Genomic DNA, 144,179 nt, shown 5'->3' with positions numbered 1-144,179 from the left:
TGGGCAAATTCTTTAATCTCTTTGAGTGTCAGTTCTCATAAGTGTGAAGCCAGAATGGTTCTCACCACCTTGCAGAATGGTTGAGAGCATTTAGTAATGCTACTAACCCGCCCCACCCTGTCACACAGCAGATACTCCCACTTTTTTTTTTTTTTTTAACCATCTTTACTAACAAACCGTGAAGCCCTGGTGCAGGGCCTGTGTCGCTAATGGCTTTATAACCTCAGCACCTCTCCCAGGGTTTAGCACGTGACCTATAAATGCTTGCTGCTGCAAGGCTCTGGCTGCCAACAATTAGGATATTTCCATTGCTTCTTTAGAAACGAACTTTGATGTTAACTTTCATTAAGGAAATTGACAAGCAGACACCACGGGCAGCTTTTCCCCATCACTTACACAATCACCAAAACACACTCACAGTCTTTTCTGCTTCCAGCTGCTGTTAGTGATGCTTATGTACATTTAATAAGGGGAGAAACAGCTTTCCAAAGATTAAGGCAGTGATGAAAAAGCATCCTGATGCTAGAAAGCAAGTTAGGGGGGGAAATCTATGTGGGGAAAGATCTATATGGGTGCACATCTGCCACTGTTGCAAGTGGTCTTGCAAACCTAAAATGAGGGATGGAGAAATCCCTAATAAATTGAACGACTCACCTGATTTCCTTCTGCTAAGAAGATATCCTTAACCATTTCTTTGGGGGAAAATGGAATATAAAAATGAAGTGGAAGGTGGAATGGAGATATGTAGCAAAAGGCACAGTGATGCCTTGGGGAGGGGACAAGAAGCCAAAAGATGTGTTCAATCTGCACCCTCCCCTCACCTCCAGCAGGGACTGTTTAAGTCCTGCTGAGATCCCACAGCTGCCCTCTGGCCTCTCTTTTGTCCTGCTAAGTAGAAAGGAAGCAATGCTGAAATTTGCCACAAGCTCAGAGACTAAAAAGAAACACTGACAAGCAACCAGACTTGAGAATAAAGGAGCAATCCCCAAAGCCATGGGCTTCGACCTTCCTTAAAGGTGCAGCTGGTGTAACCTGCCCCAGAGGTGGGCCTTCCAAGGGGCATCCCACCAGCATTACCTCTGAAGGTCTGGCTCAGTGAGCCCTGTCTGTGGATTAGGGCTTTGCCATTCTGCAAGCTGCCCTGTTTCTATTGGACCACACACACACCCTGGAATAGTGGTAGCTATTAACATTTGATTCTAATAATGCCTGCCTTAGGTGTAAACCTAAGGTTTTAAAGACTCTCATATAAACATTTCCTTACCTCTCAAAGGATCTGGTCCAAAACCAGAAGCTCCTCCTGGTGATTCAGAAGGACCCAAAGTAAATTTTGGGAGCTTTTAAAATTGTATTCTAGATGTTCTTTCCTTGGTGAACATGTGGTTTGCAAATATTTTCTTCCAGTCTATAGTTTGTCTTTTTATCCTCTTAACAGAATCACAGGCCAAAGTTTTTTAATTTGATGGAGTCCAATTTATCAACTTTTCTTATTATGGATCATTTTTTTGGTGTTAAGTCTAAGAACTTTTTGTCTAGCCCTAGATATCCAATATGTTGTCCTACATCTTTTCTAAAAGATTTCTAAATGTTAAGTTTTACATTTAAATTAATGATCTAAGACAAAATTTTTTAGATAATATCTGGTCTACTCCAAAATACCACAGAAAAAAATTGGACTCACCTCACCCATCGCAGCCAAAGCTAAGTGAGGAGCCTTGATTTCCATCCTTACCAGGCCCTAATGAAGCACCCAATACCCCTACCAGGGTGGTATCAGAGAAGACAAAGTAGGAAGCCAGGAATTTCATCCTTGCCAGTGATGAGTGCCCTCTACACCCCCCATTGTGCTACTGAAGACCCTGTGGGGAGCCTGTACTCTTACTTCCACCAGGCAAGAAGGAGGCACCTCTCCTCCTACCCACTGGAGTGTTTTCAGAGGTGGCATAGAGTAGAGTCAGGATTTTCACTATCACCCAGTGGTACAAGGTCACTCCCACTTCAGTGTCAGTAGAGAACACATGGGGGGCTGGAACTTCCATCCAACAGTAATGAGACACCCCCTCCCTCTGGTGTCAACTGAGGCTGAGTAGGAAACCTGGACCTCTGCCTCCAGTTGGCAGTAACAAGGCAAGGCACTCCTTTTCCTGCTGGAGTGGTATCATAAATCCAGTTAAAATAGAAAGTTTAACCAAGATCCAGAGACTCATAACATAATCTAAAATACCAGTTTCAACAGAAAAGCACTTGGCATATCAAGAACTAGGAAGATCTCAAGCTAAATGAAAACAACAACAACAACAACAACACACAATTAAAATATGCCAGCACTAAGACAACTGAGGTATTAGAATTATCTGACAAAGGTTTTGAAGCAGCTATGATAAAAATGCTTCAACAAGCAATTATGAATACTCTTGAAACAAATGAAAAAAGTGGAAAGCCTCAGCAAAGAAGTAGAGGAATCAAATATAAATAAATTTAGGACTGAAAATTTCTCTTATTCTATCTTCCAGTTCACTGATTCTTTTGTCTGTCTCCTCCATTCTCCTCTATTATTTCAGTTAATGAATAACTGAATATAAATATATTAACTGAATTAAAAAGCTCAGTGGATGGGTTCAACAGCAGAATGGAGGAGAAAGAGGAAAGACTCAGTGAACTAAAAGATAGAGCAATATCTGAACAATAATGGAAGAAACAGACAGGGAAAAAATCAACAGATTCAAACCTGCAGGGGAAATAGGACCCAAACGTAAGTAGTTCTAAAGTGTAAGAGATTGTGTTACCACTGTAAGGGCAGTGGGCTTAAACTAGAGGCTATCTGATGACTATAAGCATAGAAGATGAGCTCCTACTTCCCCATCTGCTATGTTCTCCCCATTGACTGGACAAAAAAATTGGCTCAATCCCTTGGCCTCTCTTTGTCCATTAGACAAGGTGAAAGAATTAATGAAAAGAAGATGAACAAAGCAAAATAGAGTGGAAATATAAACTTTTCATTTTGAATATGGCATCTGAGTTTGGTGGGATCAAGTTCACCAAGGAGAAAAGGGTCATTGGAATTCAGGAGATATTAATTCTAAAATCTGGAACTGTTGAGTCATGTTCCTCGCTTTTGCATCGACCTTTTCAAAATCTTCTCACAGCTACCGCTTCTTTAGGGTACACACAGATTTGATGTATAATACTTTCATCAAACTTCCTTAACCACTCCATCACTGTAACATCCGGAGTTGCTTGTAAGGTTAAAAACATGAATTATTGAAGCAAGAAAAGACACTACATCATCTACTCTACCAGAAGAAAGCCACATTATAAAATGTCAAAACAGCATGAAACAAAGACACACATCAAATAAGCGCAATCCCCCCCTCAGCCAGCACAGCGCTGAAGAAAAGTGAATTTCCCAGCATGAACCTCCCACCCTGCACTCTCATGGAAGCTTCAGGGTGGTCACTAGCAACACTGATAGAGAGTCTCTGTAGGTTTTTCAGCCCCTAAAGAGAAATGAGTTCTTTTAGAAACAAACTGCAGCAACCTACTTGCTCTGAGATTCTTAAAAGACACAGTGTTCTATAAAGGGATGGGGGGAGATTTACCCTATTCTTCATCTCTATAAAAACTTCCTCTCCAAAAAAAATGGTGGTGTTAACAAAACTCTCTATGCAGAACATTCTCTTCTCAACTCTAATTATAGATCTGAAATTCAGGCAAAATGAAAACAAAGAAGTTGCGGAGGAGCCAGGAGAAAGAGTAGAGTCACAAGTTAATATAGCGTGATTACCTTCTTTGCCTTCCTGCTCTCGAGTGCTCAGTGAGCAAGGAGGAACTGCCAGAGTTTTATACAAATTAACAGAGACTGACCCAGGCTAAGGAAAATGGTAAGGCAAATTTGTTCTTGGGGGTCCTTGTGTCTGCTGACTTCATTGTTCACTGCTGCCCAGGACTTCCTGCATTCCCACGTTCCATTAACCCCCCTTCCACCCCCTCCTTAGCCCCTCCTCACTGTCTCTGACTCTGACTCCCACCAGGTAGCAACACCAGGCATTGTCCTGATTTTTTATGTATCACTCACACCTCTGCCCTATATAAAAATTTCCCATTGTCTCTCTCTTCCTCCAAGGTGCTGTGGTCAGTTAGCTAGCTCATTGGGAAAACTGAGATAAATGTATTCTAATTAAGCTGAAACAAGCTCAATGCCTTGCCTCTCCCAGGGCATATGTATATTAATCGAGTGCAGGTGCCTTATCTGCAGAAAACAAAGTCCTGAGGATGGAATTTCATATTTCAGAGGCAGGCCAATGTGAGAAATATTTGGATGTAGCCCTCAAATGACACTTAAAAGGCAATCTCCTAATCTGTTCATGCCTCGAGTCTAACATTGCTTGTCCTAACCATGAAGAAAGGAAGAGTAATGAACCCAAAGTGATACCTCCTTCAGGAAAACTAAAGTGGTCATTAGGGGGGAAAAATAGAAAAAATTAAATGTGAAGAATTTTTGTGATTTTTTATTTTGGAAGAAAACAAAGTATCAAAATCATAGAGAACATTACACCTGAAGGGAACCCTAGGAATCAACTGTTTTCACCTGTTTCGTTTTACAAAGGAGGAAACCGAAGCCCAGAAACTTGTTTCAGATGACACAATTGTCATCTTGTGCCGATTCACCAGAACCAGAATCAAAACAGGTCTACTTGCTTCCAGTCCAGTGCTCCTTGTAGTCCACCTCATTGGTGGTGTCCAATTTCATGGACAGCCACTTGACACCTATATCTGGTTAGAGGCCTAGAGATGAGAAAATAACTTTCCAATGCTTTTATCCAAAGTTCTTACATCATCATGCTCAAATTTTGAATTTGTTATAGTTCAATCCATCCCTTCTTATAAAGAGTTAAAAGATCTCTAGTAGATGTTGACAAATTATTGTCTCACAAAGATCAAACTAAAAATAAGGGCACAGGGCTAGGTAGATTCTATAAAAAGGATGTGCAGATGTGACAGCCAGCTGGCTTGGTGATGTGGATTTGAAAAATATCCCATTAGAAATGAGAAATTATAACAAGTCATATAAAAATGAAATTAGTCCTTTCTATGTAGCTGGGGGTGCAGGGGGAATACATAATCTGCTGCATCAAACAGACATTAGTGACACCCATCCTCCTCTTTGGATATTATATCATGTCGTCCTGCCTATGAGAGCTCCAATTGCTAGAGATCTGTGGTTCCTCTGACCTCTGGTCACCAATTATCTCACAGCCACTTCTCTATCAAAGAAAACACCCCAAGCCCATTTTGTCTTCACATTAAATGAACTACAAAGCACAACTCAATAGAGGGCCAAAAATTTCCTAAGGAAAGTGTTCAAGTTTGAGTAAAAGAGACAGTATTAATCCCTGCCCCAACCCCACAATGTATGCAGAACTCTTCCTGTGAAATATGAGAAGGAAATGATCATCTGCAGGGTAGACTTAAAGTTACATAGGAACAGGATCAGCAATAGCCCCAAATTCACTCATTTACTCTTGTCAGTCCCCTGTGTCCTTGAAGGAGATTTTATTCATTCTCTGGTCCATCTCGCTGCCTTGTTGACATTGTTAAAACATTTCGTATCTTTTATGGGCAGTGTGTCTCCTTATAACATCTTCCCCCAAATTCCCATTCATGTAACTCAAAGACAAAAACTGTCATGTCAACTTGCTAGATTTGACAGAGTTTGTTTGTTTGTTTAGCCAAAGCTTTCTAGTTTGTTATGATCTCTAGGACTGAAGGGTTAGAATTCCTGAGGTACAAAAAGGCTGCTAAGGTTTTATTACCACAGTTATGATTTATCAACTTATTTATGTGCCTTAAAAATAGCGACAACCAAAAAGTATGTAGCAACAGCCAATACCATGAAATGTATGATTTGGAACTGCTTCCTCCCACCCCCACCCCCCATTTTTGGCCTCTTTCTCTAATCTTACCTGAGCAAGAGAGAAAAACAAGGGAGATGAAAGAAAAAGAAAGTTTACTGGTAAATCTAGAGAAGGGTGACATGGGTGGGTTTAAACCAGGCTACAGGGAAACAAACATCTTTTGGTTTCTGGGGTGGGTCCATGCCAGGCAGCTGCCATGACCAGTCTTCACCTTCTCTGCTTACTTCTCCCCTCAAGACACACACACAGCTTGATTTCCCCCTGGCTACATTTATAGATAGCGCATAATAAAGTGTGTAGAGCTCACAACTGAATAGAAAATCATGGGTGTAGATTAAAGAGAAACTCTGCACCTCGGATGCAACACCTATTTCATCGTCTCCACCTTGGGAAAGTCACCTTCTGCTCTGTTCCTACTGGTATTAATCTCAGGCCAATGAAGCAAAGTTCTCTCTTATTTACTTTGGGGTTCAGCGCAGTATGTTTGGTATCTCACCCAAAGACCCCGCTAATTGTTGGGTTGGACATTACTTACAACACAGAGCCCCTAAGCTATGAGGTGATTAACACTAAGTACCTGGCTCCTTGTTTAGTCAGTGAGGCCCCTTTCCCTCTGGTATGCTGCTGCTTCTCTTATTGAAAATAAGAGAACCACGCTGATGCCAGTCAGTTGGTGGAGTGGGTAAGTCAGCCAAGAAGGTTTGGCAGAAGATTCCTTTCTGCTCTGGCACATGGCCATTTATCTGTGAGAGGTCACTGGATTAACATCTCCTCATTAAAATCAATGCAGATTTCTTAACATAAATATTGACTAAATGAAATAGAACTAAAATGAGGGGGAATCTTAAGGGGTTTTAGGCCTAGATAATCAATACTCTGTTGAAATCTTCCTTTTAAAATTTTATTAAGCACAAAGCATAACATGAATCAGGAAGAAATTGCACCAATTATTGCTCATTGAGTGCACCTGTAACAAGAAATAAAATCCTGGTATGAGGATATAATTAAAACACCTTAACAATTTGAGTGGGATAGGTTTCTTTAAATAATATGATTTTTTTCCTATTTGTGATATTTGTACTAGGGTTTGTCCTCAGTCTCCATCTACATCATTTTTTATTTGTACAAATTTAAGTCAAAGTCAAATTGCACGCATAATGATTCATTCGGACAAAGAACCAACAAAGATGAACTTAATGGGCGAGGGTCTTCATGGCCAAGTCCATGACCAAGTGAGTTGGGCTCCATGCTAAGACTTTGGAGTGTTCTTATTAACCAACTCCCAGCGAGGCTCAAACAAAAAGAGCTTCCTTTCTTCCTGCTTTTCATTTAGGAAGGTGTTTCTCTTCCAGCCAAGACACACAGTAGAGTTGTCTGGATCCCAACTTTACAGGTTGATCTATCAGCCCAGCAAGGTTTTCCCTACAGGGCCATCTAGACTCTCATCTGCTTTCTTTCACTGCCCTGGCCAGTGTCACATTCATATACTTTATGAAGTATCTTGGCACACAATCACACTTAAAATGAGAAGATTCCTAAGACATGGAAATTATTATTATATCAGTCTCTTACCAGACACTGCCATGAGGCCTTTCTTTGATGGAAGCACCAAGTATGCACAGAAACTGAGCCAGATCCTCCCAGGATTTCTGTTGCCCTCTAATCGTTAGGTATATTTGATCATTGCAAGTGACCCTTACGCAACAAAGATGCTGTTCAAGCACTATAGCAGAAAAACATAAGCTGGCCTTGATTTTCATTAGGGTCAATAATCTTTCAGATGGTGTTTCCCATTTACAGGCCTCTCTTCATAGATTGTGCTGGAGTATTGGGGAGGAAAGGCAACTAAACCTAACTCATGTCTCTGCCAGGTGGAGGTAAGAAACACTGTACCAACAGCAGGCTGGCCTCTAGCACTGAAGAGGAGCTGGTGGGGTGTTTCCTCCCCCATTCTCTCCCTTAGTCACTGAAGTTGCACTGATTCCTATCTGTCCCTAGAACATCCAACACTCATTCCCAACTCATAGCCTTTGGAATGTTCTGGCTCCAGATCTCCTCATGACTGGCTTCTTCTGGTCATATGAGTCTCAGTTCAAATGACATCTCAGGAAGGCCTTTCCTGCTCACCAAACTAAACAAGCGAGCTCTACTTCTTGGGTGAAGTTTCCCAGAAGTGAGTCCTGAGACGAGGATTCACGGGCAGGTGATTTATCAAGGACACACTGCCTGTGGAAACCAATAAGAGACTGAGGGACACAGGATGAGATTCTAGAAGAAGCCATGCAATGGTATGAATTGAGGCAGAGTCTAGCTACAGCATGATCCCACAGGAGCTCTGGTATAAGTTGGGCCTGAAAGTTTGCTGGACTCATTGCAAAGAAGTTGGGCTTTCACACTGTACCAGGCAGTCATTGGGCAGGGCTGGCCGAAGGAGGGCCATGTGGACATAAACTCCCAGCACTATCAGCTCTTGCACCTGCCTATAAAGTGGCTCCAGCTGCCCAAAGGCCAACCTTTGAAGAGAGTCATATGTTGAGCATTCCTTGGAGAATATCTATTTGGTACAGAATTTTTTAAAAAGAAAAATGAGAAAGTTTAAATCCAGGTCTGTATTCAGCATGTCTGTTATTCAGAAATCCAGTCAAGAACAAAATTGAAACAATATATAGATCTTTGCAGAGATGTTTTCATAGTTCCCAATACTTATTCCAAATACACATATTGCTGACTTAATACCAACTTATTTCTAAATCTATTTTTAATGTTAAGAATTGACTTTAATACCATTATTTTCTCAGCCATTTGAGCTGAGACCCGTATGACCTGAAGCCAGTCGTGAGAAGATCTGGGGCAGAGCATTCCAAAGGCCACGAGGTGGGAATGAGCATTGGATGTTCTAGGAACAGAAAGGAGGCCAGTGCAGCTTCAGAGTGACTAAGGGAGAGGATGGGGTTTGGTAGTTTTCCACAATAGCTGAGCTTCTGAATGGAAGCTATTCAGAGAGAATCTCCATGGCAGTGGCAAAGGACCCCAAGGCAGACCTCCTGAGCTGGGGCCAAATGAGGTTACAACCAGATCTCAAAGGAGTCCCTCCATCAGCTAAAGTGGAAGGGAGGCAAAGTTGCCCAGGGGGCAGGACCATAGCTGCCCAGGGCAAGAGATAACAGCCACCAACTTTAGCCATCTTTGTCAGCAGAGCAAGCAGCACCCAGGTGAATAAGGGACACTGGCCTGGATGTCACCCCTAAAAAGCCTGGTTATTCCATAATGCCCAAGCGTTATGGAAAACCACCCCCTCCCTGTATATCCCTAAACAACATTTTAGAGAAGCAGCAGCAGAGGGAGGATCTCTGAGAAACTGAGCATTTTTATCCAATAGAGAGAGACCTGATGTACCTAAGGGAGCAGTTTAATTTATGAGATTGGACTATGTTTGGAACTGGACTGGACAATCAAATAGTTTTCCCCAGTGGGTTGGGGCTTGAGAAGGACAAACTTTTTATAGACAAAATAAAGATGTTACATTTTTCTCTAAATATCCAAGTTATACAGCAAGTTAAATCTGCAACCACACAACAAATATGCAAATACTTAGCAACATGCCTGCTATATAGAAGGTGACCAATAAATGGTAACCAACATATAGACGAACAAGACGGCGGCATAGCTAACCACGTCCCCGCCGCCTCCCGCAACCACATCAAAATCACAACTAAAATACAGAACCACCATCACTCAGAACCTCCTGAAATTTGACTGCACAGAAGCCCCACAACCAGGGAACAGAAGAAGCATCAAGAGGGTAGGAGAGACGCGGGGGGGGGGGGGGGGATCGGGGCTGAATCGCAGAGACACAGCCGCGGGCCCACACCCAGTGCCTCGGTTGAAACCCAGGAGGGACATCTCGGCAGCGGGGGTTTCCGGGAGGAGGGGGGAGGGAGGGGTCCCAGCCCCACAGCAGGCCCCCAGCCCAGGGTTCCAGGGCTGGGAAGAGACGTCCCCACAACTCACAGAGGCTGCGGGAGCCCCAGCAGCTCCTCTAAAGGGCCCGGCACGGACTCACTCGGACGCTCCCTCTGAGCCCAGCGCCGGGCAGCAGCCTGAAAGGACCTGGGACACTCGGGGAGGAACTGACCTGCCTGGAATCTGGGCGAGAGGTGGAGGGGCGGCTTCCTCCCAGGCAGAAGGGCTGGCAGAGGCCATGGCTCCTTGGGCGAGTCCTCCCCGCACACAGCCGGCAGGCAGGCGCCATATTTGAATCGCCAGCACCTGACTCTCACCTTTGGCCCCGCCCCGTGATTCCCGGAGGCCCCGCCCCTCCCCACCTGCAGCTCATCCAGGCCATTTCCAGGGGCTTTTCTGTGCAAGTGGACTCTTGAGCCTCATGTTTAGGACTTTCCTAAAATCTCTCAAACAAGCAGCATCATGCCCCATACAACTTGATAAGTGGCCCCCGGCCTGGCACTAGCGGCAGTCTGCATTGGCTCATAGCTTGGCCTCTCCTGGACACCTCCAAGCCCAGCACAAGTAGCAGCCAACTTCAGTTTGCTGTGTAGCTCATGCTGGGTGCCCCAGGGCAAGGCACTGGCACAGGCTGACTTTGCACCTCCCAGGAGACCCCAGAGATAGTGCTCCTGGTGGTCAGACTCGACCACGCTGGATTACAACCCTACCCCAGCCACGAGTGACACACTCAAGGGGTGCACTTGGTGAACACCAAAGCTCCACTGAAGGAAATCCTGATCCATAGGGGTGTCTCCAGCACAGAAGCTCTTTGGCTGTAGTTGCAGCTGGTCCTCACAGCTGATTGGCCTGGGGGTCAGTTCCTCCCAGTGAGGCCAACAGCAGCCAAGGCTCAGCTACAACAGGACAGTGCACACAGCCCACACAGGGGAGCACCTAGAAGGCCCAGCTCAGGTGACTGGAGAGGCTGAGCCACTGGACCTTACAGGACACCTACTACACAAAGCCACTCTACAAATTCCAGGATACATAACAGCTCTACCTAATACATAGAAACAAACACCTGGAAGCAGCCAAAATGTGGAGGCAAAGAAACATGTCACAAAGGAAAGAACAGACAAAATCTCTAGGGAAGGAACGAAATTAAATAGATCCAAGCAAGCTAACAGATACAGAGTTCAGAATTTTGTCTATAAGGATGCTCAACCACATTAGTAAGAGTATTACGAAAACAACTGAGAAAGTTGATGACATAATAAAATACCAATTTGAAATGAAGTCTACATGAACTGAAATAAAGAATAACTTACAGGGAATCAACAGTAGAGCAGAGGATGCTGAGAATCAAGTCAGCAATTTGGAACATGAAGAAACAAAAAACACCCAACCAGAAGAGCAAAAAGAAAAAAAAATCCAGAAATATGAAGATAGTATAAAGAGCCTCTGCGACAACCTCAAGAGGCCCAACATTTGTATTATTGGGGTGCCAGAAGGACAAGAAAGAGAAAGAAATTGAAAACCTATTTGAAAAAATAATGACAGAAAACTTTTCCTACCTGGGGAAAGAAATAGACTTACAAGTACAGGAAGAGGGTCCCAAACAAGAGGAACCCAAAGAGGCCCACAGCAAGACACATCATAATTAAAATGCCAAAGGTTAAGGACAAAGAGAGAATCTTAAAAGCAGCAAGAGAAAAGCAATTAGTTACCTACAAGGGAGCACCCATATGACTGTCAGCTGATTTCTCAACAGAAACCTTGCAGGCCACAAGGGAGTGGCAAGAAACATTCAAAGTGATGAAAAGCAAGAACCTATAACCAAGATTGCTCTACCCAGCAAAGCTATCATTCAGAACTGAAGATGAGATAAAGAGCTTCTCAGACAAGGAAAAGCTAAAGGAGTTCATCACCACCAGACCAGCACTACAGGAAATGTTGAAGGGTCTTCTTTAAGAAGAAGCTAATGAACAAAAGAATCTGACAGACTAAATAGACCCAGAGACATGCAATAGACGATCATATTTCAGAGGGAAGAGGAAGGATGGTGGAGGGTGGGACAAGATTAACCAAAGAAGTTATTTGCATAACCCATGGGCACAGACAATAACGGGGTGAAGGCCTGAGGAGGGGGTGGGAGTGAGGTGGAGCGGGTCAAGTGGGAGGAAAAAAATGAAACACCTGTAATACTTTCAACAGTAAAGATAAATTTTTTTAAAAATCAATATAAAATAAATAAATAAATAAATAAATAAATAAATAAATAAATAAATAAATAAATAGTAACCAGGTTAAATAGCTTAGAGGGCCAAGGAAAGGCCACTGGATTCAGCAATTAAGAAGATACCATTCTGTCTGGGAGAGCAGTTTCAGTAAATGATGGGGATAGAAACTAGCCACCAAGGGTGTTCAGCCTAATTGTGAAAGTCATCGTAGCTCAACATGCTCCAATTCTCAGCACGGCTCTCATTTTATGTTGAGGCAGGAAGGGGTGTGAGTAGAGTACAGATAAAGTCCAAACCTCCCAAGTAAAAGCTCAGTATTATTATCTATTGAATGGAAATATCCTTTAGAGGAGTTTGAATACTATTTCTGGAAATTCACTTCAAAGCAATTATCTTGATGAGAATGGGTTTTTTGCTGTGAGATGGCAGATAAATGTGAAAAACATTATACATTCCAAAGTTATAGCTAAGAATTCTTCATTTAAAATTAATCCTTAGAAAATTAGTTTATTCTATATACCCCAAAATTGTGGATTTAAAGATGAGTCTTGCACCACCTCACAGTCTGGAGAGGACTCTTGATGTTCTCAAACGCTGCCCCCTCCTCTCTTGTCTCAGGTGAAGGCTGTTTACTCTCATGCTCCCAGGCAGAGAGGTTTCCTAATGACCAGTGCATAGCTCTGCTTCTTCTGCCGGAGCAGTGTAATCATTTACTCATCAGTGGAGCAGTCGCTCTTAGAGAAATTGTGAAATAGGGAGGCTGGTCCTGACCATCCACACTTTTCTCTTTGGGACCATGTAAGCTAATCTTGCCAGCCTTCCAGTCTCACAGATACTGTACACAAAGCCCTCAGTCCATCCCCTGGTTGCTAAGGTGTCTCCTCACCCAAGTGCTCTTACACAAGTGCTCCCCTTCCCCAAACTCCAGCAGTGCCCCAGGCCTGCTCCACCTCCTCCGCCTCCTCCCCTCTCCTCCTATCAAAATTAGCTATTCCTCTTTCCCATGATCTCAGCCTCCACTCCCTCCCAGGGGCAAAGGTGATAATGACCTTCAGGTGATCTGGCATCATTACTTATATGTATCTCGGTCACCTCGTAAAAATACTTAATGTCACATGAGAAGATGCGACCATCATTAGTCATTGAGGAAATGCAAATCAAAACCACGATGAGATACTACCTGATGCCCGCTCAGATAGCTATAATCAAAAATGTGGAGCCCGGCTGGGAGTGGCTCAGCGGTTGAGCATCCACCTAAGGATCCAGGAGGTCGAGGTTCAACTCCCGGTCAGGGCACATGCCTGGGTTGCGGGCTCGATCCCCAGTCAGGGGGGTGCAGGAGGCAGCTGATCAATGACTCTCACCATTGATGTTTCTCTCTCTCTCCCCTCTCCCTTCCTCTCTGAAATCAATAAAGATACATATTTTTTAAATGTGGAAAATAACAAGAATAACAAGTGTTGGCAATGAAGCGAAGAAATTAGAGCCCTTGTAATTGCTGCTGGGGATGCAGAATGATACAGCTGCTGTGGAAAACAGTTTGATGGCTCCTCAAAAATTTAAACCTAGAATTAGCATATGACCCAGCAATTCCACTCCTAGGTATATGGCCACATATGGAAAACAGGGACTCAAACAAGCCCTTGTACACAGATGTTCATAGCAGCACTGTTCACATAGCCAAATGGTGGAAACACCCAGATGTCCATCAACAAGTGATGGGTAAACAAGTTGTGTTATATACGTACAATGGGATATTGTTGAGCTACGAAAAGGAATGAAGTTCTGATACACGTTACAACATGGATGAACCTTGAGGACATTATGCTAAGTCAAAGAAACCAGACAGAAAAGATCACATATTGTATGATTCCATTTATATGAAATATTCAGAATAAGTATATACATAGGGACAGAAAGCAAATTCAAGGTTGCCTGGGGCTGGGGGGAGGAGGGGGTGGGGAGTAAACTGCTTAATGGGTGTGAGGATTTATTTGGGAGTGATAAGAATGTTTTGGAACTTGACAGAGGTAGGAGTTGCACATTATGGTGACTGTACTAAATGCCACTGAATTGTTCACTTTAAAATGGTAAGTTTTATGTTAGCGACTTTCACCTCAATTTCTTTAAAAATATTTATATCTGCTTAAGACTATTAAAAAGGAACCTGGAGTGAGAATATAAGGCCTATAAATATCTTGAGAGCAGAGTTTATATCTCATAAAAATTTATGTCCCTTATAGAGGCTGGTAAAGCATCTGGTATATAGATACTTAATAAATATCTGTAGAATGAATGAATGGGCGAATGCATTTCTAGTGTTGGATAAAGTGCTTTGCGGTGGGCGGCTACCAGCCCTGCCCCCATCCCCAAGGGTGTCAGCAGCAGGTTTTGCTTCTCACCGGGTGATGAGTCCGAGGAGTTACAGAGCATCTGTGAGCTGGAAAGAGCTTTCCTGTGTCTCAATACTTTGAAACTTAGGAAGGAATCTGTGCCATTCTTCTTCTCGATTTAAAATTGCACATTTTGCTATCCTGGTAGAGAGATGCCACTGACTGAAATATCTTGCCTCAAGAGCGGGTGATGTCAGCATCTCATTATCAGCATTTTCCTCCCTGCAAAGCTTGCATGTTCTTTCAGAGGATGTTCCAGTTTAACGTTATGCCCCTTAAAATGCAGGGTTGTAACGAATTGCGAGGGAGAAATAAGTGTGTTGTAGTTCAAGGTGACTAACTCGTTCAAACCCTGAAACGGAGCCAAACTTCCTGAAATAAGCTGAATCTCAGGCCCTGGTGCTGGACTGAATTTATTCTGTAATTTATTTAGTTTCTCAACTTCTAAAGGCTCTTCTATAACCCTGTTGCTTTTTTCATGGCCCAACCTGACTAAAGGCGAGGTAATTTAAAAACACTTTATGAGTTTGATGTGTTTTATAATAACTGTGAGCATCATCCCCAAGCCACATATGGGGTGAAAACAGGTTCCAATGACTTCTTTTTTTCTTTTTTTTGAGATTATGAACAGCTTTATTGAGATGTAATTTGCATACACTATAATTCACCCAAAATATGGAGATATGAGTTTAAAGATTTGCATGGGGAAATTAATTTAATGATATTTTGACCATGTCTACAAATATGTACACGGAAACCCTTCTGGATGACTTGTGTTAGGGTTCCTGGCCATCACGATGTCATGCCCTGTCTACCTTGTCCACCCCAGCTCCTCGCTGCACCCCTCCACACACCCATACACACAGACAGACATGTGTACACACATGCACACTGAAGCTGGGATACACCTTTTTTGTTTAAAAGAAAGAATCATAAACATTCAAATATAATTGGAAAGAAAGAGGCAGGCCTTGGAGTACTTACTAGCAATTGCTAATGGATTCTGTGGGCTCATGGGGACACCCTGCAGAGGGGGGACAGCTATTTTTCAGTTTGTAACTTTTCCATAGGAGTTGCTGCCATGTCCCACCAACCACTTACTTGCCTGACTGAAAAGGGGGACAGCTCCAGTGAAACCACAGGAAACGGACCCCACAATCTGGCTCACCCAAATCTGCACGTGCTTACCCCAGAGGAGCTGCTGCAGCAAACGAAAGTTCCTGATTGAGAACCATCCGCTGAAAGGTGAGCCGCACCTGGCCTCTGTTTCTCCATTCACCCCTGGCCCTCCCGAATGTAATCCCTTTGCAATAAGGCTTGTAGGTGAACTCCCAGCTCTCTATCAGGCTCCCTGGGGGCAGAAAGAGCACAGACTCCAGCTTTCAGTAAGACTAACACTGTCTCCAGCTCCAATGAGTTCTTGTCTTTTGTTTCAATGATGTGGCATTTTCAGTACAAGTTTACCAACCAACTAATACAACTCAGTTTCCCAAAGTCACATATGCTATTGGGAGAAGAATTTTAATGAGAAATATACTCCAAAACTGTCATTGTGCTCTTGGAAGCCACTGCTTGCACTTGCTCTTGATAACTGTGATTATTGCTCTTATAATAAAAATGCAGACAGGGTTTTTCAGTTGGCCAAACAATTTCACATACCTTATCTAATTTGAAATTTCCAGCTACCAGTGAGATGGATGGGACAGTTACCTATTGTTATTTCTATTTTAAAAATTCAGAAACAGATTTAAGAGTCTTAGGGATTGGCTCAAGGTCACATAGTAAAAGCACAGACAAGAGCTGAATCCAGTTTATTTAAGGCCAGAGCTGCAGCCTCTCACTCCTGTATCAATGCTTCACGAGCAGCATTAAACCACCGAAATAATTCAGTTTCACTGAAGCAGTCCGGCCCTTATGGCTTCTCTCTGGCTTTCAGGAAGAGTTACTGTGCCCTCAGCTCTAGCTGCAGCCCCCAGCAGTTTTTGCATGGGATTGGTGATGTTGAAGACACAGGGGTCAGAACTGAGTTCCTGTTTCCAGTCATCTATCTATCTATCTATCTATCTATCTATCTATCTATCTATCCATCCATCCATCCATCCATCCATCCATCCATCCATCCATCCATCCATCGTCTATACAGCTGCTGCTGACTGAAAGCTCTGGCAAAGAGCAGTGGGGTTCTTACCCCATTCCTGATGCAATTTGTAATTTCCTGCTATTCCTCAACCTCTTTTCATTAAGTACATCTCTCCCGGCACGTGTTTATACCCTTTCTGAAAGTAGGGAGGCTTGGTGGGTGTGGTGGCTGGTTTGCTGCGATGGCTCATTTGTTGCGATAGCTGTGATTTTCTAGCTCCAGGATTTCCTTCCTTTCTCTCCTGCAGATAATAGTTTCCCTACACGGGGCTTTCGCCCGGTGAGGTGCAGTGTATATTCCAGTGAGTTTCCTCCCACACAGCCTCCCCCCGCCCTGGGTCACTGCAGATTGCCACAGTGTCGCAGGACTCTTCCCAGCCTGACACCTCCTCTGCTCCTCATGCTTTCCCGGAGCCTCTGCATGGCCCAGGCATGGCCCTCCCAGCCCTGCTGTTGGAATGGGTCACAGAGGGACCCAGCTGAGCTTCCCTAATGCTATTTGATCCTGTTAACTGCTGATGTTGGTTCCGATGCTAAATCTTGGGAGAGTCCCATGTTTGGTGAAGGATATTGGAGATACTTGGTGAACATCCCCACAGGTTAGTCTTTCATGGAGTCACTTGGCATCACCTCCTTGCTTTTTTCCCTCTGGGCCTTCCTTCCCTGCTGGGAGAGAACTGGCAGGACAGGAGAGAAAACACATTCACAAACTCTCGGTTTGTCTCTGCTCTCTGGACCACGGCAGCCGGAGAGACCACAGGCAGCTACCAGGCCCACCAAGTCTCCAGCACACACCTCGGCGTGTTTCCCTTTAACCACAACTCAACACCTCCAAGAGGGGCTCAGGTATTGTCTTTGCACAAACATACCCCCAAGCTCCATCCCAGTTTCTGTCTCTCTCTGGTGGCTTCAGAAAAGTCAATGCTGTTCTTGTAATTCCTGAGTCATCCTTGCATTGCCAAGCACCCAGCTGACCAAAACATAGGCACCAATATTCCCAGATACCCATAGCCACAAACTAAACCTCTTATAAGTGACCCTCACCTACAATCGAGTTGACCCAATAATTTCTCCCACATTGAAAACATAGCTTTTCCTCCTGAATCGTCCTACCAAGCTCTCCCACACTTGACAAATAATCTTTTATATAGTCTTGTTTTCTAATTAAGAATATCCACCCTTTGATTAAGTAGAGCTAATTGGTAGTTACAAAACAGTCTCAGGGGTGTAAAGTACAACACAGGGAGTATAGTCAGTAATGCTGTATAATTTTATATGGTTGCAGGTGAAATATAGGGGGGATCACTGTGGAAAGTATGTGACGGTCTAACCACTATGCTGTTCACCTGAAACTAATACAAAATAGTGTTGAATGTAAACTGTAATTGAAAAATAAATTTTTTTATAAAAGAGTATCCACCCTTTTCCCACTCTCCCACACCACTGCTTGCACTTCCCTCATCCCTCTCTTGATCAGAGCTGCCTACCTCCTCACCTACATTCATTATTCACTCTTCCAAACTGTGCTTTCTAAGGCCCTCATGACACACCACCCAGCTAAGGTGGCCATTTGCTGAAAGCTGTGCTTCTGCAAATACACCACGAGTCCATGAATTATCAGACAGCCCAGAGCCCAGAGCCTTAAGCTACTATTTCTGCCTTGAGCTAAGCAAAAAAAGAAGTTACTGCCCAAGTGGAAATGAGTGCCCATTGTGATACGAAACAATGATTAAGAGGCAGCTGCTATCATCACTGCCCTTATGAGAAGACCAGTGTTCAGATGAGTGAAGTGCATTGTCCAACATTCACGGCTGATAAATGGCAAAGCCGGGCCCCAGAGCCCAGGCCTCAGGCACAGCCGTTATGCCAGCCCGCCATTACAGCCAGCCAAGTAGCTTTGCCCCAATCGCAGGCTCAACAAGGCTTCCTCATGGCTTTTCTAAAAGTTTATACTTTGCTGACCAGTCAAAAAGAATATTTGGCTACATTTGACCACTAGTTATCCCTATAAATTAACAAATTGGAAAATCTTAAATAAATATACTTAAGAATACTTATGACAAAAATCATACAGACAGCACATGAATGCCTAAAATTTAGAAAGTCTAGCATTATCTCTTTTGATCTCAAAATAACCCAGTTGAGAAAGGTGGAAGTAGACCCAGGTTACTAAGAGAAAACTGAGGTTCCCAGAGGTTATTAAGTCATGTTCTCAAGTCAGGCAGGGGCCACACGACAAGAGGCTCTGCATCCAGCCCCCAAGTCCAGCAGGACATTTCTAACGACTGCTTTGTTTCCTCTCCTTTCCAGGAGGCCCATCTTTCTGAAAAACGTTTGACCCTAAGCACGTCTTAATTTCTCCAAGTCACTTTTTCCCCCCATTTTTCAGCTGATCTCTACCCAGGGACTCTTCAGAATGCCCAGTTATGAGGAACAATGACCACAAACAGAATCAATAGACCTTGAGGAGTCCTGCCAGCAACCCTAGGCAGGAAGTGAGAAGGGTCAAAGACACTGGCAGGGGGTGTGACTTCTTTTAGGGTTGCCTTGATGCCTGGGGGGAGCTGGGAGATTAATCTCTTCTAAATGTCATGAGCAGCTCTCCTAGTTGGTAGGCAGAGAGCAGGAAATCAATAAGCCGTTGGAGCGAGAACAGAAGGTAGTGGGAGGAATTAGTTTGACCATCAAGGAGGTGGGGGGGGGCTCAGTGCCTCCTCAGCACTCCCACTCCCCCACCTTTAAATGTGTAAATGAACTTGGTCCCAGGGGGAACACTATGGCCTTCCTGCATGACCCTGAGCAAGTGTTAAGAGCGGGGCTTCCTTGGCAGCCTTCAGCGGGGCCGGGGAGGGGGCACGGTGCTGGCCGTGGGCCCATGATGATACATGGGCAGGCGAGCCAGCTGCTTCGGCCGCCCATTCAGAGGCAGAAAGAGAAACGCATTTTAGGCTGCTATCACTTGGGCCGGGCCCTGGGACCCATTGTGAGCTGTGGACACCGGTCTGGCTTCCTTATATTCCACACAAAAATCTGCATCGAGACCAAATACCATCTCTTGGAAAACAAATTATTGTTCATAATTCATTGGCTTGCTGGTGGGCCTAGAGTCCCAGTAGAACACTGAGGACATCCAGAGGAGAAAAGGGAAAATTCCTGGCAGGCTGCATTGCAGAGAACAGCAGAGCCACGGAGTAAACAAGTCCACAGGAGAGGGATGGGAGCCCTGAAATTAACTGGCTGTTCCATAAAAACGCAGGGCAACTAAGTCCCCTTGGGTCTTTTCCTCTCTCCATTGATTCCTGTCCCCACTCTAGTCTGGCCTCCTCATGTCAGCCAGGGCCTGTCTTTAAACATTAAAACGAGATTTGATCATGTTCCTTACCTGCATAATACCGTTCCATGTTTTTTGGTTACAGTGCAAGATCCTCACTATGCTTATAAATCCAGGCATGATCAGCCTCCCACCTCCCAGCCTCGTCTTCTGACGTGCTCCTCCTGCCCTTTACTTCATGTCCAACCACACTGGCCTCTCACAGAACGCCCTGCCCCAGGATCTTTGCTCATGCTGCTCTCTCCAGCTGCAATGCTTCCTCAGATTTGCCAGGTTAATTCCTTTCCATTTTTCAAGTCTCAGCTCTCCTTGCCTCATCAGATGAGTTCACGTTTTCCTGTTATAGCCCATCACTCCCTGTAAGTTTCCTTCACAGCTCTTACCAGCGTTGATCTTATCTATCATATCAGGGTGGGTATATGTTTAACATCTGCCTTCTCCAGAGAATTGTAAGTTCCCTGAGAGCAGAGACCTGACTGACCCGATGCCTTGCACAGGGTGGATGCTCAATAATTATTTTTGAGGAGATAACTAAATGAAGGAGTGAATGGATTGATCAATTCAGAAAAAGTTATTTCAGGATCGGCTTGAGGTTGTACAGATGGAATCTAAACCCAACTCTGTTTAAGCCAGAGCTCATGCTCTAAATAAGTATATTTTCACTTGAGTTTAAAAAGACTTTGGATTTATGGCTTTGTCCTCACATTTTAAGACTCTCCAGAAAGAAGAAAAATTATACTTATATGGTTAGGATGAAAGCATTGAGCAGCTGAAGAGCCCAGGCTTACGAGATGCCAGAGGTCTAGGTGGCCTGTTGAGGTGACAAGAAAAGGACAAGAACCTAGTGGGCATCACTTCTACAGGGTGTGGCCTGACCCTGAGTGCTCAGGAGGGATCTAAGCCAGGTTAATCCCTGAGAGAGGCCCTGGGTGGACAGGAGTGGCTGGGGCCCACTCTCAACTTGCCCAAGGCTAAATTAGGAAAAGGACCCCCTTCCTCAAGAGATCCCTGCCACCTGCTGAAAACTGTCTAATCCTACCTGACACCTGGACCCGGATGCTTATAACATATAGGGTGTCCCCTGGAGCCATGCAAAGCAAACTGTCCAATCATATGCAGCAGCCTCAATGGACTAGAGGGTCAGTTAACCAGTAATTGATTAAAAGCAGGAGAAAACAGGAATTGCAATGCTTCTTTGTGAAAAAGGAAACATACATGCTGGTCTGTCCCCCAGGAGAAATTTCAGAAAGCGCTTCTCCCACCTCTCCAGGACATGCCCTCCCTTACTGCCACCCTGCTGCAGCTCTGGTGGCACCTCCGCACAGCGCCTCAGGTTCCTTGTTCTCCTGCTCCTCCAAGGCTTGTGCACCGATCCTGCAACAGGCTGCGTGCTGGCGGCAGATGGAGCAGAGATGCGCAGGGCAGAGCCTTTTCCTCCCTGAGCAGGGAAAGCGAGAAGGGAAGGCACGCTGCCCTGCAGTGCTGTGTGGGCGGCCAGGTAATCCAGGCCCATGGACCCCAAAAGGAGAGGGGGAGAGCTGCTCCCCGGGCACTCCTTCATCTGGACCTTCTTGCCTGGGTGACTAACATTCTGTAAAGCTCTGACCTCTTCCCAGGTTGAAACTCAGGATAAACCCCCAGCTTTGTTTGCTTTGGGCCACAGGAATTCTTCCAGACCCCTCAAGGGATGGTGGCTGCTGGACAAGGGAGCCAGTGCAGCCCACAGCCGGCCAGGGGCTCAGCCCTTCCCATGCTCTCAAGGGGGAGCTTGCTGCCCTCTGAAGCGGCTCACCCAGGGTGACACTGGCCAGCACAGGCAGAGCACAGTAGGAGCCTTGAGGCCAATGCACGGCAAGGGGCATCCTGCCTCGGAGCTCCTTGCTCACGACAGCTCAGCTCCACAGCCCAGCTCCACAGCCCTCGCAGCTGCTCCTGAGGCTGGGAACTCCTGGAGAGAAGGAATGAAGGGACACAGGCTCAGGAGCAGGTCCCTCAGTGCTCTTTCCTAGAAGGCAGAAAACCAAGCTGTCACCAAATTGAGAAGAGCCATCTGACTTCTGCAGAGGGAGTCACCTGTCAGTAATCAGCATTCACAGAGGGCTCACAGAGGACACACAACTACCTGGTGCTGGGAAAAAGAAAGGTGACCCACGGCCCATCTTTGAGGATGGTGGGCTCCCTACCCACCCAACCCCCAGAATTTTCATTCTAGATCCTCCTTAATAAACAGAATCGCTGCTCAGGAGTCACTGGACTTGAGCATTTCCTGGGACAGACAGACTTTGGAGAGATTCTGTTCTCACTTGAGAGGCATGAATCACCCTCTTGGTAAATGTGATTCTGATCTCAGCCATCTCAAGAGATGCAGCCATCATTGGCTAGTGAAGGGCTCCTGAGGTGAAAGGCAACCCACTTGTAACAGGCCACCAACCTCCCCTCCCCACCAATGTGTCCAGCTTCTCTGCAGAAGTAATGGAGCAGGAGGAGAGAGCAATGTGGCACGGGGGGGGGGGGGGGGGGGGGGGGAGGTGAAAGATGTACCTTGATTATGGCTTGAATCTTCCCCCCACGAAGTGAGATTCTAGAACTTTTAAAATATCAAAGCTTCTGCAGAAAAAGTTGAACCAATACATCTACAAATGTGGAACCTACTTTTCTAAGCCTAATCATGTGAACAGCAAACCTGGAAGTTTATCCTGGGAGTCGGGAAGATTAAAATGGTGATTTTCACATGCTTTTCTTACTATGTCTGACCTCACCACACCTAGCCTACCACTTTTCCTAGGGGGAAGGAGTCTTCTTTGGTCCCTGTGGGAGGAAGGAGCTGTGCAGAATTCCTCAGGTTGGTGCAGAAACATTGCACTGGGCGCATGTAAAAGGCTGCCAGTGGTGAAGGCCGAGGGGGCTCAGAATCGCAGTCAACCACAGAAGCGAAGGGTGAAATGCACTGGGAAGAGCTGGCCGTGGGGAGGACAGTTACAGCCCAGGGAGCAGGGCAAGGCTACTGTCCTTGGAGAGGGGTGTTTGTATAGACATTCTTAGCATATATGTTGGGATTTGAGGGCCATTACCAGGCTTCCAGGCACCTCCGGTATTTCCCAAACTTGTCCTCCATAATGTTCCCGTGGAAAAAACAACATTGTTTTAGAGTAGGGTGCTATGACTCTAAGGGGCCTCACCTTGTGTATTAGTTTCCTACTGCTGCTGTAACAAATTACCACAAACTTAGCAGTTTAAGCCAACACAGGTTTTATTAGCTTACAGTTCTTTGGGTCAGGAATTTGACAAGGGCCTCCCTGAGTTAAAATCAAGATGTCAGCAGGTTGCATTCCGTTCTGGAGGCTCTAGGAGAGAACCCATTTCCTTGTTTCTTCTAGCTTCCAGAAACTGTCTGCACTCCTTGGCTAGTGGTCCCCTTCTTCCATCTTCAAAGCCAGCAATGGCAGGCTGAGCCCTCCTTGCATTGCATCACTCTGATCCCCCTCTCTGCCTCTTTCTTCTACTTCAAAGAACCCTTGTGATTACATTGAGCCCACGTGGAAAATCCAAGATAATCTCTCTATTTTAAGGTTGGTTGATTAGCACGCTTAATTCCTTCTGAAACCTTAATTCCAGTTTGCCATGTAAAATAACATATTCACAGGTTCTAGAGATTAGGACATGGATGTCTGGGGAGGGGGGTGCATTATTCTGACAACCACACCTACCATGCAGGTTTATTACCTAGGACAGGTAATCATAAATTATCAACTAAATTTATGAATTTAGAAGAATGCATGAACTTGAGCTTCTGAGGATCAGGCCAGGTACATTTTGACGAAAAAGATGACCTCACTGAGAATATAAAGGGCTGCAAGTTTTAATGGGGGCCCAGTGCTTACCGTGATAATGTGAGAAAGAAAACAAAAAGTCAGTCTTTAAAAACTACTTGCTCTAGTGTTTATTTCATTTTTCAAGAATGCACAAAGATTCTTAACCCGAGATATTTGGACTACCCTTTCCAAAGGCTCTCGGTGCCCAGGCAGCTTGATTGCCTTCCCCTAGCATAGTACCTTCTGTTGCCTAATCTCTGGGCAGCTGAAAAGAAGGGTGCTCTTTGAATGAGGGCAGCTCTAGCAGCCAGCATTTGGAAGCAGCAAATGCTTCTCAGTGTGCAGCCCACAATCCACCGGCATCAGGATTCCCTGACCCCTCTCACCTGGGGATGGGATTCAGGAACCTACATTCTGAAGAGATTCTTGCTAATTCTGATGCAAACTAAAGCTTGACAGCCACTATTTCAGAATTCCCTGATCTGTGTGTAGCCTCTCTCAGCTTTTAGCAGGTCCCATAAACTATTTACCTAAACAATGTTCCATCATTACTGTGATTCTCAGACATATATTTTCATTAGTTTGTTCTCCTGCCTGGAGAGATATAAAGAGGGAGCATAATATCTCAGTGTGTCTAATAACTGAGAGTTCCCTAATATGTCTTAAATATCAGCCAATGAGATGAAAACTGACTGATGCATAATTCATTAGTGGAGCTAGCAGGCCAAAAGTGTCTTTCATAATTTAACAAATTGACAAAAACTATTAAAAAATTGTAAAAGAGACAGTGTTGATTTATGCATATTAACCCTGGCTGTTAATAAATGCAGCACAAAAGGAAAATATTATGCCACTTCTGCAAAACTACTGATAAAAAATTAAAAACAATTTTAAAAGGAAGAAAAGGCAGAATTCGGAGAACAAATTTAAGAGCAAATTGGTGTTTTGCATTAACAATTAAAATAAATAATTAAACATTAACAGCAGTCTGAATTATTACCCAGAATAAAAAAGAAAATTCAGTTTCATTTAGGTAAGAATATTTTATAAGTAACAATCCTTTACTTTTTTCACTTTTGACTTCAAAATGTTAATTATGTTTGTAATCCTTAATCAACCCATTAGGCGACTTTCTCTGAGAGAAGACAAATAAGTTGTCTTGGTCATTTTTAATTGCACATATACTACTAAATAAATCCATCACTTAAAAATAAAAATAACGTTACTTATAAAGCTAAAGTCCGCTTTGACCATGTCCCCAATTAATCCAATCCCTTCCTCCTCTCTCCAGAGGTAAGAACAGATATCAATCATTTGCCAAATATTCTTCCAGATCTTGTTCTTGGTGTTTGCATGTATGTTTACATGAAAAGCATTCAGAATTGTTTTGAACATTTTTTTACAGTGTCATACTGTACAGATACCTCTCCAACTTGATTTTTTCACCCACTGTGCCTTAGAGAGCTCTTACCATGTTTAATAGCAGCAGCTGTGGACCAATTGTTCCAAATTCTGACACATATTATCTAACTTAATCCTCACTGAAGCTCCTTACAGTAGACGCTGTTATCATTTCCACAGATGGAGAAACCGAAGCACCAAGAGACGTAAAGTCACACAGCCTATAGTCTACATAGAGCAAAAAATTACAGCCCCAAATATTTTAAATTACCCTTGACCAAAATCATGTTGAGACAAGAAGTGATCAGCTTCAATAGCAGGAGTCTTCAGATGAAAGTCCTTTCCAAATGTAATGCAATGAATTAACAATTAGCCTTTGTTTTGACAGGTAAAAAGGAAGGTGAGCAAATATTTAAATTCTAGTTATCATAAAGGTTAAATAAATCTGCAATTATTTTGCATCTCAGTGGCATGCATTTTAAATTGTTAGTCTGCTTGTTATGAAAGGCAAAGAGCTTTAATAAAGCCAAGGGCTGACTTATAACCTTGAGATAATGAACGCTTGTTAAAAATATATATGCACATTTGTTAGAATATTTATTGTAGAAACTGTCTCCCTTGACCTCATGATGATTTGCCCACTGACTCTGACTTCACTGATCTGGCTCTAATTAACTCAACAAGTGCAGATCCACTTTAAATTAGGCACATAGCTAAAGGCATTCTTCCTTTTCAAAGTTATTTTACAAGTAAAAAATTATTCTAACATGTTAAATTACAATCATAATGTAGAGTCTCCATTTTCTTCAAAATTAAAGAGCTACTTTCAAACAGACAATCTGATTCCTAACACTCTTAACCACTACACAATGGCATGACTATATATACCCCGCTCTTCTTACCTGCTATATAATATTCCATAGGATGATTATTACCACGGTTTATTTGGCTATCACCTGCTACTAGTCATTCAAATAGTTTCTAATATTTTGCAATTCCTAATAGTGCAACAAGTACAGCATACGCATTCTTCTACATGCCTGTTCTAGCCTTTGTCAGAGAACATATTTGAGTTCTGAAACTAGTCTTGATTTTTCTAGACAAGTTTAATGGAGTCCTAACTCTGGGAACATTTTCCTAAAAAGTCAGATTAACATCCTAACATTTCTGACATTTCATCTTTACCCTTGATGCTTTAGGAGGCTTAATTTGGGCCCCTCAAAGAAGGGTTTTCCTGCGTTCAGCAGTTGCACTGCTCTGTATCTGCAGTGAGATGGTTCTCAGGGTTAAGTGTACATCAAAACCCCCTGAAAGGCTTGTTAAAAACACAGATTTCCAGTCCCAGCCCCAGACTTTCTGATTTAAAAGTTCTAGGGTTAGACCTGAGATTCTGCATTTCTAATAAATTCTAGCTGATGGCAATAACACTGGTCCAGGGACCACACTGTGAGAGCCACTTATCTGGAGAAATACTTTGGTAGCCTCATGTATTTCTTGGATCGGTTTATGGTTCTTAATCTGAAATACCAAACCCATTTCTCAATGTGCCAGAAGAATTCTCACTTGAACCCCAACAAATATTCATTCCAGGAAAGGATGGGGGATAACAAGGTCAAAATTAAATCAAGTCTTAAAGAAACCAGGCTTCAAATTAGAAAAATGATTACTATTAGCCCATTTAAATTAGACCCAAAACACTAACCTGGACTCACACTCTCAATTATTTACATTTAAGTAGAGCCCAATACCAAGAATCGTTCCCAGTAACTTCAGAAAATAAATAAATATAAAATGGATATAAGCTCTGACTTCAAGAGCTTGTAAACTAGTATGAAATTTAACTAATTAGCCTTGGAAATTTTTCATTTCTCCACCTGCAAAATGGGAGCGAGCATATTTGCTTATCTTGGAGGGATGGGTGCCCATTCTTCTAGATAAATGAGATTGGTGAGTGAATACTCTTACTTTTTTAAAATGCAGCTTGATCACTTTTAAGAATTTGCAGTCTAACAGGAAGCTATGGAGTCCCCATCAGTGACCAGATGGTGGTCAGGTTCCAGGAGTCCACCCTCTGCCCTGTCAATTTATAAAGTCCACGTGACAGTCATCATCTGGAGTGTAAAGGACCTTGGGATAATGGGTGACCCCAATAGAGAGTTATGAATTAAAATGTATTCACAATATAAAATAGCTTATAAACCAATTATTTATAATGTGAAATATATCTGCCAAGATACTGGAGTAATCTGGCCAACACTCTGTAAAGAAACCCAAACTATAATTAGGAAGAAGGCTGCTTGGTGAGCATGGACTCAGAGCTTGAGGGTTGGCTCTGGGACTCAGATGTTGGAGAGCTTCAGGCTCTGCCGCAACCATCTCCTCCAAGACTGGACAGGCTGTGTCCTTGGACCTGGGCAACCTCTAGATCAGCGATTTTCAACCGGTGTGCTGCAAGAATTTTTAAAAGATGTAATACCCGACTATTTAGTCAGGGGCATTGACCTCTTTTCCCTTAGATTGTCAAATTAAAAAAATGAAAACAGCCACACAACAATAGCGATGTGGTGTGAATGAATCAAAATTATATTTAATTTTTTGTGTGTCAGATCAGGAAAAAATATATTTTTGGTGTGCCATAGAATATTAGTAATTAGTTTATGTGCACCATGAGACGAAAAGGTTGAAAACCACTGCTCTAGATGGAGCTTGAAAGACACTGCCAACATTGGCCCCTGAGAACTTTCCTTTTCCTTGCTCCCATGGCCAACCCTCCCTTCTGAAGAACAGTTTTTCCTTCAGATATGTTAATAGCTTAAATCAATTTCCAGTCAGGTTTTGTTGATCTGGGAACCATTCCATCTTGTTAGAGATGACTTTGCCTGCCTCTGCTCTTCTCTCCTTTGTGTTGATTGGCGGTCCAAGCTCAGGTTAATGGGTTGCCAAATTAATGAGTTATCTCACCTTGCCATTATAACAAAATAAAATCAGCAGCTCACTAAGTGTTGTCAAGCCAGGCCTTGACAGACTAAGGACTTCTAGAATTAAGAGATAGGGCATTTGAAATGAGCACAATTATTACTTGGATATACATAGATTTCTCTAAAAATACCAAAATCGTTTCCTCTCTTTAATATGATAACCTGTACTCCTGCAATCTTGGCAAAACTTTTCTTCCACGTTTGTAATTTTTAGCTCAACGTAATCCTGTTAAATTATAAAAGATACTGAATTCAATGGATCCAAAATGATAAACTTTTAGTATATTACACCATGAAATGGAAAAAAAAAATAGCAAGAATTATAACAGAAAAGGTAGGTTCTTCCTCTGTCATTTGAAACTCTCTATTGAACTCCACTGTGAAGTGCTTCACAACCAAATTCTCAGCTTTTTATTTTTATTTTCAGCACTTCTGAGTAACCTTATTTCTCTATCTTGCTACTACATACACAAACTTGACCCAAAGCTTATTTCAGCTATTTATCAGCTGGGTTGTTTTTCATTCAAAATGATATAGAATTAATCCAGAGTTTCAAAGAGACAGAAGTAGGTGAGTGCCGACACTGTCTGGGGGTTGGGGGGAGACTGAGGAGCAACTGCTAATGGGTGTGAGTTTTCTTTGGTGGGTAATAAAAATGTTCTGGAATTGGATAGTGGTGACGGTTGCACAACCTTGTGAATAAAGTGAATTGTGGTTAAAATTCACTTTAGAAGGGTGAATTTTATGGTATGTGAATTATATCTTAATTTTAAAAATTCAGCAGAACTTAGGTCTCCTCAGAATACTCTATTTAGGCATTATTCATTGCCCATGAGCAAAAATTACAAGAGACATAAAGAAAGGTAATTTCTAAAATATATATCTTAATTGATTTCAGAGAGAGAGAGGGAGAGGGAGAGAGAGAGAAAGAAACATCAATGATGAGAGAGTCACTGATCGGCTGCCTCCTGTAGGCCCCTGACTGGAAATCGAACCTTGTTCTCCTGGATCCTAGGTCAATACTCACTCAACTGCTGAGCTATGCCCAGCTGGGCAGAAAGGGAACTTTTTTGAAACAATTTTGACTTGAAAGAGATTTTAGGCATTAAACAAAATAGAAACCAAATCCACAGTGGGAGTTTGGAACCCTTCTCATATCTGCTGAGGAGCTGGTGAGTGACAGCAATTGGTCTGCCTGAGCCCTTAGACAATCATGGAAAAAACAGCATTACCTGTTCTCCAAGTGGCAAGGTTAGCAACATTTTACAAATTATATTAAGACTTATCTCAGCTCAAGACAAGAACTCAGGGTGGTCATCAGGCTGATCCCACGCCAATAACCACGGACAGGTGTCCATCCTTCTAGAGAAAGACCCATCTCAGTACATAAAAACATGGCACAGACATGACTAAGAAGTAGATATTAGATTTCTGAAAATATGGTCTATAAACCAAATTTGTATAAAGTGAATCACCATTCCTCCACTCATTAACATAAAGATCTCAGAAATGTGTTGGGAGGTGGTGATATTTGGCCTCAAGCAACATAAGATTTGCAGTTAAAATAGCCTAGGTTTCTGTTAGCTTTCTAAACATTCAGCAGGAAAAGCCAACTGTATGCAAGTGAGACACCTCAAGAGTGTCTTCCTCCCATATGTCATATAAGAATAGTTGGCCACATACACAGCTGGGGGAAAAAAAAGTATATAGACCACAAAGAGTAATTGGGCAAGTATGGGGGTGGGAAACCTCTCAGGGTCAGAAGTGAAAGGATTTGAGCTAAATTCTGGAAACAAGTCACAAGAACATGCTGTAATTAAACAGTAAGTAGCTTTAAATGCCCGGAGAAGGGAGAAAGGACCATCTCAGCGCCTCGTGCTGAAGTAGAATGGAGCCTTAACTCATTTTATAAACAGGGACAGAGGCCCAAGGGTAGGAGTGGCGGTTCCCAAACCCTTGGCTGATTCATAGCAGAGCCAAACCCCACCCCCAGTGCCTGGCCTCAGCCTGGTGGGCTCATTTCCTTCCCTACTCCCAGAGCAGCCAGCAGCCTCGCAGCCGGTGAGTGAGAGCAGGGCGTTTGCAGAATCCCCGCTCCCAGCACTTACCATCCCCGCCACCCTCACACCTCGGGATGCTCTGGGCACGGGCACTAATCGTTCCCTGCCCATCGCCGTAGACAAAACCATCTGGCCCAGTCTCTGGCATGGGCCTGGGCTACAATGACGGTGGCGATGACTAACTTCAGTTCCTTTACCAGGTGTCAGACGCTGACCTTAAAGCTCTGCACACACCTGGCCATTTAATTCACACAACCATCCTATGAGATGGGCACTATTATCACACTGTAACCTGTATTCTACCCATCAGGAAAATGAAGCACAAAGAAGTTAAATGAGCCGTTCCCTAAGCCCATGCAGACCGTGTATTGTCCTCAGACTGTCCAGCTCCAGCGTCCAGCTCTGCGCTGGGGACAGACAGCTCAGGTGCCTTGTGGCTCCCACAGCATCTGTTCTGCTCTTCTCATATTACCTGTTGCGTGGTGATGCTATTTTCTTCTTTAGCTGCATGCCAGGAAGTTTTCTGTGGGTAATTATATGGAAATAATTGGTCTTTATGTAAGCACTGCCTTGCAGGATATGAAAGACAACTTTCAGGCAGCCGCAGGACCCAGGAGGCTGCTTGTAATCACTAAGTTTCATCGTTTCCAGTAGTAATTATGGATTTCAACCACTAATCACCACTTCAACTGGGTCTACACACCTTAGCGTCTCCTCAAAATTATAATAGCAATTTTCTAGAGAAAGATTAAGGATAAAGGGGCAGACATCCTGTGGTTCTTTTTCCCTGCTGGAGGTTTCTCATCAGGCAGGGAGAGCAGATGCTGTTTCCTGGGGCATCAATGTCATGGTCTAATCACATCCCCGAGTCATAGGACATGGGGGCTATGAGGGGCCTTACAGAGTCTTCAGTCAAGCTCCTCTGCTTGCATATAACATGATCCCACTTCAAACCGCCTAAAGCACAAAAGGGGTTGGGGTATTTCAGGGCTCCAAGAAAGGAAGTTCAAACCAGGCATGCAGGACTCATGCCTGGAACTGAACGCTGTCAGCATTCGCTTGCTGACTTGCCAGAAGCTCAGTGGTGAATAAGTTACAGAAGTAATAGTAAATCTCCAACATATGTGCATACACACTCCCCCAAACCCACACTGCCCCCCACCCCCTCTCCCCGCCCCATCCCCTACCATCACCACTGTCCTCTTCAAAATCGGAGAGTGCTCTGATTATCTAATGCTGGTAACAACCACCCTAAAATCTAGTGGCTTTAAACAACCACTTTATCAAATTTAAAGATTTTTGTGGGTCAGAAATTCAGGCAGAGCTCAACAGGTGACTCTTTCTTTCCATGTGGTTCCATTGGAGGTCACTTGTTAGTAGCCAGCAATTGGATGAGCTTATGCAGGGGCCCAAGACAGCTTCACTCGCAGGTCTGGTGCCTTGGTGGGGTTGACTGGAAGGCTGAGCTCAGCTGGGACTGTCAGCTGAGCACCTCCCATGGCCTCCCCAGCATGGCTGCCTCCGAGTAGTCAGATTTCTTACATGACAGCTCGGGGCTCCCCAGAAACCCAAGTGAAAGCTCCAAGGCTTCTTTTGATCTAGCCTCGGAGGTCTCAGAACAACACTTCCACCACACTGTCTAGGACACAAGTCGCTGAAGCCAGCTCAGATTCAAGGGGAGGAAAGTTAGACTCTAGCTCTCAGTAAGAGGAGTGTTAATCAATTTGTGGCCCTCTTTAATCGCCCATAGAGAGGTTGCTAGACAAGTGTCCACACTACTTAAATAGCTACTGCTTGCTATAAATGAGAAATGGAAACAAATATCTAAATAAATGGTTTGAGGCGAAGCTTCAGGAGGCAAAGCTTCAGGATGGGCTAAGATGGGACTTCTCTAGGTGACTCAGGTGGGAGAGCTGGCCCCCATCAATCCTGCTCATTTCACTGGTTGGTGGTAGTTTTAAGAAGTGAAGGAAAAAAGGTTATCTGTAAAAAGGAGGTAAGGGTGGTGAGGACCGAATGGATTTTAGGTACGTAAAGCACTTAGAATAGTGCCTGGCACATAGTAAGTGGCTTTTAGAATTCATCATTATCACCATGCTCAGCTATGCACCAAAATTTAACTCTCAGGGGCTGAGTTTTCAGGACTCTAATGGAAAGGAAGAAAGAAGTGTGGTTTACAACCACTTGACTCCATGTACATGCAAATCACTGGTAGTAATTTATTCAAGATTCTCAAAGTAAGTTTCACTTCAGTGTGTTATATAATAAAACAATAATGTTGTTTTAAAGCCCTCAGGTGCCTGTCCCTACCTAAATCACAGAAATGATCACATTATATAAAGAACTGGTGATCAAGGTGCCCATTTTGTGACAATGACCATTTTTCTTTCAATTCCGAGTCCCAGGGGTACTTGTTATAAGCCAATGGAGCAGGAACAAGTGGCTTCCCCCCCACAGCCATCAACTGCTCAGTCTAACCTGATGTCAAACCCTATCTCCTTTAGTAAGCTGTCAGAAAGTGAACTTTCTGGGTTCTGTCATTAGGTTTTTCAAAGCGCCACAAACTCCCAGGTGTCGTATCGTCAATATTCATTCCTCTAAAGACCACTGGTATGAAAAGCTCAGACATCACGTCTATGTGACTCAGGATACACTGATCTGCTGGACACCTGGAGCTGGTTCTAGAAGGGTTCCTTAAAGCTCGGACAGAACAATGACCTCCAGCAAATGAGGAAGAGAGGCTGGAACTGCCTTGGCAGAGTGTTGACAGGATTGAAGGCTCAGTAAGGTGGGAGTGGGAGAAAGGATATATTGAGTGAGACCTGAAAACCCACCAAATGACTATAAGCCAGGAGGACCCAGAGACACTTCCTTTAGTAAGACAATGAACAAATGCATTACTGAGAGGGACTCTGAAGTATTTTAAAAGCTTGCATTAGCTGTCCTCTGAAGGTCAGTATTGGAAATGGGAGGTCCTGCCCTTGAGATGGGCTGAATAGAATAAATGGAACTGAGAGGGTTCTGAAATGGCAAATGGCAGCACTTAGTTGTTAAAGGAAAGTGCACATAGTTATCTATTGGTCAGCAAGACTTGGAGTGGCAATCAGTATGCCTTGAGTATCAGTATCTGTAGCAATCACAGTGTTGCAAGGATGGATAATGGGTGGAGAGCAGACCAGGTATTAACTTGTATAACCAATAAAATGGAAAAGCTGGAGAGTAGAAGCCTGCATAAGCTGTCACAATGGAAAAACCATGGTCCTTCACCCTGTTTCCACATCGAAGCCCAGAACCCATTGATTTAAGGGGAGGTTAGGTTTGCTTGAGGAAAGAATCTAGAGCAACACTGTACGTAGAGTAAATATTTCCCCTACAAGTACGTGTCTATCTGCTAAGGTGACTATACTGGAGACACAGGAATATCTAGGTCTGCGCACCTGAAATACAATCATATTCCTGTAGATAGTGCAGGGGCCTGGGGACGTGTACCAGGCGGTAAATGGAATTCCGTTTATAATGTATAATTGAATAGACATTCTGAATAGCTGGTGGAACTGTCACATGGGTTCCCTGAATGGTGGAGTTAGAGCAAGAATAATAGGAAGGGTTAGTTATATGGATGCCCTACTATTCAGATATGCACTTTGCAACATCCCTCAGAAGTGTCCTTGGGATTGAGCAGCAGTCACCAATAGCAATGGTCAGCTCTTTAACACATCTGTGTACGGACTTTTCCTCATACTGACTCATGAGAAAACAATGTGCCCAACTCTTCCCAATTCCATATTCAGTGATTTCACTTTGAAATTGGCCCTGAAAAATCGCAAAATCACACATCAGTGTTATTGGGGGCTTTTCAGAGACCTGGTTAATAAACATATCAACACACCGTAGCTTTTTTTCTTTCCTTCTTTACTCCCTCTGTTCTTCACACCAGTTTCCTTCAATTCCATTACCCAATAAACTACCTACACACAAGTCCTTTGTATCCAATCCTGCTTTCACAAGAATCCAGGCCTAAGACACATATCCACCTCACAGTGTTGTCATGAGGTTCAGTGGGATCATATTGTAGCACTGTGACTGTGGCCAAGACTGAACAGCCTAGACCTAGAAAAGTGTACCCACCTGAAACGGGTTTATATAACTTACTGTCTTTTAAGGACCATGAGACCATAGTACTTGGGAATTCAACTGCCAAGCATCCTTAGACAGAAAACAAGTGGGATGAAGGCAAGAGGGGCTCCCTGTCTTGTTCCTGGACAGGGTGACTTGGAGAGATTGAGTGGGAAATGTTCCAGTAGTGTCCTGAGGCAGGCTGAGCTTGCAGTATCTAGGGGCTGTTAGACTGTCCCATCCTCCTGGTCCCTCTGTCAGGTATTATGAAGCCTAAAATCCAGCCCCAGCAAGGAGTAGCATGAAGAGCCTGATAGAGGGCTAATTTCAAGGATAGCATGGGACTGAAACTGAAACCCTTTGTGATCTTTTCCCCTGGCTTTGCGGGCATATGCCTCAGCAAAATGTGTGTATGTATGTGTGGTTTAGGGTGAGAAAGCTGTATCCCTAAAGCGGCACTGCCCAAAACAGTAGCCACAGGCCACACATGACCATTTAAATGAAATAAAATGTTGATCTTAGTTCCAGAGCCAAATTACAAGTTCTCAATAGGAAGCAATTACAAGAGTGACATCATCAAAATGACAAAACTGAAGTGATGTGAAATGATGGATATGTTAGCAAACCGCATTGCAGCAATCATTTGCAATATATACTCGTATCAAAGGCATCATGATGTACATCTTAAACTTACACAATGTTCTATGTCAATTATATCTCAGTAAAGCTTGGGAAAAAAGAAAAGTAATCAATGCTCAATGGCAACATGTAACTCGTGGCTACCATATCGAACCCCACAAATACAGAATACTTCCTTCAACGCGGAAGGTTCTTTCGGATGGTGCTGTGAAGGAGCTGTAGCAGTTGGAACCTGGTCTAGAGTGTCGTGGAACAACCACAGCTGAACGAGTCTGTTCCCTGCACCTGGAACGTTGCTGCCAAACCTCTGAGCTCCCCTCTCCCCCTGAAGCCTGGGAGAACTGCACTAATCCTTAGGACCGCCAGTGACACCTTGTGGTAGCAAAAGGAATAACAGGTAAAAGATTCCCCTCTCCTTAAAGACCTGAGCTGCTGAGTTTCTGGTTTTCCAGGTCCTCTGAGCACATGTAACCAGAACCAGCCCATTGCACTGGAGAGAAATTATAACATTTATCATCTCTTCCCATGCTACAGTGAGTGTGCTACGTTTCCCACAGGTATTTTTCTCAGCAACCTTACGAAGTGGATGCTATTGGTATCATCCCCATTTTAGAGATGTAACAGGCTCAGGCAGACTAACTAGTTTGAGATCATCCGTGGTGAGGTTGGAAAGAAAGCTGTTAGATCGGGTTCATCGTCATGTAATTTGAATATTAAAAGGAATGTGACTTCATTCTTACCCCCCAAACGGGGTGGCTGGGTATAGCCTATATCCAAATACAGAGCACAGGGGGAATGCTGCGTATGGTGATTTTTTTTCTCTCCAGTCCATCTTTTCTTTGGTGGGGCCGGGGTGCCTTCTCATTAAACTTGTATTACCTTCAGCAGTAAATCAGATTTCCCTCTTCACAGATTCCTAACCCCAAAAGAATACATTCAAAGATGGTACTTCAGCAAGACCGCACAGTATAGAAAATAAATACTGTTAAATTTTTAATAATAAACTTCCTACCATGTTATATCACACGCCACTTAGGAGAGTCAAAGCATGTCAGTGCTGGGTTCATTTGGCAGCCATTTCAGAGTATTTTTATAAATGAATAAAGAAGGAACAAAATTATAGTATTACCCGCAGAGGTTTTTCGAGTCTCCAGTTGCCTTTTTTTTCTTTTGCAACTCAGACATTGACTCCTGCTGCATGTCAAGGGCACTTCCGGGAGCTCCCACCGCCTGCCAATCACCCTGAGTCCTTAATTAGGCTCCTCCGAGGAGGCTCTGACATCCCAGAGAGCGATGCTTCCACACAGCGCCTCGCCCTTCCCCAAATCAAAGGCCTCGTCAGCAGCCACGGCCAAAAAGGCACTTGCTGCTTCTCGGGAGATATTTTCAAAGGGCGGCGGGGAGGCGGGGTGCGCCTCGGGAACGCTGAGTGGGAAGCAGGGCGGCAGGAGCTTGCTGGGCCTGACTGAGCGGCTTCGGGCCCGCGCCCGCCGACAGCAGCGAGGTGCTGCCCGATGATTTCGTGGCTGAAAAGATCCAGGTGTTGCCTCCCGAAAGCTCACGCTCAGCAAAACCGGAGCCGGGCCCTGCCCAAGGGGCTTCCCGGCACCCGCTGTCTGCTGCTCAGCTTCCCCGCGGCCCTGATGAACCATCACCCTCCTTTGGGGGAAGGTCCTTGCCCCATCAAGTGTTTTTGGAGCCCTAACTCAAGCCAGCCCCTTCGGTCTCTCCCCATTTATGGGAAATAGCTGGATGCCAACCCTCATCCCAGCTGCTGCGGGTCCCGTTCAACAGCTCGGTTTCCTGAAATGTGGCTCCGCACCCAGACAACAGGTGCCCCTGCAGCTCAGGGCCTGCTCCCCGGGGATGTAGGGGAGGGAGGCCACTCCTCCTGTCCTGGTATTACTACGGCTCCCACCTGTGTCCACTGCCTCTGAACTTCAGGCTCTCAGGTATTCCTACCCCAGACTTTTCTCCTACGAAATGTGGCAATTCTCTCAGTCAAATTTACATGTCCGAGAATCATATTAGGGTTCTCAAAAACAAAGGGTGACCATGTCATGTCATACTGTATCATTTCTCTTATACCATATCATTTATGCTTTCGAGGGTGAGGGAGCATGGTTCACTAACTCGCCAGGACCACAGGCGTAAACTGGGACTGTGGGACAAACAGGGCACGCATGCGCTCTCTCGGAAAGCAGCCACCCTGAGCTTCGGGGTTTATAGCCACCTCTGTGGGGAGCCAAGCTCCTCATGGGACAGCAGGAGCAATTCATAGGCCACCACCTTGGAGTACACACTGTGTCCACTTTGTTGAGTTTCATTCTGAATCCAGAACTTTAACTTGGCTCAACCAGACGGCAGGGTGAGTTCCTTAAGCTCTTCCTTTTTCTCCTCACCAGAGGATATTTTTTCCATTGCTTTTCAGAGAGAGTGGAAGGGAGAGAGGGAGAGACATCGATTGGTTGCCTCCTGCATGCGGCCTGTGGCCCAGAGCCTGCAACCGGGGTATGTGTCCTTGGCAGGAACCGAACCCAGGACCCTCCCATCCGCAGGCTGATGCTCTAACCACTGAGCAAAACCGGCTAGGGCTTGCTCCCCATGTTCTTGGAACTCTCCCCATCTCCTCCAAGGCAATGGGAGGCCTTCACCTCCCTGCCTTTGTCCAAGAATCTGTATGTCTGAGGGCCTGTCACCCTAGGGCCCCCTCTCCTTTCTCCAGAGGCCCAACACCCCCAGGCACAACAGTGGGCACAATTACTACTGCTACAGCCACTGCCCTGCTGCAGGGTGGTCCTGATTTTCGAGCCCGGAAAGCATCTGTCAGGCTCGTCTCTTCTTGCTGGGTGAGGCAGGCTGGAGTACACAATGGCTGTATACGTTTCCAGAAGAGTCTGATCCTTTACACCAGGGGTGGGCAACCTTTTTTATGCCAAGAGCCATTTGGATATTTATAACATCATTCACGGGTCATGCAAAATTATCAACTTAAAAATTAGCTATGAAAAAAGCTCCTAGGTTTATTGAATTTCAAGTCCCTCCTGTGGTTGTCTTGGCAGGGCCAGACCAAATGATTTTGGGGACCATATATGGCCCCCGGGCCAGATGATCCACATGCCTGCTTTACAGAGACAACAGGACCCAATATTTAGATCAGAAGCTTCTGGGTGCCAATTTCTGGGAAAGGCAAAGAGCAAGAAGACTGAGGGGAAGAGAGTAAAATAAAATTTTACACATGAAACAAAAGAGCAATTCCTAAAATGATGAAAATGCCAATCAGTGAAGCACCTGCCCTTAATTGAGATGAGTGAGCATAGCAGTGGGGTCAAGCAGTGGACTATAAACTTTTCTTAATGGAGAGAATTAAAAGCTTACAAGTACTGTTGCCAAAACTTAATGAAGTAAAAATTCAAAGTGGAATTTCTGCAATGGTTTCAGCTATATAAAAGCCACGTGGGCGTATGACCAAAGACCAGAAGGGAACAAGAAACAATGAAATATCCAGGTTATAGGAGTGGTGGTGTGATGAACACGGCTTTCTCCTTCCTTTTTTCCTATTACAGCAGCTATGACATTAAGAATAATTCAGCCGAATGATACATCTTTTAAGACCAGGAGTTTTGAAGGGAAAGAATGGCACTGATGCAGCGGGATAGGCCTTACAGCCAATGCTGGTGACCCCTCCTGGGCCATGGCCGAGCTGTGGGAGCATCTCTCCCATCCAGGTGAGAGCCGGAGGGTAGGACTGGGTCTGGGGGAGACATCCTGACAGTGTGAAAGTAACACGACCAAAGCTTCCCCAGTATGCGACCAGATGCAGACCTCACCCCCGTGTGCCCATCAGAGCCTAACCAGCTTCGCGTGTCTCTCTCAAGGCCATTGCAACAGAAGGGAAGGGCCGAGCTCTCCTTGATCTATTTCCTTCGGGAATTCAGGTAGAAACACTCCTTTATCTTATATCGGGAGACACGTTTAATCAGGCAGACATTCCCTGGCTGAACCCTACTGACCCTGACAAGTGTATTTCTCGATTCATGGTACATCTCGAGTGAAACTGTACTCACTATCTGAACACTGGCCTCAACCCTATTTGGGGGGGTGCAGATGAGCAGCCGAAACCTCTGTGAGTTTTCCACGTAGACCCACACAGAACTTCACGGGCTGGGAAATGCTTTGCACACTTTCATGGATGCCTATGTATTTTAGGTTCTTTAAATATCAAGAATATCAACGCTAGCTAACATTTTTAAGTGCTTGCTATGTACAGGGACTGTGCTCAGCGATTCCTTAGGTACTCTCTCCCTAGGACGGCACACCCTCCCCTTTCTATCTACTCCAGCTCCTACACGGCTACCCGCTGCTGAGCTCTTAGGGACAAGGCACAATAATTATCCCCACTTTGCAAATGAGAAAAGAGGAGCTTAGACAAACAAATTTGCCCAGAGTAACCCTGACAAGTCAGGATTGGAAAATAGGCTTTTGGACTCCAAAACCTGCACTCTTAACTAATATGCCTTTATTGCCTCTAGTGAAATAAAAGGCCTATGGTTGATCATTAGGGTGTTTAAACCAAGAGTTTCTTTTTCAATTGTTTATTCTAACTTCCAGAATCTCTAGATCTAGAAGGGACCGAGAGATTATTTTTATACATCTTTCTTTAAAGAGAAAGCTGTCATCTCTGGGCCTCTGGATTAATTCAAGTCCAAGAGTAAGGGGTTATGATTGGCCAGGCCAGGTTGTGGGATCAGTGCGGGGAAGGGGAGTTTCCCTTATTAACACAAAGGGAATGTGAGAAAACTGTGCTGAGCAGCTCAAAGCTACAGCTGCCCGAATCTGTGGGTTCAGCCTGTCCCAAGTTCTTCATGAACACAACAATTTGTTATTCCTCCAAGAAAGACATTATCCATCCCCACCCCGGGGGCTGCTCGGCCCAGAGAATTTGAGACTATAAATAAAGCTGGTCACCTCCATGAGACAGCCTAAGCCTTCATCTACTTTGACATATTGAATATCAACAAGGCTGAAAAGAGGGGTGAGGAAGAGGAGAGAGCTGCTGCCCCCCCTCTGACTCAGCGCATCACTCACCAGCATGACTAGGCGTCTACATCTGCCACCAGACACAAGCCTACCTGGGTTGTTCTGCAACAAGGAGCCTTCCCAACCTAGAGTGTAGGGCCTCCTGGAATCAGGGGTACAGTCCACAAAAGACGTGTCCTTTCCTGCAACCCTGTGATGGCCTTTAACATGACAGCGTTAGCTAACAATACGGAGCATGTACACTGCGCAGCATCTCGTTTAACATTCACAACCACCGTATAAGGTAAGTGCCATTACTATTAACATCCCCATTTTACAGATGAGAGCATTAAGTCTTTTTTTTAAATCCTCACCCAAGGAAATGCTGAGACAGAGAGAAAAAGAGAGACAGACAGACAGACAGACAGACATTGATGTGAGAAACATCAATCTATTACCTTCGACACGTTCCCCAATCGGGGACTGAACCTGCAACCTTTTGGGATGCATGAGATGACGTTCAGCCCCCTGAGCCACTCCAGCCAGGTGAACACTAAGTCTTACTGAAGCTGGGCTGGTAATACTGAGTCTGACTCTCAGTATCTGCTCTGCTCCCCTCTCTGTACTGCTTTGTGACCTTGGGAAACTGCCTCTGTGACTGCATCGACAGGGCGTTTCAGTTGGTTTGGGCCAGTGGGAGGGACTGGCCTGAGATGGGAAGCCAGGGGAGGGGATTCAGGCAACTCTGTTCCTTCCTCTTTTCCCCTCAGGTGATGATGGCTTTCCCCCTGAGAGTTCCTGGGCTTCACCATCCCTCACTGGTTCCTGTAACCTTCCTACACCTCTGAAAAGAATCCCTTTGTTAGTCTCTTCAGCTAAATTCTTTGAGTGCACCATCTCTTTCTTGCCAGGACCCTGACTGAGGCAGAAATTGAATTTCTTGGTCAAGTTAGCACAACTAACGATGGCGAAGATGGGATTAGGATTCTTGGCAGTCTGATTCCAGAAGCCACATTTTTAATTGCTATCTACTTGGGGTGAGGCACCAAATAAGGCCACAGACGACAGGAAAAGAGAGGCCAATAGATCCTGGGATGCTTTCAGTTCTGAAATTGCTATATCCGCTGGTTCCAGAGTTTCTAAGAAGGAAGCCTGGGACCTAAATGTGTCATCTTCATTATTAGAGATATCACAGTATATAATTGGGCTCTAATGTCCTGAAATATTCCTGCAGTTTGATATCAGATCAGTTACTTCCCTTGCTTTGTACTCCCAATTTGTCTTCTCTCACTGCCTTAGTCTAGGTTCTCCCAAGAACAGAAGCTGAAATAAAGGCTTAATTGCAACAGTTGGTTTGAAAATGTGATCTCAGGAGCCAGGAGTATAGGGTGGAAGTGTGAAGAGGAAGGAGGGAAAGGATTGTCAAGGATGAATTATCAAGTTGGCCACTGTTACGGGTGACTAGCTCCCACTCCCACCGGATTTCTGAGGCGGCTTATAAATTGCACCTCAGAACTGTCTGCCTAAGAGGAAAGCATTTATCCACCAGTCCTCACCCCACTGGTCAAGGGCGGCCCCGGAGATGTCAGCTTGCTCATACCGAGCTGGTGCCCATGGTGGGGAGTCAGGGCACGCCAGCCTCAGAGAGATGAGAGGGCCACAGCGCAGGCTGCACCTGTGCAAAGCTGATCGCACCCTGCACAGCCTGGTGACCACTGAAGTGACATGAGCAAGAGGATTCGGGGTGTTGCAGGACAGGTGGCTGAGGCAATCCATTTCTCGCACTTGTTATGCCCCCTTTAAATTTATCTTATCATAGTCCCCCTCAAGCTCGGGGACAGCCATAATCTCTGCAGAAACAGTTGCTGCTACTGCAGCTGATCCCAAGACCACGATATTCCTCATATCCCTCCTTCATCACCCATTTAGGCTTCATTTCATGCTTGGCCAGCACCTTGGCTGGTCTAGGTTTCCCGTTTGGACGGTGACCTTGAGTATCAGAATTTCAGCGCAACGAGCAGATGAGAGCCTCCTGAAACGCCACCACAGAGGCATCTCTGGCTTTCACAGCATTCATTGTGTTGACAATTGACCTAAGTCTGTCTTTTTTTTTTCCCAGAGCTTCCAAAGCAGTCTAAAACCATCCAACTCAACCCTTAAAGTTGCCACAGCGCCCATACCGTTTAAGGACCAGAGCCAGCACATGACCCAATACTCTGCCTTCTGCCTGTACCTTACCCCAACCTACCACAGATCAAAGTAACAGAGATGCTGCTGGCCGGGTATCACCACTCCACCTACCACCAGTAATAGGGTCCTTATTACCTGACCAGTGCGACTATTGCAGCCTGGGTTCCCTGAAAGCAGAGCCTGAAACCAAATCTTGCGTGCAGGAGGACCTGAGACAAGGAAGGAAGAAAGCCAAGACACCAAGGATGGGTTTTCAAGGTGCACTGCACTGGGCAGCCAGCACTCCATCCTGGGAAGCATTCTGAGGAGCCTCATGTAATGAACGTGAGAACCGGCCCCATGAGCTGCAAATGGTGGGTGCATTTATCCATCAGCTTCCATCCCCAGGGGCTAAGGCCCACCAGGTTGGCTCCCCTGCATTTCCAGGCTTACATATATGAGTGCCCAGCAAGGCCCTACAACAACCCACACCGGGACATCAGAGCAAATGCGGGCAGGAAGCAGAGGAGGGCGGTGCACGCCAGAAGTGAGGTGTTATCAAGTTGTGCCTGGTAATCAGGTGGAAGCTTGTGCAGAACCGATTGCTGCTGCAATGGTTGGAATAAAAGGTAGGATTTTTTTCTCTCTTTTATTCCAACAAAACATTACTGAGACAAATCCTATTCCACCAGCTGTACCTACTTTCATCTGCAGGCCCTTCAGAGACAAGAGGGATGAAGGGAAGTTGAATGAAAAGGGTGCAGTAGAGAAGGCCTGGGGGCAGGGAGTGAAAAGCTGTAATTCCTCTTTTTAACCATGACAGAGAAAACAGTGGACAATATACAGAACATCTGCTTATTTATCTTTAGCCAAGTGCAATCAAATATAGGAAAGATACGAGTGCCATCATAATGAATGACACACAAATACCAATTAGACTCAGAAGAATTGACCTGAACAAGCCTCTCATCGATTTAGATCACTACTGCAAGTGTATTTTCCCAATATTCTCACAGTACTACATATTACCTGCACTCATAGCTATTCAGTCTCACCGTCTAATTATAAAGGCCCGCGGTCTCTACCTGGGTGGCAAAGGCAACGAGAGGAAAGCATTCTCTAATCCCTGAGAGCGCAAGAATCTGACATGTGCCCACAGGCCCTGTTTCATGGAGCTTTTCCTTCTTTCAGCTATGTTTTCCCTCACGTCATATGGAAGCGTCTTGAGGTAACTGGGCCGTCAGACAACCAAATAGCAAATAAATCTCAGTGAGAATAATGCAGCTGGTTCACTTAAAGACAGCTTCAGCATTTTCACAAGCTATTTTTCTTTTTAAAGCAACCATGAAAAATCATAGCTCCAGGGAGATAACAAGAGAGCATGTGAATTTAAATCCTGATTTTGTGTAAAAATAAAAGTATGTGTGTGATATATCCTATACGCAGGAAAATGATTAGAAAAACATAGAGCAAAATGTTAACCATAGTTATCTCTGGGGGTGAGACTGAAGTGATGATTATTTTCTTCTTCTGTTTTTCTGCATTTCATCATCCGTACATTGTTGCCCTGGGCCCTCCAGAATCCGGCCTGTGTTGATATGGCAACCGAGGAAAACTTGCTTTATATTTTATAGGCTAAGCAAGATAAACGACTTGGTTATCATCCATGGCAACCATTAAAAAGCCACAGAAACCACTCAGCGCCGGGACATGGGACCTGTGTTGCTCCAGGCTGCAGCCAAATCCCAACCTCACCTTATAAGGACCACCAGCCTTGAGAGAAACTCCGTGGATTTGTTTTCAAGAAAAAAAGATCTTGGGGATGGGGGACCTGGATGAAGGTAGTTAAGACACAAACTACCAGTTACAAGATAAACAAGTCCTGGGGATGTAACGTACAACATGATAACTACGGTTAACACTGCTGTGTGATGTATATGAAAATTGCTGAGAGAGATCCCAGAAATTCTCATCACAAAGAAAAAAATGTTATAACTGTGTAAGGTGATGGATGTTAACTGTACTTACTGAGGTATTTAATTTACAATATATGTAAGTCAAGTCACTATGCTGGACACCTTAAACTTCTATAGAGCTGTATTTCAATTATATGTCAGTAAAACTGAAAATAAAAGATTAGAAAGCAGTTCCATAGGTATAAAGTGTAAAAAATTGGTTCTTAAGAATAATAAATGATCTCATTTTTTTAAAAGAAGAAAAGAAAAAATAGATCCTGAGCTCTGGTCCTCATGTCAATAAGAAACTCTCAGATTAATCTTTATAAATCAAGAGAGTCAACCAGGTCATAGACAGTAACCCAGGGCTCAACCAAAGTAATATAATCACCTGATGGTATTTGGAGGATTTTCCCAGATGTTTGTTTTAGTAAATTTATAGTTATTTCTTTGCAATCTACTCTTAAAAGTTACAAAGAATGACCACACACACACACACACACACACACACACACTCTGTAGAAAGTTAAAGCTGCCTACACACTTTTGTCAGACTTGTAGGTTATTTTCTCTCAGGCTGGATAAGCTGGGATCGCACAGGGTCAGACCCTCTGGAAGATGGGACACTGGACTCCATGATATACGGAGGGCTTCAAAAGTGCCGTGGCCCTGATTATCTTGAATCACTGTCTTTTCCCTCATCTCTGTACCTAACCAACCCCCAAGGCCTATTGCTCCCCTGCCCTGAACACCTCTGGAACCCATCCGCCCCCTCCACACTCACTTCTGCAGCCTTGGTCCAGGCAATGGTCCTCTCTCCTCTGCATTGCTGCACTGCCTTTGACTGGTATCTCTGACTCTACTTTAACCGTGCCATCCAGTCTTCTGAACTCAGCCCCGATCACATCTTTCTCAGCATAATACCCTTCCATGATTCCTAGTTGTCCTCAAAATGAAGTCCTAATTCCTTAGCATGACCTACAAGACCCTTCAGAATCAGCCTCAGATTTCACAGTGAATACTTTCACCAACCCCACCTCCAACCCCCTTAAAAGTTACCCCTAAGGTACCCAGCACTCCATCCATACTTAAGTGCTGAATTTTCCCTGATCTCTCACTACCAGCTTTTGCATGTGATCTTCCTGGCAGAAACATTGATCCCATTCTCCCCTTCACCCGATTAACCTCTACTCATCCTTCTGGCCACAGGTTGGATGTCACCAGCTGTGGAGAAACATCCCCGATCTTAGCAACATTAGATGTTCTTTTTCTGGGTCCCACCAAGTCCCTGTGATGAAATAGCCCATTTAATCCCTCCCCCACTAGTCCATAAGCTCTTTCTGGTTATGGACTATGTCTTGACCCCCCAGCTCCTAACACACTGCCAGACACATGACAGACATTCAGTAAATACTGATTCAGTAGGAAGTGATAACATCACAGAGCTCTCAGCTCACCAAAAGTTCAATCTCTAGCCATCCTCACTCCCTTGACACAGACCTTTGGGATTTAATCAGTTCAGTTACAGAATGATTTCAGATTTCTTCTCCTTTCCTTTATCTCTTACACAAATAAGAAAGAAAAGGAAGCTGGTCACTGGGGATTTTGTATCAAAATTCCTTTTTGCAAGAGAAAGGCCTTGAATGATCTGGTATCCAAACATCTCTCTGTGTTTGGGAGACTGTATTCAGACTTTCCTAGCTGTTTATTTGGTCTGTCTGATCATGAAAAAAGCCTGAAACTATACAAACTCCATGGCTGTGCTGCATGACATAAAAGTTTCAAATGCTGTTGGTCCACTGTGAACTAGGAAGAAACTATTGATAGGCACAGGACATTGGTTAATGAAAATGCCAATTGTCTGGCCTGACACCAGGGTGAGTCTTTTAAGGCCAGAACAAATGCCCTCTCCACCTTCGAGATAATAAAACATTTTTTCTGCTTGCACTCTCTTCCCACACCTAGGAATTCTGGAAGAAAAAAAGGATCTTTCCCCCTGCAGTTCATTGGCCCACCCTTTCTCCTCAGTTCCTCCATCCTGGTCCCCCAAAGGGTTACACCTCTCGGCAAATCAGTCTTGAGCTCCAGACCCGGAGACTGCAATCTTAGGGTGAGGATTTACATTACAAATTATTAATGGTTATCATTTGTATTACTGCTCCTGTTGCCTTTTGAGGAAGGAAAGTAGATCTTTGGTTTACTACATGGAAGATTTAAGAGGGATTTTTAGCCCTGCCAGGTGTGGTTCAGAGGTTGAGCATCGACCTAGGATCCTAGGCGATTGGGGTTCGATTCCCGGTCAGGGCACATGCCCGGGTTGCAGGCTCGATCCCCAGTTGGGGGCGTGCAGGAGGCAGCTGATCAATGACTCTCTCATCATTGATGTTTCTCTCTCTCTCTCTCTCCCTCTCCATTCCTCTCTCTGAAATCAATAAAGAAACATTTATTTTTTTTAAAAAAAGAGGTATTTTTACCCAAAATTATTTTGTGTTTTTAAGCAAACTAGAAAAAGGGAGCATATATAATTTGTTTTTGTACTTTCGCTGCTGTTTCCTGGGGGGAATTTTTCCTTCCTTCCTTCTTTCCTTGCTTTCTCTCTTTTATCCTACATACACTTAGTAGAAATTTGGGCTAATGGACAGGGAGTTGGATATATCTATTACCCAATACAGGGTAATCCCAGTGCATTTTTAGCCAACAGTGGCTTACAAAATTGCTGATTATTTTTTCTGCATTTAGTACTTAAGCCACAGCCAAAGTTGCTAATCATCAAAGCAAATAGTTAGATGTCTCTCCTCAGTCCATCCCCAGTTTATCAGACTAATAGCTTCCTACCAAAGAGGAGGTGTGTGTCTTTTGTGCAGGGGTGCCAAACATACAAATAAGGGCACTCTTATTTTGTTTTCAAATTATTTCCTATTCTTAAAAATACATATTGTCATTTAAACTCTGCATGATTAAAAAGGACATTTAACTGAGCTTAAGCTCATTTAAAGTAACCGGGCTCCTTTCACTTCCCCATCTTTCTTGGACTTCAATCCCCTCCCACCCATGTTCACTCTGCCTAGTGTAGGTAATTTTCTTTGACGAAGAGGCTGGACACGAGTAGACTTTTGTCGCTTCGGGGTCCCCTCCCCGGCTAATGGTCTACCTCATCTGCATTCTTTCTCACTTTCTCTATTGCTTTTCCAAGCGCATTCCATTCCCAACTTTGGCCTCCTCTGGTACTTTCTAATATTTGGTGCCATTTTCACATCTGTCTTGTATTATGACTTTTCTTCCATCTTCTATTCACCTCTCTTCCCTTGTAACCAGACCTTCACATGCCCTAAAAAGTAGAGGGTTTTTTCTTCATTGGTAATCCTGCCTCTTTCAGATCTTCCTGTAGTCATATCAAAGACCATCTTGCCAAATGGCCGAGTGATTAAACCTCGTGTCAAGTAACACAGGAGTGGGCAAGAGCAGGTTTACAATCGTTCATGTTCATTATTGTATTATTTCCCACACGAATCACTGTAAAGCTACTTTTGCCCCACCCTGTACAATTAGTCTCCAAAAGCTGATGTCTTTTGGCAACTGGTAGGAACCCTGACTATCCGTATCCACAGAAATCTCGACGCTCCTGGGTGATCTGACGTTTCTCCCCCAGGCCGTGGGTATGATTCCAGATGGGGGTTTTGTTCGTACCTGCGCAGGAAGAAGCTATGTGTGGGCACACGGAGAACCGCAGTGGGCATTCAGAATACTCTGTACCACTCGATATTAGTTTCTGATATCTCTATAAGGCTTGACTCTTAAGTCTTAGCTTTAAAAAAAATGAAATAATCAGCTTTGATTGGCCATGCTAAAACTACTTTAAATGTTTTAAAACCATGCCTTAAAAATGTCCCCACACCACTTTGACTATGTAAGAGGCTCGGGTACTTTAAGAAAATGTTTCTGGAAGACCAGCTCTGAGGCCGCGTGTGAGCTGAAGCCAAAGCTAAGCCATTACTAAGGGAATCCATGTCCCTGGGATACTAATTAACTCCAAATATCGCATATAAATTAAGCTAGCGGCTATAGAGAGAAGCAGCTTGTGGGAGAGGAAAAACTAAAGAGGTTTAAAAGAAAGTACTGTCTTCTAATTGGAGAAAAAAAGACATCAGGGGCATAGGAGGAACCCTTTTCTCTCTGTCCCAGCATTCTACTCTTTTCTAGAAGCTTCCATCCCTTTTCCTTTGTCTTCCTGTCCCCACTATGACAGGTGTAATTTTTCGGATAGCCCTCTAGTGAAAGGGCCTCTGCCTGCAGGAGCCCGCTCTCCCTTCTCTCTGGAATACGGAATTTCTCTGGGCCGATGCCCTGCTAGCTGTGCACTCAACCTTGCCCGGGCATGAGCATGCCCAGCGTCTCCCCAGAGAGTCTGATTCGCTGGGTCCGGGGCAGAGCCTTGGAATCTGTATGTTTAACAAGTGTCCTGGGTGATCCTTATGAGTTTGGGAAACACCGCCTCCCCCTCTGAGAATGACAGTCCCCGTCCCTGCAGTGGGACCCTGCTGTCCTGATGGAGTAATTCAGTTCAGAGGGCAAGGTGGCAGCAATGGAAGCTGCAGCTATCACCCCCCCCCCCTTTTCCAGACAGCTCTGTTTGTTTCACTGTTAAATGTTTTAAGCTTAGTTATTAGAATAAAGAGCTGACTCTGTATTTTTAATGTGCAAATAGAAGCATATGGATCATTTATCTTAGGTAAACCCATCAGTGCCTGATCTGCTACTTTTAATCTGGACTAGGTTGGCCCGCACCCCCTCTGGTGGCAGCACCCTATCCCCGGGTAGTATTACGAACACGACAACCTCTTCTGATGCTCTTACATCATCTAAACCACCCATTGAAAATTACTGTCCCAAAGCCACTGGAGCAAAGAAAATGGTCAAAATGAACCTACCAGTTGAACTATCCACAGAATCTTCTAGTCAACCCAGATGTTTACAAAGGTTTGTAGAAAAAAAAAAAAAATCTGTGGTCTAAGTAAACTCTTTTTCTTTAAACTGTCACCTGTTCCAAAAAGGACTGCAGAGACATTTCTGCTCAGGCCTAAATGCACATGCATGTCATCCCCATAGCCCTCTGGAAAAAATGAAAATATATTACTTGTGACTTTATTATACTATAGTTCGAGGTTCAACCTATTAGCCACGGTCTATTTAAGACTGAAGAGTAGTAGCTCAGGGCATTAATGTCACCCAGGTGTTGCTCAATGAAGTGGCCTATTGTGTGTCCCCTATAAACAGCTTGTCAAGAATGAAAGACAGTAATGTCACATCATGCTTGCCTCCTCCTAAATTTGGGAGTACTTACAGCAAAGGGCTGCTCTTAGAAAAGGAAAACATACCTTATGCAGTATCAAGATGTCTCTACTCAAAATTACAAATTACTTATGAGTGTCACGATGCTGGATTCTATTTTTAAAACTGACCTTGAGCTGATTTATCAACTGCTAACTTCTACTTGACTGTACAGAGCTCTTCATTTCTCTTGATCAATTTCACACATTTGCTTACATCTTTTAGCAAAAATGGATTCAAATTACTTGATGAAAACAACCTCATAAACCACCTATCATTCAAGAATGGATTCTGGAAATATCTCTCTATTAATTCCACAGAGGTGATACTTAAATTTATGTGATTGTAAAGGAAATTGCTGAGGTAGGAGAGGAGAGAATGTGTGTGAGTAGGAGAGAAATTAGTAAGCCATTGTTCATTTAGCAAAGGCAGATGCTGGTATGAAATGTTCCTGTCTAAGCAGCTATTTCCTTAGAACCTTGGTTTTAAGGAAGGACTCTAAAGGTCACTGCTTCCCCCCAAGTATGTGGAAACAGCGCTGAACTGACCAAGTGGGTTCCAGTTCTGATTCTTCCTGGGTGAAACTGCATAATCATTTCCTTTCTCTGCTTCAGTTCTGTCTTCAGTTGAAGGGGAGATTAAAACCATATACCGCACAGCTACTGTGTGAGGTAGGACATAACTGCACAACTTGCCTTATATAGAGAAGAACAGGCTCTAGTAAACGTGAACAAGTCCACCAGAGTGTAAAGCACTACAGTGTTGTTAGTAACCTTTATTCTTCCATGGAAATGAACCTGCTCTTTACCCAAACACTCAACTTACTGAAAGTCCCAAATACCCATATTCAAAAGATAAGGCAAGAAATTCCATTCCAAGGGGAGTAAGAAATTACCTGACACAGTCCAACATCCCTGAAGTGGGGTGCTCTGGGAGAGGCTGGTTTTTCATAAGCTTCGTTGTGTACCAGAGCTCTGGCCATTGAGCCTGCTTCTACCAGAAAAGGTCCCGTTTTCCTAATAATACTAAAGAAAGACCAATGGCAGCCCAACCCTTTCATGACCAAGACCACAGGTATAGAAAAGCAACGCTCTGAATAACTCAGAATAGTGGTCGTGCAGGCACAGAGCCAAACGGTAGAGAGAAGTGCTCTGGAAGCTTACCTCCCTCCTGTTCTTCCTGATTTTCTCATTTCTTTTTGATAAAGTCCGACAGCACACAAAAAGGACATTTCACATCTCTTAATGATAAACGTGTAAGAATCTATTGACAGGTCTGTTGGACTCAGTTACACTACTTAAGAAAGCAAGCGTACACTAAGACTGAGAGTCAATTTAATGTATATTTCTGGTGCATTTTTTTCCTTGCCAAGAATAAGAATAAACCAGAAAAATAATAAAACTGAAATACATAATGCAAGATACATACAAATCTACATATAATCCTCACGATTTTCTTGACGAAAAAGACTTCATTCCAAGTTGCTGCTAGTTTTGATGATGCAAATGTGTTATGTACCACGGCCCACAAGCCTACGGTTTCAAGTAGGTAGAGAACAGTCATTACAAGTTATTCTTTGTTCAGATTTCTATTTCTGAGTAAAGCATGCCTTGGTAGCAATAATTGTTATGCTTAGTGGAGGTAACCCAAAAAAAGGAAAAGAGGCTGTGGAAAAATACAAAATATTTACTCTACCTAACCTAGCAACTCCTACTGAACAACATGTACCCTGCATATTTATGAGGTGCAGCCTGTGGTTGTGGAAAATTCACTACAGAATTAAAACCAACAACTGCATATTACATTTAGTATACAGCATGCCTTCTGCTCAGTGCAAGAAAAATCTACTACCCGGCAGGTAATGAGACTGGTGGCCTGACAGTGGCAATGTGGCAGAATGTTCTTTTTTTTCGCCCTCAAATAAAAAATAAAATAATAGCATGGTTGACTGTCTCAATTAAATTCCAGTCCAATTCAAAACTCATCTTCAGAGCTGTCAGCTAAGAGCATTACTCGGTCTTGCATGCTGTTGAATTCTCTCTGCTAGAGAAAGAAAACAGAAAAGCATTAAAACTCTTGCTACAGAGCAAAGCCGAGGGACAGGCCCCCTTGGAAAGGCACACTAATGAATGAATGAAGCCAAGGCATCATTAAGCCTTGTGTGCTTTAAAAAGCAAATTAAAAAAGCAAAGGATGTTCTGAAACTGATGAGGTTTGGCTGTCGTCGGTTCCATACCTTTCTTTTGTGCCTTTTGAAGCCATTTCTCCTCCTGCGGTTCATCACCTTAATGCTGTAGAGCGCTCCCAAGATGAACAGGGCTCCCGCTATGCCCACCCCCACAGGCACCAGCATCCCAGACATGTAGCCGGCCTGCGGAGAAAAAGAAACCCGCATTAGGCCTCTCCCCGGACCCCTGCCCTGGGGTCCTCATTTCTGCTGGGTGGCAGCAGGTTTTTAGACACTGTGAATCCTCCCGTCTGTTTCATTATAAAATGCAATAGCATCTAGAATAAATGCTATCTGGGGGGAGAAGGCAAAGAGAGAGAGAGGCATGATGACTCTTTTGGGATATTTCCAATACTTGGAAGTATTACCGTAAATCAGCCAGACCTAGTGGCACCTCCAGGCACCTGATTATGCACATTTGTCAACATCAGGTTTGGGTGGCAGAAATATAATTTGTATTAAAGATGGATGAAGTGAGCTTCACAGGATGCCAGGACTATTAAAACGCTATCAATTGGAAATGTCAGCCTGAGTGGAGCTCTGGGGCAAGGTGGGGAGGGGGCGGGGGGAAGCGCCCTCTGGAGTGCTGTGTCCCTTCGAGGGCACGAGGACAGCCCTGACACTGGGGGTCTGCTCTCTCACGGTCCTAGCGGCATTGCAGTAGAAAGGAGAGAGGCGTGTGCTTGCGAGTGAGTGAGAGGCGAGGGCTCTGGAAACAGCAGGGAGAAGGACCCGCAAGGAAAGGGGAAGGGTGTCAGGTGTTGGAGCACAGGCGGGAAACGGGTGTGTGCACATGCAGAGGATGGACAGACTTCCATGAAAGGGATCATCTGCCCAGGGCGTAAGGCCAAAGCTGGGGGCTGGGATGGAATCCTGTGTGTCCCCAACCACAAAGAAGGGAAATGGCAGAGAAGGGCCTGAAGATCACCACCAACCCTGGCCAGTGTGGCTCACTGGTTAGAGTGTCGGCCCACGCACTAAAGGGTCTCGGGTTCGATTCTGATCAAGGGCACGTACCTGGGTTGCAGGTTCGATCCCTGGTCCTGGCCAGGGCGCATACAGGAGGCAACCAATCAACGTGTCTCTCTCATATAGATGTTTCTCTCTCTCTTTCTCTCTTACCCTCTCCCACTCTCTCTAAAAAAAATAAATAATCAATGGAAAAATTATCCTCAGGTGAGGATTAACAACAACAGAAACCACTGCCAATGACATTGGTACCTCCAAAAGAGCCTGGAGGTATCAAACCCATCCGGTCTCCAATGACCCCAAGGCGTCACTATGGATACCTTGACCCTAAGAAAGCAACGTGATCTCTACACACCCTTAGGCTTGGGTAAGTAGCTTCGGACCTACCCAAGCTCAGGGTAAGGGCATCACACTGAGGGTGCTCCCTGCATCTTGGCCAATAAGACACCTACGGGCTAGAGGAGTGCCCCTAAATAGAGCCCTTTCATGGGGGAACATGACACTGGTCTGCTTTCCAAGAAGGCCCTCTCTAGAAGCCTACGCAGACAAAATACATAAACAATTAAAATTTTAAGCGGTAATAAGTACTTCAGATAGGCATTATTTTAAGGGGGAAATATGAGTCCATTTATTTGACTATTTCTCAAATTTCTAATATAATACAATTTCCAATATCTTTCAGAATGAGCCAAGAACAGAGAGAGACAGAGAATAAAAGTTTTCTGAAACGTGCTGAAATATGCAGTCTGTGATGTTTTCCCAACATTTTTAGAAGTAAATGAAAGGAATAGACAAGACTTCACAAAAGTGTACCCTCTTCTGCACAGCTGGCTCACTCACTGGCCCTGCTTCCCACAGCCTTGAGTTAGAGCAGACTATAACAATGTTCCCATCGATGTGAGAACAACAGCACTGTTCACCAGCATGCTAAGTGTTTTCTCCTATAGAAACAAAGCCCAGTCATTTTTCAACAAATCATTATGCTTTACATGGACCCAAGCTTTTCCTAAAGTTCTTCTAGATCTACTTAAGGCTTACAAAACTTTGTAATTTTCCATGCAGGAAAACACTGAACAATAGCAAGATTTGGGGACTGTCACCACAACTATGAATAATTTTAAAAAGATCACCATTCCCAGTGCACGGAAACATGTACATGTTGAAATATGATCAACTTTAAGCGCAAGAGACTGGACTTTGCAGAGCTGTACATTCAAAGCATGATGTCTGAGCTTTTCCAAGTTCAGCTTGATCAACTTCTTTGCCTGGGTTTCCTTATGCTATGTAACTTAACCCCACACCAGTAACAGGAATATCACGACGTATGTTACTCTTGCCATATTTCTTAGTTACATATTTAGACTTCTTGTTTCTAGAGCTTTAACTTACGTAGGCTTCACAAAAATTCAGTTAATATCTCTCTCTTCCCCCTCTTCTCTTTTGTCTCCTCTTGTGTACACATGCGTGTTTCTATTAGTCTGTTTGTCTCTCTGTCTGTATGGCATCTGCTTGTGCTTTGAAATTACAAATAAATTACAAGATAGGAACAAAGGAACCTATCCTCTTCCAATATAATTTAACCATTCCTCTTTCAAAACTGACTAACTGAAAATAAGCTCTCCTTTTAGAACTGTCCATGACTTGTTTCCTGCAGAAATGAAGACAGAGAAGAAGCATGTACATATTTTGTAAGTTATAAATTCTGCCTAGTACCTTTTCTCTGTTCAAAATTATTGTTTGTATATGTGCCTCCACATGTGACACCCTGAGGACACAACCTCACTATGTATATTCCAGCTGAGAATGAGCAGCTTGAATCTAATCATGAGGAAACAACCAAAAACCCTAAAATGAAGGATATTCTATTTAAAAAAAAAAAGACAATTCTTTTTCTTTAAATTTTTAAAAAATTCTTACTTTTTTAAATTTATTTTTATTGCTTTCAGAGGGAGAAGGGGGGAGAGAAAGAAACATCGATTTGCAGTTCCACTCATCCATGCATTCATTGGTTGCTCATTGTATGTGCCCTCACCTGGGATCAAACCTGCAACCCTGGGGCATCAGGATGATACTCCAACCAACTGAGCTACCCAGCCAGGGCAAAAAGGACTATATTCTTAAGACATGTCAGTGCCACGAAAGATAAAATATGGCTATAAAAAATGTTTTAGCCCGGTCGGGCATGGCTCAGAGGTTGAGCATTGACCTAGGATCCAGGAGATCGCGGTTCAGTTCCCGGTCAGGGCACTTGCCCATGTTGCGGGCTCAGTCTCCAGTCAGGGGCGTGCAGGAGGCAGCCAATCAATGACTCTCTCATTGATGTTTCTATCTCTCCCTTCATCTCCCTTCCTCTCTCTGAAATCAATAAAGATATATATATTTTTTAAATGTTTCAAATTAAAGAAAACTAAAGAATCATGACAACTAAATGTATTACATGACCCTAGACTAGATCCTGTCCTGAAGGAGAAAACTTTTCATAGGGAACATTTTGTATTTATTAAAGAAACTGAAATATGGATGCCAGATTAGATAAAAGTACTTCATTGATGTTAAATGCACTCAAGCTGAGAGCTGTACTATGTTGGCTAACAGATGTTCCTATTTGTAGGAAATACACACAGAAATATTCAAGATAAAAGCACCATGGTGTATGCACGTTTTCCTCAAATGGTTCAAAATGGGGAGACAGGACCAGCAAATGATAAAACAAATGAGGTAAAATGTTAAAAACAAGCGCATTCAGGTAAAAAATATAGGGGCATCCTTTGTAATAGTCTTGTTCTTGTATCTTTTCTGTAAGTTTGAAATTGGTGGGAGTCTCAACTATTTTTCTTCCGATTTTTAAAAAGTAAAGGCATAGTTGAAACAGTTACCACAAAAGAAAATTAATAGAGGGCTAGAAAACTTCAAAATAGTCCAGAAAACTAAAGTCCATACATAAAATTATTTCTCCTGGTGAAAAGGAGGAAGGGAAGGTTCCAGGCCTTCGAGACAAGAAGGAAGTGTCCACAGCAATAAAACATACAGTTTTTCTCTAAATCTGCACAGATTTTTAATGGAGTAGCAAAGCTATATATGCATACAGATAAGCAATTTTACAATATTCAACTTGAAAACAGGCTACAAGCCAAAATTTGTTTTAAGTCTATTTTTGTCCATTCTTGTAACCCAGAATATTCTCTATAGAAACAATGACATATGGATTCCTAAATTAAACTACCAAAGCCTGTTCACTTCTCATTGCATCCTATTTTTCCCTGAAAAATAACAAGAAGCGCTACCTATTAAATATATCCAGCTCTAAGCTTGTGAACGTTTCTTCTCCCAAAATCTTGTGCAGCCCATCGGATCAGACCTCTCCAGGCAACTGGAAGACCCTGTGTTACGGATACCAAAATGGCCTCTACTAACCTCAAAAGGCTTATAATATTTCAACATCCCTTCTAATATTCATAAACACTGTCTCATTCTCAAAAACCATATTTGCTAAATTCTCCTGAAAAGCAGAAAAATAATAGTGAGGAGAATTAACATAATTTATAATGGTAACCACAATTAGATCTTTTCTTTCATTCTTTAACATTGAGCTGTAGCAAAATAAATATTAACCATTCAAATATGGATAAAAATTGAGCCCAAGTAATAAAAAATACCATCAACAGAAGCTTATTCAAAGATGGGTGAATTAGAGGTAACTCAGTATCTGGCAGTTGCAAAGATTTTCATTTAACTAAACCCCCAGTTAAATCTGAGCTGGGCTTTAGTAATGGGATCTGACACAGGCTACAGCAAGGAATTCAAGGTGCCATCAGTATTTTCATGAGTAATTCCAATTTAAAATTACTAAGTAACTAAAAATGAAAACTTGGACAGTGTTGAAAATCAAAAGAAAATGAAAAATATAAACCTGGGATGAAGTTAATATTGTCAATCACAAAGTAGATGGCAGAATTAAAGCAGGAGAGGGAAATATTTTTCTATAGTTGGCCCTTCCAGACAGGTCAGCTCATTATCACTTAGTAAGCAGTGATGGACTACATAAAACTGGGGCTAAAGAGAGTGCTCAGCTCTTCAGGTGTTTTTCCCACCCCTGCCCCACTACAGTTTAAGGGTGCCCATTCCATCTCAAACTTTTATTCTTAAATCAAGTCTGCCCAGGGTCAGAAGAATCAATGCCTTTCAAAATCCAAGGTATTTATTTCTTCCTCATACAGGAAGACCAGGCTTAAAAGAGCCTTGCAATGGAACAAGAAATGCCCAATAGAATGGGATTACCATCCTGAAATTCCCTAGAAGGAGCTCCACTTTGATATGTCAAGGGTATTATTGAGTTGAGCATACTTCTTGTATAATACTTACTCTTTAGAGCGCCATTCATTCTCATGGCAACGTTTGATGTGCTCAGTGATCAGGGGTTGCCTTAAGAATGAATGGTGCTCCAAAGAGTGTTATCCAAAAAGAAACTTAGAGGGCAGACCTTTCTTGCTGGACCCTGAATCTTTGCATAGACTACCGGAATCAGAGTGATGAGATAAAGTTCCATTACTCTGAAGATTTTGTACCTGCAAAGGCAAGTCCTCTAAGGAAAATCGGAAGAAACTACTTCTCTCACCTTGTCTTTTAGTTTCTCCATCCAGCTTCTCACTAGGGAAAACAAGAGAATAAAATGTTAACAGCCATCATTTTACTCGTGTTTTATTGCATTAATTCGATAACATACTTCATGATATTAACTTGATACAATATTTTATTGTATGAACTACAGTAAAAGGGTGAACAGTAGTCACATAATGACAGAATAGCCTTGTTTTTAATTCTCATTTATTTAAAAAATGGGACAGAGAGCACAAACGTATCCCTCATATCACTGTTAGATGAGCAGAGAGTATTTTGCTAAATGTGTTTTTTATTATTATTAAATGCCTTGGGGGAGGTCTGGGGAAGGAGAGGGGAAATCACCTTTATAATATCAAGCTCCTGTCTTATCCAACATTTTCTCCTGAGCTGGATTCCCCTCTGTTCTGTTTGTAAGCTCAAGGAGAGCTCTGCACTTGAATCAAGTCAGAGCAGAGCAAGGAGGGGAAGCGGCAACGGGCAGGGCAGGTCGGCCCAGTGCTCGCTCCAAAGAGAAGCATTTGCTTTCGCATTTGAAGAAAGATTTGACCAAAGGCAAGAGAACAGGAAGCACTCCCGAAATATACATAGCTTGCGAAGTGTGCCATTCCATCACAACATGACCACTATGAAAAAATAGAAGCAACAATCAAGTAATATTTATAAAAGGCAACTGGAAAGAACTATATCAGCTATGAAGTGTTTCATAGACCATTATTACAACCATTTGGAAACGCGTGTGCCAAGGATAGAAGAAGGCATCGATCAAAATGAAAACACTAGTTAGCGTGACAGTGTAAAGGGTGGTCTGAAGTTAGCGGCAGGATTTTTCATCCTTACCTGACTTTTAAAGTTATAAAACTGAATAAAAATTCCTTTTTAAAAAGCATCAAAAAGGAGAAAACAGACAAAATACATACTCATTTTACCTTTATTATCAAACAAAAGAAATTAGTTTTTTAAAAATCCTCCAAGATTTCCTTAAATTTCTTTTCCTCTCCAGTAGCTTCAACAGATAGGAAGGCAGGACACAGACTGGACGACCCAGAAATGGCTCCCGAAAGGCACGGGCCAGAGCTTGGCACGTTTTTCTTTGAAAGAGCCAAATAGTAAATATTTTAGACTTTGCAGGCCACACACTCTCTGTCACAACTCTGCTGCTGCAGTAAGAAAGCAGCCACAGCCCAGCTGGCATGGCTCAGCTATTCAGCATCGACCTAGGATCCAGTAGATGGAGGTTTGATTCCTGGTCAGGGCACATGCCCGGATTGCTGGGTTTGATCCCCAGTAGGGGCGTGCAGGAGGCAGACAATCAATGACTCTCTCATCATTGATGTTTCTCTCTCTCTCTCCCTCTTCCTCCTCTCTCTGAAATCAATAAAGACATATTTAAAATAAAATAAAAAAGAAAGAGAGAGAGAGAGAAAGGAGGGAGGGAGGGAGGGAGGGAGGGAGGGAGGGAGGGAGGGAGGGAGGGAGGGAAGGAAGGAAGGAAGGAAGGAAGGAAGGAAGGAAGGAAGGAAGAAAGAAAGAAAGAAAGAAAGAAAGAAAGAAAGAAAGAAAGAAAGAAAGAAAGAAAGAAAGAAAGAAAGAAAGAAAGAAAGAAAGAAAGAAAGAAAGAAAGAAGCCACAGACCACACAACAGTACATAAATAAATGGGTTTGGCCATATTCCAACAAACTTTATTTATGGACCCTGACATTTGAATTTCATGTGATTTTTGTACGTCACAAGTAGTTTTCTTTTGTTTTTCCCCCCAACCATATTAAAATGTAAAAAGCATTATTTGCTAATAGTTTGCTGACCCCTGGCATAGATATGCTTTACCCAAAAGTTGGTGTCTCCATTTGCAATGTGACTTCAGCAATCACATACCTGACAGTAGTGGTAACAACAGCTAACACATGCGTAGGGCCTTACCCCCTTACAAAGTATGTTCAACTGCAAACCACAAACATGTCAGGTAAGATGATGCTCAGGAAAAAGATGAAGACACTGAGACTCAGAGAAGCTAAGAGACTTGCCCATGGTAAGCTGGGAAGTAAAGAGTCACTAGAACTCCAACCACTATCTGATTTAATAAACTACAGGAATAAGACTTCCTAACTTGCCTTTTTTTTTTTCCTTTTGGTGATACCACCACTCTTCTGCTCTCTCGGGTTGAAAACGTGGAGAAAGCTGTGGCTCCTCTATCTCCTTGAGTCCACCGCTTCTATCTCTCATGTCAAGACCTTGGCAAGACCTCGGCAAGACCTCTCTGGTTTGTCCTTCCATCATCACTCCTTCTGTCTCAACTGGGATTCAGGCAAAGATGATGGTGATCAATCAGAATAAGAGCAGAGTCATAGGAAGGTCAAAAGAAGAAAGTACAGAAACCTCAAGAATGAGGCCAAATATTAGTGATTCTAAGAGCAATTCCATGGAGAAGTGAGGTCAACCACTGATCTACTAAGTGACTTTGGAGAAATTAGTAAACCTCTTGGACCACAGTTTCCTCATATGTGAAATGAAGATGCTAATACCTGTCTTGCAAGATTGTTGTGAAGATTATAAATAGCATGAGAGAGAGAAAAAGAAAGACGGACGGTAGGAAAGCACAAGGCAGAACTCCAAACTCTGCAGCAAGATGTTAGGGAATGGGCTGGGTATCATATAAGGAGCAAAACAAGAGAGGCAGGAGCAGGAACGCAGATGCGACCACCTCCTGGAGGTGCGCTGGGGCCAGCAGACTACTTGTGGGTGCTAGGATAAGGGTGGCTCAGAGAAGGGGGAAAGAGGCACAGATCAAGCCAGGGTCAGAGGCACTGACAGGCTTTTGAACTGTAGGAAATTCATTACGAAGAGAAATGTTTTCACTTCAACTGTCCATGTCTTAGGTTTTAGAGCCAATTTCGGAGTCCTGCTTTAGATGATCCTTAAGGCAGTAATTCTCCACATCAGCACAGGATGTGCACATGTGCATATAGGTAGCTTGAAAGAGCACGTTCAGTGCATCTGGTTCTATAGTGTTTAAGAGGGAATAGCAAAAAAAGCTGAGCAAAATTTTCTTAGCTTGTGACAGGCGTGATACACCGAAGAATGTGAGAAAGTATTTGGGGAGCATGGGTCCAAAAAAGGTTCTTTAGAGTGAGCTGGCTGTGTTTCCTCATTTAAGAATACGAGACCCCTAAGGATCATACCTTGTGCTTCTCAGATGGAGAAAGAAGTCGCCAGAGTAACATAGGTGAGCTGATACACACTGCGCCCCAATCTGGGGATGCCCTCATCTTGAGAACTTGAAAAAGCCCTACTGTGTGTTCTTATATGGTCACTCTGGCCCATATCCCCCCACCCCTTCCCAAAGTGACCCTCTGTCTCCTCTCTGACAAATGCCCTCCTCTTTCACCCTCTGTGTGTGTCTCCCTCTGACTCTGTCTCTGTGCATAACACTGCAGCTTGTATCTCTCTTTTTCTCCCTTTTTTACTCTTTCTCTCAGACTCTGTGTATCTGTATGGCTCTGTGTTCTCTGTATCTGTCTTTCTCTCCCCCACCCGCCGTGTGTGTGTGTGTGTGCGTCTTTGTTAGAGAACAAACTAGGTCTTAGCCCAAGGATTTTTTCCACTAGGTCCTGTGCCAGGTTTCTCTCCATTGGGCAACAATAGTCTTAAGTGGCAGAAATCCTAGGGTGAAATTTATAACTCAGAATGAGCAATACTGAACAGATATTGAGTATGGGATCAGGGTGCGTGGTGACACTACAAAAAAGCCAAGAGGAAGGAGCAAATTCCTAGGGGGATAATAATGAGTTTTACCCTGAATATGTGGAGTTTAAAGTATTTACACAATATCCACATGGATGTGTCTGTTGGCAGCTAAAAATTTGTATATGGAGAAACTCAGGCTGAAGACCAATGTTTGGGAAATGCCTACATATTGATGGAAACTGAAGTCAAAAGAGTAGATAAGACCACCCTGTTGTATAGAGTGTATATTAGACAGGGCTGTCCAGAGAAACAGAACCAATAGATATATGAGATTTATTATAAGGAACTGGCTCATGTGTATGGAGATTGACAAGTCCCAAGATCCGTAGGGTGAGTCAGCAGGCTGGAGATCCTGGAGAGCTGATGGTATATGTAGTTCTAGTCCAAAAGCTGGAGGTTCAAGGCTCTGGAAGAACTGACATTTCAAGTTCAAAGGCAGGAGATAAAAACCCATGAGTCAGGGACACAGACAAGTGTGGTGATTAAGGGAGGGGGGGAGGTAGAGGAGAGTATAGGGAGGATAAATGGTGATGGGGGGACCATGAGTTAGGCAGAAGGAAGTCTCCCTTACTCACAGGAATGTCAGCCTTTTTGCTCTATTCAGACCTTCAACTGATTAAATGAGGCCCACCACATAGGGAGGGCAATCTGCTTTACTCAGTCTACTCATTCAAATGCTAATCTCATCCAGAAACACCTTCACAGACACACTCAGAATAATGTTTGACCAATAGTGTGAGCAGCACAAGGCCATCAAATTGATACATAAAATTAACCATCACAGAGTAAGGCTGGACAAGACCAAAGTCATAATGTGGAGATCTCCAACAGTTAAAGGCCAGGCAGAAGAGACGGCAAAGGAATGGTCAGATGGGCTCAGAAGCCTAAACTGTTTATATAAAACAACCCAATAGTTCTAAGTGTTTATGAAGACACTTCCAAATTCCATTGATCAAATCCTTTTTCCAGGTACAGCCAAGTCCACTGATGCCCTGGCGCACAGCAGAGGTTCCCTATAGACTGCTTCCTTCCCATGCAGGCCGGAGGGTCTCCCTGCCTGAGTATGTCCTCACGGGGCTGGCCAGAAGCACTGAGGAAATATTGCCCTAGAAACCATCCTTAATCAATGAGGTCCACAAGTTGGCAGTTATATTTGTTTCCTGCAGTTGCTATTGAAAATGTAATGGCTTAAAACAAGACAATATTATTATCTTATATTTCTGGAGGTCAGAAGTCCAAAATCAATCTCACTGACTAAAGTCAAGGTGTCGTCAGGGCTAGTTCCTTCTGGAGGCTCTCAGGGAGAATGTTTCCTTGCCTTTTCCAGCTTCTAGAGGCTGCCTGCATTCCCTGGCTCATGGCCTCTTCCTCCGTACTCAAAGCCAACAGCATAGCACTTGAGATCTCTCTCTCTTTCTCTCTCTAAGCTCTGCTTCATCATATTTTCTTCTCTGACTCTAACCCTCCTACTTCTCTTTTATGAGGACCCTTGTGATAATCTTCCCCATCTCTATGTCCTTAACTCAATCTACAAATTTCCCTTTGTAGGGCAATATATTCAAAGGCTCTGGGGAATAAGACATGGACATCTTTGTAGGGTGGGGGGAGCATTATTTTGCTCACCACATCAGGTAAATATGCCAGTTTTCCCCACCCCTGAGGTGTGTTCCACATGGCGTCTCAGAGAATCCCCAGTGGCAAGAAGCCCCAGCAATAAATCCACTAAGGAACACCCCCTTCACTGGCTCTCCACACACCCGTCTCACTGCCTCATTCCCTCACCATGCTTCCTGGGCTCAATTCCTGAAAAAACTCCTTGCACACCATTCCAGACTCAGGGTCTGCTTTTAGGGAAAACTCAAACTAAGACACTAGTTTAATTCTGCCACCATAAGCAGGCCTGCCCTTTGCTATACCAATTTTATTTATTTTGTACATTAAAACAAACTCTTAGAATGAACAGCAAGAGCAAGGAAGACAGGCAAGCTGGTCAAGCTCAAGACAGATACCATCTCCATTTATCTAAGTTAATTCTAACTGAAGGTCTTCAGGCTACCTCAATTTATAAAATATGCCCTTCCCATATAGCAGTGTGTAAGATGTATTCATAGCTGGTTCCACTTGGCTCACATTCAATTTTGAAAAGATTATAAATATGGTCTCTCCAATAATCAAATTTTCAACATCACTTATATCTTTAATAATGTAGGAAACTTGATTTTTATCTTAACCAGTGAAAAGAGAAATATATATTCCAACTAAATAAAAAATAAAATGTCAGAACATAGTCCTTTGCTCAAAGCATACATAACTAAATTTCAATTACAGTATTTCTACGGTAGCAATAAATAAATGGAGACCAGCTCTTATTTGTCCTTGATATTTAACAATAAAGGCCTTTTCTAGCCCAAGAAACAGACAAAACTTTTTTCCAACTTACATAATACATTTAAGAATAATAAAGCTTACCATGTTTTAAATATTGTCTGCATGTTTTTAAAGAACCTTGCATTTTTCCAGCTTCGGATTATAATGATGCTAAGTTTACCTGCTTTAAAATCACACAGAAACCCTATCTATAATCATTTGCTCTTCACACAATTACAGAACAGCAAGCTCCCAATGAATGACCTACTTCTCTGCATAGGGCTAAGTGAGTAGTAATCGTGCATCTAAGAAGCAATTCATTCTGAAGGCTCTGCACTGATATTCACAGAGAAGGGTGCAAAAAGCCCAGATATCCTAATCTCAACTTTCAAGTAATATTAAGTATGCCTTTAGTTAACTGCAAGATATGAATGGTACTAGATACCTACTGGGAAGATGCAACAGAATGTCTTGTAATCAATTGCACATCTTGCTGGGGTCATTTATTATTGCCAACCATGCTGATGAACTATGCGTGGTATGGTTACCAACTCCAGTGATGAGAAGGCTGTTATGAACTTCAACCACAAGGAAATACAGGGTGCACAAATGAAGCGTGTGTTTCTTTCTCTTCCCAAAAAGAGAACCATGATACCCAACATTGCTCACCAGGGGAGAAAACAACTAGTCTGTGCTCCTCCTCTACACCCGATGGCGAGAAAAAAGCAACAACAAAAGTCACTGTGCTTTCTGTGAGACATCCTTGAAAATTCTGCTGAGCACTGAGGTTTCTGGTCTATGGTTTTACGCTCAGCAGCAAGTCCACACTCAGGGGGCCTGAAATTCATCCCAACTCACCATTACAGGTTTTGTTTCACATTTGCACTACCCAATTTTCAATCCAATGGTGAAAAAGAAAATAGTTTGGTATTCAGACTTTATTTTTAATAAAAAGTTCACTGTTTCCTGAAGTGCAGTATCATCAAGCTTCCAGTGCAAGGTTGAGTTTGTGTGTCACTTGTCAGATCCATTGAATCTACAATTTGCCATCTCAAGATGGATGTGACGCTTTAACAACCATAAAGTCCATTAGCACTACCTGCAGTCCCCCATTATCAATTTTGTGTAAAGTTACAGACCACTTCAGCTTTAAGACAAGGTCCCCATGCACCCCTCCTCTAAAAATTTGGGGGCTTCCACTGATAAAAGTCATGGCCTGATAAAAGTCAAGTCTTTGTCTCATACGATGAGACAAAGAGAAGACTGGCTATTGACTAGGCAATTCCGAAGCCTCGTGCTCACTAATGACCCTTATCTAAACTTTCTGACATGACTCTACATAATCCACATGGAGCTCCCACTTCCCTACTGTCTTGGGCCAGCCAAATGATGAAATCAATTAGAAGTGGAGAGCTGAATGAATCCTAAAGTGATTTCCAAGGCAGTTTCAGGGTTTGTTTCCCAAAGTTCCATTTACCAGTTCCTATCGTGTCACTCCTCATTATAAATAATGGGCAAACAGCACGCTACGCTCTCAAGAGAAATTCAGGCAAATCTTTGGTTAAGAGCACCTGAGCACTGCAGTTAATACTCGAAGGCAGAGCTTTTCTGTCATCTAAATGGATTACTTCAAAGGAAAGTTAGAGAGCAGGCAGGCAGCTCTGGGGGGGGGGGAGGGGGCTGTTGGAGGAAGGGTGGAGGGATTGAGCAAAAAGAAAAAAAGAGAAAGAACTCTGGACACAGACTACAGTGTGGTGACGGAGGGGGAGGGAGAGGGAGAGGAGGGGATAGAGGGGATAAATGGTGTTAGGGGAAAAAATTTTTTAATAGACTGTTTTAAAAAAAAGTTTCCCTGAGCTCTTGCTCCTTAAGAAGAAGAAAAAACCTAAAGTTCTCCCCAGACCACTGCAGGACAAGTGAACAACCTCAGTCTCCACCTTTTCCCCTTTAAATCCCTTAAGTCAGGGGTGGGTAACGTCCCACCCGTGGGCCATGTGTGTATATGTGTGTGTGTATATATATATATATTATATATATATATATACACACACACACACACACACACACACACACACGACCCTCAAAATCATTTGGTATGGCCCTGCCAAGACAACTGCACGAGGGACTCAAAATTCAATAAATCTAGGAGCTTTTTACATAGATAATTTTTAAGTTGATAATTTTGTATGGCCCTCGAATGATGCCATAAATATCCAAATGGCCCTTGGCAGAAAAAAGGTTCCCCACCTCTGCCTTAAGCAAACTTTGCACATGCTCCCCAGGAGCAGCTGTTCAACTATCTGGGGGGAACTTTTTATTAGGTAGTAGAGCCCATCTCAGTGTTTTTATTCTTTAATCATGTCAAACTGGCTTCTATTTTACCAGGCTCAGGAGATGCTAGCCCCCTTGTGTCTTATGCTTTCTTACTTTCCCTCATGCTGGAATACGTCCTGTGTGAGCTGTAATTTTTCATGTGCACTTATTTTCAGTGGCGGTTGTTTTTCCCTGGGAATCTTGTGCACCCTGCATTGTAGAAGTGTCACTGCAGATGAGCAGTTTCTTATTTGCTTATGCTGAGCACACCAGGGGTTTCACCCACCAGGAACAGGGCTGTATGTTAATTTCTGAGTTGTGAGTTCTTTCTGATCAAGGCAGGCCTGGGGCTTCAGTGTCTTATTTCTCTCCCACTCAGAGTCCCAGGAAGAGAGACATTCCCTTGCTGTTTCCCTGGCTTGTGGGGGATACTTTTAGACCCCCTTTCCCAGGGGAGGGCATTTTTCCAGAATGCCTCCTTATGCAGGCGTTTTAGCTCCTGCTCCCTGCCCTGCACCAGACCAAGGCCATGTGTCTTGACCCCACGTTGGTGTTAAACTCCACCTCTCATCCTAGCATCTATATGTGGTCGAGTGTTCCCGTAAGACACCTCCGCCTCAGCTCAGGGGGCTACTGCTCGAATCTCAAGTTGCTGCCTTTGGAAACAATGGCTTTCCTTTCCAAAGGAAAAGAAAAGTTGTATATTTTAAATTTTTGTTTAATTTATGCCAAATTCTCTGTTTGTAATAGGTGTTGGAAATATGCATTCACTCAGTCTACCATGCTGCTGGAACTGGAAATGTAGGCTTGACTTCTAACCAGGTATTTTTGGTTTTTTATTTATTGAGTTAAAATTCACATAAACTAAAATTGACTGCTTTAAAGTGTATACAATTCAGTGACATTTGGCATATTCACCATGTTTTATAACCATTATCTCTATCTCCTTCCAAAATGTTTTTGATGATCCCAAAAGGAAACCCATACCCATTAAGCAGTCACTCTCCATTCTGCCCTCCCACTAGCCCCTGGCAACCACTAATGTACTTTCCATGTTTACACATTTACCTATTCTGGATATTTCATATAAATGGAAGCATACAATGTGGCTTTTATGTGTCTGGCTTCTTTCACTCAGCATAATGTCTCAGAGGTTCAACCATGTTGCAGCATCTACGCAAATAGTCAAAAACACATAAAAAAACACTGAACATCATTAATCATTTGGGAAAGCCATAATAAAAAAGTAGAGAATAACAAATGTTGGCAAGGATGTAGAGAAACTGGAACCCTCATACATTGCTGGTAGAAATGTAAAATGTGCAGCCACTATAGAAAACAATTTTGCAGTTCCTAAAAAAATTAACTATAAAATTACCATATGACCCCACAATTCCACTCTTAGGTATATATACTTCCCAAAAATTGAAAGCAGTTCCTCATACAAATATTTGTCCCCTAATGTTGATACAGCACTATTCACAACAGCCAAAAGGTGGAAACAATCCAAATGTCCATCAATCAATGAATGGATTTTAAAATGTGGTATATCCATACAATTATATACAATGGAATATTACTAATCCATAAAAAGGAATGAAGTACTGATACTTGCTACAACATAGATGAACCTTGAAAACATTATGCTAAGTGAAAGAAGATGGACATGCTAAGTGATAGAAGATAGGGTATTATGTGAACCCTCCTGTAAACTGGGTAGGTGCCATAGAGAAGAGAAAGGATAGGATTCCTATCCCGTCCACCCATACTCAACTCATTGTGCCTCAGACTCTACGTGACACCTACCTGCTGCACTCCCTGTTAGAGCAAACACCCAAGTCAGCCTGGGTGACTAGGTGACTAGAAAACAGGAGTTTCTTCTTACTGAAACATACAAAACATAAAATTTCCCACTTAGATAACTTCTCTGGAGTAATCAAAAAATGCATAAAGTCTACTGCCAGGCAAGAAACAGAGAAACCAGGAGCAAAGTCTTACTTAGAATTCTTATCTGAAATGTTTTCATTTAATTAGAAGAAAAATCCAACATTTTTTGAGTATCTAATAAGTACCAAGTACTGTGTCAGAAAATATCTATGAAATCTTGTATGTTTATGAATTAAAATGAAGACTGCAGTTATGTTTAAAAGAGAGAAGAAACTGAATTGTATTTTTTCAGCAGACATAATTAACTCCCAAAGCTCTGAGCATCGATTAGACACTAGAAATAAAATCTGATTATCCCAGAGACTCATTTCCATGCAAACACTTTTATGAGTTGTCTAACTGCACATGGCCCTGAATTAGCCATCAACCAAAGTGGATTTGTTTTTACCTAGTAACAAACAAACCTTGAACCCACTTACAAGTTACTTATGAAGAAGCAGCCAGAAAGCTTTCAGTTAATTGCAAGATAACCATCTACATTATTAAGAAGTTTATTTTCTTCTTAATGTAGAAGTCTAAAGGCCACCAATGTTAAGTAATGAATGTACACTACGAGACCTCACCAGACAACATCCACTTTCTCTGTGGCCCTACATTATGGAGAAATATTGTTCCAGGATTTGTGTGACGTTATGTTCACACAGAAGCTTCTGCAACAGACTCCAGAGGGAACTGCAGCGACTATGGACATTTGAAGTCTAAGAGAGATGCTTCCAAAATTTTAATGCAATTGACCGTCAAGACCCAGACATTTGCACAGAGCCAAAAAAAAATCAAACAAGAATAATTTGAATAGTCTTCCTTGCCATTGTTTTCTCCCACCACATGCTCCACAGGAAGCCGCCCTCATTTTTCATCTTTGTACCTCAAGAGCTCCCTTGTTTCTTTCCAAGCAATATTCTTGAAAGGCAATCTGATCACATGACCCCCTGCTGCAAACCCCTTTAAAGCTTCCTATTGCCAGTGGGGACAAGTCTAAACTTCTTCCCATGGCTTATAAGGTCTGCATTTCAGTTCTTACAACAAGCTAAGTGCACTTCTGCTCCAGATCTTCGCACTTACTCTAACTTCTGGCTCCACCTCCTTGTCTCCCAACTCACTCCTAGCCACTCTCTAGGGTACCTTCCAGGGAGGTCTGTTCTGACCCCACACCAGCTCCCTCTCCTGGGGCACCCGGAGCACCCGGAGCGCCGTGTTGTTCCCATATTGTTAACATCACAGGCTACATGTAATATAATCATGAATGTTCTTATTTAATGAGTGTCTTTCCTGTTAGCCAGTACAACTCTCTGAGGTCGAGACTGTATCTGTCTTGCTCACTGATGCCACTCCAGCAACACAGACACTCTCTGTTGAATTACTGAATCATCTTCCATGACAATAAGTTCTTGTGAGGACTGGGGCCAGGCTTACACATTTGGAGCCAGGTAAAGGATAATTCAGCTAATATGAGTTAATATGGTCCTACTGAATACTATCTGCAGGAGGCATTCTTAACTACTGTTGTGCAATGGACCCCTCTGGCAGATGAAAACTATGGACCCCTTCTTGGAATAATGTTTATAAAAAATACATAAAATAAAAAATATAAAATGCTAAGGAAACCATTATATTTAAATTCCATTATCAAGTTATTTTAAAATGTGTGATATGATAGTAAATAAGCCTTTTTCCTCTCTCGTTAAGGTCTAGTGGCAGGCCTAACAACTACCATAATTTCAAAGTAATGTTGAGCATAAGTGACATTGAGATATCTGTGACAATTATAATATGATATAAAACTATCTGCAATACTTGTTGTGAGAAAGACACACTGCTATTACTGCTATGGATACTGATTACACATATAAGACAAAACACTAAAATTCAGTTAGAAGTTGGTGAAAATAAGGACGTACTTTTTACCATCCAAATTCATGGACCCGTAGGGAGATCCCGTGAAACTGCACTCTCAGCTTTCCTGTGGTGGAGGAGTATGGGTCACCCTCCACCGATTCCTGGATCCACAACCACATTTGTGCAGTGTCCATGTTTTCCCTGGCTGCTCTCAGATGTTGACTAGCTGGGCATGGTGGGGTGCCATTCCTGTGGGCTGGGGGATCCCCTAGGGAGCAACTTTGGCTCAAGAACTCACAGTCAGTGCAGCCAAAGCAGTCTCAGAACCGAACTGTCATCTGAGTCTTTTCCTACCCAGTCTTTCTTCCTTTCACAGAAGCCAGACCTGCACTGCAGTCTGAAAGCTCTCCCAACCTACTCCTGCTCCCTTCCCTGGATCCTCATAGGTGATTCTCCCAATAAATCTCTTGCACACATAATCCCATCTGGACTCTGCTTCTCAGAGAATCTGAACACAATCCCTTTTAACTAAGGAAAAAAGAAAAGCCTATTTAACTGAGTTTATTCAGACCTGATTGTTCTGAAGCTATTTGGACACCCTGCATTTACAACGCTTTACCGATATCTACTACCTAATTTCATAAAAGAGTTTTACCAAGAATTTTTATTTTCTAAAAATGCTCTCCCATTAACTCTTTGTCATCTAAAGGAAGGATCATTAGGGTTAAGACCAAGGACTAGCCTCCCTAGACAAATGACAATGGCTCCTGAAGGAGCCTAGAACAGAAAGAGGAGGGCCGAGACCTGCAACCAGCACAAAGACTTGGTTAAACACTGTGATGTGAAGGACAGATGATGTCAACCCCTCAGAATATCCTGCTTCTCATTCTGGAGGACCCCCCTGACTCAGTACTGTGGGAGAGGAACTGAATACAGCAGGACTCCTCAGACACAATAAAGAAGTCAATATACTGGATGGCTAGTGGTAGCTTAGCATTGCAGAGAAGATGCTGAGAAAACAGGGTTAGGAAAAGTACATTTTAATAGGGAGGAGGGACAAGGGCTGTTGAGAGCACGGCATTTCCCTTCTCATTCTCCACTCCTTCCACACGGGACTTCAGGTAAAATAACAACATAAAAATAATATTGGAACCAAAATAGGGAACAAGAACACACCAAAAAGGGGGGTGGGGACAAGCACAGAAAACTCAAGATGAGAGAAAATAAACACAAATATGAAGTTTCTAATAGCTGATAGGGAGAAATGTGTTCTTAACACCCCAAATTGAAACTTGGAACATATTTTTCCACCAAGACTTCTTGGTGCATTGGTTAGATTTGATAGGATCCTTAGAAGACACTCTGCTTCCAGTACATTGTGAGCTAAATCGTTGTTACGGACTGCCCCAGGGACCTCACCATGACAAAGAACACGGTTTCTAAGGGATAATTGTCCTCTGCATTTCAAATCACCTTTGGGAAGAGAATTCACTCAGAAATATACATCATCCTGTGTTTCCCTATGTAGGAAGAAGCAGAGTGTTACGGGTTGAATTGTGTCTCCCCAAAAGATATGTTGATATCCTAACCCCCAACACTTCAGAATGTGACTTAATTAGACATAGGATGGTTGCAAATGTAATTAGTTAAATTATAAAAAGGTCATACTGGAGTAGGATGGGCCCTAATCCAATATAATTGGTGTTGTTATAAGAAGAGGCGAGAGAGACACAGAAAAGAGAAAGCCATGTGAAACACAGAGACACACAGGGAGAAAATGGCCACGTGATAACAGAGGTAGATATCGGAGTGATGCATCTACAAGGCAAGGTACACCAAGGATTCACCATAACACCAGAAGGTAGGAAAGAAGCATCGAACAGACTATCCCTTAGATCCTCAGGGAGGAACCAGCACTGTCCCCTAGAGCCTCAGGGAGGAACCAGCACTGTTGGAAACTTGATTTTGACTTCTAGCCCCCAGAATGGTGAGAGTATAAATTTCTCTTGTTTTAAGCCACCCCATTTATGGTACTTTGTTCAATGACAGCCCAAAGAAGCTAATACAATAAGCATAGGGCTCCCCACCACAAACCTCTCTGTCTAGCCTTCCTGCCTTTGTTACCACCAAGTTACTGATTTTTAAAACTCACAGTAATATACCACGTTTCACAGGGCTTGATTCCACGCCAGAGATGGACCAGCACTTTCAGAAACTGAATCCCTGGTAGCAAAATTCAGCTTGCTGATGCTCTCTAAGGACCTGAGTCACCGTTTTGTTCCTCAGGAATAATTTGCATGCTGAGACAATCCAGTTCAGTTCTGGCCTCAATATATTACACTTAAATTGTACTTTTATTTCAAGAACACTTATGAAAATTGCCTCATTAATTCTCATGGCTCTCCAGTACAGAAAGAAAGGGACAAGTACCATTATCTCAGTTTTGAAGATGAAGACACTGAATTCTAAGATCCCAGGACTATGAAAACATTGAGAAGTCATCCGCTCCAAAGAGGCCGAAACCTGTTGCTTAACAGAATTACCTGAGCAACTCAGCAAAAATACAGATTCACAGGCTCAGCTCAGCAGCTCTGGGACACAGCCCAGGAATATGTATTTCTAACAAGTTTCCCAAGGAATTTTTTAATCCTTACCCAAGGATGTGTTTATTGATTTGAGAGAGAGAAACATCAATGTGAGAAACATCGATGGGTTGCCTGCTGTACACACCCCGACTGGGGGTCAAACCAGCAACCTAGGTATGTGCCCTGGCTCGAACTGAACCCACAATATTTGTGATGTACGGGACGACACTCCAACCAACTGAGCCACCCAGCTGGGTGTCCCAAAGAATTTTTTTTAATAACCTAACACAATTTGTGAACTGGCATTTGGAATCACAGAGTGGTCTCGACTTTCTCAAGTTTTAGAAAGATTATGGCATTCTGTCAATGGTTGACTGCATATATGCCAATGATCCCAGAAGGTTATAATGAAACCAAAAATTCCTCTCACCCAGCCAAGCCATAGCTGTCATTAATAGAGAGGAATGTTCATGGTGCGTTATCTGCTTACAAGCAGATCTATGATTTAACAAAGAAACAAACCAAGCAAAGCACCATGGACATATTTCTGAAATATGAGTGACACCTCCTCAAGAAGAGCCTCAGGAATGTCCTTCGGGAGGTTTTCTGGAAGAAGGATTTGTTCTCATAGGAGATGACAGATCCACGGCTACGGCTGGCCAGTGGGACAAGATGTAGAGGGAGCAGACAGTGATACTGATGCTCCGGAACCTGTGTCGGCCTAGGCTCATGTGTGTGTTTTGTGTCTTCGTTTTTAACAAAAAGTGTAAAAGTAAAAAATAAAATAAAATAAAAAGGTTTTAAAATATAAAAAACATACAGAAACAAGGATGTAAAGAAAATATTTTAGTATAGCTGTACAATGTATCTGCATTTTAAGCTGTTATTATAAAAGTTTAAGTTTAAAAAATTAAAAAGTTTATAAAGAGTCACAGTACACTAAGTTTAATTTATTATTGAAAACAGTTTTTTTAATAAATTCAGTGTAGTCTAAGCGTACAATGTTTATAAAAGTGTGCAGGAGTGATCAGTAATGTCCCAGGCCTTCACAGTCATGCATACCTTCAAGCCCAGCACAAGTAGCAGCCATCTCCGGATTGCTGTGTAGCTCATGCTGGGGGGGCCCTAGGCAGAGGCAGAGGCAGAGGCTGACTTGGCACCTCCTGGGAGGCCCCAGAGATAGTGCACCCAGTGGCGAGCTTCAACCATGCTGGATTACAAACCTACCACATCCAAGAGTGACACACTCAAGGGGTGGACTTGGTGAACACCAAAGCTCTACTGAAGTAAATCCTACTCCATAGGGGTGTCTCCAGCACAGCAGCTCTGGCTGTAGTTGCAGCTGGTCCTCACAGCCAACTGGCCTGTAGGTCAATTCCTTTCAGTGACACCAACAGCAACCAAGGCTCAACTACAACAGGACAGTGCACACAGCCCACACAGGGGAGCACCTAGAAGGCCCAGCTCAGGTGACTGAGGAGGCTGAGCTACTAGGCCCTACAGGACACCTACTACACAAAGCCACTCTACCAATTCCAGGAGACACAGCAGCTCTACAAACACCAGGGAGCAGCCAAAATGTGGAGGCAAAGAAACATGTCACAAATGAAAGAACAGAAGACATCTCCAGAAAAAGAACTAAATGATATAGAGCCAAGAAAGCTAACAGATACACAGTTCAGAATAATGGTTATAAGGATGCTCAAGGATCTTAGTAAGACTATTAAGGAAACTAGTGATATCATCAGTGACATAATAAAGAGCCAAACAGAAATGAAACCTACATTAACTGAAAGGAAGAGTAACTTACAGGGAATCAACAGTAGAGTAGAGGACACTGAGAATCAAATCTGCAATTTGGAACATGAGGAAGCAAAAAACACCCAATCAAAAGAGAAAAGAGAAAAAAGAATCCAGAAATGTGAAGATAGTGTAAGAAGTCTCTGGGACCACTTCAAGGAGCCCAACATTACCATTATGAGGATGCCAGAGGAGAAGAAAGAGAGCAAGAAATTGAAAACCTATTTGAAGAAATAATAACAGAAAACTTCCCCTACCTGGGGAAAGAAATAGGCTTACAAGTAGAGGAAGCACAGAGGGTCCCAACAAGAGGAACCCAAAGAGGCCCACAGCAAGACACACCATAATTAAAATGCCAAAGGTTAAAGACAAAGAGAGAACTTTAAAAACCGCAAGAGAAAAGCAATTAGTTACTTACAAAGGAGCACCCATACGACTGTCAGCTGATTCCTCAACAGAACCCTTGCAGGCCAAAAGGGAGTGGCAAGAAATACTCAAAGTGATGAAAAACAAGAACCTACAACCAAGATTACTCTACCCAGCAAAGCTCTCATTTAGAACTGAAGGTCAGATAAAGAGCTTCACAGATAAGAAAAAACTAAAGGAGTTCATCACCACCAGACCAGTATTACATGAAATGTTGAAGGGCCTTCTTTAAGAAGGAGCTAATGAACAAAAGAAACTGACAAATAAAATAGACGCAGAGACATGGAAGCATCAACAGACTCTCCTATTTCAGAGGGAAGAGGGAGGGGGTGGAGGGTGGGAAGAGATTAACCAAAGAAGTTATATGTATATATGCATAACCCATGGACATAGGCAATAATGGGGTGAAGGCCTGGGGAGGGGGTGGGAGCAAGATGTAGAGGGTCAATGGGGGGGAAAATGGGATACCTATAATACTTTCAATAAAGATAAATTAAAAAAATAAGCAAAACCACAATCCTAAACCTAGATAAAAACCCCTAATTCTGATAGCTCTTTTATGTAACCATGAAACCAAAACAAATTCAAAAATTAAACGGAATCTCAATAAACCCAAATTGACACCACCAGTCTCTATAGCTGCTGCACTGCTATCCCCAGAGCTGATCCTGGACAGCACGGCAGGCTCAGGCAACATGTGCTGCCAGAAACTCCATTCTCACTGCTCTTCCCTCTAAGAGCCAGGGCCAGGACTGCCTTCCCATAGCCTGTCTCAATGTCATGGCCTTTACCGCAGGAGAACAGGATCGTCAACACAATGCAAATGCAGGCTTTCCAATCCCATGGCATCCTCAGCTATAAGGAGTCACCCAAATAATCTAAAATATGTCTATCCTAATATGTTCACATTTTCATCCGAATGTGAGCACAAGGTTTAAAATTTCTCTTAGTAAACCTGTGGAACTCCCTTTGATAAACCTTGATCTAATCCATCTGCCCTCTTTGGGGAAGTGTCAGAATTCACTGAATGTGGGCTTCAATTTCTTAGTAGAGTTAACACTACACTGTGCTTACTATATAGCAAACACACTGATCTAAGCCCATTATATGTGCTAACTTGTTTATTCCTCATATCAACCATGAAAGGTAGGTACAACCATTAGCTCCATTGTGCAAATGAGAGAACTGGGCAAGAGAGGGTAAGTAATGTGCCCAAGATCACACAGCTCCTCAGTGGCAGGCCTGGGCTTTAAGCCCAGGAAGTTTGGCTCTAGAGCCTGTGCTCTTCACCACTAAATACAAATACTTTTCAAGGGAGGGATTTGCATTCCAAGATTAATGGTCCAGTCTGGCTTCTCTCTGGTCCCAAAAGTGGGACTCTGAGCAATGGATCCAGGCCAGCATGAGTTGTAGTAATTAGGAGCTTGGGTGAGGGGTGGGAGGTTACACTGCATAGAGGTAGGAAAAAAAAGGCTTTAGGGACTCACCAAGTCAAAAAACCAGGCAAACCACCCAAATAGGCACCCATCCAGAAAAGCTAGGTAAAGTGGAAAAATCCAGTAGCTATCAATAGGACAGAAACCAAGGAAAGCAGATGAGTGAGCAGGTCTGTTGCCAAGTGAGGCAGAGCTTAGACATATTCTCTAAGCAGAAAAGGACACTGACTGACTGCAGCCTTGGGTATGATGGGGGAAGCTGTTGAAATTGCCAATTTAGCTCCAACAGAATCCTGCAGAAAGGAACCCCAGTCAGCTGAGTATGAACCTACAGGTTACCTTGCAAGAGAGGTAAAGGTGACACTAGAATCTCGTAAAAGCTGCCCTGGCTAGGTGGTGGGTTTGATCCCCAGTCTGGGCACATATGGGAGGCAACCCATTGATGTTTCTCTTTCACATCAATGTTTCTCTCTCTCTCTCTCCCTCTCCCTCCCTCCCTCTCTCCCTCTCTCTCTCTCTCTGCCTCTCTCTGTCTCTCTCCCATCCTCCCTTCTCTCTCTCTCAAATCAATAAAAACATATCCTCAGGTGAGGATTTTTTTAAAAATCATAAAACTCACAACAAGAAAAACACAAGGCTCTGACCTGAAAGACAACTGTATCCTTTGTCTTGCCATCTGAACTTCGCTAACTAATACTTACTTCTGACATTCTAAAACTATAAAGACGGCAAGCTACATCAAGTTCTTACGGGCTCAATCAGAGATGAAGCATGAGGATTAAATGGTTGTCCTACTCCAAAGAATGGTCTGCTTTTTGAAAAGCTTGTTTGGACATAATCCACAGGAAGCTACCTACAGGGAAACCGGGTTTGTGCGGTGAGGGAAGAAGACACCCTGCCATACTGCCTGACGTGGCTTCCCCTGCCCTTCAAATCAGCCGAACGCTCACCTTGGCAGTTAGCACTTTATGTCTGCCTGATTCTGGAGAAATTGGCACTTTCTCTAGTAGAAGGACAATATTTTTTGAAGGGAACAACAACAAAATCACAAGGAAAATATGGGAAATGAGAAAAACTGAAAAAAAAAATGTGAGAGTACAAGCAAGAGGAGAAACGTGAGACTTACGGTGTAGGAAAGCTAGAGAAGGGGGAGCAGAGGAAAAGAACCCTTTTAAGTGACTGACACTGAATAAGAAGAGAGAAAGTAATTGGGCTTTGGACCCACTGTTAAATCTTTTACTTCAGAGACAAGAAAATCAACCCATTGGACTTTTGATCAAAATTGCACTAAGCCTCACTGATGAGAGAAAAAATACTTAAGCAAAATCAAAGGAAAACTGTGCCATAGAGAATAGATGATCTTTCACTGCTGCAAGATATACTTGCTTCTGAACTATAAAAAACTGCCATCATCATAGATACTCACATTTCACTTTTTTTTTTTTTCCAGAGAGCCTCTCTCCCAGTCTATGTCAGCACTAAGTTTTATGTACAATGGTTTGGCACCAAAGTTAGCATCTATTTTCGGTTACAAAGTAGAAGCAAAGATGTAAATTCAGAAGAACCGAATGTTTTGAACCTGAGAAGCTGACATAAGTTCTCTGCGCTGATTCCCTTCAACAATGTATTAAGCTTCTTCTATGACACGGCACTTGCTGGAGGTTAGATACAGAGATGATCAAGACCCAGTCCCTGCCTTCAAGACCTCGCGAGAGTTCATATAAGACACGTGGTTAAGTCCCCGTGATGGCAAAGTTGTCTGTCACAAGTCATGAATAAAGGCATTCATTAAAGAGTACTTTTACTACTCCAGAAACTCGGGGACACACTTGCTTCCCTTTGAGGATTTTCCAAGTTAAGGACAGTGACATGGGGGTGCCACAAAGCAGCTCATCCTTCCAACAACACAGGCACTTCCACTGTGGCTCAGAAAAAGAGCAACCCTTGTGTTTTTTTAAGTCTCAACTACTGAGACTTTAAAAATTCTGATTCTGAATCCCTAGTTGGTTCCCCTTATGATTGATTCACTGTTGGTATGGCTTAAAGAGTGAATGACTCCAGCCAGAACCATCTCTCGTAAAGGATTTGTGTCCATTCACATAGAAATTCAAAACAACCGACTCACACCTGAATTTCACACTAGTTTGTCTGCAGTGAACATCTCAGGTCCCACGGCATGACATCCCCCTTCTAACTGCTGGCTTCAAGTGGAGCACATTTCAGATGGCTGCCCCCTCTGTGCTCCGGTTTTTCAATGGCAAGGCAAATGCCGTTAGTACAACACCATCTAACCCTGCAGGTGCAGTGATATGGAAAGGAAAGGGTATGAACAGACCCTTCTCCAAGCCTGCAGAGGCTGGGAATATATCAAGAATCCAGAAACACTAATTTGAAAGAATATCTGCACCCCTATGTTCATTGCGGCATTATTTACAATAGCCAAGATTTGGAAGCAGCCAAGTGCCCGTCAGTAGATGAGTGGATAAAAAAGCTGTGGGACATTTACACAATGGAATACTACTCAGCCGTTAAAAGAAAAAAGAATGAGATCTTACTCTTTGGGACAGAATGGATGGACCTGGGCAGTATTATGCTAAATGAAATAAGCCAAAAAGACAATTACAGAAAGACAAATACCATATGATTTCACTTATATGTGGAATCTAATGAGAAAAAATAAACTAGCAAACAAAATATAAACAGACTCATAGATACAGAGAACAGACTGATGACTGTCAGAGGGGATGGGGATTGGGGGGCTGGGTGAAAAGGGTGAAGGGATTAAGAAAAAAAACTCACAGACACAGACAACAGCTCAGTGATTACCAGAGGGAAAGGGTGGGGGGAGAAGGGGGTAAAGAGGGGATAAATGGTGATGGAAGGAGACTTGACTTTGGCGGTAAACACACAATACAATATACAGATGATATATTATAGAACTGTATGCCTGAAACCTATGTAATTTTATTAGCCAATGTCACTCCAATAAATTCAGTAAAAATTTAAAAAATTTTTTTAAGAATGTTAGAAAAATAAAGCTTGGTCCCCAAACCAGCAGCATCAGGGCATCACCTGGGAGTTTGTTAAAAATGCACAATCTCAGGCCACCACACACGAACTGAATCGGAACCTGCACTTTAATCAGATCCCCGGATGATTCAAACACTCAGTAAAGTTTGGAGAAGCCCCGCTTTACATTTCTGGGCCCCTAGTCACTGCCCACCAGTGACAAACCTGATGGAAGCCTACTTCAAAACAGGGACTTGGATTTTTACAGAACAAACGCTTAATACACTGTTTTTACTGTGAATTTCTGAGAGATTTGTCTTAGGATTTAAATGTACAAAATGTGATTCAAAAGTTTGGCAAACTACATGACCCTGCATTTTAATGACCTGTGATACTCAGACCCTTGCCCGAAACACTAAGGAATTTAAAAATATAGCTCTAGTCATAGAGGTGAGAATATCTTCTTTTAAAGCTTAATATGTGTTAAGTTGACCTCGCCAAAGCCGCTAGAGGAGATGAAAACTTTTACCGAAAAGTTCAACTTGATGATAAAAACTCTCAGAGGCAATGCCACTACAGAGAACTAAATTGGGATTCCTCCCAACGTAAGAGCTGCTGAGTCACAGAATCATAAAATGTGAGCACAGAAAAGACCTTAGAGGTGACTCTCAGCTCTGCTTCACGCCCAAGGAAGCCAGACTGCAGTATTTCAGATCTATAGTTTCTTTTTCCAACGAGCTCGAAATGCTTCCCATTTATCAAGCAACCCTTTGGCTAACCCATAAGTATTTTTTGGTCTGACACCTGCAGAGTGCTGGGGAGGGGGTGGGCAGAAAGATACACTGGCTCCTTTACAAAGCTCATAGTTTCATGAACTGGAATAAAAGCTCATAATGAAGCTGCAGGAGTTGTGCGCACGCAGTGAGAGACACAAGAGCTGCTTTGGGAGAAGAAAAAGAACCCCCGAGATAAGGTGGCCAAGGTCGCTTCCCTTGGCTAGAAGGAAGCCATCGCACTAAGGACACCGAGGGGCAAGGGGTCAGGCGCTTTGGCCAAGGTGATACTGCAAGTCTCTTGATGAATAGAGCGGGAAACCAGGCTCCCGCCTGACTCCTTCGGCCGTGCCTCGCAGCCCCTGGCGGGCCTGGCTTTCTGGGGCTGGGCTCTAAGGCAGTGTCTGCTCTTTGTCCACCAAAATCCATAGAATAGCAACAGAACCGTCTCTGGGCACAGGCTTTCCAGCTGCCTTAGTTTTTCATGCTTTTGCAGTTAAAGGGGTGGCCCTGCGACTAATTTGTTGCCAACGAAAAGTCAGAGGAAGTGACACATACAACTTTGAGGCCCAGATGTGCCTCCTTCACCCCTTCTGTCCCTTTCCCACCAACAGCAACCCCAACATCAGCAACACCCTAGTGGGTGTCAGAGCAGCAACCTCAGGAGGAACCCGCATCCCTGAACCATCCGTGGAGCAGAGCCACCGACCAACCTGGACTGCTAACCTCACACTGTTCTGTGAGGAAGAAACTAACTTCCCTCTTCTTTAAGCCTCTGAATTTAGCTTGGAGTCTCTTTGTCCTAACAGCCCAGCCTTATCCAAACCAATACAGCTTATAACTAATATAACCAAAGTGAGGTTCAGTGAGATTGCGTAAGAGCTGTAGGGAGCAGTCTGGTGCTTTCCTACTTTAATAAGAGGTAGCACCTTGCATTAACGCCCGACCAAGCTCCAGGCCCGCTATGCATGGATGGAGGTATAAGACATTTTCTTGGGCAAATAGACAGACACGTTATTGGGCACTGATCAGGTGCCAGACTATTTGTTAAACAACTTACATACCCATTAGATTAATTAATCCTCACACCAACCCCATGAGCTTGGTACTCTTATTATTTTATTTACACAGGAGAAAAACAATGAGGCTTAGTCATGAATTAATTAAGTCTATAACTAGTGTTGAGGTGAATTTAAATCTAAGTATGACTGACTCTAAAGCCAGTGCGTTTTTCTAACATGCTATATTCCGTGTGTGTGTGTGTGTGTGTGTGTGTGTGTTGATGGACAGGGGTCCAGTGAATGAAATCAGTGTGGCAGTTAGACATGGTGACCAGAACCACTGAACTGAGACACAAGAGACCTGGGGTTTTTGCAAGTTACAACTCTGTCCAAGCTATTTAGTTTCTCAGGGCCTAAGTGTCCTCTAGGGTATAATGTGTTACCTGAACCAGATGATCTTTAAAGACACAGTCCTGCCCGGCTGGGCGTGGCTCAACGGTTGAGCAATCAGGGTTCAATTTCCGGTCAGGGCACATGCCCGGGTTGTGAGCTCGATCCCCAGTCAGGGGCGTGTAGGAGGCAGCCGATCAATGACTCTCTCATCACTGATGTTTCTACCTCTCTCTCTCCCTCTCATTTCCTCTCTCTGAAATCAATAAAGATATATTTTTTTTAAAAAACACTCCTAACAGGCTGGAGCAAACGTACAGAGACCCAGTTGTCCCTCACTCATTACCACCAACACAACCACTCTTACTCTCAAACCCAAACCAAGCAGAAGACCCTGCTAGAGAAATAAGGGTTGTGTTGCTCTGAAGAAACAGCACAGTATGAAAGTTTAAGCAAGCCATATAAAACCACCAAGATGCACCCACAAACTCAAATGCATGGAGTTTCACAGTGTCATAGGTTATGACCCTTTCTCCTGTTCAGATCTGGTTATTTTTCTTCAGCAAAGAAAGACAGTACTAATAACTGTCCCTGAAGGAAAAGACAGAAAAGTTGGTTCTTTTTCATCACTGTTTTTCACTGCAGCCTTGCTTGTAGAGCAGTAAAATTAAAGAAGCAAGCATGGGAACTCTATATCATAGGCCATAGACGGCAAGAGAAGATGTGAGAACAGTCTTAGGAATAAGCCCTAAGGGCTCATGAAAGAGGTGACCGATTCGCATAGCAGGCATCTTTAAATGCTGGGCGATGTGGTGGAAAGAGGTAGAAAGAGCAGTTCAAAGTGCGGCACATAACCCATCCTAGAGACGCAAAGGGAAGGGTCTGAGGGGTGTAAATGAGCATCGGGATAGAGCTGTATTAACTCAGGTGAAGGCTGAGAATCTTCAGGAACAGGAGAAGGCTGCATAAAATATTTAAATGGCCTTTCCGGTGTTTCACGTTTCCCATGGTACAAATAAATCTAGAAGGTCGCATTCCTGATGGACTTGCTGAACGTCAGATGCTGGGACACTCTGCCAAAAACCTTGTCCAAACCTGACAGCGAGATCACTGTAGAAAGAGATTTCAGAAGATTCCTGGCAAGGATGCTAAAACTCACAGAGTGAGCTCTAATTTTAAGGTCAACATGCACGACCAGCCTTGTACATGAAGTCTGCAAACCCAAGATCTTGGGAGTGTAGATTCGAAACGTCTCTTTGGCTGCTGCATACAGATAAGGTTCCAAATGGACTCTTGGAAATGACTCAATTTGTGTTTAGAGCACTAATCATCTCAACATTACCCTGTAAACCCCAACTCACATGACATCACTCACCAAAAATACCACTGAAAGCCCTCTGAAGCAATCACTGTCTCTGCATATGGCGTTTATGGGGAATTAATGACCAGCTGGAGTCTATGAACTGTGACGACAGCCAGCAGTTATAATGCATAGGAAAAATTTTAAATTCTGATTCATTTTTCCAAAGGTAACACCTTTGATGTGTGCAGAATATAAAACCCTGGATGCTGCATCATATGTGAGCTCCCTGGTATTTTTGTCCAGACTGGTGGGCTCCCTTGTGACCACAGCTCCAGATTTCAAGCAATTGAAACGCTAAGTAACGAGATGTGTCGGGAGGGTGTTTACAGTTTTAAGCCATGTTGTCAACACACAGAAAACAAAATGAGAATTCAGTCAAACTAAATCATAAAACTGCCCTAGAATCTGCAAAAAGGAACAATGCTTTCCAAATCTTCATATTAAGTCAATTGGGTTATAATCCATTTTAATCAGTATTGGATTAGTTTTTGCATCTTATTTTATATGACCACAATTGCATCCTCAGCGTTTCCTGAGCTGTATTTTTTTTGCTCTTTCACCTGTTTGCCTCCACTGGAAAGACTGAGTCGTTCATCTCTAGGGTCTCCTAAGAGTGGAGTAAAAGCAGCGACAATGGATCAGCTTTACTGTTGTTTCTCATAACCCTTTGTCACTAATAGGGAATTGCTTGGTCTTGGCTTTGCACCCCCACTGCAACCATTTGCCTCTTTAGTCTAACTCCATGAACTTGTGGGAAGCAATTTGGTCCTAATTCTAACAGATAAATTTACCACCATCAACAAACACTGGTGATTTGTTGGTTTCCTGGTGCTGCCATAACAAAGTACCAAAACTGGGTGGCTTAAAACAATAGGAATTTATCCTCTCAGTTCTGGAGGCTACAAGGCCAAATTCGAGGTGTTGACGGGGCCGTGCTCCCTCCAGAGACTCTAAGGAAGGATCCTTCCTTGCCTCTTCCAGTTTCTGGTGACCCTAGCTGTTCCCTGGCTTGAGGAAGCATCACTCCAACCTCTGCCTCAGTCCTCGCAGGGCTCCTTATCTCTGTGTCTGTGTGTCTCTGTGTCTCCACATGGCATTCTCCTTGTGTGTCTGAATCTGTGTCCAAATGCCCCTCTTCTTATAGGGGCATCAGTGACACTGGATGAAGGCCCATCCTAAGGATTTCATCTTAATTTCATTAAGTCTGCATTAAACCTTATTTCCAAGTTAAATGTTATTTCCATTAAACCTTACTTTCATTAAACCTTATTTCCAAAAAAGACCACATTCACAGGTCCTGGGGGTTAGGACTTCAACATATTTGGGGGCAGGAAGGGTACAGTTCAACCCATAACAGGAGCTGTGGGTTCAAGGAAAGGGTTTTCAAAGATAAAGATGAGAAAGATGATCGACTTGTTCTTCTAAAATAACATTATTTAAAATAGTAGGCAGGCCCTGGTTCTTTACAACTGAACAGAAAATCTGATTATCTGCATCCCAAGAAAGGCTTGCCAGGCCTGACATATTTTTGATACTCTGCTTTGATTCAGTGAGTTGGAGAGGGACACAGCCCCACAGCATTAGCCAAAAACATTCTGGTACTATCCGTCCATCACATAACTCCCCAGGTCACGTCTCCCCGATCAATAAGAAAGTGGAATCGATGCCCATGTCAAGCTGCCCTTTAACTCTCAATTACAGGCACTGACAAAGGCGGCAGTTATGCAAACTCTAAAACTAGCGAACGGAAACTGGCCACCTGGCTGGAATTTGGTTGGGTGGGGTTTTTTTAATGATATTTTTCTTAGGCAATTTGAAAACATTGTTTGAAATCCCTCAGTTTATATCAAATGCAAGTAGGAGTCCAAGAAGTAGCCTAGAAATAGCTAGATTGGCAAAAGGAAGCCTGCCTGAGAGTAGATAGTCAGTGCAGATAATCCACACGTCTAACCAAGAATGACCTATACTTACAATATCGATAATAGGCTGATCCAACACCAAAGTATTACTATTCAAATTTTTCCTTAAACAATTCCAGCAGAGAATTAGTTATCATGTAAATTGCCCCTCATAACATGTATGCATTCATTAACTTTTCCCAAAATGTTTGTTTATTACCCACTCCTCCCTGACTAGGTTAGCATAGTTTCCTAAGCATGGAAATTTAGTTAAACTCTAATCTAAAAACTCCTATAGCCCAGCCGGACGTGGCTCAGCGGTTGAGCATCAACCTAGGATCCAGGCTATCAGGGTTCGATTCCTGGTCAGGGCACATGCCCGGGTTGCGGGCTGTAGCCAATCAATGACTCCCTCATCATTGATGTTTCTATCTCTCTCTCTCTCTCCCTCCTTTCCTCTCTCTGAAATCAATAAAGATATATTTTTAAAAATAAAATAAAATAAAAATAAAAACTCCTATAAAGAATGAGCATGTAGTAGATGTCAAACAGTTGCTGATGCCTTGAGACACCTCTGATTCTCACTCTCTTTGCTCTTTACATTCACAACTGCTGTATTCCCTTGCAGTATTGGAAACCAAGGGTGACAACTCCTAGAGAGGCAGAAGACAGCGACATTATCAACAGGGGAGAATGCTCTTAAAACAAACATACAACTGTTTATACAGATGGATGTTGTTCTATTCAAATAAGCAACTCAAAAGCTACCATTTGTTCCAACAATATCAATTATTACTCAGAACTTCTGAAAGGCTCTTTTCTATGGTTACCACCAGATTGTGTAAAATATTTTGCATTCATCAATTTAGCAAACTGTTATTTAGCGCCTGCCATGTATCTCATGTTGTGCTAGGTGTCCTTGAGTTTTGAAAGATTCCAGAGTCATTCAGAGCAAAATCAGATGAATGACATGGTTAATTAAGCAGGGTAATGCTGTTTGGCATCAAAAAACATTTTGCACAAAAATATGCTGCCAGTCAAAGTGTAATTCACTCTGCATGCGTCAAACACAGCCCTTCAGTGGCTTCCGATTCTTCAGAATAAGTCTGGCTGTCATGGGACCTTGGAGGTTGAATTCTTAGTAAAAACACCATTGATTTAAGAGAATCTATCTGTTCTTTCTTATTGTGTGGTTGCAGCCATTCTGCTCCCTCAAGCTCAAGGCTCCAGGAGACACCGCCAATCAGACACGTAGGCTGAGCCCACCAGCTGTCATCGCTATTTCTTACCTTCCTCAGAGACTGTCAAAATGTTTCCAGTTTCTCTTGAAAGATCAAAACAAACGATGGGTCACGGTTTCTATGCATCACTGCAGGTCCACAGCACGCTGTCCACAGAGCTTCTCCTCACGCCCACACTGTCCTCTAGAATGAGCCCATTTCCTTCCCTAATTTACTCTTCAAGAAAGGACGGGTATGAGCCAGCTCCGCGGGCAGACGTGAGTGACTGGATGGCCCATTTATACAGCCGTATGGCTCCATGTTCTCCCCACCACCCAATACCCATGTCCTTGAGTGTCCTGACGCTCATCCTGAGTGTGGGCAGACCCTGTGGTGTGCTTCTAACTAACAGAATACGGCAAAGGTGACGAAATGCCCATGTTACGTAAGACTGTAACGTCTTTCTTGCCCACAGACTTTCTCTCTCGTCGGCTTCTGTGAAGCACACTGTTCTGCTGTGAGCTGCCCCTCGTGAGGACCATGTGGCAAGGAACTGAGGGCAGCCTTAAGCCAACGGCCAACGAGTCCTGCAGCCCTCAGTCCCACCACCAGCAAGAAACTGAATTCTGGCAGCAACCATGTGAGCTCAGAGGCAGGTGCTCCTCTGGTCTAGCCCTGGAACAAGCCCGCAGCCTCCGCTGATGCCTGAGAGCTGACCCTGAAGCAGAAGGCCTAGGCAAGCTGCGCCTTAACCCTGCCTCATCTCCATAAGCCTTTCTCACCATGCTGGTCGTCCTGCTGCTTTATTTAACTCACATAACATGACTACTAATTTTCAGAAACTCCCAGGACAATTCTACAACTGCCAACAGCAGATACATATTTTAGTGGTCAACTTTGACACCAGTATCTCAGCGCGAATAAATGTGTTGTAACATGTCACAGTCATGCCTGTGCATCCTCCGCCTCCACGCGCCAGGTGAGAAAGCCAAACACCTTCTTCATAGTTACCTTCAAGAGTAAACAGGAGATCCAAAACAGGTAAATCCATAGAGACAGAAAGCAGCTTTAGTGGTTTCTAGGGCTGGAGGAAGAGAGGAATGAGGGGTGACAGCTTAATGGGTACAGGCTTCCTTTGGGAGTGATGAGAATGTCTTAGAACTAAATAGAGGTGATGCTGGTACAACGCTGTGACTATATGAAATGCTACTGAATTGTATACTTTAAAATGGTTAATGGTTATTTTATGTTACGTTTTTTACCGCAATAAAAAAAATTTTTAATGTAAAAAAAAAAAAGAGTAAACAGAGTGAAGTAGAGACCCAGAGGCTTTGAAGGGTTCAGAGAAATATCTTTTGAGCCACAAAGGAAGGACAGTCTGGTCACTTTTCTATGAGGAAAAATCAAAAGTCACTGTACCACATACTGCTCCCACATACTATATTCAGGGACCCTAAGAGGTCGCTGATTATAAAACTTATCACTGCCATTAAAAATATGCATTGACTGAAATATTTACCCATGATTGTAGAAGCATTAAAATGCAGAAATCATTGGTATTAGAATCAAAGGAAAATACTATCACAAATAACCATAGTTACTACTAGTGTAAGCGGATACATTTTACTTCACTAATCTACAGTGTAACTTAAAACACAGTGATATAAAATGGAAAAATCATGTAGACTGGAAAAAATGCATAGAAAAAAAGTCTGGGAGATAACAGGTCATTCATTTCCTCTGAGTAGAGAGATTGTGGGTGAATTTTCCCATCTCCCCCGAACATTTATGCGGCAGGATAGTTTCCTTTCCTTTCATTTTAATTTTATCTTTATTATTGACACTGTTACAGACAGGATGACCACAACCATATTAACAAACCAAAAACCTGTGCACAGAAACAAGATGAAAAAATATATGAAGATGTTAACCACAGTCTTTGGATGGTGAAAGTGTGAGCAATTTTCTCTTCTACATCGATTGCTGCAACTTCAAAGTTTCTATAACGAACAGTTCTGTGTTTATAATGGAAATATACGTAATAAAGGCGGATTACCAGGACACTATGATAAAGGTCGCTCAGGGTTTCCTTTCCTTCCATCTCCTTTGTTTCCCATCTTCTCCTCGCAGGAAGGCGGCCTTCTGGCCCCAGACGCGACCCTTACGCAGCAAGAGGGGATCGCAGTGGCCACAGAGAGGTTTGTCTGGCTAGGGCGATGCTTCCCTCTGAAAACCTCATCGCGTCAATAAAAACGTACCGAGGGTCCATTAGGAGGTAGGCCAGGAACAACTGTGGGTGTGAAAAGTCTCTGACTGTGACACTTTCAACCAAGACCATAGGGTGAAGCTGGAGCCCCAGCAGGAGAATTATAAAGAGCCAGTTTGGCTCAGTGGTTAGAGCGTCAGCCCATTGACTGAAGGGTCCCGGGTTCGATTCCAGCCAAGGGCACATACCTCGGTTACAGGCTCAATCCCCAGCCCGGGTAGGGCATGTGCGAGAGGCAACCAATCGATGCATCTCTATCCCATCATTGTTTCTCTCTTTCCCTCTTCCACTCTCTCTGAAAAGCAATGGGAAAATATACATATATATCCTCAAGTGAGAATTAAAAGAGAGAGAGAGAGAGAGAAAGGGTGGAGGAAACCAAGAAAGACGGACTCCTGACCACTCATGAAGGGAGAGAGTCAGCAGCACAGCCTGAAAAGCAACCTGATGTCGAATGTTTGCACCATTTGCACTGTCCTCTGGCCTCCAAGTGAGTCTGTGGTCTGCCCTAAATAAGGGTTCCTCCTGGTGATGGGCAGAGCCAGAGCCTGCCCAGCTGTTCCTGGGCATAACACCAGGGTTATATGCTTTATCCAGAATCTTTGCTTTGAGCACCCACTGCTTCAGAGTCACAATAAACAAACAAAAACAGGGGAAATGAACTAATATTAACCCTGGCCTTACTCCTTTCAGCCAACCAAGCAGATGGTTTTAGGAGGTTAGAAGTCATTATCTGCAAAAATGATGGCCTGATGAAAATATATGAAATAAGAACTCCCAAGAGGAGCTGAAATTTCACTTCAAATAAAGAAAAAAGAGAGAAATAATAAGTGAAGGAGAGTGTGACACTTCTCTTTGGAAAGTGGTGGCTTTTTCTGAATTCTAACCGACCGCATGTCACTGACGCATCATTTAAGTGGCCTGGGTGGTTTTCCTTGTCAGGATAATAACGGATGTGACGCAGTGCTGGAGGACTACAAGGAAGCGAGACTACCAGGCAGACAGGCACTGCACAGTGACCTTGTAAAAGCTTTCAGTTCTTCTGATTATTCACATCCCTGAAAATGGATATGTCTGCAAATTGATTAAAAATCAACTTTGGAAATGATGCGGTGGATTATCAGTTTATTTCTCTCCCCCGCCAAACGAAAAATTTTAGTTGCTGATGCTTTTGCATTAAAGGAAACATTTATGTTCCCACCTTAAGCTTTACACATTGATTACCACTCACTGACTAGAGTAATTGCCTACCCTTGGGGTACGTTGAAGTCCTGAAAGATGTTCTTTGCTTCTCAGAACATCACATCACCATGCCTGTCACGATGAGATAGCATCGTATTTGCCCTGCTCAGCTGAAACTGAGATATTTCACTAGCTCTAATGATGTCTCCCTGACAACCAATTCATTTGGGAATGAGCCTAATGATTTGTCATTGAGGGACATAGAAGTTGATTTCAGAGAACTAAGAGCCAGTGACAAGTTGAACAAAACTACCCTTGTCAACTCATCCAGCAGGCATGTGTTACAAGGAAAGTGTTCCAACTCTTGGATTTGAAGTGGCCTAGTCAAAATAAAGTTATCAACTCTCACAATTTAAAGATTCCCTGGCCATCAGCTCAGAAAGTACCTGAAGATATCAAAGCCTTGCCTGGAAGGTCATCAAGCCAGCTGTATCTCCCAAGTTTCTTCTTTCCACAGTTACTGACATTTCCAGAGATGAGAAAATCTGCAGTAACCACTTCCATCCATTCATGTAGGCACATACAATTCATTCATTTATTTTAGTCTATCAACAACCACTTATTGAGCCACTAAACATGCTGTAACTATGATGGGTCATAGGGAAAACAAAAATGAATAAGACATGACGCCCTGACTTCAAACAGCTCACAATCTTATTAGGAAGACAGACATTAAATACAACGTAACACATGTGCACGAGGCTACAGAAGTATAAACAAGGAAGCACCCAACTCATGAGAATTCTCCCAAATAAGACAATATTTGCATCAGGTGTTGCAGAGTGAATAGGCATTCTACAGACAGACAGAGGAGACATGGGAAAGAAAATTCCAGACAGAGAAACCTGGACATGCAAAATCTTAGCAACACAAAAGGACATTGCACACCCAGTTTGAGAAGAGTTCGGTGTGCAGGGATGTGAAGTACACACTCGGCAAAAGAAGAGATAGCAGAAGTTTTAGGAAGGCAGATTTGAGGTCCAAATGTGCACAGCCTCAAAGGCCATTCCGAAGAAACTCATTTCATCCCATAGGTAAATGAGGTAGCCAGCAGGGGCTTTAATTTAAAGGGGACTATGCTGTCTTACTCGAATTGGTTCTCTCTCAGAACCCGGCATAACACCCTCTCACAATATAAATACTTGTTCAGTGGGGTTGCTGCTGCTCAACGGACATAATCAGATTTGTGCTTTAGAAAAGTGTCACTGAAAACAGTGCAGAGAATGGACTGAAAGTGGAAAAGACTGGAAGAAAGGAAATCGGCACAGAGGCTCCCGCAATAGTCTGAGCGAGAGATGATGCAGCCTAAGGAAGGTGGGATGGCAAGGAAGGGCGAGCTCAACAGTCACTTAGGAAAGAAAATGAATGGGACTTCGCTCGCTCCTGCCTGGATGTGGGAACCGAGTGAAACAGAGAGAAATTGGAAAGGACACCCAGATTTCTATCTTAGACAAGCGAGTATTCCCAAAGGCTAGGTACCCCTCTCGGCTCAAAGAAGAGGAGATTGATAGGATCCAGATTACAAGTGGAAGGGTTAGACTTGGACAGGGCCTGGGTCACCTCTTCTTTAGAGTCAAAAAGAAGATCGGTTGGAAGTGAGCACAGAAGAAAATACACAGTGACCTCAGGTCCGTCTAAGGCCCCTTTATATGTATGAAAAAACTAAGGCTCAGAGCAATTAAGGGAGTACTTACCCAAGACCACACCATACATTAGAAGCAAAGCCAGAGCAATATAAAAAGTTTCCCCAGGGCTCCTCCCATGATATTACAATGTTTCCTTTCACAAATTAAGACAGTATCAAGCACTTTAACTTCCTGAGCATGGAAGTGGAAGAGGGAACATGTATGTAAATTAAGAGAAAATATGTACAGCTATCCCTTTCATTATTCTCGGCAATTTGTTTCATAACCTGGTACATGGGAACATTTACTTTCTTTATTCTAAGGGAAATATTTGGAAAGATCAATAGACAGTCATACTAGCCTTGGAGCCATGATTTTTGTAATGTAACAAATAAATGTTTTTGAATGAAGTACCCCGGATGAGTACCCCAGAGTTAAGTTTTTAAAAAAACGAATTCAGTTTTGTAATTTCTTAATTGAAAAGTTGTTACTGATGCATCAGAAGACATTTCTGCTGTCTTTGTAATACAATTTTTAAGTCTTCTTAAAAGGAGACATTCAGATTTACTAACTTGTTTTTTACTCATCCAAAAATCAGTATTTTGGACTCTTAATAAATTGAATTAAGGGTTTCAAAATGTAATTCATGAGTGGCAGGAGATACAGCAAATATTGAACAGAATAACTTCATGTTCCTTATCAATATTTCATTCCTTACTATCTGCTTAAAATGTCGCAACCCAATGCATGGCCAGTCCTTCCCTCCGGCCAGAATCACGTGACTGTCACCAACGTGACTCCCGGTTGTGTGTCAGGCTGACTCCAACATCCTGAGGGAATATGAAGCTTCTCCTTCAATCCAATTCCCTTCCATTCAAAACCCCAGTGAGGAGTGAAAGTAGAAGCAAGGAAAAGACAGACTGCTTCAACACTTAGTTTTATCTTCCATATTCTACCCACTAATAAAATATTCAAGACTATTTGTCAAAGTACCTGGCATATAAAAGACACTTAAGCAGTTTTTAATCTCAAGTGAGAAGTAATGATGGTAAATATAAATCATGGTTAATTTCCTAGATCTTTACAATTATCTAAGTAAAATTAGGAAGGAAAGTAGTCTTTATACATTTTAAACGGTGCTAATGACAAAGGAAGTAAATTGAACCACAACAGGAACCCGTGAGAATCTTCAATAGAGTGAAGGGATCCAGGCGCTGGCTTCCTCATTTGTGACTTGGCACATGCTATGGGCACCTTCCAAAACAGCATTTTATCCCAGAGACCATCCCTGATCCCTCCTCTCAGCCAGGTCCCCTTGTCATCTGCTTTTATTTCATCTAGCACATGCCGTACAATTGTACTAACTTCTCTGTACCGTAATTACTTTTTCTTTTCTTCTTTTTTTTTTTTTTTTTGGCTATTATCTCTTTAATTGCCTATCTTTCTGACCAGACAGCAAGTTCTAGAAAACCAGACTACCTGTACTGTTCATCACTGTAAGCCCAGAGCCTGGCAAGTGCCTCACACTTAGTAGGTGCCCAGTAAGGACTTCTTGAATGAACAAATGGGTAAATGAATGGAATGGAGTGATTTGCTAAGTCAACTTTTTTTTTTAAAGAGGCTTGTCCATATAATAACATAAGTTATTGCAAAATAATAAATAGTAGCATAATGTAAAGGATTTGAGTTTGGGGCGGGGAAGAAAGCTAGGTACTCGGTTAAGTTTAACAGCTACTATGTTCCTTTCCCTTTGCCTCTAATAGCCTTCGGGCCAGAGCTTTCCTGGGTTTTAGTTGACTGCAGCGCCATCTACTGCTGAATTGGAGGAAGATCCACCTTTCCACTTGCTGATTGCAGGTGGGGCCTGAGACTAGACTCGAGGATGCTCAGGAGTCACCCTGCCATCCTGCATAATAATTCTTACAGACCATTATCTCCACTTCACAGATGGACAACTTACTGCATGTTTCATTAACATATCCCGCCGCAAATCAGGGACAGAACCCTCAATAGCAACTCCTGGCTACAACACCCCTCACGGGAGCCCCGCTGAACATGAAGGAATGACTGTAGCATAGCAAATGCCTCGCTAGAGAAAATGCATCACTAGCATAGCTCCTCTTTATCTGAACACCACCTCTACGACTCTATTTGGCTTTGAGAAATTCTCACCTCTTTAGGAATTTGCCCCATAAACTGTGGCAGCTCCAAACAAAATGAATGGGGGGGGATCAGGAAACTCAGAAGAGTATAAGGAAGCATCCTCATGCCATTTTGCAAAAATAATATACTCCTCCTATTTTTCTAGTTGGAGTAAGAAGTCCCTCTGTGTTAGCTCATTCACGGAGGCCAATCTGCTGGTTAGGCTGTAAGAGGTGCAAAAAATACGAGAGGCAGCATTGCTTGGGATCACAGATGAACACATCCCAAGCTGTACACTCAAATGCTTACAGAATTCCAAATTTCACACAGGACTGTGTTTATTGCCTGAAATAAAGTAAAAAGTGACACACCACCCACCCCAAGCTGCTGTCCCCTCAGCAGGTCATTCTGTTGACTGATGCCCACTCCAGTGTGTGCACATTCATGCTCATTGCCTTGAGTTTTAAAGCAAGCACTGTCCTAGCAAGCAATCCACTGTCACTTCTCTTCACCTCCTTGGGGGATCTCAGAAAGAACGGACTTATTTATTTCATCAGGAAAGAAATCGTCTTTCTAAAGCTGCAGTCTACCTTTAGACAGACTTACTTTTCAACTCAGGCTTAGAAGACATATGACGATGTGATAGTTACTAGCCAAATAAGACGTTCTGTAGGTGATCGAAGGGAAATGATAAAAATGTACGAATGACAGTAACAGACATAATATTCTTTACTGTATATCCCAGACAGCCAACTGATTCTCACAAGAATGCTTCCATGGGTTTTTGCCAGCTTTTCTATCTATAACTAAACGATGGCTGCACTTCATCGATGGTTTGCATCCCACTCCACTAACTGTTCTCCCAATAAACTTAAGTCATTCACTGCTCAACGATGCCTCATTCCACTACGAATTATATTTGTCAGTGCAAACACACTGAAGAGCACAGAGATAAAATGTAGTAAAATAATCAGAAAGTGAAAAGGTTTCAGTATGTTTGCCTGCATTTTTTAAATAATTCACTTAATTTTAAGTTAACATAATTTGATTTTTTTGTAAAATTTTTCTTTTTTTTTTAATCCTCCCCTGAGGATATGTTTTCATTGATTTTTTTTTTTTAAGAGAGAGAGGGGAATAGAAAGGGAGAGGGAGAAGGAGAGGGAGAGGGGGAGAAAGAGAGAGAAAGGGAAAGAAAACTTTGATATGAGAGAGAAACATAGATCAGCTGCCTCCCCTATGCACCCTGAACAGGAATGAAACCCACAACCTAGGCATGTGCCCTGACCAGGAATTGAACTTGCCACCTTTTGGTGTAAAGGACAATGCTCCAACCAACTGAGCCACCGGGCCAGGACAATTTGATTTTTTTTTTTTAATGGGTGTGTTTAACAATTAGCTTACAAAATTCCTGAAGCTTGAACAATCAGCTCTTGCAATTCAGCACGAGTTGGCTCCAGCATGGCACTGGAAGAAGCTCATGAAACTGTGAGAGAAATTCAAGTACATGTACACATTCAGAGCGGCATCTTTACAACCAAATAGACGTGGGCTTAACTCTTGGCTCTGTCACTTACTGGATATATGAATTTAATCTTCAATTTATTCTTACGCAAAAATAGTCATCATGGAAACGATCTGTCTGAGTAGCTGGGTTCACAGTAGTAGGAAGATTTAGCAGGAAGACTAGACACAGGAGTCGAAGGTGGCCTAGTTCGCCCTCATTGCTCCGCTGCAGGAAGGTAACAGCCAGGCGGTTTTACTTTTGCAGACACGAGGGCAGAGAGGCATGGAATGCCCTTGTCACTATCATTAGGGTAAAAATAAATGACATAACACAAATAAAAAATTTTTAACAGGGCCCAAACTAGCTAGTCTAAGGGTCTAAAGAAGTCCGCCTTTACCAGAGGATAGCGAGGGCCAGCCAACTGCAGCTTTAATGAAAACAGATGCTATAAAATTCTAACTCCTTTTTATCCTTTTTTTTTAAATCCTCACCCAAGGACATACTTAGAGAGGGGTGGGGGGGGAGAGAGAGAGAGAGAGAGTGAGAGGGAAAGAGAAAGGTGAGAGGGAAACATCAATTGGTTGCCTTTCCTACATGCCCCCACCAGAGATCGAACCCGCAACCCAGGTATGTGCCCTGACTGGAACCAAACCAGCACCCCTTCGGTGCACAGGACGGCGCTCAACCAGCTGAGCCCCTCCGGCCGGGCTCACTCCTTTTTAAAAACCACCTTCTGGACCCCTTAATCTCCCAAGTGAGGCTTCCTCAGTTTCTCAGACAAAAGGCACGTCCGCTGGCCCCTTGCACCCACAGTGTGGTCCACAGACCAGCAACATGGGCACCTCCTGGGAACCTCGTACAATTGCTGCAAATGCCCCACCCCAGGCCTCCTGAATCAGCACCCACATTTTATCAGCATTTCCAGGGGATGCGTGTGTACGTTAATGTTCAGGAAGCACCGCTCTGGCTTCTTCCTAAGGATTATGCTCATCTGCATAAAGTTATTAAGACATCATGGTGCAGAGAAGTTGAATATAAACTTGCATAAGGCTACAGAATAGAACAAAACACTCAATTTTCAAGTTCATAGCTTACGGCTATTGCCTTTGTAATAAATAGCCTCCAGGTAGCTGTGTTATGATTTTTTTTCTTTCTTTAACAGAATTCTATGATCATCCTACATGTTCCGAACATTAAAATAAAGAATTAATGTTGGAGGAAAAAGCCTTAAAGGCAAAAATGTAGAAAAGACACAGAAACCTCATCTATAGCCTGAAGAAGTAATATCTGAAAAGTAAAAAATGCCAATCAATTATTGATGTTGTCTCTAAGGCGATCACTTCAAATCTCCTCACACTACACTGGTTAAGTCTAACAGCTAATTATGAGTTGTGCAGACAACCACTGGGTCATGTTGGAAAGAACAAATCGGCAAAGGCCACTAGAAATCCTCGTCGGGTTTTTAAATAGTTCAACTATTATACTCTCAAGAACATCTAGATTTTCAAATTGATTTTTGGTAGTGGATTCCCTTTTCTCAAATATAGTCCTACCAGGAACTCTCAGAGGTTTTGGGGTTTTTTTCCCCACAGCAGATGACACATCCTGCCTCACATTATAGATCTTTCCTCCCATGACTCATATGCTCCCAGAGAGCAGACACTGTGTTCTGCTCATCACTAATGATCTAGAAATAATTTATAAATAGCAAAGTTTTCTGGGGTGTGCCTGATTAAGGTGAGTGCACCTGGAAGGAGACCTCCAAAAGTGCAAAGTGCTCACCAAGCTGGTTTTGCTTCAGCGAAGCTGAATTTACCACCACCTGTTCCACCTCCACCCCGGGGGGGTCATGTGACGAGTTCTCACCCATTGAACCCGAGTGCAAGGAAAATGAGTGGGTTCCAGGCTGAGTTGTTCTGAGCGGCTTCCCTAAGTTCTCTCCTTCTCCTGCCTTCCAGCTGGATGCAGGGGACCCAGCGAGGTTGCTTAGGCCCACGAAGATGCTGGAGACACTCGGGGGCAACGTAACCGAGTGACAGTGGGAACCGTGGGGAGGGCAAGCACAAGTAGACTGTGTGAAGCCAGTGACACTGGAGTTGTTTGTTACAGCAGCTGACCTTCCCTGACAGATACAGGCCACTTATCCAAAGTCCACCCCGCGGTTCCTTTAGTAAACAAGTATTCTTTCACAATATAAATGCCTTCAAACAAATCAGGGTTACAAGGTATTCTTACATTAGTATGTAAGAAAAAAATCTAAACTTTGGAATAAAAAAGAGATTATTGGATATCCTTTTAACGGCATGCTGAAGCTTCTGAGAAGTGTCTGATCCTATTAGGGCTCCGCACTGCCTTTGGGCTATTTTACAACCCTTTAAACTGTAGATAACTGATTCTTCTCTAGACAGGCAAACTTGACTGTCCTGTGGAGGGTCAGCCCTTGCTCCTTGGAAAAAGTGAGTCCTGCATCCATCTGTAAGTTCATTTGAACAGGCCTTGCCTCCAGGTAACTGTGTACTGAAACGGGGAGAGATTAGGAGCAGACTAAAGCCTCTTTGGGTCCCAGGGTTGTCCTGTGTGGGTGCCACTCATGCTCAAAGGAAGAGGGTGACGTGAGGATGCCGAGGACAATGACCAGGGAGAAGGAGAAAGAGAAGATTCCACTAAAAACAAACTTCTTGGACCATGATTTCTCCAGGGGTTGCCTCCACCTCCTTTTGATCAGAGGATTAAATACGAATGGTCTTTATATCTCTCTGTGGTTTCTCACGGCTGAGCCCTGAATGGCGAGGCCTACCTGGCAACAACCTCCACTCAACCCTGAGCGCACAGCCTCCCTCATCCATCTGCTTCCAACAAGCAGGGCTCGGAAGCCCAAGGCCTTGGTCCTGCAGGATGTGCAACAGGTTATCGGGCTTGTGATAAACAAGCCCAGGTGGGAGTTCACCCAGTGCCTATGGCTGATTTCACATCAAACTTCACACAGCTGGAAGTCGCCAACATTACTTTGGGTATTTATCCCCAAGGAGCCATCAAATCCATCCTGTTCCAAATAGCTGCTGTCCTCTGTCAAGAGGAGCAGCTTGAAATTCGAATCCCATTATTTCAGAAAGATTTCAGCCCTGCAGGAAAACTTACAGATGGAAGGTATAAATCAGAGTTCCCTTAGCTGTGAGCACGCCTCCAATTTAAATTCCTTCCCTGGGTCTTGATGAGGGGTATGTCCGTAAACATCTTATTTTGGAGATTCTTCACATGAATTGAGACTGGGACCCCTTGTTAACCATAGATCTATACTTTGTGCCAGGTTCTGTGAAAGAATCTTTCTGTCCAACAGAAAAGCAGGAGGTTCTGAGTTAGAAAAGCAGGACCCAGTGGTTATGAATTCTCAAATGATGAAGGTCACTGGCAGACTTCAGCCTTACCTGCTCATGCAACATTTAAGGCTTCAGCATCCTTCTATGGGCCCAATGGGAGATGGGGGGGGGGGGGGGAAGCCACTTAATTGCTCTAGTTTCTGAAATGCAAAAGTTAAGTATGTTCTTTCCTTGATCCAGATTAAATAAGACAAATAAAATTGGGGGGACTCCGAATGTTTCAGCTTCTTAATAGAGTGAGCCAATAACATCCGATTAAGTAATCGAATTAAGCAACCTGAATTTAGCACCATCCACCTCCAAATAAGAGGTAAGGACACTGTTTTCACTACGTCCTCAACTTCTGTTCTAGCATAACTGGAAGCCCTTTAACATCATCTTTGCTTACGTTCCTCTGTGTTTTTTAAAGAGGACAATTTATGCTTAGTTTCTTCCTTTCTGAAAATTTCCTCCCAGTTTTCACAGTATATCTTCTGGTTTAATTCTCAGAGAGCCTGCTAGACGTTTTCACATGTTAATAATTCCCCAGCTGAGCCTACAAGTGCATTCTGATTACAGAGAAATGAGTTCACAGCACTCTCCTCCAATATAAGGTGCCTTATTAATGTTTTTATTAACTGTAGCTGATGAGGAGATTGTTTCCTGGCTTAGTTCCAAGGCTCCTTTTCTAGCTCTCCAAAGGAAAAGCGACTGCTAAATTTTCCCATAGAAATTCATTCCTAGTGAAAGAAATGGGATTTTTTCCCCCCAATTTCCTAATTCAACATAGTTTAATTATGTAAATACAGATAAAGGTGTCAGCTTCTGGAAAGCATTAGGTCTATTATCTCATACAGATCATTAAAAGAAATAAAGATGAATCCTTTGAAGCTGAGATATTTGGGTTTTGGTATCCTAATCAACGAGTTAAAAATTCTTTTTAGTGAACCTTTGGTACAAGAATCCAATATCAAGGACCTCCTACACCGCATTAAAGACATGAAAAGAGAAAATTTATTTCAAACCAGGGCTCTAAAGCATTTAAAATACTACATTATAGGTGTGATTTTGCTGCAGCCAAAAGTGAGACACAGAGGTGAGATACAACTCTCTGATGGGGGAAGCAATGAACCAGTGGCAGAGAGAATCAGAATTAATAAACTTCTCAGTTGCATCTAAGTGATGCTATGGCTGTTTTTATTCTTTAATAAAACTTATCAAAGGCCTCATCTCTATTAAGCCACCTCAGTAACTATTTGGAAAATTTTTAAGTGACTGATCACTGAGAGAATACAATCATCTGGTTCTCAGCTGATTCAGATGGTAAGGATTATGAAGGTAGTTGGTCCAACATTTCCAACAGTGTAGAATCATTCAAAGTTCATTCTAAAATGTTAGATTACTTTCCACAAAAGAGAAATGGCAATTATGTGACATGATGCTAAAGCTAGGGGGGTATTCATCTTGCAACATATAAGTGTATCGAATCAACACGTTGTATACCTTCAATTTTCGGAATGTTATATGTCAATTATATCTCAATAACGCTGGAAAATAAAATAAAATGTTAGATCATGTTCCAGAAAACCTAGCCTCAAAATGTTATCTATTGTTTATGACCTGAAGGCATGCTGTAATTAGTTCATTACTAAAGAATTTGTAGATGTAAATTTGAGGTAAGTAAAGAGAACCAAAGAAAATTAAGATCAGATGAAGCTCTACCTGCCATGGGATATATAAGCTTAATGTCAGTTATAAGCATTATGGGGAGCCCCCAGTATCTGCTCACTTATTATCTTTTCCATGAATCTCACTCACTCCATTTAAAACCCCCACTCCATCACCATGTTGCTACCAGGGCAGTTATATAAGAGACTCCTGCCTAACTGGCCAAGTGCAATAAAGCATCCCGATCCCTCCTCCCAACTGTGCTTGACAGTCTCAGGCCCAGGATGGCTACCAGCTGGAAAAGAACCCTTTTTAAGCAACCAAATGTACTCAATGCTGACTACTAGATGCTACGAGGGTTTGAGGAAGTAATGAGCAAAATGAGATAGTGCCCGGCCGGGCGTGGCTCAGCGGTTGAGCATCGACCTAGGATCCAGGCGATCGGGGTTCGATTCCCGGTCAGGGCACATGCTCGGGTTGTGGGCTGGGCAGCCGATCAATGACTCTCTCATCATTGATGTTTCTATCTATCTCTCTCTCCCTCCCTCCCTTCCCTCTCCTCTCTCTGAAATCAATAAAGATATATTAAAAAAAAAAATGAGTTAGTGCAGTGAATGGAAGCTGAGCAGTACTGACAATAACTGCTGGAAGGGTTTCCCAAGGAAGGAGTCAGTATGAGTTAGGGCTGCCAGGAAAGGCTTCGGCAAGAGCTGGGTACAGACAGGTGCATGTCTGCAGAAATGCATGTTCTGGTGACGGTGACAATGGACCACTGAAGGCACAGGCCGAGGACAGAGCACCTGGGAAAACAAAGTGGGAACACAGACCCCAGACAGATCACAGAGGCCCTGGAATATAGCAGGGATAAGTGTATAAAAGAGACTTTTTTTTTTTTAATCCTCACTTGAGGATATTTTTTCATTGCTTTTTAGATAGAATAGAAGGGAGGGGGGGAGAGGGGAGAGAGAGAGAGAAACATTGATGTGAGAGAGACACATCGATGTGAGAGAGACACATGGACTGGCTGCCTCCAGCATGAGCCCCGAGCCGGGGCCAGGGATCGAACCTACAACCCAGCTCCGTGCCCGTGACAGGGAATCGAACCTGTGACCCCTTGGTGCACGGGCCAACACTAACTACTGACCCACACCAGCCAGGGCGAGACAAATACATTTTAAGAAATGTTTCCTATCTGTGAACTGTCAAATCCTGAGTTCCCTGATCTAAATCTCTGATTCCTTGTTTTAACATTTAATCCCTCCTTCGCTTTGGCTACACAGGATTTTTACGTTTCACCACCAAGCCTTAGGATTTCAAAAGCCTTGGCTTCCTGGGGCCAGCCTGAGACGTTGGCAGTTGTTTTCAATCACACGGAACCTACTACTTCAGTACTGGGGAGACCCAACTGGCGTGGGGTTTTATTTTAACACCCAAGGCTGATTTCCCTCCCTCAACACAGGAACATCTCAAGGAGGCCCTATGCCTGAGGGAGTTGGCTGCGTGCTCTGGACATACAAAATCGTACAAAAGTGTGGCTGCCGCTATGCTATAGACACACTCTCTATTTTATGGATTCCCTCATTAGCATTTGGGACTCAGAGTGGACTTCTCACTCATTTTCTCAAAAGAAAGCTTACAAGGAGAAAAAGGGAATGTGCAGTGTTCCACAGCTGACTTGGGCTGAAGTAAATGATGTGTGTGTGTATGGGAGCTGAGGAGGGAGGGAGGGAAGGGGGGGAGAGAGAGAGACCTGAGTTCTGCTCAAGATTTTCGGTACAAAAGTCCAACCAATAGCTGTGGAAAATTAGTACCTGTCAGTCTTTTAAAAAATTTAGCACAACCCACAAAATTATCCATGCCATCAATCCTTGCCTCTTTCCAAATAGCCAACATTTTCTGTTAAAGGAACACAAAAGTTTGACTGTAGCCAATATACAGAACTATTCATCAGCGGTGTCATAAACATAAAAATGAAAGAAAAGAAACAGAAGAAACCCAAAACACTAATTCAAAAATATATGCACCCTTATGTTCATTGCAGCGTTATTTACAATAGCAAAGATCTGGAAGCAGCCCAAGTGCCCATCAGTAGATGAGTGGATGAAAAAGCTGTAATCTATAAGGCCATAGAAAATAAGGAAATCTTACATTTTGCAACAACATGGATGGACCTGGAGTCACTTATACTAAGTGACATAAGTCAGTCAGAGAAAAACAAATACCATATGATCTCATTCATATGTGAGATAAACCAACGAATAAAACAGAAACAGAGAGAACAGACTGACAGCTGGAACTTGGGGGGCTCGGTGAAAAAAGTGAAGGAATTAAGGAGAAAAAAAACAGAAAAGAAAAAAACCAGAGTATATTAAAGTGTTTTTAGGTCAGCACCTGGTTTTCTTTAGGCATGGCCAGTTCTCTTTTTGATTTTTGGTTCATATAAATTTCCGTATTTGTGGTCCTCGGTACACACCTGCGAGCACAGTTGGAAATGGGCAGCAGGAAGTCTATTCACTTTTACGTATTTAACCTATTTATAACCTACCTCAAGCTATAAAGAGGATCTAAGCCTTCTGACAAAGATACCTCCAATATAACAGGAGAAAAATCTTTCACCACAGACGTATGAACAGATTTTTCTCCCTTAGAAACCCCAACTACTGCTAATCTGCAAGCCAGCAACAGCTCAAATGGAAAGATCTATGAAGAGATACTCTCTTGGCCTTGGAAAGCATCCTCCCCGCAGACCCAATTTCCCTGCGCACTCATGCTCAGGAGGCAGGGAGAGGCAGGGGCCACAACCTCTAGTTTGAACTCTGGTACCAGGGTATCTTGCCTGTATGAAGAAGGTGGTCTGCAGCCAAGTCTTCTGCTCCTCCTGTCTAGGAAATATATAATTCAGTTCTTTCCAAAGAAAGAGAGCATGGTAGCACCCTCAAATCCAGAAGCCCTGGGGACCATCTGGGGACCAGGAAGAACCCCACCAGGTAACTGGCAAGATGCCCACTCAGACCGGGAGATGCTCAGTCATCCCAGATGCAGGAATCTAGGTACAGGCTCCACGCCAGATTTAAGAGTGTGTAATGTGACTGTGGGTTTTCTGGGAAAATTAGAGCACAAATATGGACTTTAAATTTGACCTCTATAGGACTGTAAAAAAGCTAAAAAAAAATTTAAGATACACTAATCCAATACACAAAAGACCATGATGAAAAGCAATGTAAATCTTTGCTAACAGGGATTCCATTCATAGAAGATAGAAACACTTCTTAAAATTCTTTCTCCATCCCCCTGCATAAACAGAAGCTACCTCACCCCAAGGGAACAACCAATGGATTGTGTCTAGGACAGCTGTCTTCTACGGCAGAACCCAGGCATCAGCATTTTTATAGCTCTCTAGGTGACTCCGATGTGCCACCAAGACTGAGAACCGCTAGCCTGCAGGCTTTGGCCAATCTGCCACTCACTTTGTGCTGGTTACATTGGATTAAGGTTTCATTCCCCCCTCTCCTCTATATACATATTTAATTACATCTGCCTGGCAGCTTCCCCAGCAACCTTTTTAATCCATAGTTTAATATGTTATGCATCGAAATACACTGACATTTGCTGCAATGAAGAGTTCCTTGAAATCTCACACTTCCCACTATCTTTTCACGGAGCATCTTTTTTTTTTTTTTTTTTTTTTTGCTGCCAGAGCCCATGTTGCACTATATTTAAGTGTTCAGTCTTAGCTACATAGTATTTTGAAAGAATAAGAGAGAGGACAACGAAAAGAAAGAAGAGCTGACACATTTTAGAGCTAAGAGTCTGACTTTCTTACGGTCCATTGCTCGGTTTCTATACGGTCCAAACGCCACACCCTTGGCCTGCAGTTCATCCCACCTCCCTACCAATTCAAAAACACATCTGTCTTGGGTTCCTTTCTCTTTAACCTTAAAATCCTGTAAATCACCCACTAATGAACTTGATAAATTAATACTAATAAATGATGATAAATAAATGATACTATCTTAATGGGTTATCTACCCAGATAGCAGATCCGCATTTTTCTAAGGCCTTCTCAAGATGCTTTATCTCAATCCAAAGGAAGGCTCTAATATTTAAAAGTAGGCACCATGTTTAGGCAGGAAGGTTGATATAAATTAGAGGGCTGGGGAAAGCACCCCTGAAGTCACACCTCACAGATGGCTGCCCACTCAAGGCAACCCCTGGTTATAGTGATGATTCAGGTCCCTGCTACGGATTTGCTCAGCCACTGACTTCACATCTATGGGGCCGCTCTCTGCCCCAGGACAATTTCTCTCTTCATAAGCCAGACTCCCAGTATTTCCACAACATACAACAAACACTTGTAGGTACTCAATGAATGTGTAATTAAAATAATAGATACATGAGTGCTCTTCATTCCTTTGCTTTCCACAAACATCCTTAGAAAGCTAATTGAATATCAGGTTTGTTTAAGACCTCCAGAAAAAAATATTCCATTTCCTAAATCAAGAGCCCATTCTAATATTTGATGCAGGTTTTTGAAGAAAAGTGAAGAGAGCCATAATAATTCTGCTCGTAACTAACTGATGGCTTTTGGAAGATATGTCCATCCACGGCATCAACCAAACTGTAAAGTGCCCCAATGCAGTCTCTTACTGAGGAAGAAAATGGAACAATGCCACCTTCAGACCCTCATCCAGAACTCGCAAACTCAAAATATACTTAAAGATTTTAATTTTACAAGACTGCTCGTAGGATTCCTAGAGGGTAGAAGAGACATGGGTAAGTATCGGCAACAAGAGAAGAAAACAGAAAAGCACAGAAATCATGGGTGACAGGACGGCTGATTGAAACCCACCCCCATCCACGGCACCAGTCATGTGATCAAATTCCATTTGCCAATGATTGTTTAGAAATGACCTAATGTCGTTTCAATATGACCTAATCCTGGCCAATTAGAAGCAAAAGGAATTCTACTTGGGGAGTCTCAGAAAGGCTTCCTCTTTCATAAGAAAGAAACACAGTGAAAAGGAAGTGACAGTCTCCTTTTCCCGAGACACCTGAAACTGCTGCAGGCATTGCAACTACAGAGTGGGGCAAATGTAGGTTTACAGTTGTGAGTACTTGAAACACAGGGTTTATTCTTGTATTATTATTTATTAATTGTTGTATTATTTTCCATACAATCAACTGTAAACTTACTTTTGCCCAACCCTGTATAGAGAGGCCAGCCTGGGGGCAAAGTCAACGCACCAGGGAGGACAGTGCAGCAAGCTGGAAAGACCTTGAGTCAGTTCATGACAGTTGAGTTACTGAGTCAACTGACCCAAGAGCTCTATCTCTGGACTTCCTGTATTGAGAGAAAATATATTTCTTCACTCTTTAAACCAACTGAAGTTAAGGTTTCTGCTACCTGTATGTAGTTCAAGGCATCCTAACAGATATAGAATATAAAAATGAAAGAATCTCCTGGTATTAATTACATTGGAAATGTTTAAACATTAAAATGGATATGTTGACCCAACTTGGGTCATATTGACTTTATACTTCAAAAAGGATAATTGTGTGATTTATCATAGTAACAGGAGAAGTGGTGTGGATCAAGCATCTGCTCTTTGTACAGGTTCTTGCCAGTAAATCTGAAAATGAACTTATTAGATCATAAAAGAAATTGATTCTGTACATGTGAATAAAGAGCTTACTGTATGCCACTGGCATTTTACCAGTCAATCCACCTCACCCATCACATGGAACTTTTTCTCCTGAGTCCCTCTATCCTGACAACACAGTTCATTCCACAGTCAAGCTGAGCTCTCTCCTTCCAAAGCTCTAGAGGCAACGTGTATATGACAATTACTGCTTCGCCTCAGAAAGTCATCTAAGTTTTCCACTCTTCATAGGAAATGAGACTATAAGCTATTCAAAGAATTTGCATTATTTTTAGTCAATCCCAACTACCCACTTCAATCTGTTCATTTTTCAACGTTTATGTGGTTTTAGCATTTGATTTAGAATACCATTCACATTGCCACATAAAATGTGACAATCTATAAAAAAATAACCCACTCACTTAAAAATAGGAATGAAGACGATGGCCAATTAAAGTCTTATTATACTAAATAGGTTTACTTTCTAAAGGGTCTCAATGCTTGCATTTTTAATGATTCATTAAGGAAAACCTACTGAATTTTACAATGTTCACACTCTGACTACAGCTGCCGTACAACTCTACTTTCTAAAATGATGCCGCTTATAAAATACTCATTGAATCTGCATCAGTTGCTTATTTCTACTGCAAGAAATTACCACAAACTTACTGCCTCAAAGTAACAAGTTCATTATCTTACAGTGCTACGGTCAAAATCTGAAATAGGTCTTGAGGGGCTGAAATGAAGGCGTCAGCAGGGTTCTGTTCCTTCTGGAAGCTCAAGGGGGGGGGGTCCATCTCCTTCCCTTTTCCAGCTTCTGGAGGCTGCCAGCATGCCTTGGCTCCTGGCCACATCACTCTGACCTGTGCCTGTCATCACATCTCCTTCTCTGACTCTGACCTTCCTACCTCCCCCTTATCTGGCCCACCCAGACAATCCAGGAAGACATCCCCATCTCAAGATCCTTAATTTGGTCACATCAGCAAAGTCCTTTTTACCATGTAAGGTAACACAGTCACAGAGTCCAAGGACTACAACATGGACATCTTTGGGGAGCCGTTATTCTGCCTACCACAAAATTCATCACAAACAGGGGAGGTTTTCCTTTATTTCACCTAATCTGAGTGCATTTAGGAAACCGTATCAATTAATATTGACCCAGAAGTTGTTACTGGTTTTCATTTATGAGGAGATACTCTTGTTACTCCAAGGAAAAGTCAATGAGCTAATAAAATTTCAGTCCCAGACACCACTCAAACACAGTCTTCCCACAATAGGGAAACCAACAGTTTGACAGATTTGTCCCGTGTTTTGGTTCCCAGAAAACCCACAACGCTAAAACCATGTGGACAAAATGAATTTATCAGGAAAAGAAGTGACAGTAAAAGGTAAGAGACATTTAAGAAAATGGTAAACTATTATAACAGGGGAAAATCTGATATAAAACAGATGTCATTGCCAACCCATCTGTATGCACCGTGCTCTTTGAACCTTCCAATGCCTTTGTGCAAATTCTTTCTTGGGCCTCCTTCCCCTGCAAGCTCTCTCTTATCTACACATTCTACACGTGACAGCTCTGCACACTCCAAGCTAATATAAATAACCCCCTTCTACATTTCTGCTCTGCCCTCTTACAACTACTTTTATCATAGAAACCCTCCCTGCACTGAAACCTTGATGAAATGGGCTCTGCTCTGATCAAGAAAAAGCACTGCCTTGTTTTCCTCTTTTCCAAATGCCATGCAAAGTTCCAGGAACATAGTAGGTGCTCAATTAGGTTTGTTAGATTAGAAAAATTAATTAACCAAATCTAAAAGACGGTTCATTGAAGATTCCTGTAAGGGAGAAAAGATGGCTTTAAACATTCTCATGCATGTTTCTTTAGTTCTAGAGATTATGAAAAGGATTCCTCCTCAGACTGCAAACCTTTAAAGGTTTTACCAATTCCAGCTTGAACTTAAAAAAGAGCGCTTGTTTTAAGCTACCCAATCATGCGATAAACTGGCACTGTGACTTTCCCATTCCATACTCATTTGAATGCACTCACCTTTCTCACCCCTGATCTAAAAGAGAGTTTTCATGGGAGGAGAGGAGAACACTCTTTAAGAAATAAGATGTAGCAGGATTCTAAATTAGAAGTTTCAGCCAGGCACCAAGACACACTGGTATGATATTCCAAAGTGACATCCCTGACCAGCATCCATATTTTCAACAAAATCCCCCAAAACGAGTTATATGACTGTTAAACCTAACTTCTGCTACCCTGAAGATGACAAATGGACCCAACTGTTAAGGACAAAGAGAATTTTCTTTGGAGAAGACGTCTCTTTACCTCAGGTCAAGAGAGTGAGGCCTCAAGGAATCACCCAAAGCTTAATAGCGTCTCTTCCGAAAGAGCCAAGAGAAGACGGACAGGGGGCCTCCCTGCTGACAGGGAGGAGAGTGCCCAGTGGGTGTCAGCCTGCCTCCGTGGCGTCTCTCACGGAAAATGTGGGCCATGCCCGAGAAAGCAAGCGTGGGGCTGTCTGGACACTGGCTGCTCAAGCGAGACTGTCCGGCCGTGGCAGCCACAAGAGAGAACAGAACGGTCATCAGACTAGATTGTCCCCTAGGGAGTAACGTCTAAGAGGACAAAGGGGACAAAATACATTGATTTCCCGACTGCAGACCATTCACCCTGCTCATAAGGCACACCGGGTACCCCGTTTCCTCCCGCTGGGAGGCCCTCCCCAAGCTAGGGCTGCCCTCCAGCTGGACAGGAAAGAGGGGATTCCTTCCAAAGGCTAGGGAGCCACGCTCTGGGGGGGCAGGCGCAGGCTGTGGGGAACCTGGTTACCTAAGAGTGTTAAATATAAACACGCTGAAGAAAAACCTGATAACTGCACCCCAAGTGGACCGTCCATAAACTCGAACAGAAAATCCACCTTGCACCACAATCGTGTCCCCTTAGAAAGGCACAAGGAGGGGGGCCCGGAAAGGGGCGGCTCGCGGCTCTTACCCAGGCCCTGGTTCTGCTCCTCCCAGGCCAGGGCACCTGGCACCTGGTAGGTGGCGCCCTCCAGGAGGTGCAGGCGGGCCTGCTGGGCACCCGGCTCCTGGGAGGGGGCGCCCGGGAGGGCAGGCCCGCGGGGCTCGGCGTCGGCCGCCAGGCCTTCGTCCAGGGGGTCGGCGTCCTCCTCGGCGTCCTCCTCGGCATCTTCCTCCTCCTCCTCCTCCTCCTCATCTTCCTCCTCATCTTCCTCCTCGCCGTCATCACCGTCCGGCCCCTCTAGACAGGAAGAGATGAATGAGAAACACCAGGAAGCACAGCGGCTGCCAATGAAGCTTTGAACCGACCCGCACACACCCCTCTGCTGGGCCTGGCCTTCTAAAACAAACTCCACAGCCAAGTTGAACCATGTGCGTTTGGGGGTTTTGTGCCCATCATTTTTTTTTTTTAATTTTTATTGAATGTATTGGGGTGACATTGGTTAATAAAATTATATAGGTTTTCAGGGGTACGATTCTATAATATGTCATCTGTATATTGCACTGTGTTTACCACCCGAAGTCAAGTCTCCTTCCTTCACCAATTATCCCCACTTTACCCTCTTTTTTAAAAAATATATATATGTCTTTATTGATTTCAGAGAGAGGAAGGGAGAGAAAGAGAGAGACAGTGATGAGAGAGTCATTGATTGGCTGCCTCCTGCACGCCCCCGGCTGGGGATCGAGCCCGCAACCCGGGCATGTGCCCCGACGCCATGATCTCCTAGATCCTAGGCTGATGCTCAACCACTGAGCCGCCCCCGACAGGGCCCCACTTTCCCTCTTTTACCTCCCCATCCCCCTTTCCTATGGTAATCACCATGCTGCTGTCTGTGTCTATGAGGGGGTGTGTGTGCGTGTGTGTCTGTGTGTGTGTGTCTGTGTGTGTGTGTGTCTGTGTGTGTGTGTGTGTGTGTGTGTGTGTGTGTGTGTACACGAGCGCGCTTAATCCCTTCCCCTATTTCACCCAGGCCCCCAGCCCCCTCCGCTCTGACAACTGTCACTCTGTTCTCTGTATCTATGAGTCTGTTTTTATTTCGTTTGTTAATTTTGTTCATTAGATTCCACACATAAATGAAATCATACGGTACCTATCTTCCTCTGACTGGCTTATTTCACTTAGCGTAATACTCTCCAGGGCCATCCATGTCACAAAAGGTAAGATTTCTTTCTTTTTTACGACTGAGCAGTTAGTACTCCACTGTGTAAATGTACCACAGCTGTTTTATCAACTCATCTACTGATGTGTGCCCATCCCTCATCTACGTGTTAAACTTTTAAAATCACAGTTCTGTCAGATAATTATTACGCATCATGTGTATTTGGAGTCAACGTTCAAGGGATATGAATTTTTTTACTAGTCACCTTTATATTTACAAGGTTAGAAAACAACCCCTTCCTGTTTTCTGGGGGTTATTAAAAATTTATCCATTAGAAAGCGCACAGAAAAGCTAACAGAGCTTAAAAGGAGTGCCCCAGTCCCTTTATATCTTACAAGACTAAACAAGGTAACTCATTACTTTGGTACAATTTTCTTTTCCTTCTTCTTCCACATCAGGGTGCAGAACTTACCACCCTGTTAAGTGAGAGGCACCTAAACCCACTCCTGAAACTTCTCTTGACAGAGGCGTGGCCCACACAACTGGAAACAGCTGCATCAATGGTCCAGCCCAACTGGAAAGGGAACTGGGGGATGGGGTATGATCAAGGACACTCAGAAAAGCAACATGGTTGAAAAATCATTTTCGTTACTGTCGCCCTAAGAGTTAAATTCACGACTTGTCATTTTCAACGCTTCAGGTGGGGTAAGTTTAAGAAACATAAGATCTCCAACTTCATTTTGCTTCACCAATTTTAACTTTTTGGAACACCATGAGGCCCCACCCTCCCCACGGATGGGCCCCTGAAGCCACCGAGGAATTCCCAGACTCTCCTTTGCTGCCTCGAGACAATTTTCCCCACACACATCCCCTTTCATCCATCATTTACAAGGTTGTTGCTGTGGGGTTTTTTTACTTTTAAAAAAGTATTACATCTAATCTTTTTCATTCCTGTCCTATAACTTTGTAGGACTAATACCTGCCACTATTCCAAAAATTCAACGAGTATTTGTCAAGCACCTGGTTCCCAGTGTAGGAATAGGCAAGAATGTCTCTGCCTTCAGAGAGCTGATCTGCCCAACCCAAGGAGACATCCAGCAAACAGACAGGTATCTGATACAAGTTCCACCCTGATTAAAACTCGCAAAGACAGAAGGTGCCAGGTGCTCTGGTCTGGATGGGGAGATGGAGGAAAGCTTTTCTGATAAGGGAAAGTTCGAACAGAAATCATACCAAAATAATGAATTCTCTTGTTTAATTTAGGGTAATTTAGAAAGAGCATTCCCAGCAGTGGGAAACAGAGGGAAGAGCAAGGGCAAAAGCGTGAGGCAGATGTGTGCTGGTAGTGTTCAAAGAATGGCAAAGATGGGGCTGGGGGTGGGGGGATTGGAAGGGACAGAGAATCTAGGAAATGAGGGGGAGGGGGAGGCAGTGGCCATACCTGACATATATTTATAATGAATGACTCTGGCTGCAGTGTAGAGAACAGGATACCAGAGCAAGAGACAAAGCAAGGGGGCCCCATCAGGAGGCTATTTCAAAATCCAGGGGATAGAGGATGGTGCTCTGAACTGGGGTATAGTCCTAGATGTGGGGAGAGGGGGTCTGATCTGGGATGTAACTCGAAGAAGGAGCCCTGCCGATAATTACAATGTGGAATGTGGGAGGAAGACCCCCACTTTACCAAAAATGGGGACTAAAGCATAAAGAGCAAAATCAAGAATTTCATTTTAGACAATAATTGGGCGATGGCTATGCCTACAAGCATTCAAGTGGAGGTGTGGGAGGCCTAAGGAAGGTCAAAGCTAGAAATAAAAATCTAAGAGTCATCAATTAATAAACAATATTTAAAGCCTTAAGACTGGCTGAGATCACCAAGAGAATGAGTGTTGGGAGAGAGAGAAGCTGACAGAGAAAAAGTAATGGGGTCACTGGACTACCGAACATTTAGAAGTTGGCCAGCAGAGGGAGATCCAGCAAAGGAGCCGGAGAAGTGACTGCTGCCCTGGGAGGAAAACCAAGGCCAGTGTGGGGTCAAGGATGCCAAATGAAGAAAACACCTCTGAGGTGCTGAGAATGTCTGTGTGGCTTTGACATCACCTCTGCCTTTGACATTTTGGAGGTCACTGCTGACCTTGACAAAAGTTTCCGTGAAATGGTAGGGACAAAATCAGGACTGGAATGGTTGAAAAGAAAATTAGGGAAAAAAAGTTAGTAAGTAGATACAGCAAATACAGCTCTTACAAGAAATTTGAAAAGGAGAGAGACACTAGGGGGGCGCTGAAGGGAGATACGCGGTCAAGGGTAGGTTCTTAAGATAGGAGATATTAGCATTTGCTTGTAAGTTAATGAGGAAGATCTGGTAGAGGGGACACGGGTGGTGCAGGGGAGAGAGGAGGCAGCCACTGGAGCAATGTCCTGAGAGGTGAGGTATCAGAGGGAGAGGTTACACAAGCAGACGCCGGAGCCACACACTTACCATGGCTGTGTCATTTGGAAAGGTTACTGAATTTGGGTGTGCCTCAGCTGCTTCATCTTTTTAGCGGCCCTTTTCTTTCCCTGACACAGTTTCAAATTAAATCTAAGGTAAATAAATTAGAGCACAGGAAGAAGAGGCCGGATAGCATGAAAAGAGACAGGGTGGCTTCGCTGAGTGGAGGCTGAGCATGCATTTGTCTCTCTCCCACTGTCCCTCAAGGGAATGGCTCTGACACATCCCAGGGGCATGTTCCTAAAAGAATACGCATTGGTTGCAATGTGTTTACCCTATACCGATATAACCAAAAGCCACCGTAACAAAACCGTTTCCACACATAAACAGTGACTGAAGCACTAGAAATGGCACTGCTTTGATTTTCCAGATATTTTTTAGCTTGGACGTTAAATTGGGCACAAAACATAAAAGCCAGAAAAGAAAAAAATTAAACCTGTTTTGAGAACAGATTCTCCAGCAGATGGCGCTCTGGGATCACAAGGGGTTGAGGAATCCTGGAAGCTTCTGAGTAATGACCACAAAGTTCAGCAGCCCGCAATGTTAGGCCAACTTAGAATTTTTAGGCTTTCATTACATTTCTAAAATCTTTAATACTCCTGCCAGCTAAAAAAGTGCTTTTCCATTTTTACCATGTACTATTAGATGTGTACAAAAGGAAAGATATACAGTATTTGTTATTAAGCTTAATACTAAAATGAACCCAGAGAATTCACCATTTAACTTAAGAATTGAAATGTTACTAATGCTGCTGCATCTACTTGCAAATTCCTCTATCATCTTACCCAACTTCTTCCCCTTAATGCCATAAGAAAAATTACTGGATATTATTTCCTGCGACTTTTTTTTCACTTGGGTTTGTGGTTTTAAGTCTCACACATCTTGTACAAAACACTGGTTTGTTTATTGCACACTGATGTATGGTATTCCATTATGCAAACGGAATTTATTTATTTATCCTCAGGTCAATAAACATTTGGGTGATCTAGTTGTTGCCAATCTTCTCATGTTATGCACAGTGCTGCTCTGAGCTCTTACAGATGATCTCTAATGTATCTATTCAGGGGTTTCTCCAGGGTGTATCCCTAAAAGCGTAACTGCTAGGGCAAGTGGTCAATGCCCTAAATAACATCTAGATAAATTTCCGCAGCTCCACATCCTCACCAACCATTGCTGTTGTCAAACATTAATTTTTTTAATCCAGTGTGTATAAAATGTCACAGTAGATGTAATTTGCATTTCTCTAATTACTTCTAAGGTCGTGTATCTTAATCATATGTTCGTGTATCTCAGGAAAACACCTACCCATATGTTTGTTCCCTTTTGGGTTGTGTCATTTCCTATTGATTCTTTTAGAGCTCTTTCTATTCTAGATTTTTTGGAGTTCTTTCTATTCTAGACACTTATCTTTTATGAGTTATATGTATTACAAGTATCTCTTCTAGTTTTAGAAGTGGTACTTTCACTACCTTTCTCATATCTTTTTAGTTTTTAGTTTGAATAGAGCTGAATTTATCAATATTTTCTTTTATGGTTAGCAATTTTTGTGTCCGAAATTTTTTAAAATCCTTCTGTATTATTAGTTCAGAAAGATATTTTATATTTTTTCTCCAATTTTTAAGTTTCACCTTTCACATCTGTTCTTAAGCCAGATGGAACTGATTTTTTGTGTATCATGTTACATTCAATCTGATTTTTTTTTTTTTCCATATGGACAACCAATTGTCCCACACTAGTATGAAAAAAATGCTTTTCCCTCTGCTCTGCAGTGCCACCCCGGTCGTTATCCAGGACACCTAGAGGAGCTGTCTGTTTCAATGCTCTCTATTCTGTCCACTGGTCTTTGTCATTATCCCTGTCCATGACCACACTGTCTGAATATGTACAGAAATAGTGAGAGCTCTAGAAGTCTTACTATCAGGTAGGGCAAGTGCTCCCTCCTCCAATGTATTCTTCTTTAGCAGTGCACTGGCTATTTGCTCTTCCATACAAATTTTACAAAAAGTTAGTAAATTTGTTATGAATTAATAAAATGGAAAAAATAAAATCTTATTTTTATTACATCATTCCTTATACTTCCTTTGGGGCTCTTTTGTTTTTACAGCTTACGGTGGAGGCTGTTTAGCTCATTAATTTTCAGGCTTTACTCTTTTCTAATAAAAACTTTAAAGGCTAAATATCTCCCTTTAAGTATCCCTTTACCTTCGTCTTACAACTTGTGATATAATAGTTCACTATGACTCAGTTCTAATTAATTTTATTTTCTATTATGATTTTTTAAATCCATGAGTTATTTAGAAGTGTGCTTTTTTAATTTTTAAAGGTATGGAACAATTTATCTTTTTTATTTTTAATTTCTAACTGACTAAAACAGCCATCAGGGAATGTGGTCTGCATGTACCAATTCTTTGAAATTTATTGAGATTGCTTTATGGACTAGTACGAAGTCAGTTTTTACAAACGTTTAATGTGTGCTTGAAAATAATGTGTACTCTCAAATGGTTGGGTACAGTATTTTATATATGTCCATTACTGAATTTTGTCTTAAATTTTATTTTGTTTGAAAATTTTAGCAAACCAAATTCAATACATAAAAAATATAATGCATCATGACCAACTGGGATTATCCCAGAAACACAAAGCTGTTTTAGCATTTGAAAATCAAACAGTGCAATTGACCATATTAACAGAAAAACCATATCATCTCAATAGGTGCAGAAAACAGATTCAATAAAAGCATTTGAAAAAATCCAGTATCCATTTAGGACCAAAAAATCAAATTTTTAAAAAAAGTTCTAGCAAATTAGGGAAAGGAGAAAACTTCCTCAAGCAGACAAAGGCAAATACAAAACGCCCCCAGCCAGCATCATATTTAGTCCCCTTGTATCTACTGTCACTACTGGTATACAAATTTGTTCCTTTATTTGTCCTACTTTTTCTTTTTTCTTTCATGTCGCCTCACTTGTCTCTTTGCGCTGCACTCTCTATAATATCTTCAAATTGATCTTCCAGGTCACTCACTCTCTTATTGTATATTTAACCATTTAATTATTGAGGTTTTTATCCCCCAATGATTATATTTTTAGGTTTTATTTGGTTCTTTTTAAAAATCTGCTGGATTATTTTTGTTAACCTCTTATTACTTGCTCATTTTGTGATTTCATCTTTTATTCCTTTAAACCTTTTATACAAGACTCTTTTACATTCTATTCTGATAGCTTTAGTATCTAAGGTCCTAGGTAGGGAGTAGGTCAATCAATTGTTTGCCTTCTCTGCTGACTCTCAGTCGTGGCTGCTTGTTTCCTTGTTCGTTGATATTTTATTACAAGCTTATACTGTATTTGCTTGGTTTTAATCTGTGGGAAACCCATGGATCTCAATTGGGCATGATATTTTTCCAAAGAATTTTTACATTTACTTCTATAGGGAGTCAAGTTGTGACACAAACCTGGAACTCCTTTATTCCCCTTTTAAAGACACAGGCTTAATGTGGGAACTTCAATCCAGGTCCCTCTTACCACTCGCCCAAATGTGGACTCCTGATATTACCATTTCTCCTCGAGCACCTTTACATTTCCAGGTTGTTACTCCTTATAGCTCACTCCTTCAGATGGATCGTTTTTGATATGGATTGAGCTAAAAAGTACAATTCTTGGAGATTTTTCTGACTACGTGCCATCTCATTTGTGCATTAAAGCATATGTATTACCCAAGATCTGGTGATTTTGCTACGGTGGGTTCCATCCGTCTCCTTCAGAAGCCGAAATCCAAATAATGTGCTTTCAGAAGCATCCATATTATCTGCATTTGAAGTACATCCAACAAGCTGAGTAAGAGCTCTTGTTGGCTTTTCAAACTCCACTTTCAAAATCTCCAATTTCAAACTCATAAGAGCATCTGTAATCTGGGCTGCATTTTAAAATTAGATAAAATCTAAAATGTTACTGTTCATTAAATATTCTGCTTTAAACATTTCCGTTAATTTATTCAGTTCTCTTTTTTAAATGCCTCCTCACAGTGATTTTTTAAAAACCTCCTATATTAATGCACACGTTTCATGAAAAGTTCTTACTAAAGTTTAAACTTCCCATGAGCTCTATAATAGGAAATATAATAATTAGAAATGTCCTTTATTCTAACCTTAACAATAATTACAAGGTACATGCATGAGAAAATAAGAAAGCTTGAGACAAGATAATATGTTCACTTCAAACACCAGTTGCAAAATGTTTTAGATTCAACCCACATTTCAGACAGACGGTTAAATATATTCTCATTTTGTTCAGTATTGCTTCCTTTAAATTAGAGGATTCTGCTCTTGATAGCATCATCTCCCACATCTGGTTAGCAAGTGAACAAGATCAGTGTACACACGACCCTCACATTGGTCAGGACAGAATCCCATTACAGACTTGATGCCATATAATTGGTATTCTCCAATATCTCCTATAAATCCTACCCCAAATCAAATTCAGTTCTTAATGGATTCAGCCCTAGAGCAATAATTATAAGTTTCAGAGTCTAACTCCTGTTCATTAAACAACTCACTTTGGATTCAGATGACAGCCTTTCATGTATTTTCCTCCGGAAAGCAAGACTACAGCAATACCATTCTATGTCTCAAGGGTGCTATAAAGAGAAACATAAAAGCTATACTAATATTGTACCTATAAATTCTGAACCACCCAGAATAAAACCTTTCTCTTCAATAATTTAGTAGTCTTAAAGGAACATTTGCTTTAAGCAAACATATACAGAACTTGTATATAAAAATCCACACACCCTCAAAAGATAAATTATAGGTTAGTTAAGTTCATATCAACTTTTCAAAACTATGTACGAAAGCAGATTCCCCTTTCAAACTTTAAAACACGACTCAACTAATCCAAAATGCGGTTTACATATTACTGTGTGGAAGAGTGTTTGTGTCACACCTGTGTGCATTTAGCTCCTGGGAACCAGAGGTGCTGTCTTACTCTTTTCGTGCCCCGCCTTCCAGGATCAAGCACTGTGCTTTGCACAGAATAAGCCCTCAATATAAGTTCATTGAACAGAGAGAAACTGAACAGCATTTTATCTTCGTCTTCAAAACAGGGAGTAATTCCTTTAGGGGCTCCAATATAATTTTTTTTAATTTATATTATATATATGCTTCAAATGAGCATATCAACTTTTTAAGGAAAATCTACTTACATGCTTTAGTCACACTGGGGAGAGGGGCTGGCCCCACAGGGAAAAATGACCTTTGTACAGATTAACTGCAATAATGTTTCCAGAGAAGGGTCTCCATCTTCAGGCCTGTCCTTTCTTTCCCTCCCTCCCACTCTGGCTTCCCAATGTGGGTTTAAAGAATCACTTAAGTCTATCGACTCACCTTACCTGCCTGAGTGAAGAGATTGGTATGGATTCCAACAGGAAAGAAATAACAGAATGTTCAACCCACAATGGGATGCAAGCACTCTAAGTAAATTCCCACAGAATTTCTAGCAGGATATGATTGGAAACGACTGCTTCATTCACATAAAGAGTGCTCAAGTTCCCACCCTAAATAAGCACTGGGTTTAATATACTAGCAACAGCAAACAGGGCAAGTCAATTAGGAAGCACATCCATTAAACGAGGCAGTGGTCCTAAAACCATGCACCCCATCACGGATCATCACTCACCCAAGCCCGGGTACCTGCAGACCACTGTGGACACAGCAAGGCAGAAAGATCTGACTCTGCCCCTAAGGAGGTTTTGGAAAATCCGGTTGAGGGCACAAACTGATGGTGAATGGCTAGGAAGACGGGTCCATTTGGGGGCTGTATATTCATAAAAACAAATGACAGGCAAACACTTGAATTCATTCCTAGCACTTTAAAAAAATCAGAATATTTCACATAAAAATCAGAATTTTCAGCTTGTCTTGGAAAAAATTCTGAGACCTGGCATCACTGAGCTCACACTCACCTCCTGGCAACTCCACCAAGAGCAGCTGTCTGGAAGGGGGGGGAGGTGCTCGCATTGCATCACGCTCACCACTCCCTGCTGTCTAAGCACCTTCCTCTCTGCTTGCTCACGGGGTCTACCTAGCCCCCGGCCCAGGGATGCAGGGAGGGGGTGTGAATACATCATTAGAACAATTAACCCTGCGGCCCTCTAAGCACCGCAATCCTGCCCGAACCGCCAAATGAAGGGGGGGGGGGGGCAGTTGGAGCAGGAGCCCTTCGCTCATCCACAGGCACATGAAAGCCACAATTTAACAGGGAAGATGCGCCGATCTTAGCCAGGAGTAATTCACTGCCAAAATACATCACAGAGAAAAATGAAAAGACTGCTCAGTTTAACAAAGAACGAAAAGCAGAGAAGAAAAAGAAATTTGAGGATGTAAACAAAAAGTGGAGCGAGCAGAGGCTGGAGGAGTGGAAAGTGAGAATTAAACTCTATCACCATTTGGAGAAAAAGCAGCCCTCAGAGGACAACTATTATTTATTCCTTTCTCTCTGGAAAATGAAAAACCCAATCATTTTTCCTTTTGCTTTTACCCAGGAATTAAAGGTTGGCAAGTGGTAATTAAAAAACAACAACAATTAATACATGATACGTGATATATAATTTTAATTGGTAAATGATGCGAGATATTCACATTTATTATGTATTTACCCCCATGTTATGCATGCACTTACTATATGCAAGATCTCATTCTCACACCATTACACAGAAGGAAAAGGCGAAGTCTAAAGAAATCACACCATTTGATCAAGATCTCAGTGCTAATTCATGATGGAGCTAAGACAAATCCAGTTATGTCCATTTGAGACCAGGATCAGGGTTATTTTCCACTATGCCCCTCATCTATGTGGGCTGGGTGGCGTTTCCCCTTCCCGTGCTTTTAACTTGAGCTTCATCGCCCTGTTTATGGCATAGGACGGCCATGAGTATTCTCTGCCACGGACTGTGACAGAACGACCCGATTATCACACGGGTGTGTCTCTTGTATGGTGAGGACAGGGCGGTGCTGCCTACATAGGAATCATGCCTCCCTTTTAACAGAAATGGGATTTCCTCTGAAAGGGGCGATGTACACGGTGTCAATCCTGAAGTCGCTGGCTGTCAACTGCCAGGGGTTGAAGCGTGTCTTCAACAGGGAAATCAGGACAAACATATGCATGCGGGGATGGAGGTGTCCTGCTCGGAGATGGACCCCGGAGGAAATTTACATCTTGATCTTGGCTCTTCTATGTGGAGGCAGGGATGGGGGAGAGAAAGTAAGTTACCCTCTGTACTGGAAACAATCCAAGCGCTGAGAAGCCAGAAAGCCCAGCAAGGTGCCTGAAAAAATTGTTCCAGTGCTTTGGGTATAGAATATAAAAACTTTCTCAGACAGAGCATGGAATGGGTCAGGGACGAGCGCCCTGGGACCTTGTTAGCTAAGGTAAGATCACACAGGGGTGTGTACCTTTTGAGCGTAATTCATTTTCTGTTTCTTTTATTTTCTTGATTTTATTGCTTTCTGTTCCCTTAGGCTTGAGCCAAATAGATTTTAATTGTCTACTAATTTCAGCTGAAATAAGTGAAAGCGTTTTCATCTATGCTTGAGCTACAGTTTTAATAGGAAATAGAACTCAGAGAGCATGGGAAGCAGGTACCTTGAGAAAATCCAGAGGGAGCAGGGCCAGGCCCTCTGCCTCCCTGGAGAATCTCCTTCTCACACTAAATCCTTGGAAGTTCTTGATACTGTTTTTATAAAAGAAATTTCTCTAGAATATTCTGTTTGTATGTATCGAACAATGCAGAAGGGGGTAGAATGGCTGAAGAAGAAAAGGCACTGATAAATGCAGACAGAATCAGTGTAAATCTTTCAGGATAAATTCAATGTCTCCAAGTGTAAACATTTTAAAAATCTTGTAAGGTCATTCAAATTGATGCATTATGTTTTCCTTCCAATCTTTTCCTTTGGGGATATGTATGTATCTACATGTTAAGATGTAGTCTGATGCCAAAACAACCTCACGGTTATGAATACAGCCTGAGAAAGTGCAGTTGATAGTATCCTACATTATTTCATACATTGTTAAGGTTTGTAATTATTTAGACTCTGATGCAATACAATTCTCATGTTTACACCAGTAAAGGGAGAGTTATGTCTATCCTTATATTGAAAAAACCATGTCTTTAGAAAAAGCCTCAATTTTCTACAAACATCTAAAATATCTTTGAGATCTCCACAGCCCATGATGCAGTTGCAAGCTACATGTTTGCTTCAACAACTGCCTAAAACCCACCACACGTGGAAAGCCTGCTTGGACTCATGCTCACAGGGATTCTTAACCCTGGGGCGTGAGCCCAGAGGAATCACTCAGAATCAATCTTTTTGCCTGGGGTTCTGAACATCCCCATCAAGACAGACATGGTGGTTTCCTATAACTGAAGTATTTGCTAGCCCAAGGCTAGGTACCTGGTTGCCTCTGCTACATTGAAAAGCAGTCACTTCAGTTATTAAAAACTATTCTTAAGAAATAATTCATCTAACCAATAAGCTAAATAAGAAAAGCCTACTTGATTACATGTGTATAAAATAATTGATTGCTAGTGTTTTGAATGCTTTCCATATTTTTGGATCTGTCACCATTTATTTTATTATCAATAGAACAACAAATATACATATGTATACAAATCTATACACATAAACAACACAAACGAACACAAAACTCACTAGCATAAACAATTCCTTGTTTCTCTAAGCTGGGGCTAAGCTCTCTCTTGTAAGTCTATAAGCCCTTTTCCTGTAATTTTTTTCTGTTATATATATTTTTTCTTTTTTAAAAAATATATCTTTATTGATTTCAGAGAAAGGAAAGGAGAGGGATAGAGAGAGATAGAAACATCAGTGATGAGAGAGTCATTGATTGGCTGCCTCCTGCACGCCCCCGATCGTCTGGATCCTAGGTTGATGCTCAACCGCTGAGCCACGCCCAGCAGGGCTGTTATATTTTTCTAATTTCTACTTTGCATTTCTGTTATTTATGTATCTGTCCTACTTCTACTAAAACTTATGCTCCCTAAAAAGCAAGATCTACTTCCATTTCTTCTCTGTATTATCTAAACCACCAAATAATTATAAAATGCACACATAAATGAATGAATAAATAAAACTGCCAAGTATATACAAAGTTAAATCCTTTTGTCATCATTATGCAAAATTCCATGAGTGTCTAAGGGCAAGCTTACTAAACAGTGCTAACTTTCTGGTGTCAGGCAACAAAGGTGCAAAAAGAAAAAGAAAAAAGATGGGAAGAGTCAACTCTAGAACCATGTTTACTTATGGTGATTATACCAATAAATGAATTCCTTACGATAAGGAAGCATACCAGAGAACTTAGAGTGATTTCAAGTTATCTTTCTTCAACAGAAAAATTTATAAGCAAAGCTTTACAGTAGCATACCACAATAGTGACTGTAAATATCTTTACAGTACCACTGGCTATGTGAGCAAACATGCAATGACCATTCTGAGTGTGAAGTAACTTGCTGTACACTCTTACAGAGCATATGGGTACAAGAACACAGATCTATCACAGATGCCAGAGAAACTATGATGAGACCATGAAGTGACTTAACCACAAAAGGCGATCAATAACTGAAACCACCAGCAATTCTGGGTTTCATAATCTGTCACGTAATACTTGAAAGTGATGCAAAGATGAAAATTAACATATTTGTAATACTATTAGATGTTTCATGTTAATAGAGTTATAAATGTATTCATTTTTATTATTAAATTCCCATTGTTTTCACCATAACAGTTGGTGGGGGTGGAGGGCAAGGGAAGCCTGTGTTTAATTACTAAAATCAACCAAAGGGCATATCCCATTAAATTGAGTACGCCTTTCCACATCTTCCCCACTTGTATGTCATTTTAGTGGCTCTGCTATTGAGACAAAATTTAATCCAAAGCATTTCCAAGAACAAAGGCCAAAACTTGTGCCCTTTCTTAACATAATTAGAGTGAACCTCATACTACAGTGTCACACGTAGCAGCGATAGTTCAAGTTCACCACACTCGAAGTGATCTTCAATAGCAGATTCCCCATAGCAGCACCCAGAGGTCAAGCACATAAACTTGGTTTCATACATATGGCCTCGAGATGAGATTCTGAATGCTCTTTTTCATTCATTCATTCTAGCTGCCTTCTGAATTGAAAAGTTACATGAGAATTGAGAAAATAATTTTTAAAATACTTTCTGAAAATGAGTACTGGGAAAACCCCAAAATTGATTTTTTGAATTAAAGTGCAGGTGAAAAGCAAACATTTCTCTCATAAAAATTATATGAGTTCTTAAGTATCCTCAGTGGAGCTATTAAAAAAAATCTCTGAGACTTCTCCATAATGCCATTTAAAGAAACCATTTCCCAGTTCATATCTAACTGACCAATACAAGAAAGAGACAAAACATCTTGACTTCAATACCAACTACAAGGCCACCGCGAAGCCAAAAATATCATGTGGTTATCTGAATGAAGGCATACTTTTCAAACATGGATTTTTCCTGAAATTCTTATTTTATCAGTAGAGACAATCCCTAGGACAAAGACAGAATTGAGAATTATAGATAAGAAAGGAAAGATAACACCACTATCTCTGCAGCAAAGGAAATTAAGAGGTGATGTAAATATACATATATTGGAAATACTCTAGGAGGGCTGCAGCAAATATCCATGAAATTAAATATTCAAACATACATGCACATGCATGCATGCATACACACACAGACACACATACATGCACACACCCGAAGGCAGAAAAAGGGATGTCACTAAGCTAGATTAAACAACAAATGACAGAATCACAGCTTTCTGTCCTCTGTGTATTGCCTGACTGGTAAAAGTTGTCAAAAATGCAATTTTTTAAAACCTAAATATAAGGACAGTCAAATGGCCCTGGAAAAAAACAAGGAAAAGACTGTCAGAAAAGAAAAAACTGAAGTTAAATGATATATCTGGTCTTATGATTTTAAAATCAAGATATTAAAAAATCATTAAATGTGACTTTTCTGTTGGAGACTGAGAATTAAAAACCTCTTTATGTATTAAAAAAAAGGTTATATGCTGTATTTTTACATATAACATACATTATATATTTTTTAAAAGTAATTCTCCAGCAAGTCAATTACTATGAGTTTGTTCCATAAAGCCTGTGATAAATGGGCCTTTTGAAACAAATGAAGAAATGGGAATTGTTTCCGGTAATGGCACTGAGTTACACAGCCCTGAGACTCAAAAAGATATTAAATTAGGACCAGTCAGATCAAGAATTCACCGTTTCCAGACCAGGGACCCTAGTATTTCTTCTCTTGCAGAAGAGCAATAAGCTAATCCAGAGTCGTCTTGGACAGTCCAAGCAAATCCACTGTGTTCCCAAGTCCCAGCACCATGGCGAGCACCACGTGGTCTCATTTTGCACTAGCTAGAAGGCCTGAGTATCGATTTCCAACCATTAAGGGAGGAAGTGCTGGGGGTTTAAGGAAGGATTACCAAAACCCTAATCACAATATCTCAGCAATCTCTGCCTTTGTACTCTTGCCTCCCACATGTTCTTAGAAACCTAGTACCTGGTATAAAAAGACATACAATAAATATTTTTATGATTATTAAATTATTGAAGTAATAACCTTACACCTCACAGAATTATTGTTACAATTTTACAGCACAGATGATTTTACATCTTCTGTGGAAATACAGGAAAGGCTAAACTAAGTTTGATTTATGTAGAGTAAATAGATATCCTCAGCTGGATTTCTAAAATACAGAAAGCAGAACTTCTTTGAGTAAGAAATATTGAAAGTCCTAGTCCATTTGACATAAGTATTAAAATATTTTTATACTTATACCAGACATTTAACCCAAATGAAAAAACTCCAAGTAAGTTTTCATAATAATTAGAAATTTCACTTTACCATTTTGGAACAGAGAAAGACATTAATATTCAACAAAAAAAAGGTTATCAACCTATACAGAGATCATGTCCAAAAATTATTTTACTTATATTCCTGGGCAAGATGAAAAAACGCGCATAGAAAATGGAGGCCTCCCATGCATCCAGGAATCTAGTAGGTTTATGAGTTCAAATAAGTGTAGTCACTTCAGCTTTCAGAGGATTAGATGCACCAGCATAAAACTAATTGTGCAAGTATTAATGTATTCTAATGAAACACAAATTGTACTGCCTGGTATTCAGGAGAAAAGATGTGCTCATTCAAAATCTTAAACCCAACAACCCAGCAGAAAGAGTATTTTCAAACCAAGAATGTCACTAGTAAGCCTTGACAAGGATCATAATTGAGATCAAAAACTGACAAAATATATTCACAAAAAGAAGTTGAAATTGAATTGTGTAGAAAAACTAAAACTTCAGGATACCTTAGACAAGTTAAGAAAATTCTCACACATTTCAATATAACTGCCATCATCTACTAAATTTAGAAAGTTATCGCAGTTTCTCAAGTATGGATTATTCACTAGTATAATTTTTCTTCTCTGATTTAATGAGCCCTGCTGGGTAAAGCTGTCATCTCTAATTCAGGTTAATTTGAGGGAAACTGCTTTTTCCAGATGGCATTGAGAGCAGACAGTTAATGGGAGACCGAACTCAAAGTCATAAGATTTTTATCTTAATGGGAAGTGCAAGAGCTGTTAGCCTCTGAGCTCGCTTTGATCCATTTCTTAAAGCAGCATTCTACTGTGGAATTCTCCACACTGCTCCTAAAATGTCATGTTTCTCTGTCGGGAAACTACAGTGCAACCCTGAATGTCTGCAACAGAGTCTGCTGCAAACCTGGCTGGACCACCTTCCCTGCTGTAGATGAAATACAAAATAACAAACAGCACATCCTATGTCTTCACTGCATCGAACACATGGCTAATTTAGTGTTCTAAAGCTTACCTGTCTCCCAGGTTAGTTTAAGAAACTCAGCACTACAAATCTCTGCATATTCTGCACCTCCAACCAGGAGCTAGTCACCTGCCAAATGCTGATTAATGAAATGGCCTTTCGTCATATTTCCAGGCTTCCTGTTTGTGCAGCTATGCTCCAAGCATCTTTTCCATGCTCAAACCCCGTGTCTTAGAAGTACAATTTGGCGTGAATTTCTCGATCTTAACAGATGAGGAGACTGTTTATCTCCAAATAGTGAAATATCCTAACCCAAAGATGTTATGAATAAAAGAATGACCCAACCTGAGCAACCAGAGCAGTGTTGTGAAAATACAATCCACACTAAAACTTCCATCCAAGAAAATCAGGTGGGGAAACTCAAGTTTTCCATGTAAACCAGTATCCTCAATACAACTGCATATTGAACTCATCTGAAGCACTCTTTTAAAATGCTGATGCCAGATCTCATCGCACACGAACTGAATCAGAAGGACTGGCAGAAGGAGTCAGGCCATTAGAGATTTTTTAAAACCCCCCAACATGATCATAATGGTCAAATGTAGTTGAGAACTACTGATCTAGACCAGGTGTCAGCAAGTTTTTTCAGTAAAGGGCCCTACTGTAAATACTTTAGGCTATGTGGGCATTTAGTCTGTCCCAACCACTCAATTGCTACTCTGGCACTGAAGTCACCACAGACACTACATAAATGAACACATGAGGCTGTGTTCCAATACAGTTTTCTTTAGGAACACTGAAATTTGAATTTTATACAACTTTTCCATGTCACAAAATATTACTCTTCTTTTGAATTTTCCCCCCCAATCATTTAAAAATGCAAAGACCATTCTCAGCTTGCAGGCCACACAAAAACAGATGGCAGGCCAGATCTGGCTGGGCCATAGTTTACTGACTCCAGATCTACATTGCAGATTAAATCCACTCCTTAATCTTTTCTCAAAACAACATTTGCTCAGTGACTCATTCAATCAGTCCTAGAAAAGATTCCCTTCAAAGCATAGATACCTTCAGATTCGAGTTGGTCCAGGCCATTTGGGGTAGCTGTATTAACACGGCCCACAGATGGAACAATGGTTCCTGCCTCAGAGGATGCCTCAGGATCGGAGAGCGCTGGGGAGATGCTGGGCGCCTCCTCCGTTATTCCAGGGGGTGTCACTGGAGAGCCCAAAACTGGTGTGAATAACTCCTCGCTTGGCCCTGTTACTGTGTCCATTAGGTCTGCCAAACACAAGAGACAGGACTTGACCCAAAGATGATCATACACATACACATACACATACACATACACATACACATACACATACACATACACATACACATACACATGTTTTTACTTTATAAGCAAGAAGTGACTAATGACACTTTGACCAGCTCTCCCTTCCCATGTTGCATCAGTCCAGCTACTCAAGGTAAACACTTTATCTTGCAGGAAAACATACTGTCTCAAATCAAAACTTTGCTTTTAAATTTTAATCTCCCATTTATCCTATTGACAATATTAGAGACTTAATTTATTACCAGAGATAGAAATTTAATAAAAATTTATTAAAGGATATGCCAAAAACTACTTTTTAAAAATCAAGTTAAAGAGTTTGGCCAGCATGGCTCAGTGGTTGAGCATCGACCTACGATCCAGGAGATCGAGGTTCATTTCCCAGTTAAGGCACATGCCCAGGTTGTGGGCTCCATCCCCAGCAGGGGGCATGCAGGAGGCAGCAGATCAATGACTCTCAAATCAGTGATGTTTCTATCTCTCTCTCCTTCTCCCTTCCTCTCTCTGAAATCAATAAAGACATTTTTTTTTTTAAGTCAAAGAGTAAGAGCCTAGATCTGTGTCTGGAATATGCTCAAGTTCAAAGCAGCCAAATTTAGTCCCAGGTCTTCCCAAATCTAAAAACTCTAGGATAGTAGTATTTTGCAAGCCTGGCTGATCATCAGAATATCTTGAGGTGATTTTTTAAGTGTTAATTTTATGCTTTCCGCATATTCCGACATACTAAGTCAAAATCTCCTAAGTGGTGAAGCCTGAGGAAATATTTTTAAAAGCTCCCAGGATATGGATTCACAGATACTCACATATATGGCTGTTGGGAATATAACTGATGCAATCACTTTGGAAAATAGTGAGGCATTGCCTCCTGAAGTCCAACATTCATATACCTCATGGCCCAGCAATTCGGTTCCTAAGTATATACCCAAGAGAAATTCCTACACGTGCACAGAGGGGAATATGAAAAAGAGTACTCATGTCTGCAATGCTCCCAACAGCCAACCTGGAAAGGACCGGATGCAAGTCACTAGGAGAGGCTGGAGGAAGGATGAATGAATACACCGAGAGGTATTTTCATAATGGAGTACTAACATCAGTCAAAACGTTAAGAGCTACAGTAGGTAAACCTTAGCCATAGAATATTAAGTAAAAAAACTAAGTACCAAAGAGGCTATTTATAGGCTAATACTATGTTGATAATGCTAAAAAATGACTAAAACTTTTAAATGTATAATTTTAGGAGTATATATAGATGCAATAAAACTGAAAGAAGAGGAAGTCCAGGAAATGATGAACACCAGGTTCAGGATGATGTTAACCGTCAGAGGAACGGAGTAAGATGGGAAGGGTCGTGGGTTACATGTAGGTTATTGACAAGGCCCGGGGGGGGGGGGGGGGAGGCAGGATTACAAGGTATTTATTACATTGTTAAAAACAACTCAGTTAATGGGCTTTACATAGACCAATGATGAGACAAACACATGAGGTCCAGAAATAATAATTAAATAATAATAATTCTGTAATCATTAAAAGTTACAAAAATTTAAAACTACTGACAATAATTTTTGTCATTCTGATGATCACCCAGATTTGAAAAGTTTACTATCCTTAAGAGATCAAAGCATTTAAGGGCCTCCTATATAGATAGCAGTTTGTATACATTATTTCAAACCCTTAAAATCATCTCTAAGACAGATAGGCATTCTTTAGAGATGAACACATTAAGACATTAAGAAACTTACTTGAGGCTTGAAGACATTAAGAAACTTACTTGAGGCCACGATATTAGTGAGGGCCAAAGGTGGGATTCCAACCCATGTCCTTGCTCTCTTCGCCTCAGCCCCTGGCTCCTAGCAGCCAGAGTTGTCAAACGAAGAGAGAGGTCTCTGGAGGTGAGGTCTGGCCTCCTGAGATAAGCCACCAGGAGATTTTTCTTAGGAACTGACCCCTCGATCTTTGAGGCTGTGTGACATCTCTCCAAACAAGAGTCCACCTACCTTTCCTGTTCACTCTCCAGGTGAGGTGTGTGTGTCTACCCTGGCGACAGGGCCACCATCTGCCTCACTCTATTGCTTATCAACTCACAGAAAAAAACCCACCCCCACAACACCGAGTCCGACTCCCTCCCTGACAGACCTTCCACAGTGGTAGTGGCTTCGAAAGACAGAGGTACAGCTGTAGTTGAAACGGTGGTGGCCAGGGGCTCCCATGTTCTCGACAGCTGAGTAACGCCGGGAACATCAGACGGGGCAGCAGGGGACTCTTTTCCTTCCTCAGTGTCACCATCTTCTCTGCTAAGTTGGAGGGGAGAGACCTGCTGCTCTTGTGTCGCCAATGATAAAGTGGCTTCTGCCTCTGGAGCAGCCGTCGTCATCTCTTGACTGATGGTGTCTTAAAAGAGGGGAAACAACATTTTAAAATAGATCGAACTCATATACCTTAAAATGTCACTATATAATTGATAAATTGAAAAGACAATCAGATAGCTATTTCAGGGAATGGGAAAGCGAAGGATCGCTCAGGAACAAAATGCCAGTAAATAAATGTTCTCAGTGTTGCTGCTTTCAGGAGTAGTGAATCAATGTAAAAAAAAAAAACACCATAAAATAAAATCTAAAACAAAATAGGAAGATCAACAGCTGAGCTCCCTTTTATGAATATCAACAAAATCAGTTGGTTAAGAACCAAATTACACCCAAAAATTCTCAGAAGCATTCGTATATATTGATTTTTACATTGGCCTTTTTGAAAGTTAGTATTTTGAATTAAAGGGATAATCATTCCAATAACTATTGTTTACTAAGTTTCTACTAAGGCCAAACACACAGAAAGCTAAGTGCATGGTGGACACTATCTTGTTTTGCCTTCCCATATGTAATACGGGAGGAAAGGCAAGAGCCTCCCACAGGAGCCGTGTACCATCGTGGTCGGGAATGCAGGTTCCAGAGCCAGTCTGCCTGGGCCTGAAGTCTGACTCAGCCACCTACTAGCTGTGTGACCTTGAAAAAATTACTTAAGGTCTCTGGGACTTGAATTTCCTTAGCTGGAAAATGGAAAGAATAGTATCTATCTCACAGAATTGTTACAAAGATTAAATTACATAATACATGGAACATGCCCACTACTTCCTAAGTATTTAATAAATAGCAGCTATTATTACCTGTTTTACAAACAACTTAGGTTTAAAGAAGCTAAGGAACCTGCCTAAGGTTACATCATCAGTGCTTTTAACCAGGGTGCTAACTGTGCCCATCAATGGGTAAATGGATAAAGAAGTTGTGTTTTATATATATATAAATATATATACACATACACACACACAATAGAATATTCTTCAGCCATGAGAAAGGATATCCTGCCATTGTCCAAGGAACAATCTGTAGATATGCATTTGCTTTCAGATCATAAAAAAGAATGAAACAGACTTGTGGGATATATGTATCTATCTGAGGCCTTTTTCTTTACGTTCTAATCCCCTGAGAGAAATTATTAAAGATTATTTAATAATCTTAGGGAGGAACTATGCTTCAAATTTTAAATACTGAGCCACTATTAAAATTTAATTTCTAGAAACCCTATTTTCTCTCTTTTTAAAATACTAATTCTAGATACATAGCATATTAGCAAGTCCAGTACGTCATACAGTGAAAAAATATCATTCTAGGAAGAGCTGAAAAGGTTTTCTCTAAGTGTTTATCAATGACATCGTGGTACTTCCTATTATTTAAAAATATTTTAAATTGGAAACAATTGATTTGCTTTAAAATAGTGCTTGTAAGTTTTTTCAATATAAACAGTTACTTTTCTGGTCCTCCTCTAGTTTGGACTATTTTTTCCTTTGAATTGAAGAGGTTTTAAATTTGATGGATTGATACACCTGGTTGAAGGACAACGTGAGTTACAGTGAGGTTCTTACAAAGGCTTCATATTTGCACTTTGTACCACTGTTTAAGTTATGCTTTCTTTTTTCTTTCTCCACTGAGACTGTAAGTCTCTTGAGAGCTGGGATTCATTCATTGCCCTTTGTGTATCTCTAGCACCTAGGACAATGCTCCACCATAAAAAGATAATAATGTATAGTTTTATCATTTTAAGCAGTAAGCATTCTTTGTGTCGCCCTCACTTTTGAAAACATAATGAACACTTTTGAGAACAAATATGTAAAAATAAATGTACAGTCTATGGTCATAGTTTCAGGAAATATCAAGAAATATCAAAATGACATAGTGCTTTGAATAAGTGACTGCAGTTAGAGAAAGAAGAGTGAGAACTAGAAATAGTAATGGGAATTTAAAAATAACATTCCAACTTTCTCCACACTTCTCATTCTTTCTACTTCCTACAGAGATAAAATATAATACATATAATAATTATTATAGGTTACTTTTAAAACTTGATCTTCAACTGAACCAGTGGAAGAACAGGCTGAATTAGAGGACTGATAATCTCAGGATAGTCATTTGTTCATAAAACCCCAAACACCAAGAAATCATTGCATATCCTGAAGTAGATACTGTACTAAGTAGTCCCTGGGACCTGAAATGATTGGCATTTGAATTGCTTACTTTTGAAAAATATTTATAACCACCAGAAAATGGGTAGAACGCTTTTCGTCTATTCCCTAACTACCACTGTCAACAATCTCATTTTTTGACATTCTTTTTAACTCTATGGGACAAAAAAATTAGAGCAAAAGGAATTATTTGACTTTTCCTCTCTCTACTAAAAACATTTAGAAGCTGTTTGATTAATTTGGACAATGCAGGCAGTCAAATTGGATAATTCCGGTCTGAAAGGTTCTCTATCCTCACTTATTCATTGAACTGGTATTTACTGAGCACCTACTAGGCACCAGATATTGTGCTATGTTCTGGAAATAAAAGAAGTTGCCTCTTAAAAGACTGTAGTTAAGTGAGGCAATTACGGCTAGGTAAGGAGCATATTCAATAATCAAAATAATAATCACACAATTACCAAACTCATGTTACTTTTTAGGCTGTATTAATAGAAGCTAATGCAAGTCTAGTACATAAGAGTCATGGATTCAATTGTGTAATAAATAATATAGAACCATGTGACTTAATGCTCCAGGGGTATCTTAAACTGTTACAGAGAATTGAAGCAAACTTCTTATCCTGTCATCTAATATCTTCACGGTGACGTGAACCCAGCTCTCTTCATGGAACCTAAAAGGCAACTTACAAAACATTTTCTGGAAGCTTCTATGAAAACTGGCATTATACTAGGTCTTTCAGTCTTTAAAAAATGAATTGGACAGACTTGGGGTGATGAACACACAATACAATATACAGATGATGTTTATAGAATTGTATCCCTGAAACCGATATAATTTTATTAACCAATGTCACCCCAATAAATTCAACAAAAAATAAAATAAAATAATAAATAAATAAACAAAATAAGGGTGGAAAATAAATAAATAAATGAAGTAATTTTTCAAAATAAAAAAATGATTGGACATGTAAAATTCAATCTTTCATCATCTTAATTCAATCCTAATAACATTTTATAAAACATATTACTTGTTTGATATTTTCCATTAATTAGTCTACTTAGCAGAAGTAACAGGCTGAACACATTCCAAAACAATTAGGGATGAGCATATGCACGTTACACTAAGTCTTTCCTTGCCCATGCTGTTAGCTAACCAACACACATAACAAAAGAAAAATATTAGCCATCAGCAGCAAATGTAAGGCTTGCCGGCTCCTAACACTCCCAGGTGTAAAGGCCAAGAGGGATACTAAGTGCAGAACTGGGACGGCAAGAAGACTTATCTGTACTGGTTTTTATTTCCCCTTATTTCTAGATGAACTTCTTTTTGGGAAAACAAAGTGAAAAAACTAATGTGGTTAATACTGTGAAATAAATACTTACCTAAAGCTGTTTAGTACGAAATATTAGGGATAGGAGTATTTTTTACAACAATGTGTAAGTATCATACATTGTCCTTATACCACTTAAACATATAGCTAATTCTCTCACATTTTCCTATATATTTATACATTTTCATAACAAAATGTTTGAAAAATATTGAGTCTATACCAGAGTTTCTCAGTACTATTGACATTTGTTATTGGGGGGCTGTCTTGTGCATCATAGGGTATGTAGCAGCATCCTTGGCCTCTACACACACATTGGATGCCGGTAGTGGCACCCCTCTGTTGTCTCAACCAAAAATGTCTCCAAACACTGCCAAATGATGGGATAAGGGAGACAATTCCCAGTTAAATACCACTGGCCTATATGCAGGAGTTATATTCAGGTATAATTTTTACATAAAATATACGTTTTATTTGTTTACTTTTGCTTTTCATTAAAATTTAGATAACTTATTTTTTTGAACAGAGACCCAAAGTAATTTTAATGCAAATAACAAAAAGAGTTAGTTGGTCTCCACCCCTCAATGAAAGAATTACAGTGCTTTATAAAAATGTCCTAAAATGCGCAAAATACAGTTCCCTCAAATACAGTTGTTACCGGTAATATAATGGATTCTAATGTTTGCTTCTTGGATGTCTCAGCTAATTTTCTTTGGTGTTGTTCTTGGATAACTGATAATAAGCATTGAGTGAGGGCTGATTCTGCCTACAGGTAAGAAGATTAGATATTTTATCCCTCACACATCACCTCTTTCCCACCTCCCCAGTGAATGTCACACCTCGAGGGGGAAGGCAGCTCTCATGTTGCAGAGAACCTTGGCATCACAGATGGATGTGGGCCTTGAATGTTACACAGTTGTGGCAACCAGCCAGGAAAATCCATGGGATCATTTCAGATCCTCAGGAATCCCTGAAGTTTTAGGGAAGGAAATTCATGCATTGCTTGGGGATTAGGCTTCTCAGGTTTCTGGTTCTGAGGGTAGTTTGTTTCTATTGTGGCCACCAAGAAACCATAAAAAAACCACCTGGGGAGAAAGCTCAGGGCAGTTTAGAGCCACCTTCCTCCAGAGACTCCTAGAGCATCCTGCACACTCTGGGATGTGGCCCTCACTCCCTACCCACCGCATGCCTAATGAGTTATCCATCAAGGCAGGACGTGGCATAGATAAATTATTTTTAAATCGTCACTTTTAAAAAATAAAACAATGCCTAAAACTCCTATGTTATATGTGAATTATTTTTCAATTTAAAAAATAATAAAACCAAATTAAAGCATTTCAAATTAAACAAAGCTTGTTTTGTTTCTTTTACCTTTAAACGTATTTCTCAGTGGTTGATAAGCCTCAGACTCATATTCTGAGATGGAAACAGTGGTTGCTGAGAAAAACATGGCATTGTTTTCCTTGGTGGATTCCATGAAGTCTACAGTATTTTCAAACAGGTTTACAACAGAGACTTTCGTATCTTCCAACGAACTTGTGGGAGTAAAGGAAATATGATCGGTGAAGGCAGCTGGTGTCCCATCCCCACGGGCTATAAGCAGGGCTGTCTCCGTGCGTGTTTCCCCTTCGGGCAGCCCCAGGCCCATCTGTGCAGCCTCTGTCAAAGGTCCGTCCCCCTCCATACCTTCCACACCATTATCGCTTACTTGGGCTGTCGGAGACGTTTCCATTCTCATCTGAGTCTCTGTACTGTCTCCAGGCTTTAGGGTCTTTATCTGGCTTACATGCTCTAATTTGGTGTCATCCCACTCATCGCTTAGGACAGATGCATCTGGAACAGCTGTGCTGACACTCACAGTGACTTCTGGGGCTCCCAGCAGGCTGTCAGTTCCTGGCTCAACACTCAGGGTATACTCGGAGGTTGCAAGCCCGTGCTTGGTGGCAGTGGGCTGCGTATTATCAGCTGTCATCTGTGAAGGCTTCTCCCTATCAGACATGAGGCCTCCAGGCTCGGTGCCTGCTATGGGCTCAGCACCGGGAAAAGAGGTTGTCCTATGATCTGTGTCTGCTTCCAGTGTCTCAGTCCTTGGATTGGTGGCTAGTATTTTCTTAGTATTCACATAGGATGAAGGTGAGTGTCCCAGACTAATGCCTCCCTGACTTTCAGTTGTAAACAACTGATTACCCACATACTTCAGAAAACCTTGCGTGGCTTCTGTGAGCCCTTCTACAATGGGCTGAGTGTTGGTGCTACTGAAGTGTTCCTCCTTCTCAATACTCTGAGCAGCAGTTGTCGTGATAGGGTTGGATGCAATGGCCTTGGAAAGCAGGCTTTCAGATGTTCTCTCCAGCTGGCTGGAACCAAACACTTCCTCCCCTGCTGGGACCCCTGGCTCAGTAACAGTGTCAACACCAGGGCCGTGAGGCTGCAGGAGCCCCGCTCCTCTAGAATGGGTTTCTTCGTTAATAGGGGATGCATTATTTAATGCCATTGCTGATGGTTCCAATAACACTATCATCGGCTCTTTGGAGACCACTGGTTGGGGAGTGTCCTTTGAAGCAATGGAGTTATTTTCTAGGTCATCCACATTTATCCTCTCAGACTGCCCTCTTTTTTCATGACCATGTGCCATCTCCCTTCTTTCCATTTTGGGGAAGGCCAAACATTGTTTGGCACCGTTGAGAAGTAGAAGGCTACAGAAAGCCAGACAAATGTGCAATACTATTGGTCTTCTCATAATGGAAGAGAAATGTGCACATAAAATGGCAGAGTTGACAACTGCAGTAATTGAGTCCTGCAGAAAAACAAAGCATATCAAACTGTCATTTAAATATATTTTGTAAATAAGCCCCTTTGAATTAAACCATAAGTAAAATAATCTCCTTGACTTCAAGCTCAGAGATGGTTCGTAAGAGAGAACTGTTCTATTTCTTTGTACCTTTGAGACATGGATAACCCAGTTCATTTTTCCCTGCTGAATTCTGCAGCTGATTTAACTTGATGCTTTCTAGACAAAGGTACACACAGTTCAACTACTCAGGTCACTGTTTCCTAAATACCTACTCGAAATAAACTACCCTTGAACTCACATTTGCAATGTTCTCCCCAAATTCCTCTATTAATCATGTAGTCAAATAGCTGCAGAAATGTCCAAGATACAGGAAGTAAATCTTACATTTACTTACATTACATTCAAAGAACCTTTTAAGTATATTTTAAAATGTATTAAACGTCATCGCAAAAATAGTGAATACCAGTTACATTCGAGAGTTTTTAAAAAACATAAATGATTTAAAATGCTTAAATTATTTCTTTTCTCTACAACTATAAAATTATAAGCAAAACCTTCAAGTTTAAAGTGTAACGGTTAGATGCCCGGCCGGGCGTGGCTCAGCCATTAAGCGTCGACCTAGGATCCAGGAGATCAGGGTTCGATTCCCGGTCAGGGCACATGCCCGGGTTGCGGGCTGCAGCCAATCAATGACTCTCTCATCATTGATGTTTCTGTCTCTCTCTCTCCCTCTCCTTTCCTCTCTCTGAAATCAATAAAGATATATTTTTTAAAAATAAATAAATTTAAAAAATAAAGTGTAACGGTTAGAAAAGGTAAAAGTTAAAGCAAGTGTATTTATTAAAAGAAATAAACATTTTAAGAGAAACAAAACACATTTTAAATTAATAATCTTAACTGAATACACATTATTGTAATATTAAGATTTATTATATATATTTTTAAAAACTACTCACACTCTCATCACAACTAAAACTATATCAGAACTGATCATTTTCCCCAAAACTTAAGAGTTTCAGTTCTTTTTATCTCTTTGGCTGAATAGGGCCCTTTCTTTTCCCATCGTCAGAACTTTCTCAGATGCTACAGGTTTTCTAGAAAATTAAACCTAGGAATAAAAATTCTAAAATAAAAATCTTATCTTTATAGAAGTTATACCTTTTCTTTCCTTTGTGTCTAATCATTAATCTATTGGTTTAAGCACTTGATGTGCACACATAAACTAGAAAATGTCACATTTTCAGAGGGCCTTTTCCCCTTTAGGTGTTCAAAGTTTTCTTGCTGTTATCCCCTCTAGTCTTACAGATCCTTTTGAGACAGAGAAAGGGTCAAGTCCTCAGTCCCCGATGGCTGCTGAGAAAAAGGAGGCTGAATTTTTCTACATGGGGAAAGAGGAGCCCATGGACTCCGAGCTGAGGCATCTTGCAGAGCTCCCAGCACCACATGAATGAATGACCTTGGAAGCGTATCCTCCAGCCTCAGTCAGGCCTTCATATGACTACAGCCCCAGCTGACATCTCGACCACAACTTTTTAAGAGACCTTGGGCCAGAACCATCCAGTTAAGCTATTCCCGAAGTCCTACTGCACAGAAATGGGATGAAATAATAAACATTTATTGCCACCAAGCTTGAAGGTAATCTGTTACACAAAAAGCTTGAATCTGCAATACTTTGGGAGAATACAGAAATGGGCTAATGTCATGAGGTGCCCTGGTGTCAAGTGCAGAAAACCAAAGTGCATGTCAGGGACCATAAATTTGGCAGCAGAAGAATATCAAAGCCAAAGGTGACTAGGAGAAATATAAGCCACTGCCCACCCCCCTGACAAGAATCCTCAGAGACAGTAAGAGAGATGTAAAATTTCCCCACGTGTAGGATGAAGGTTTGAACCAATTTTATTTAAATATTAAATTACATACAGGTAGCTAGCATGGTTTTAAACAGAGAGAATATGGGAAAGATATTTGATGAAGAGGGAATGGCATGGGCCAAGGCATGTCAACATTCTGGATATTAGTTATCACTTTAGATGAGCCCTGTTCATAGCCAGGTAAAATATTTGGTAACAGTACTTGGCCTGCCGCCTCTATTTTCCTTCCTTAAAACAAAAATATGTGAGGGCTGTAAAGCATGAGTGCTCAGTTGATGACCTTACACCTTCAGATTTCAGTGCAGACAAGTTGAACTATGAAGCCCTATATAATGGAAGATATGTAAAAGCTACAGAACTCTGGTTCATTTCTGACCTGTTCAGAGAGCCGTACTTTCCTAAACAAATATTTTTCCCATTCCGTAAAATCTTACTAAACATCACAGAAGATGGAGGGTGTGGCCTAATAGTTTTGCTTACAAGATCCCACGCTTCTGGATAAACACATGCAAACACACACACACACACAAAAAAAAAAAAAAAAAAAACAGGCCATCACGGTGGCAGTAAAGTTTAGAGAGTCATGGACTGGCATCAGAAAAATGATTCCTAAATCCTAGCTATACTGTTGTTAAAACTTACTATGTGACACTGGCCGAACAGCTTCATTTTCTCTTTTGACAAAATGAGGGCTTAAAATAATCTCTGAAACCCCTTCTGCCTCCATGATTCCATTTTCATATTTTATCTATATGACATAAAATAAAAATACAATATTTTCATATTTCTCCATCAAGCAGGCAAGGCACCCAAATGACTAAACGAATGCTCCACTTTATTTAATATGTTCTGGAGTCATGTGGACCAAGAGGAGAATTTTATGATCAAATCAGATGGGAGGGAGCAAGCAATAAAGATTTAATATAACCTCAATTGCCTTTCCAAAACAGAGCTTTCCTTCAGGGTTTATTTTCACCTAGATCTTGAGCTTTAGAATATTTGTGTGAAAGGAATTCTGCCATTGCTTTAAAAAACTTCCCTTCTGTAATTAAGTGTCGGCCACCTGCTTTCTAAATCCAATTACAGCAGAAAGAGTGGGGGTGAACTGCTAGCCTAGTCTATGCCTGTGTGTACTGTGGCCATATGCTCCTTCTCTCCACTGTTCAAAATGACGTCTGAACTTTAAAAGAAGCAGAAAAGAAAAGACTGCCTGTAGAAACGGCAGCAGGGGACATGTCTGCAGCTCAGATAAATTGGTAGATGACCTTCAAGTTCCAGGTCTTTCTCCATCTTTCAAAGCACAGTACAGGTTCACGTAACCGTTCCCATGAGCTCAGTGTCCCCCTCACTGGGAGTTGCATGACATTAGAGAATAAATAGGAAAAGACTGTCCATTGCCAATTCAATGACAATATTTCTAAACCTATATAACCATCTGCAAGCACATTTTGAAGGCCTTTTCCTTTGTCCTCAACGTTGTATCCTCTCCCTGGCAAGTGCCTGGCACAGAGGAAACGCTCAGTGGAGATCGGCTGACAAACAGGTGAATGTCTATAGCTGCTTTGCTGGGGGAGGAAGAGGAAGGGGAGACTTCATTGCTTATTAGACAGTCTGTGTCTCAATTATCTTAAATAAACTCAATTGTAATAGTGTTTAATAAACAAAAGGAGATTTCTCTAACTTTTACTTCACACTATGATGTTGGATGCTGTTTTCCCTCCACTATATCCATCAGGGCAAATTAATTCAGATAAATAAATTCTAACTAAATTGCTAACTGACAGTGGATATTAGCATCTAATAGCTTAAAAAGCATCCCTTCCAGAGCAAATCAGTAGCACTTTGTCTATCACTGGCTCTCAAGGTATCCTAATGGCCCTGCAGTCCTCTGAACAACGGACTGCATTTCTGCCCTCCGCGGGCAGATAAGCTGTCCTGTCAAGCATTATCTCTGACAATCTTAAATAGATACAGTCCAGAATCTGTTTCTTTGTCAAGTCTAGGCATATTCAAGTTACAAAGACAAATGAAAGACCACATAAGAAAAAAAAAAAAAAGCCTTAGCCCTCTTGTTAGACTTCATAATCAGTTTTTTTAAACACTGTCACTATTTTTCCAATTAAAATCTACTCTTGTATTGTTCAGTGTGTTATTACCCAAACACACACACAGAAGGGGACCAGCATGTTAAAACATTCTCAGCAGTGACAAAGCTACTTTTTTCAAAGTAAATTGGGTTGCAGGTATAACATGTAAGGAACATGAGCATTACCCTAAGAGCCCTCAAGGCTCAGGAGGGCCGTGGAGCTGGCCACTAGAAGTCACGTGGATGCCACCTGAAACACACCATCTTTTCATCTGCACTTCGGCGTCATCTTGAACTCTCCTCTCCTTTATGTTTTACATGCACAACTCCTGCAGGTCCTTCCTCATAGTATCTCTTGGAATTGTCCCTTCTTGTCACCTCACTGAACTGTTATTATTTTAATTGCCTCTGAGTTGATGATCTTTTCAGACTCTCTCCAATCCATTTTATACAATCCAGATAGTTTATTCCTTTTTTTTTTAAATCCTCACCCAAGGATATTTTTTCCCATTTATTAGTTTATTTATTTATTTTAGAGAGAGCAAAAGGGAGAAAGACAGGCATTGATGTGAGAGAAACACACAGATTAGTTGCCTCCTGCACCCACCCCAACCGGGGCTGGGGACCGAACCTGCAACCCAGGTACATGCACTTGACCAGGAATCGAACCTGAGACCCTTTGTTGAGCAGGCTGACGCTCTAACCACTTAGCCACACCAGCCAGGGCAGATGGTTTATTTGTAAGAATAATAATGACAACAATCAGCCCTGGCCGGTGTGGTTCAGTTGGGTGAGTGTCCTCCTGTGCACCCAACAGTTGCCGGTTGGATTCCTGGTCAGGGCACATACCCGGGTTGGGTGTTTGAGCCAATCAGTGTTCCTCTCTCCCATTGATGTTTCTATCTCTCTCTCCCTCTCCTTTCCTCTCACTCTAAATTCAATAAAAAACATACAAAAGATGACAATAATCAATAAATGACAACCATTTGGGGATGCTATGTGCCAAGTATTGTAAGTGCCTTATGTAAATTATCTTATTTAATCTTAATGCAATAAGGTACTACCATTATCCCCATTTCTTTGTTAGACGAAAAAACTACAGGCTGAGCATGGAGAATGAACTTGCCTACGTGATCGTGTCTGTTTTTGACCTTGTAAATTGTCAGACTTCAAGTTCCCTGCCCTTGCCACTACAACTCTCTGCCTTCCCAAAACACATAACGTTCCCAAACATACAATTGCCAAACTCCCTATCTATAATGCAACCCCACAGCACTAGTGCCCAGTACAGACACCATGGCCAGCTGGGGATATTACCCTTTTCTGTGCCATGACTCATTTCAGGTTCCTAAGTTTTGCTCATGACACTGCACTAGTCAGAGCTCCCTACCCCAGGTATCCACACCCTGGCCTCCCCAGGTCACATCCTGTTTACTAACTACTGTCACAAAATTGCCTCACCCAGTCTTCCCACCCTTCTCCCAGCTTCTCTAAAGCACAAATAATCATGTCTGTAAGTCTGGTCACCTCAAATAAGGTTATGTTCCTTGCATGTAAACACTGATCTTTTAGCTTCCTCTGTTTGCTATATAATTGCTAATAATGGTAGGCACATAGAGGAGGTGTTCAATAAATATTTGCTGTCATCAAGTGACTATAAATAACCATTTAAGAAAGTGAGAAAGAATGTGCAGAGTCTCCATTTTATATTGTAAGATTTTCAATGACATTTCGTGGTCTATCCATGTTTAACTGTACGTTATATTCATGATGTAGCCAATTTTGGCCACTTAGTCAATGTGTCATCTTAATAATAATAACTTCTATATTCTCATTTCTTCTATATTTTAGATTTTCAGCATTTATTTCATTTTAAAAACTAGATAAACAACAGTAACAAGTGACAAGTCTCAGAGCTTCAGGTCGACTTGCTTCCCAGTTACCATCTCACCCTTAAAAATCCAAACAGTGAATCTGTGATTGATGAGGGAAAAGGAAATTCTTTCCCTTCTTTGTTTGTGTCTTTATAATCTTTCCTTTTTGTGTGTTTCCTGATCTCAATGACGATTTATCATTGTCTCACCTTTTTTTGTTGTAATCCTGAAGGCCCCTGCTGCCAATGCTATTTCATTCATCTAGAGCTGAGCTTATCAAGACCCTGCCCCTATTAACCCAACGGTGCCATGAAATCAAGGTACCCCGTTCTGATCCACTGTGCTATTGACAACTGTCCGTGGCCTGATACATTGACTTCAAGACCATCTGGCCCCAGTCATTTTTCTCTATAAATTAAGTCACTGGAATGACAGATGATCCTTTCAGCAGCATGTTCGACCACAGAGGAAGGAGGGAGACTAGAGTAATCGCAAAAAAGAGCATGATCCCCAGGAGGAAAGCAGCATCGGCTATGTTCAGCACGCTGAGCCCGCAGCTTTACTCTCTGCAGTTCAGCACTGGAGAAAATGAAGGTGTCTGTGCTTATCACCCTTCCACACATCACTCTACCCCTAGTAAAAGAAGCAAGATTTGAAGATTTTAAAACTGGCCTGAAGTTCCAGCTCCACCTTGCGCAAAATCACTGAAACTCAGTTTCCTTGTTGCAAAATGGAGACAAGAACGTTTATTCTGCTTTCTTCAAAAGGTGGAAGGGAAACCAAAAAAGTGATAATAGACATGAAAATGGTTTGAAGAAAAAGTTTCAAGTATCATACAATTTAAGACACATTAGTGTGGTTCTGACATGCATCCCCCTCAAACTACAGAAATGGGAGCAATTTGAAGCATCCGTAACACCCTTTTTTCCCCCTGGCTATTTCCATGGAGCCTCCACTTTCAGCTGCTCACGCAGACAGAGTGGCTGGGGAATCACCTGATGTTTGCAGAATCCTGCCCTAATCAATCTCGATCGACAAGCTCCTGTCCATCCATCACACAGTTATTCTTGATGACCCAATCTGACACTTCATTTCTGTTCTTTGTGCTTCACAAAACCTCATTTGCTTGACAAGGTCTCTAAGTATTAGCTGCCTGAAAGGAGAAGGTAATCAAATCCCCAGGTAGACATATCAAGGAATAAACATACTTAACATTTCGGACACTTGTGTTATAATCACCAACTAAACACAACCGGCAAAGACAGGATCGACGACACATCTCAATCAGGGAATGACTTTTCATTTTACAGAGATTAAACCCAGGTTCCCTTGGAACAGCCAGCTTCCCTATTGTGACAATAAACAAAATTCAGTGAACAAGGACACAGTTCCATACACAACTCTTCAGGCAAACGTCTGCTGAACAAACGGTGAAGTACACCTTTAGTCCAAGAGCGGAAACAGGTAAGCCCCGCTTCCTCCTTTCGGCACTATGCTTATATTCAAACCATATCTGTAGCACCCAATTATGATCCTGAAAAGTTTAGCGTGAAACCCCAGAACATAATGATACGAAGCTTCCTGTGAAAACAAAGCCAAGTCCACATCCCCCTAATTAGCTCTGTTGCTGCAGTTACATCAGACTCCCTCAGTCCTGGGAGTTTTGTAAACCAACGGGATCCATATGGAGCCTGCTGCAGAAGTGTTTGGTTCACTCCTAGGACAAATATAACAACACTACCTTATTCATAAAAGTAAGTCTGCCCTGAAACCTTCACTGTGCGTAAAAGTAAGCAGCAACGTTCAGATCCTGGGAAACCTCACCCCGGCTTTGAGTTGCCCGTCCGTGGGTCTGCGGCTCTTGGCTTAAATGAGACTCCTTGGAGCCCAACAGCATCACTTGTGAGCAGGGAAATGCACAAAAAGGAGAGGGAGGCGGGCACATTATGGCCTCGCATTTTGCTCCCTACGGAAGAAATCCTTCAGAGCTCTATGGATGGCTTTGCGAACCACTCCCTCTCCCCCTTAAGTTTCCAACTAGAACTTCCGAAGAATGAAGGCAGACACTTCAAAGCAGTGTCTCCTCTCCTCCACAGCAGCTCTGCCCTGACACGAGCTGCCAAGATCCTGGCAGACCCTTGGGATCAGCTTGGGAGGGCAGGTTTCTCATCTTCACGAGCTCCAACTCTTAAGAGTGCGCGGCTGCTTCGCTACCAGCCGGGGCTCTACATGTTCAGAATCTACATGGGTCAGGTTCTGTCAGGGTCCAGGGCGCACACGCGAGACTTGTGGGCGCCTCCGGGCAGCACCTCCCCGTCACCATTCTGGAGTCTCCAGCAGAGCCTGCGCTCCGCGGATAACCCGCAGGCCCTCCTTCCAGTTAGGTGACCTCCGCAGGAGCATCCTCCTGCCGCGTCCCGGGGGACCAGCCAGGGTCTGAGCGAGGAGGTCCAGGGACATCTCTGCGCTAAGCACCCAACTGTTTGTTCTCTGCAAAGTAACAGAACACATTTCGGTGGCCACGGCAGCCCTCATTCGCTCCTCGGCTGCGGGGCTGTTTGGCATCGGGGACACTGCGATCGACGCTCTGGAAGGAGCAAACCGCAGCCTTCGGGAACTTCTCTGATCACCGCTGTGAGGCCGGGAGGGCAGAGCGAGGAGAAAGAAAGAAAACCCAAACAAAAGCAGCTAGCCCCGCAAGCGCCGCCGGCACAAAGGCCCGCTCGCTGGTGTGGAGCCGGGAGGCTGGGCTGGAGCGGGGAGAGGGGGAGCCCTCCGAGGCCTGAGCGCCGCGCCCCGCGCGCCCGCGGCTGCCCCCGTTCACCCCGCGCCGGGCGCCGCGTTCCGGCCGGGCGCAGGGTGCACGCCCGGCGCGCCCCGGCCGCCGCGCTCCCCGGACGGCAGGGCTCTCTCGGGGCGACCCCGCGCCGCCCCGGGCTCCGGCTCCGGGTCCGCCCCGGCCCGGGCGCTGCAGCCGCAGGAGCGGGCCGTGCTTACCTGGGCGCCTTCAGCGGAGCAGCGCGCGGAGAGCGGCGGCGCGGGCGCTCGGCATCCCCGCCGCGGCCCCTGCAGCTGGGCGGCCGCTCCACCGTCTGGAGGCCGGGGGAGGGCGCTCCGCTTCGTTGCTTATTCATAAGGCCGAGGCTACGGCTGGGGATTGGACGGACGACGTGCCCGCCCCGGCTCCGCGGCCACTGACACCGAGGCGGGCGCCCCGCGCCCCGCGCCCCACCGCGGGTCCCTCGCGCGGGGGACGGGACGGAGGCGCGGGGGCGGGCCCTGCGCGGCGCGGGCGCCTGAGACCCTTGGGGAGCCCCCTGCCCTGCTGCCCCTGTTTGAAGCCTGGGCTTCTGCGACACCTTTCCCTCAGTGTCTACGGGGAAGAAGCCAGGCTCCGTTTTCCCGGGAAGAGTCCGAATTTCTCTGGCCCTTGGTTAGGGCAAGGGGCGCCAAGTGGGAGGCTGCGGGGTGTTCCTCGTGGAAATTGTACCCCGTAGCGGTGCCCCTAAATAAGACGCTGTAAAATAGCCCTACACAAAGTGTTCCCTTCTCCATCACTCCGAGGTGAAAATAAGTGCTCATGAGAAGTAGGGTTTATTGAGCCCTTTGCTCCTGCCAGGCTCAAGGCCAGGTGCTCCCCCCGCTCATCACCTGCTTCATCTACCCAGTAACCCTGCAAGGCCGACTTTGGTGATCCCCGTGTATCAGGCGAGAAGGTTGAGGCTGAAGGCCGTGTAACTTGCCCAAGGTCCAGGCATGACCTCCATTCTTAGCCTCTCAGACTGTTTCCTTTTTCTATTTCTTCTATAGAAAATTGTAGATAAAGAGGTGTCAGGAGCCTAGAGGCCCAGTCTGCAGCAGCCCCCACAGCACTTCATATTTGCAAAGCACTTTCCACATTCTCTCTTGTACTTAGCAACTCCCTTCTTTTATTTTTTAAATATATCTTTATTGATTTCAGAGAGAGGAGAGGGAGAGAGAGAGAGAGAGAGAGAGAGAGAGAGAAACATCAATGATGAGAGAGTCGTTGATCAAGCCCGCAACCCGGGCATGTGCCCTGACCTCAGGATCAAACCCCGAT

General features: G+C 42.6%; 1 protein-coding gene across 5 annotated transcripts; it reads right to left on the bottom strand.

Annotated features, from left to right (window-relative positions):
- Nucleotides 1–51,330: 51,330 nt before the first annotated feature.
- ARMH4 (armadillo like helical domain containing 4) lies at nucleotides 51,331–143,209 on the bottom strand. 5 transcript variants are annotated; one of them, XM_087820221.1, is made up of 8 exons: nucleotides 143,096–143,209; nucleotides 132,845–134,270; nucleotides 127,767–128,021; nucleotides 125,366–125,578; nucleotides 107,803–108,072; nucleotides 57,252–57,283; nucleotides 51,677–51,811; nucleotides 51,331–51,480 (listed from the first exon to the last, which is right to left on the bottom strand). In XM_087820221.1, exons 2-8 carry the CDS (start codon nucleotides 134,211–134,213, stop codon nucleotides 51,415–51,417), a joined length of 2,340 nt encoding a protein of 779 aa, XP_087676347.1. In that variant the 5' UTR covers nucleotides 134,214–134,270; nucleotides 143,096–143,209; the 3' UTR covers nucleotides 51,331–51,414. The 5 variants fall into 5 exon arrangements, with proteins under 5 accessions (XP_087676347.1, XP_087676356.1, XP_016053666.2 ...); XM_087820230.1 differs by having other exon boundaries at nucleotides 51,331–51,483; nucleotides 143,096–143,198; XM_016198180.2 differs by lacking the exon at nucleotides 143,096–143,209 and adding an exon at nucleotides 141,923–142,431 and having other exon boundaries at nucleotides 51,331–51,483.
- Nucleotides 143,210–144,179: the final 970 nt, after the last annotated feature.

This window comes from Miniopterus natalensis, chromosome 1 (genome assembly GCF_054644295.1).
Source record: "Miniopterus natalensis isolate mMinNat1 chromosome 1, mMinNat1.hap1, whole genome shotgun sequence".
Lineage (NCBI taxonomy): Eukaryota > Metazoa > Chordata > Mammalia > Chiroptera > Miniopteridae > Miniopterus > Miniopterus natalensis.
This window is presented reverse-complemented; position numbering and strand designations above follow the sequence as displayed.

Bases quoted from the DNA above. Each gene is read 5' to 3' on its own strand.
- ARMH4 (XM_087820230.1), bottom strand. From the start codon at position 134,213: ATGAGAAGACCAATAGTATTGCACATTTGTCTGGCTTTCTGTAGCCTT. The intron at 108,073-125,365 runs GTATCTATGCTT...CTTCCTGTCTAG, and splicing joins GGACCAACTCGAATCTGAAG to AGGGGCCGGACGGTGATGAC. The intron at 51,484-51,676 runs GTATGGAACCGA...TTCTTTCTCTAG, and splicing joins TCAAAAGGCACAAAAGAAAG to CAGAGAGAATTCAACAGCAT.